This window comes from Bombina bombina, chromosome 4 (genome assembly GCF_027579735.1).
Source record: "Bombina bombina isolate aBomBom1 chromosome 4, aBomBom1.pri, whole genome shotgun sequence".
In the NCBI taxonomy this organism is placed as follows: Eukaryota; Metazoa; Chordata; class Amphibia; order Anura; family Bombinatoridae; genus Bombina; species Bombina bombina.
The window spans coordinates 1,182,309,698-1,182,453,876 of record NC_069502.1 but is presented as its reverse complement, the minus strand read 5'-3'; the positions used below and the strand labels follow the sequence as shown (position 1 = coordinate 1,182,453,876).

The window sequence follows — 144,179 nt, the reverse complement described above, 5'->3', positions numbered from 1 at the left end:
ATTCCGATTCATCCAGACCACTATCGGTTTCTGAGATTCTCTTTTCTAGACAAGCATTACCAATTTGTCACTCTTCCATTTGGCCTAGTGACGGCTCCAAGAATTTTTTCAAAAGTTCTCTGTGCCCTACTCTCTGTAATCGGAGAACATGGTATTGAGGTGTGTCCTTATTTGGACGATATCTTGGTACTAGCTCAGTCTTTACATTCTGCCGAATCTCACATGAATCAACTAGTGTTGTTTCTTCAAAGACATGGTTGGAGGATCAATTTACCAAAAAGCTCCTTGATTCCTCAGACAAGGGTCACCTTTTTAGGTTTCCAGATAGATTGTGTCCATGACTCTGTCTCTAACAGACAAGAGACGATTAAAATTGGTATCAGCACGTCAGAACCTTCAGTCTCAATCGTTCCCTTCAGTGGCTATGTGCATGGAAGTTTTAGGTCTCATGACTGCAGCATCGGACACGATCCCCTTTGCTCGTTTTCATATGAGACCACTCCAGCTTTGTATGCTGAAACAATGGTGCAGGGATTATACAAAGATATCACAATTAATATCCTTAAATTCCAATGTTCAACTTTCTCTGACTTGGTGGTTAGACCACCATCGTATAATTCAAGGGGCCTCTTTTGTTTGTCCAACCTGGACTGTAATCGCAACAGAGACAAGTCTTTCAGGTTGGGGAGCTGTCTGGGGATCTCTGACAGCACAAGGGGTTTGGAAATCTCAAGAGGCGAGGTTACCAATCAATATTTTGTAACCCCGTGCTATTTTCAGGGCTCTTCAGGTTTAGCCTCTGTTGAAGAGAACATTCGTTTGTCATGGAACATTCGTTTGTGTTTCTCGTAGCTCCAGCATGGCCTCACAGGTTCTGGTATGCGGACCTTGTCCGGATGTCCAGTTGTCAACCTTGGCCACTTCCTTTAAGACCAGACCTTCTTTCTCAAGGACCATTTTTACATCAGGATCTAAAATTGCTAAATTTGAAGGTATGGAAATTGAATGCTTAGTCATAGATTTTTCTCTGACTCAGTGATTGATACTATGTTACAGGCTCGTAAATCTGTTTCTAGAAAAATTTATTTTCGAGTTGGAAAGACTAAAATTTCATGGTGTTCTTCACATAAATTCTCCTGGCATTCTGTTAGATTTCCTAGAATTTTACAGTTTCTTCAGGATGGTTTGGATAAATGTTTATCTGCAAGTTCCTTGAAGGGACACATCTCTGCTTTTTCTGTTTTATTTCACAGAAAGATTGCTAAGCTTCCTGATATTCACTGTTTTGTTCAGGCTTTGGTCCGTATCAAGCCTGTTATTAAATCAATCTCTCCTCCTTGGAGTCTTAATTTGGTTTTGAAAGCTTTACAGGCTCCTCCTTTTGAGCCTATGCATTCTTTGGATATTAAACTACTTTCTTGGAAAGTGTTGTTCCTTTTGGCTATCTCTTCTGCTAGAAGAGTTTCTGAATTATCTGCTCTTTCTTGTGAGTCACCTTCTCTGATTTTCCATCAAGATAAGGCAGTTTTGCGGACTTCATTTTATATTTTACTTAAAGTTGTGAATTCTAACAACATTAATAGGGAAATTGTTGTCCCCTCTTTGTGTCCTAATCCTAAGAATACTTCAGAAAGATCCTTACATGCTCTGGATGTTGTAAGAGCTTTGAAATATTATGTTGAAGCTACTAAAGATTTCAGAAATACTTCTAGTCTATTTGTTGTCTTTTCTGGTTCTAGGAAAGGTCAGACAGCTTCTGCCATTATCCTTGGCATCTTGGTGAAAGCTTTTAATTCATAAGGGTCGGGTCAGGCCCTGCCTCAGAGAATCACAGCTCATTCTACTTGATCAGTCTCCACTTTGTGGGCTTTTAAGAATAAAGATTCAGTTGATCAGATTTGCAAAGCAGCAACTCGGTCTTCTTTGCATACATTTACTAAATTCTACCGTTTTGATGTATTTGCCTCTTCGGAAGCAGTTTTTGGTAGAAAAGTTCTTCAGGCAGCTGTTTCAGTTTGATTCCTCTGCTTATGTTTTAAGTTTTTTTTCTTTCATTTATGAGAAACTTATTTTTTTTGGTTGTGGATTTAATTTTTTCAGCGGAAAATGGCTGTTTTTATTTTATCCCTCCCGCTCTAGTGACTCTTGTGTGGAGTTCCACATCTTGGGTATTTCTATCCCATACATCACTAGCTCATGGACTCCTGACAATTACATGAAATAAAACATAATTTATGTAAGAACTTAACTGATAAATTCATTTATTTCATATTGGCAAGAGTCAATGGTACCCACCCTTTTTATGGTGGCTATGTTTTTTTTTTTTTTCCACAATTATTTTTCCAATTCCTTTTTTGATGCTTTTTACTCCTTTTTTTCTATCACCCCACTACTTGGCTATTTGTTAAAACTGAATTGTGGGTGTGGTGAGGGGTGTATTTATAGGCATTTTGAGGTTTGGGAAACTTTGCCCCTCCTGGTAGGGTTGTATATCCCCTACGTCACTAGCTCATGGACTCTTGCCAATATGAAAGAAATGATTTTATCAGGTAAGTTTTTACATAAATTATGTTTTTATATTAATACAGATAACTTTGTTTCTTTCTCTGACAGCCCCCTCAAAATGTTCTGTCTACGCATTATCCCGAAGATGACCCAGATTACTGTGTGTGGACACCACCGGCAGGTACTAATGCATATACTTTATTAGTGGTCTGTACTAGAAGATATTGCAGTATTTGTCAGTAAATCAGAAAGCAGCTTTGAAAGAATTAGTAGTCTAAAATAAGGACTGAATTTTAGGGTACATAGGTTTATATCGCAGACAGATATAAATACTTTTTGTTTTGCTGAGCTAAAGAGATGTGCAGTGTATTTGTGAATGGGCAGAAATACACATGTGCAAAGAAATTTAGAAAAAAAATACACAATTTGGAATTAAAAATGAAATAAGACTGTGGTGTCTCTTGCATGCAGCAAAGAAAAAGAGGATTCATTTCCTTTTTAATGAGTAAATATTTTCTTTAAAAATCTAATAAGTCTGCTTGTTAATGCATTGATATATATTACTTTACCGGTTTCCTTCTTTTATTTTATTTTCCCACAGGTCAAACTGGTGATGGAAAGACACATTTAAATGAAAAATATGGCTACTGATGTCCATCTTGGTGTATGTTCTGTGTTTCTTTGGCCAAAGGATACACAAACTTGCAGAACTCCTTTTAGGTTTAATTTGCTGTCCATTGTCTTTTCAAGGAATGATTCGGCTCTGCAGATAATTGAACCTTCAGATCTGCATCACTCAGACTACATCTCTCAGTAATGACTATGTGATTAATAGGTGTTCAGAAACTAGAGACCGTAGGTTGCGTAATTGTGTACCAGGCTGTATGTAGATGGTTCGTTGGGTGCACAGGAGGAATTAAATGTCTGGGACACGCTGTGTGTGTGTTGCTAAAATAATGCTGCCTTTAATGTGCAACAGGTGTAAGATATTTGGTTCAGTGACACACCTAGCCTGACTCACACTCATATATTATCTATTTGACACTCACTCTACCTGTATCTGTTATTTCTCTGTAGTCATTGGCTTAGCTCGAGCAGCTATTGAGAGCACATCTCTGTTTCCTCTACTCATTGTGCTTGTCCATTTAAGTTGGAAGCACTATGCATTTTTTTTTTAATATATATATGATAAATTAAGTATATTCAAGCTTTAGTTTTTCCTGCTTGTGTTAGGAGGGAGTACAATGAGAAATGTATGTAATAGGAAAAGCTTAAAATAAACATTTTTAGCTGCCGCTTTTATCCGCTCCTGGTTGACCGGATATATTTCGGTCCTTTGTATCATGTCAATTTTTTATGGCCTGCATTAGCGTGTAAGTGCATTGAGTTGAGTGGTTATGAGAGGCTAAACTGTTCTAAGCAGGAGAGGACACCAGTCCACTTCCTACCATCTATGTAACATTTTTCATTTTAAGGAGCCATCGCTAACATTTTTCACAAGTTTTGAATTGAATATTGTTTTATTGGAATGATGAGCTTTATAAGTCAGGGCTTTTATATTAGTCTTGTTTTCTATTTAGATTTTCCCAGGTCATGTAGTTAGGAATTTTCATTTATTACTGTGAATACAGAATTCCCCCATAAAGCTTAGTTGTGTGATCTTTTTGTGCTTTTTTTCCCTTTTTTAAGTTCTTTACCTTGTACAATTCTGAAACTGTATATATCTTTTAGGTTGTAGTCTAGTTTCTAAAACAAAAAAAAAACTTGTGAAATAAATGAATGTTCAACAAGTGTGTTTTGAATTCTGATTTTGTGCATGTGTAACAAACTAGAGACAAAAAAATAATACAAATCCCAATCAAACAATAATATAAAATGTTTTACATATAGTACCCAAACTATTCTGTGGTCTTGTTATATAATCATAGAGATACATTTTAATTAGCTTTTCTCGCATTCTATCATATAACAGTGTTATGATCAGCCCATGACCAGGCACACATCCAGTAGATGAATACAAAGATGTTTTTAAAAAATAAATAAAAAGTCACAATGTTAGTAGCTACATGCGTCCTTAACAGCATCATAGGTGCAATTGTACGTTTTTCTCTAATATTCATATCGAAGAATGCATTATGCATTGCAATACCCCAAGAAGTCTCTTCAAAATACCTTAAAGTGATTAATATTCCAATAGTGCACAGTACGTTTTGCCTTAAAACAAAATATATATATATAATGTTTATTGAGTCTAAATACAAGCTCTGATGATCAAAAATTCTCCACTATGGAGAGAAATAAAACACAATCTTTGGGATTTTTTAGACATTTATATTGTGAAATAGGAGTCTTTCCTTCATATACAGAACTCTGCATAGTGAAATAAACATCTCTCTCAAGCTAACATTTGTGCTTTCAAAATTCTTTGAGGGACCTTACTGTTCTGACAAAACTTTTTAGATAATTTCATCTGAGTGAGAAGCCTTAGGTCATTGGACCCATAAAGAGGGCAATTAAAATGAAGATTTTAGTACCTCACGCCTCAACTGGGGGGATGCTACATCCTTGTTTACATTTTTTTTTTTTTTTTGAATACTGCAGTATTCATATTTTTAGTATAGGTGATGATTGGACAGGCAAAATCAGCTATTCCGAATGACAAAATAAAGGAGCAATTACAAACAATTCAGTATACTTAAGCAGGTAATATTGATCATTGTGGATACATTAAATGAGAGACAAATGTCCCTCTTTAAGGGGTTAATTGTACCCAAAGTAATAAAAGTGTAATAAAATGAATATTCTGGCACAAAAGGTTCACCTGCTGATTTTCTATGCAAAGGCAAATTGTAATTACAGCGTGATGCACAGTGTGATGTGACCTTTAGATGGAAATAAGTATCACACGGTTTAGTTGCTTTAGCAAGCACTGATTCTTGTATACAGACTATTAAAAGGACATTCAATTGGAAAAATGACCTGCTCTGTCATTAGTACATTGTTTTTTTTTTAAATAACTTATCTTAGCTTAGCATGTGTATAACACACACACAAATTTACCCGTGGGAGCTGCAAGCCACTGGTGAACCAGTTAGTAGCCAGTCACATGACCCACCAATCACCAGTAACTTCCTGTATGAGAGCTGCAATGCTTGTGCACAATTTTTTGTATTAGAATTCACCTTTTAAAATGTACATTTATTTCTTAGAGCTAATAGTTCCTAGCATGTATGCAATCTAGGGCTAGATTACAAGTGGCGAGTTAATGATAGCTCAGGACGCGTTAAGCAATGTCACTTGACCGCGCTAACATAAGCAAACAACTTGATATTACAAGTGTTAAATCCCATTTACCGGAGAAGGATTAGCGCGGGCGGCATCGCTCTAGCGTACACCTATGCTTTTAATAGATATCGCAACCGCACTAATATTACAAGTTGAAAGTTTTATAGCATATATAATACGGTACAAATAAAGGATTAGGTACCTAGTGAGTCACAATATGCCCACTTAAAAGACAGGGAAATCAGAATGTCCTCATTAGGAAATCTGTATACAAAATATCAATACATTAAATGAAATATAGAAAGAAACAAGAAAAGAAACGATGTAGTAAAGTGCATTACTATGTAATATAAAACAGTCTAGTCACAAGGGGTTAATCGGACTGCAAGCTCAAGCTGCATAAAAATGCTGTAACATGTCATAAGTATAAAAAGGTGGCCAAAACCTCTCAACTACACCCCTACTAAACACAGAACCCCCCAGTGAAACTGGAAGATATAGCATGGACAGTATATGGAATGGGGATCTAAGTTGTCAGCGGTTATTTGCCATACATATTATAATAAATCATGCATGGTAAGTGAGGATGATATGTGTCCTTAGATGTATAGGACTTACAACAAGACCCTTATATTGTCTTTTGGCGTACAATAGTTCACCTTTCAATCCAAGTGATTCGACATGTAGCCGTACATAATATGCTTTTCCCAATGTAGCAACACTTTGGAGTTAGTGTAACGTGGCAACAGTTCCTTATCTCAGGATTAAAGCTTGTATTTGCGCCAACCATGTACGTTAGTATAGTATACAGTTCCTTGTCTCAGAGTCAAAGCTTATATTTCCACTAAGCATGCGCGTTAATATAACATACAGTTCCTTGTCTCAGAGGTAGGGATTATATTCCTCATTCAGGCATGTTAGTATAGCAAGCTGTTCCGTGTTCGGCTACATGTCAAATCTCTTGGATTGAAAGGTAAACTATTGTACGCCAAAAGACAATATAAGGGTCTTGTTGTAAGTCCTATACATCTAAGGACATAGCTATCATCCTCACTTACCATGCATGATTTATTATAATATGTACATTATGTATATGTATGGCAAATAACCGCTAACAACTTATATCCCCATTCCATATACTGTCCAGGCTATACCTTCCAGTTTCACTGGGGGGTTCTGTGTTTAGTAGGGGTGTAGTTGAGAGGTTTCGGCCACCTGTTTATACCTATGACATAGGTTACAGCATTTTTATGCAGCTTGAGCTTGCAGTCTGATTAACCCCTTGTGACTAGACTGTTTTATATTACATAGTAATGCACTTTACTACATTATTTCTTTTCTTGTTTCTTTTACTTTCTATATTTCATTTAATTTATTGATATTTTGTATATAGATTTGCTAATGAGGGCATTCTGATGTTGGGCTTTTTTACAGTGTGAACTTTACTCTTTTTTTGTAATAAACAATGAATTTTGAATGTAAGTGCCGTATTTTCTAAAAGTGCTGATTTCCCTGTCTTTTAAGTGGGCATATTGTGACTCACTAGGTACCTAATCCTTTAGCTTTACCGTATTATATATGCAAATAAATGTATTGGTCTGCACCTAATATATTTTTGAACTGCACTTTTGTATGTACATAAATGCACATACTCTATACTGATAGTCAACCGTGACCAACTAGTCTTTATGTACTTCTTGAAAGTTTTATAGGTTGTGCTTTAGCGTAAGCCAAAACTGCACCAGAATGTGTAGTGCCACTAGAGACCTGAAGTAAAGTGTATGGGTTAAAAAAAAAATTCACACTACACATCAAGAACATAATAAAGTATAACAAAAAAAAAAATAACGGAGGCGCCTCATATATGGCCTACGGTGCCTTACAAATTGCATGTTTCCTATTTTGTTGCATTACAACCTGGAATTAAAAATGGATTTTTTTTTGGGGGGGGGGGGGGTTGTATCTTCTTTTTTTTTATCATTTTATTTATCAGATGACAGGGTATAAAAAGCAGAAGAAAGCAATACAAAAAATTGTGTTTAAACATGCAAAAATCATTAATACACACATTTCATAATATCTCAATATTTGTATTATCGGAAAACTAACAATTGTGCTCTTTGTCAGGTTTTTCTATTTTAAGACCCCTGCAGGCAAAAAAGAAAAAGGAGGGGAGGGGGATTAAAAAAAATAATACAAATTATATTAGTTCCTTTCCTCTCTATCCTTGTCAACCCATCTAAGGATCCTACCATATTCCAAGTAAGACTAAGTCTATATTTCTAAAAGGGAGTATGATATCTTGTTCTTCCTTAGGAAGTGTTTTAATAAAAATGTACCATTTTGCGAAAAAAAAACACACTTGTTCTAGATTAGTATCTGTGTCTCTCTGTTCAATAATGCACTGCTTTTTTTAATGAAGCTCATTATTTCTGAAAATATAGGTGTTGTCTTATCTTTACATTTGTGGAAAATTAGACTTCTTATAAACAGAATAAAAAAATTAATGAGTTTGTTATTGGGTTTGAATCTTTGTGAAGTTTTAATCTTTGTGAATATCACCATTTAATTGAATCGCTTCAATACATTGAGGAGTAGAAGAGTTTTTAATTATTCTAGCCAAGAGTTTGCCCGTCTTATTTCCATATCTATAGTATTTAGCCTGAGTTTTTAATTCAGCCATTGTTATAGAGTGAAGGAGTAAAGTATCTCATTCTTACTTAGCATTAAGGTATTGAACCCAGTTTTTGTTGGAGGAGTTTAAAAGATATGCGTTGTATGTATTAACTAAATAATTGATGGTTTCTTCTCTCTTCCTAAGTCTTTTCTTTATGTTAATCATAAAGGAAGTAATATCACCAGTCAACACTACCTTAGCAGTCTGCAAAAACAATTCAGGATTATTTATATGTGCTTGGTTGAAAAAACAAAAATCCTCCCACTTTTTGACAAGGGAATTTCTAAATTTAAGATCATTAAACAAGTAAGATGGAAAGTGAAAACGACGAAAAATAGAATTACAAGAAAAAGAGACATTTCCAATATAATTGGTGCATGATCTGAGAGACAAAAGTAGGAGATCGAGTTAACTCCCATATTTGTTAAACTATTACTGGTAAGGAACTGGTAAGGATACTGGAGACAGAGAACCATATTTTTTAGACATACATGTATAATTTTTAATATCAGGATTCTGCTCTCTCCAAATATCTCTGATCTCTATTAGTCTTAGCACAATTTTTACCGTGTCTAACCCTATCTAAAGGGTACTGTGGGATCATATTTAAATCACCACCCAAAATAAGATGACCATCTACTGTCTATAATACCCTAGTTTGGAGAAAATTCCAAAATAATGGGTTAAAATCATTAGGTGCATAAATGTTGCATTAAGGTAAATAGACCATTTGTAGTTTTTATTTTTAATATAATAATTCTCCCATCAGGATCAATGAAAGAATCAATAATATCATATTTAAGAGTTTTTCCAAGCAGAATAGCTACCCCCCTTTTCCTAGTAGATGAGGGGGTTTCCTAAAGGAAGGCTTTATAAGTATGTAATTTCTTTAAGTGAGAAAGAATAGCCTTCCTTTTAATGGGAGAAGTGATACCCCCTATATTCCAAGACAACAATACCAATTTATTAACTTTGTCCATATCTTAGAATATTAAATCCAAAGAAAGAGAGAGGAGGGAAAAAAAGGGAGGAGTGGGGGAGAAGCATGCAAAATCCAGATGAGCCCCAATGGAACAAGTCTAAGAATAGCTAAGAGAGTTCTTTTTTAGACTTAAAAAATGTTCAGCATCTGCTGCATTATCAAAAACATATAGTGTATTACCATCCGAAACCTTCAACTTAGCAGAATAAATGACTGTGGCTCTAATGCCTTCTTTTAACATTTTGCTACAAATAGGAGAGAGCGCTTTTGTTGAGAGTTTCATAAGAAAAATCCTGAAATATTTTAATCTGTGCCTTTTCTATTTGAACAAATATTGAAGGAGTATTTTCTCCTGAAAATTTAAAATTTTTAGAAAATACTTTGCCCACTCTGTGAGCTCTTTCCACAATAATCTGGAGAGAAGATGAAGGAATTTCCAAGAGGGAGGGGAGTGTTACAGAGACAAATTTAATTAAGTCTTCATATTCCTTTAATTCAGGAATCCCAATTAATCTATTATTATTCCTTCTACTACGGTTTTCAATGTCTTCTAACTTTGTTTGAAGCTTTACGGTCATACTCTGATTTTCTGCCAATAGAGTTTTCTATAAAACATTAGTGTCTTCAAGATCCGACATTTCGTTGTTCTAATTCTGATACTCGGGTAGAATATTCTCTGACCTAGTGTCTCAAAGAAGATATCTCTGATTTAAATTCTATTTTTAAAGATTCAAAATAAGGTGATAAAGATTCAATAATATATTTTACTAAAAGTTGTCTAGCTACAGGGTCATTTAATACAGTTAAAGTGTTATCAGAATGTAGTTCAACCAAGGGTTCTAACGGTTGTTTATATTTCGTATCTCTTCAAAAAGCAATATTTGGAGATTTTACTCTAGATTGCAAAGTAGGGGAATTAAATTTCTCCATAAAAATAGTTTAAATGATAAAGAGTGATAAGACCCTTTATATGGTAAATATAGGAGAGAACAGTATCTAGCTTAGTATGTAATAAGGAACAGAGCTGGAATGTGTGTTAAAGCAAAAGAAATGCTTAAAACGGGCAAAAACATGTAATGTAAATAAACCACAACCCTCACATTGCTATAGAGATCTCAAACAGTTTATAGGTTTATACAAGGTAATCAAAATAGTACAGTTACTGTAGATGAAATGAGAACCATAGTGGATGGAGAGTCAAGGGAGATGGAACAACAAAAATCTCTTGTGACGTTACCAAGAGCTTTCTGTTCTCATATGTAATAAACCACAGTAACCAGTATGTCCCTCCCAACCCAACGTAGTCAACCAAACATATACAGAGAGCAATATTTCAAAATCTCAAACCCCACAGTAAACAAGATCCTGAAAAGAGATAAGCCAGCTTATAATTATTATCTTCGCTGAGATTTACAGCACTGAGAAAAACAAGCGTATAGGTGCGTGCAACTCTGCGAAAGAAAGACTTATTTAGTCCTGTAATATACTTTTCTGTTCTTATGTATAAAAAGCAGAAAGATACAGGAATGGCTCTGTATCCCAATGCCAGATATATCTATAAAGTGTGAATTAGTATTCTCAACAGGATTAGGCCAAGCAAGTGTAAAAGTCACTGCAACTGAGATGATATCTTCACTGGAGTATTAAACCAAGAAAAAGCGAACAGTTGTAGACGTTTGAACAGTGGTGGAGAAACTTGCTATGCTTGTATATCATGAGCAGCAATAAGTGGTGTGAGTTTCACACCCATATTAATTTATCAGGCGTAGAGAGAGCTCTTCTTGAAAAAGCGTTATTTAAAAACAAGTGTCTCCTATGAAAAAGACAATTTGCCGTAACTGAAAAGTTTTATATATGATAATGAAGGAAATTCTATGAATATGTTGATATCTTCACTGGGTTTTAGACAAAACAAACAACAAGTGTTGATACTTAGCCTTTGAAGAGATTCCATCTCACTGTATACAAAGCAAGCTGAACAAGAAATAAAGGTATATCCCAAACTCCCAGACTGGTTTAGCAATCTTGCAATAATTCCCAGATAACAAACTTTCAGGGCAACTTCACCTGAGCTGGTTTCTTCACTGAGGTTGAAATTAAAGCAACATGTGAAAGGGTACAACAGCAGTCAGAGCTTCAGATATATATAAAACAGAACGAGTCAGGCTGCACCCTCCACTCTCAGACTAGATTACCACACACAGGGCTTACAATCCTTTCTCTCAAATATACAACATTTAGCATGAAGATGATATTAAAAGTTATTCTATACTTACATAGTGAACTTGGAGGGTAAAAACAACGTTTCATACCCCTTAAAGCAGCCAGGGTCCTTCCTTGTTCAATAAAAACACTGTGCTCAAGGCACAGCACCCACAGCGTGAGTGGAAGACGCTGTATGGAGGTAGAGCGGGTTGATGAAAGAGACCCCAATCTGCTTTCCTTGCTGTAACAGGGTCCAGACGTTCAAACCCCACACCAAAGCTTCAGCCGCACGGAGAGAGAAAGACACACTCAGCAGGAGCGCATCAGACTTGACCACGTGGTAGCGTTCACGTGCGTGCATGTTCACGCAGCTCCACCTCCCTCTGTAGCATCATCTGATCGGGTTTGTATCATTTGATTTACACAACATGCCTACCACTTTGAAGATGCAAAATATTTTTTATTGTGATACAAACAAGAAATAATGCCAATGTTCATCAATCCTTCCATTCCTAGCCTTCTCCTATCCCTTCCTAATAAAAAATCTTTATCTCAGCCTTCCACCATTCAAGAACATTCACAATTTCAAAAGCCCATTTTCTATTCTTTATCCACTTATACTTTTTAAAGAACTGACTCCATACATCATCATCCAACAAATTTACATTCGGCGAGATTACGAGTTTTTGTCGGTAATGGTGTGCGGTGTTAACGAGCATTTTTTTCTCAACGCTCACTTAAGACAACGCTGGTATTACGGGTTTTACAAACCCGGCGCGTTGAGCAAAATTTAGCTCCACATTTCACCTCAATACCAGCGCTGCATATGATAGCGGTAAGCTGGCTAAACATGCTCATGCACGATTTCCCCATAGGAAACAATAGGGCTGAGCTGGCTGAAAAAAAAAACCTAACACCTGCAAAAAAGCAGCGTTCAGCTCCTAACGCAGCACCTTTGTTTCCTATGGGAAAATACTTTTTATGTCTACACCTAACATGAACCCCGAGTCTAAACACCCCTTATATTACACTTATTAACCCCTAATCTGCCGCCCCCGACATCGCTGAGACCTGCATTATATTATTAACCCCTAATCTGCTGCTCCGTACACCGCCGCAACCTACATTATTACCTATGAACTTCTAATCTGCTGCCCCCAACGTCGCAGCAACTATAATAAAGTTATTAACCCCTAAATCTAAGTTTAACCCTAAACCTAACCCCCCTAACAGAAATATAATTTAAATAAATCGAAATAAAATAACTACATTTTACTAAATTAGTCCCATTTAAAACTAAATACTTACATATAAAATAAACCCTAAGGCCTAGATTTGGAGTTTGGCGGTAGCCGTGAAAACCAGCGTTAGAGGCTCCTAACGCTGGTTTTAGGCTACCGCCGGTATTTGGTGTCATTCAAAAAAGGGTCTAACGCTCACTTTTCAGCCGCGACTTTTCCATACCGCAGATCCCCTTACGTCAATTGCGTATCCTATCTTTTCAATGGGATCTTTCTAACTCCGGTATTTATAGTCGTGTCTGAAGTGAGCGTTAGAATTCTAACGACAAAACTCCAGCCGCAGAAAAAAGTCAGTAGTTAAGAGCTTTCTGGGCTAACGCCGGTTTATAAAGCTCTTAACTACTGTGCTCTAAAGTACACTAACACCCATAAACTACCTATGTACCCCTAAACCGAGGCCCCCCCACATCGCCGACACTCGATTAAATTTTTTTAACCCCTAATCTGCCGACCGCCACCTACGTTATACTTATGTACCCCTAATCTGCTGCCCCTAACACCGCCGACCCCTATATTATATTTATTACCCCCTAACCTGCCCCCCACAACGTTGCAGCCAGCTACCTACAATAATTAACCCCTAATCTGCCGACCGCAAAGAGCCGCCACCTACATTATAGCTATGTACCCCTAATCTGCTGCCCCTAACACCGCCGACCCCTATATTATATTTATTAACCCCTAATCTGCCCCCCACAACGTCGCCTCCACCTGCCTACACTTATTAACCCCTAATCTGCCGACCGGACCTGAGCGCTACTATAATAAAGTTATTAACCCCTAATTCGCCTCACTAACCCTATAATAAATAGTATTAACCCCTAATCTGCCCTCCCTAACATCGCCGACACCTAACTTCAATTATTAACCCCTAATCTGCCGACTGGAGCTCACCGCTATTCTAATAAATGTATTAACCCCTAAAGCTAAGTCTAACCCTAACACTAACACCCCCCTAAGTTAAATATAATTTTAATCTAACGAAATTAATTAACTCTTATTAAATAAATTATTCCTATTTAAAGCTAAATACTTACCTGTAAAATAAATCCTAATATAGCTACAATATAAATTATAATGATATTATAGCTATTTTAGGATTAATATTTATTTTACAGGTAACTTTGTATTTATTTTAACCAGGTACAATAGCTATTAAATAGTTAAGAACTATTTAATAGCTAAAATAGTTAAAATAATTACAAATTTACCTGTAAAATAAATCCTAACCTAAGTTACAATTAAACCTAACACTACACTATCAATAAATAAATTAAATAAAATACCTATAATTATCTACAATTAAACCTAACACTACACTATCAATAAATACATTAAATACAATTCCTACAAATAAATACAATGAAATAAACTAACTAAAGTACAAAAAATAAAAAAGAACTAAGTTACAAAAAATAAAAAAATATTTACAAACATTAGAAATATATTACATCAATTTTAAACTAATTACACCTACTCTAAGCCCCCTAATAAAATAACAAAGCCCCCCAAAATAAAAAAAATGCCCTACCCTATTCTAAATTACTAAAGTTCAAAGCTCTTTTACCTTACCAGCCCTGAACAGGGCCCTTTGCGGGGCATGCCCCAAGAAGTTCAGCTCTTTTGCCTGTAAAAAAAACATACAATACCCCCCCCCAACATTACAACCCACCACCCACATACCCCTAATCTAACCCAAACCCCCCTTAAATAAACACTAAGCCCCTGAAGATCTCCCTACCTTGAGTCGTCTTCACCCAGCCGAGCCAAATTCTTCATCCAAGCGGAGCAAGAAGAGGTCCTCCATCCGGTAGAAGTCTTCATCCAAGCGGGGCAGAAGAGGTCTTCCATCCGATTGAAGTCTTCATCCAAGCGGAATCTTCTATCGTCATCCATCCGGAGCGGAGCGGCAGCATCCTGAAGACCTCCGACGCGGAACATCCATCCTGGCCGACGACTGAACGACGATTGACGGTTCCTTTAAATGACGTCATCCAAGATGGCGTCCCTCGAATTCTGATTGGCTGATAGGATTCTATCAGCCAATCGGAATTAAGGTAGGAATATTCTGATTGGCTGATGGAGTCAGCCAATCAGAATCAAGTTCACTAATGTAAGTAGCGGCGGTTTACAGAGCGGCAGATTAGGGGTTAAAAATAATATACAGGGGTCAGCGATAGCGGGGGCGGCAGAATAGGGGTTAATAAGTGTAAGGTTAGGGGTGTTTAGACTCGGGGTACATGTTAGAGTGTTAGGTGCAGACGTAGGAAGTGTTTCCCCATAAACAACAATGGGGCTGCGTTAGGAGCTGAACGCAGCTTTTTTGCAGGTGTTAGGTTTTTTTTCAGCTCAAACAGCCCCATTGTTTCCTATGGGGGAATCGTGCACGAGCACGTTTTTGAGGCTGGCCGCGTCCGTAAGCAACTCTGGTATCGAGAGTTGAAGTTGCGTTAAATATGCTATACTCTCCTTTTTTGGAGCCTAACGCAGCCATTCTGTGGACTCTCAATACCAGAGTTATTTTAAAGGTGCGGCCAGAAAAAAGCCAGCGTTAGCTACGCGGGTCGTTACCGACAAAACTCTAAATCTAGCCGTAAGATAGCTACAATATAACTTATAGCTACATTGTAGCTATTTTAGGATTTATTTTTATTTTTTATTTATTTTTATTTTCCAGGCAACTTTGTATTTATTTTAACTAGGTACAAAATAATTACAAATTTACCTGTAAAAATAAACCCTAACCTAAGTTACAATTACACCTAACACTACGCTATAAATAAATTAATTACCTAAATTAAATTAAACTAATTACAATTAAATAAAATAAAATAAAGTACAAAAAAAACAAACTAAATTACAGAAAATAATAAAATAATTACAAGAATTTTAAACTAATTACACCTAATCTAATCCCCCTAATAAAATAAAAAGGTTAAATAGTTAATAACTATTTGATAACTATTGTACCTAGTTAAAATAAATACAAACTTGCCTGTAAAATAAAAATAAACCCTGGAATAGCTACAATGTAATTATGAGTTATATTGTAGCTATTTTAGGGTTTATTTATTAGGTAACTATTTAGTTTTAAATAGGAATAATTTTATTTAGATTTATTTAAATTATATTTAAGTTAAGGGGGGTTAGGGTTAGACTTAGGTTTAGGGGTTAATACATTTAAAGGGACACTGAACCCAATTTTTTTCTTTCGTGATTCAGATAGAGCATGCAATTTTAAACAACATTCTAATTTACTCCTATTATCAAATTTTCTTCATTCTCTTGGTATCTTTATTTGTAATGCAAAAATGTAAGTTTAGATGCTGTCCCATTTTTGGTGAACAACCTGGGTTGTCCTTGCTGATTGGTGGATCTATTCATCCACCAATAAAAAAGTGCTGTTCAGAGTTCTGAATCCAAAAAAAAGCTTAGATGTCTTCTTTTTCAAATAAAGATAGCAAGAGAACGAAAACAAATTGATAATAGGAGTCAATTAGAAAGTTGCTTAAAATTGCATGCTCTATTTGAATCACGAAAGAAACAATTTGGGTTCAGTGTCCCTTTAATATAGTGGCGGCGACGTTGGGGGCGGCAGAATAGGCGTTAATAAATGTAGGTAGGTGTCGGCGATGTTAGGGACGACAGATTAGGGGTTAATAAAATGTAACTAGTGTTTGTGAGGCGGTAGTGCAGTGGTTTAGGGATTAATATATTTATTACAGTGGCGGCAATGTCCGGTCAGCAGATTAGGGGTTATAAAATTTATTAAAGTGTTTGAGATGTGCGGGGGGGGGGGGGGCCTCGGTTTAGGGGTTAATAGGTAGTTTATGGGTGTTAGTGTACTTTTTAGCACTTTAGTTAAGAGTTTTATGTTACAGCGTTAGCCCATAAAACTGTTAACTACTGACTTTTAAATGCGGTATCAGCCTTGACAGGAGAGTGTGTACCGCTCACTTTTTCCAAGACTTGTAATACCGGCGTTAGGCAAATCCCATTAAAAAGATAGGATACGCAATTGACGTAATTGGATTTGCGGTATGCTCGAGTCGCGGAAAAAAAGTGAGCGGTACACCTGTACCTGCCAGACTCGTAATACCAGCGGGCGTTAAAAAGCAGCGTTGGGACCTCTCAACGCTGCTTTTTAAGGATAACGCAAGACTCGTAATCTAGCCGATTGTTTCCACACACCTTTTCCATACTCTACCTTAATCTAAAGGCTCAAATCACATTTAATACACGCATGATCAGAGAAAGGCACTCTCTTGGTCTTGAAGGATTGCAGCTGAATATTGCTAGAATAAAAAACAAAATCTATTCTAGATTTCGAAGACCCACATGCACTGGGGGGGAAGAAAAAAAACTTTGTTAGTACTCCTATTGACTCTAAAGGCATCATTTAATTTATAAATGGTCAACAGCTACTGTAAATCTTTACTAGATTTATCAAGTGAACCCTCCCTGTCCTTTAAAGTGATGGTAAATCCTAGCGTTTTTGAAACACTAGGATTTTACCAGACCAACAAATAAAGGGGACCAAAGACTGACAAGGACCCTGCTCTCCCCAAAGCACTGGCGCAAGAAAGCACGATCCCAGGCTTTCAAGAAAAAAACATGGTTACTACTTACTAGGCTATTTTCCTCCTTTACCTGCAGTTAATTTTAACCCATTACAGAAACCAATAGATAACGTTCTGCATCTTTATACTGGGTAACACATGTTTTGTTGCATCCTGTGATAGAAGCAGTGTGTTTTTTTTCACAGATCTAACATTTTCACTGCTGCACAGTTCCTGCTCTGTGTTCTACACTGTAAACTGAAGTGCACAATAAGGCTTCCAATAAGACAAAAATATGACTGACCTGTGAGTGCACATTGCATCTGTCACAGGTTGTGAAACCCAAATTTTGTCTTTCATGATTCGGATAGAGCAGCATTTTTAAGCAACTTTCTAATTTACTCCTATTATCAATATTTTTTCCTAAAATATGGATAGTCCATGAGGTCATTCCAATTACTAGTGGGAATATCACTCCTGGCCAGCAGGAGGAGGTAAAGAGCACCACAGCAAAGCTGTTAAGTGTCACTCCCCTACCCATAATCCCCAGTCATTCTCTTTGCCTCTGTCAACGGAGAAGGTGAAGTTTTGGTGTCTGAAGAAATTATTTCCTTTTTGGGTACTTTTCCCTGCAAGCAAGTATTTGGGTATAGCTGAGTCCACGTCAATCTTTTCAGTAGAGTAGAGGTGGCTTTTAAGCAGTTAGGAATTTGTGAGGCAGTCCTTACTTTGTTTCCTAACATATTTGCTGCCCTCTTCACAGAAAGCCAGAGTTGGATACTCTGTTCTTTCTTTTTCCACAGGTCTCTGTAAGGAGTATGTGTCCTTTTACACCTGGTGAGCTGTCTTCCTGCCGGACTAGATTGCAGGTAAGTGCTTTTGTCTTCTAGGTGTTGGAGACTTGCACTTCAGGAGTTAAACTCTGCAGTATATTGGGACAGTAGGATAATCCTTTAGGACATAGGATTTATGAGGCAGTGGGCAGGCACATATGCATGTGGAGGCTAGGGGTTACATTTTCTTTTTGTTTAAGAACATTTTTCCCTAAGTGGCTCTTAATTAATCTTTTGATAAAACTGTGGGGGCAAGCATTTCTTTTCTTTAGTAGGTTGGAAAGTGCTTATATTTAGACTGTTGTATGTTACTGTTGCTTTAAGGCAGTTAGCGCTAGTAACGTTTTTTTTTGCTTTAATCAGCAGGGAATGTGCGCTTTTAGTTGCTGCGCAGTTCCTCTTTGCCGGTCACGTGATCTCCTTCTCTTCCATCATACGGAGCGGAGTGGAGTCACGTAGCAGATTCATTTAGTGTTGGCTGAAGTAGCTGCTGAAGTTTAAAGCCATTGTACAGACCCTGTGCTCACATCAACCTGGAGTATTGCGGTAGGGCACCTTAGACTCAAAGTCTGGGGTGTAGAGTTTCCTGGGGGGTTTCTTCTTTGGGGTATTTTTTGTTTGATAGCGTATTAAAGTGAAGGTCAATTTTGATGAATTAGTGCCTGGTTTTTAATAATCCTATTAAAAACAAGGGCACTTTAATTCATCAAAATTGTAATTTCACTCGTTTTCTTCAAAAACTTACCTTTTAATCCTGACAGTCGCTCCAGTGTTTCCCCCGGCCGTCTGAAGCCTCTTGATACGTCAGAAATAACAAATCCGGTTTCCTCCAATCACGGCTTCCCCCCTGGGGGAATAATGACCTGAGGAAGCCGAATTTGTCATTTTGGACCCGCGAAGAGGGCTTGCGATGGGTGGAGGAAGCGCTGCAGCGGCTGTCAGGATTAAAAGGTACGTTTTTTTAAGAAAACAAGTGAAATGTCAATTTTGATGAATTAAAGTGCCCTTGTTTTTAATAGAATTATTAAAAACCAGGCACTAATTTATCGAAATTGATCTTCACTTTAACGCTTATAGGAATAGAGGGTCTCTCAAAAAGACAGAAGCCCGTAATAAATAAAAAAATAATTTCTCAGTTAATTTTAAGGTATTTTATTTTCACAACTATGGACATGGATACAGAATCTATTTCATTTGATAAATGTCTTTTATGTCTAGAGGCCCACATTGTTTTGCCTATGCAATTTGCACATTTTTAGCTAGAACGCTAGAATGTAAAGACAAATTGTTGCCCTCTGAGCCTATTGTCTCCCAGGATAATGCAGGTTATGCCACAGTTTTCTCCTCAAATGTCCCAAGCCTCATTGGTGTCACATGCAGTGCCCTGCGGTTCCTCTCAGCCTCCTGGAGGAGTTTATAACAAAACAAAGGGAAGTGATCCCAGAATTGCTGGAAAAGGCAAAAATGCTAATGTCTCCCAGCTGACCTTGTTGTCTATATTATAGAAAGAGGTAACTGGCTGGGAGTGTGCTTAGACCATATTACAACATTTAAATCAAAGAAAAAAAAAACTCTATTAAGAGAATAGGGAAAAGTATGCTCTTTCTACACATAAAGTTTATATTTTTCCACTTAAAATGTAACTTTTACTGTTTGTAGTTAAAAAAGGCAGCAGAAATAGAAGTTGTATCTCGCGTGCCAGAAAAATAGTTAAAAACTCTGTAACTGTGACTTGTATAAAGTGCTTCAATGTTGCTGATTTTAGTTTGTTTATCACATATGAGGAGGAGGGGGGAAATCAATGATATTAGGTAAATGTAAGAGCCTCTATTTAGGAACTGTGTTCTGTATTGCCCTATATTAGGGTAGATAAGCCACTTTTTTATACTAAATATCCTATAGATCCCTTCCCCATCCTTCCCACAATATGTGCCAAATGTTACAACAACAAATAAAAATATCAATTAGTAGATAGTCTGAAATTAACAGAGTGCAGTTAAAATAAACACGAAGCCCCTGACGCGGTCACGTTTCACTTATATGCTTCCTCAGAGGGAGTCAAAATCTATAGGTTTTGATGCTTTTCTGTATCTTCTGCAGTATCTGTGGCATTGTCTGCTTCTCCCATGTTGGGGAGGCGCAAGAGGAAAACTAAATATTCTTCAGACAGTAAGGTGTCTCTCCCGTCCGCTGCTACACAGATTGACCTTCCTCATAACTCTAATGAGGAGGTTTCCTCGGTAGCTTCTGAGGGTGAAATCTCAGATTCTGACAGTATAAGTCCTTTGTCTGAGGCTGAACAAGTAAACTTCACACCTTTGTGTACTGTTAAAGGAGGTATTAGCTACTTTGGACGACATGGACTCTCTTGTTGTGGTCAAACCTAAAAATTCTAGTAAGCTTAATAAATACTATGTTTGTTGATTGTTTGATTGTAACAGTGTTGAACAGGTTTGACATTACGGATGTGATTCACTAACAACTACTACCTAATAGGATGGTATATTTTTCTGTTTACCTGGATGATGTCACAGGGGGTGTGTAACAATTCTCATTGTTTGATTGGAGCGTTTAGATTTAAATAGGTAGCGATTAAGGAGCATGATATCAATCTGAGGAAACGGCGTTGACCACCAAGAAATGCGTCGCTGTTTTAAATTGTTTTATGCAATAAATTATTTTTATACGCTACCGCTCCGATTCTGTGGTAATTTGTCACAGTACCCAGACACCAAGTTCCTGTGGCCAAGGATTGATACCGCATACTAGGAGATTGTATCACCAGGAGAGTGACATCGCTACCTGCTGGGAACCTGTGTCTAAGAGAGCCGGATGTTGAGTCAGTCGAGCGGCTCAGAAGTCTTAGCCTGCCCTGCTAGCACCATTGTGTGCTTCACCGCATGTGAGTGGTTTTCTTATATTTACAAGCTGCTTTGGTTATCTGATGATACTGCACTTAGAGGCGCCTCTGTTTGTGTGAGGTTTGGAACTGCAGATTCGTTTGGGAGCGGTATCTTTTTAAATTTCAGGTTGTATCACTATTTGCTTAGATAAATACTATAATAAGTAAATATCATAGTATAGTGATTAGAATATTATTTCTTTCATGTAATTAGCAAGAGTCCATGAGCTAGTGATGTATGGGATATACATTCCTACCAGGAGGGGCAAAGTTTCCCAAACCTCAAAATGCCTATAAATACACCCCTCACCACACCCACAATTCAGTTTTTACAAACTTTGCCTCCGATGGAGGTGGTGAAGTAAGTTTGTGCTAGATTCTACGTTGATATGCGCTCCGCAGCAAGTTGGAGCCCGGTTTTCCTCTCAGCGTGCAGTGAATGTCAGAGGGATGTGAGGAGAGTATTGCCTATTTGAATGCAGTGATCTCCTTCTACGGGGTCTATTTCATAGGTTCTCTGTTATCGGTCGTAGAGATTCATCTCTTACCTCCCTTTTCAGATCGACGATATACTCTTATATATACCATTACCTCTGCTGATTCTCGTTTCAGTACTGGTTTGGCTTTCTACAAACATGTAGATGAGTGTCCTGGGGTAAGTAAATCTTATTTTCTGTGACACTCTAAGCTATGGTTGGGCACTTTGTTTATAAAGTTCTAAATATATGTATTCAAACATTTATTTGCCTTGACTCAGAATGTTCAACTTTCCTTATTTTCAGACAGTCAGTTTCATATTTGGGATAATGCATTTGATTTAATCATTTTTTCTTACCTTCAAAAATTTTACTCTTCCCTGTGGGCTGTTAGGCTTGCGGGGGCTGAAAATGCTTCATTTTATTGTGTCATTCTTGGCGCAGACTTTTTTGGCGCAAAAAAATCTTTTTCGTTTCCGGCGTCATATGTGTCGCCGGAAGTTGCGTCATTTTTTTTTTTTTGACGTTATTTTGCGGCAAAAATGTCGGCGTTCCGGATGTGGCGTCATTTTGGCGCCAAAAAGCATTTAGGCGCCAAATAATGTGGGCGTCTTATTGGTGCGAAAAATATGGGCGTCGCTTTTGTCTCCACATTATTTAAGTCTCATTTTTCATTGCTTCTGGTTGCTAGAAGCTTGTTCTTTGGCATTTTTTCCCATTCCTGAAACTGTCATTTAAGGAATTTGATCAATTTTGCTTTATATATATGTTGTTTTTTCTCTTACATATTGCAAGATGTCTCACTTTGCATCTGAGTCAGAAGATACTACAGGAAAATCGCTGTCTAGTGCTGGATCTACCAAAGCTAAGTGTATCTGCTGTAAACTTTTGGTAGCTATTCCTCCAGCTGTTGTTTGTATTGATTGTCATGACAAACTTGTTAAAGCAGATAATATTTCCTTTAGTAAAGTACCATTGCCTGTTGCAGTTCCTTCAACATCTAAGGTGCAGAATGTTCCTGATAATATAAGAGATTTTGTTTCTGAATCCATAAAGAAGGCTATGTCTGTTATTTCTCCTTCTAGTAAACGTAAAAAATCTTTTAAAACTTCTCTCCCTACAGATGAATTTTTAAATGAACATCATCATTCTGATTCTGATGACTCTTCTGGTTCAGAGGATTCTGTCTCAGAGGTTGATGCTGATAAATCTTCATATTTATTTAAAATGGAATTTATTCGTTCTTTACTTAAAGAAGTACTAATTGCTTTAGAAATAGAGGATTCTGGTCCTCTTGATACTAATTCTAAACGTTTGGATAAGGTATTTAAAGCTCATGTGGTTATTCCAGAAGTTTTTCCTGTTCCTAATGCTATTTCTGCAGTAATTTCCAAAGAATGGGATAAATTGGGTAATTCATTTACTCCTTCTAAACGTTTTAAGCGATTATATCCTGTGCCGTCTGACAGATTAGAATTTTGGGACAAAATCCCTAAAGTTGATGGGGCTATTTCTACCCTTGCTAAACGTACTACTATTCCTACGTCAGATGGTACTTCGTTTAAGGATCCTTTAGATAGGAAAATTGAATCCTTTCTAAGAAAAGCTTATCTGTGTTCAGGTAATCTTCTTAGACCTGCTATATCTTTGGCTGATGTTGCTGCAGCTTCAACTTTCTGGTTGGAAACTTTAGCGCAACAAGTAACACATCATGATTCTCATGATATTATTATTCTTCTACAGCATGCTAATAATTTTATCTGTGATGCCATTTTTGATATTATCAGAGTTGATGTCAGGTTTATGTCTCTAGCTATTTTAGCTAGAAGAGCTTTATGGCTTAAAACTTGGAATGCTGATATGGCTTCTAAATCAACTTTACTTTCCATTTCTTTCCAGGGTAACAAATTATTTGGTTCTCAGTTGGATTCCATTATTTCAACTGTTACTGGTGGGAAAGGAACTTTTTTACCACAGGATAAAAAATCTAAAGGTAAAAGCAGGGCTAATATTCGTTTTCGTTCCTTTCGTTTCAACAAAGAACAAAAGCCTGATCCTTCATCCTCAGGAGCAGTTTCAGTTTGGAAACCATCTCCAGTCTGGAATAAATCCAAGCCAGCTAGAAAGGCAAAGCCTGCTTCTAAGTCCACATGAAGGTGCGGCCCTCATTCCAGCTCAGCTGGTAGGGGGCAGGTTACGTTTTTTCAAGGAAATTTGGATCAATTCTGTTCACAATCTTTGGATTCAGAGCATTGTTTCAGAAGGGTACAGAATTGGTTTCAAGATGAGACCTCCTGCAAAGAGATTTTTTCTTTCCTGTGTCCCAGTAAATCCAGTAAAAGCTCAAGCATTTCTGAAATGTGTTTCAGATCTAGAGTTGACTGGAGTAATTATGCCAGTTCCAGTTCTGGAACAGGGGATGGGGTTTTATTCAAATCTCTTCATTGTACCAAAGAAGGAGAATTCCTTCAGACCAGTTCTGGATCTAAAAATATTGAATCGTTATGTAAGAATTCCAACGTTCAAGATGGTAACTGTAAGGACTATCTTGCCTTTTGTTCAGCAAGGGAATTATATGTCCACAATAGATTTACAGGATGCATATCTGCATATTCCGATTCATCCAGATCATTATCAGTTCCTGAGATTCTCTTTTCTGGACAAGCATTACCAGTTTGTGGCTCTGCCGTTTGGCCTAGCTACAGCTCCAAGAATTTTTACAAAGGTTCTCGGTGCCCTTCTGTCTGTAATCAGAGAACAGGGTATTGTGGTATTTCCTTATTTGGACGATATCTTGGTACTTGCTCAGTCTTTACATTTAGCAGAATCTCATACGAATCGACTTGTGTTGTTTCTTCAAGATCATGGTTGGAGGATCAATTTACCAAAAAGTTCTTTGATTCCTCAGACAAGGGTAACCTTGGATTCAGTGTCCATGACTCTGTCTTTAACAGACAAGAGACGTCTAAAATTGATTGCAGCTTGTCGAAACCTTCAGTCACAATCATTCCCTTCGGTAGCCTTATGCATGGAAATTCTAGGTCTTATGACTGCTGCATCGGACGGGATCCCCTTTGCTCGTTTTCACATGTGACCTCTTCAGCTCTGTATGCTGAAGCAATGGTGCAAGGATTACACGAAGATATCTCAATTAATATCTTTAAAACCGATTGTTCGACACTCTCTAACATGGTGGACAGATCACCATCGTTTAATTCAGGGGGCTTCTTTTGTGCTTCCGACCTGGACTGTAATTTCAACAGATGCAAGTCTCACAGGTTGGGGAGCTGTGTGGGGATCTCTGACAGCACAAGGAGTTTGGGAATCTCAGGAGGTGAGATTACCGATCAATATTTTGGAACTCCGTGCAATTTTCAGAGCTCTTCAGTTTTGGCCTCTTCTGAAGAGAGAATCGTTCATTTGTTTTCAGACAGACAATGTCACAACTGTGGCATACATCAATCATCAAGGAGGGACTCACAGTCCTCTGGCTATGAAAGAAGTATCTCGAATTTTGGTTTGGGCGGAATCCAGCTCCTGTCTAATCTCTGCGGTTCATATCCCAGGTATAGACAATTGGGAAGCGGATTATCTCAGTCGCCAAACGTTGCATCCGGGCAAATGGTCTCTTCACCCAGAGGTATTTCTTCAGATTGTTCAAATGTGGGAACTTCCAGAAATAGATCTGATGGCGTCCCATCTAAACAAGAAACTTCCCAGGTATCTGTCCAGATCCCGGGATCCTCAGGCGGAGGCAGTGGATGCATTATCACTTCCTTGGAAGTATCATCCTGCCTATATCTTTCCGCCTCTAGTTCTTCTTCCAAGAGTAATCTCCAAGATTCTGAAGGAATGCTCGTTTGTTCTGCTGGTAGCTCCGGCATGGCCTCACAGGTTTTGGTATGCGGATCTTGTCCGGATGGCCTCTTGCCAACCGTGGACTCTTCCGTTAAGACCAGACCTTCTGGCACAAGGTCCTTTTTTCCATCAGGATCTGAAATCCTTAAATTTAAAGGTATGGAGATTGAACGCTTGATTCTTGGTCAAAGAGGTTTCTCTGACTCTGTGATTAATACTATGTTACAGGCTCGTAAATCTGTATCTCGAGAGATATATTATAGAGTCTGGAAGACTTATATTTCTTGGTGTCTTTCTCATCATTTTTCTTGGCATTCTTTTAGAATACCGAGAATTTTACAGTTTCTTCAGGATGGTTTAGATAAGGGTTTGTCCGCAAGTTCTTTGAAAGGACAAATCTCTGCTCTTTCTGTTCTTTTTCACAGAAAGATTGCTATTCTTCCTGATATTCATTGTTTTGTACAAGCTTTGGTTCGTATAAAACCTGTTATTAAGTCAATTTCTCCTCCTTGGAGTTTGAATTTGGTTCTGGGAGCTCTTCAAGCTCCTCCGTTTGAACCTATGCATTCATTGGACATTAAATTACTTTCTTGGAAAGTTTTGTTCCTTTTGGCCATCTCTTCTGCCAGAAGAGTTTCTGAATTATCTGCTCTTTCTTGTGAGTCTCCTTTTCTGATTTTTCATCAGGATAAGGCGGTGTTGCAAACTTCTTTTGAATTTTTACCTAAAGTTGTGAATTCCAACAACATTAGTAGAGAAATTGTGGTTCCTTCATTATGTCCTAATCCTAAGAATTCTAAGGAGAAATCGTTGCATTCTTTGGATGTTGTTAGAGCTTTGAAATATTATGTTGAAGCTACGAAATCTTTCCGTAAGACTTCTAGTTTATTTGTTATCTTTTCCGGTTCTAGAAAAGGCCAGAAAGCTTCTGCCATTTCTTTGGCATCTTGGTTGAAATCTTTAATTCATCTTGCCTATGTTGAGTCGGGTAAAACTCCGCCTCAAAGAATTACAGCTCATTCTACTAGGTCAGTTTCTACTTCCTGGGCGTTTAGGAATGAAGCTTCGGTTGACCAGATTTGCAAAGCAGCAACTTGGTCCTCTTTGCATACTTTTACTAAATTCTACCATTTTGATGTATTTTCTTCTTCTGAAGCAGTTTTTGGTAGAAAAGTACTTCAGGCAGCGGTTTCAGTTTGAATCTTCTGCTTATGTTTTTCGTTAAACTTTATTTTTGGGTGTGGATTATTTTCAGCAGGAATTGGCTGTCTTTATTTTATCCCTCCCTCTCTAGTGACTCTTGTGTGAACAGATCCACATCTTGGGTAGTCATTATCCCATATGTCACTAGCTCATGGACTCTTGCTAATTACATGAAAGAAAACATAATTTATGTAAGAACTTACCTGATAAATTCATTTCTTTCATATTAGCAAGAGTCCATGAGGCCCGCCCTTTTTTTGTGGTGGTTATGATTTTTGTATAAAGCACAATTATTCCAATTCCTTATTTTATATGCTTTCGCACTTTTTTATCACCCCACTTCTTGGCTATTCGTTAAACTGAATTGTGGGTGTGGTGAGGGGTGTATTTATAGGCATTTTGAGGTTTGGGAAACTTTGCCCCTCCTGGTAGGAATGTATATCCCATACGTCACTAGCTCATGGACTCTTGCTAATATGAAAGAAATGAATTTATCAGGTAAGTTCTTACATAAATTATGTTTTATATATATTTGAGTTCTCAATCATTGAGAGAGTTATAATAGCAGATGCATTTAAATAAAGCTCTGTTGAGTTCAAGTATGATTCTCTGATTAATCACTGCAGTTGTAATCACTGCAAAGCATATGTGATAGCAAATAGTCTGAATATAATATGTGATAGTAACTGTTTCAGCGAGTAAGAACAACTATGAGCAGACATAAGTTGAAATGAACTTGAAGTAAGGTAAATAAAAACAAACAGGTTTGTCCTGGAGTGGAAGGAGCCAAGATCCGATTTCAGATATAAATAAAGTAGTACATAAACAGAGCAAGGTATCAAAACAGTCAATATGATTCATGTGAATCCTTGAAATACAAACTTAGCAGAAGTAAATTGTACTAGAGTATCTTAGAATGTGTAGATGAGGAGCTGCAGTGTTTCAGAGAGAGAGGATGTAATATTCAGCAGAGCGGAGCTGACAGGAGCTGCTGTATAGCAATCTGTAGTGCTAGAACGGCTGCAAAATGTTGTTTAGGCTTCTGCTTTGAGTAAGTAAATAAATGCATCCGTCTGGAAACGTAGGAGAATCTGCAAAAGAAAACTTGTAGAGACTTTGACAGATTTATTAGGAAATCTGATAGTAAAGGTATTTGTAATCCATTTTAGGGAGAGCTCAGGAACAGACAAGTGTTTCAGCAAACACAAATCAATACTAAGCACCTGGTAGTGGGTGTTAACTCTATTTAAACGGAAAGTAAGAGAGTAATGTCTCAAAGGTAAGAGAGAAGATTTAAAGGTGAAGTACTTAAAGAAATGAAAATGAGTCCTGACAGTTTGCTTCCTTCCCTAGGATTCCCATCAGTGTTTGATCTACTTGCCAGAGAGCAGCCAACCTCATCACTCTACACTTAGAGACTTATTTTGATTTTTGGAGTTGAACCCGTTGGGACCTTTTTTTCAATAACTTTTTTTTTATTACTTTGTTCAATTATTGTGGTGTTGTGGTTTCACTAATTGTATCTGTATTATTTGTATGCAAAGCTAGTAAATAGAAAAGTGGATGTACTGAAATAAGGTATATCCAAAAAGACCAGGATACCTGCACCTTCCTTAAATAAATAACAAAATAACAAATACTTATATTACCAAAAGATTTATAAATTGAATCATAATAAATACATTTATAATAAATTCCTATACAAATATATATACAAATACAAACAAGACACAGAAACACACAGAACGAAGACAACACATGGGCCCCTCATACAGCTCAAACAGAGACTAAGTCGGCTATAAAAATATATCTATTACTGATTACTATACTGTAAAATGCCAAGTTCTAACAAACAGTTCTACCAAAAGAATACAGATGTTCATCCATAAATGGAAGCTTGATAGTAAATTCAATAGATAATTCACAAGTAGCAGTTAGTAGCAGTACACATTAGTAACAGTTGATAACATGCAGAGCAGCATACGTAGCAGATAGCAAGAAAATCATGTAGAAGCTAGCCAGTTATGTAGTGTCAAAGCAATGATGCTGAAACAGACATAAAGCATGCAAAGTCACTGTAGATGTTGGTGTTGAATTCCGCTATAACCCTGTGTGGGGTATCCACATGAATGGTGTAAATGTACGGGAGAGTGTTAAACTTCAATGTAAACATCCATAAGTGGACAAGCAAAAAGATCCATACCATATCCAGGAGTCTTAAATGTTACCTTTCCCTCCTGGTGTAAACGATAGAATAATGCAGTCCTAACTCACTACTCCTCCACACAGGGAAAACAGCATTAGCGGGATGTCTGGATGGAAATAACAAGTGGGGGGATCCCATGGATGCTGTACTGCGCACCGACGCGTCCTGCGTGTTTCGCTCCAAAATAGCGCAGCACGGAGCTTCTTCCGGGTAATCACTCGGTGCTCCAAAAAGTTCCTTTTATTGGTTGTGGAAGTCATGTGATTATTACGTGATGGATTGAACTGAATCCTTAAAGCGGCACTTATTTACTCTATATTAACTACCCAATATTACACGTAAGTTACATATATCCTACACTTTTCTTATCAAGCGGGCACCATACCACAAAAAAACGGGACAAGACAAACAACACAGAACAAGTAAACGAAATACTTAATCTAATTTAAAATTAAATTTTATTAATAGCAATACCTAAATATCTAAGCAAATAATTGTTAAATAACTCAATTAAAAATTCATTCTTAATATATTCTTAATATAAATGGTGGTCTGTGTCAAATAGTACATACAAAAAATAATAAATAGAACATATTATAATAGACGCTTTTATATTAATCAAATAGTTCTTTAAACAGAATTAATGAGGGCAGCAGAGTCCACCAAGGTCCCAGAATGGCCACAACCTCTGAGAACAGTGTGATTCAATAAAGATAACATATGTTTAATTTCACAATCTCAATAAAAGAAGCAAACTCCAATTTCTCATTTAGTCCTGTAGGGGACAAGGTTTTAAGATTAAAGATCCACCTTGTTACTTTTTGAAGTAGGATGGTATCAATGTTACCACCCTGTCTATGCTGTTTAACCTGCTCAATTCCTATGAACTCCAACTCATCAAGTTTGGATTGATGAAACTGTGCAAAATGCCTAGCAATTGGGCTGTCAATATTTAAATGTTTAATATCATCTCGATGCTCATAAATCCATGTTCTAAACTCCCTATAGGTTTTACCTATGTTGAAGCAAGGGCATGAGCAAGATAATAAGTAGATGACTCCAGTAGTGGAGCAATTAATGAAAGATTTTATACGAAAAGTTTTTCCAGTGGTTGTTCCAAAAGTTTTAGTTCTCTTAACATAAGTGCATGCCACACAGTGACTGCATGGAGTACACCCTACTATGTGTTGTGTGTGGTCTGTTAACCATAACCAATCTTTTTGTGTTGTTCTTACAAACTCACTTTTTACCAAAAAGTCTTTGAGATTATCTGCCCTCCGTGCAGTCATTGATGGAAATTCACCTACAGAGTCAGAGAGGTCGTCATCCTGGGACAGCAAATATCAATTTCTGCTTAATATTGTTCTCAATTTTTGCCAATGCGAATTATATTTTGTAATAAAACGTATTTTGCCGTCCTCATTTGAATGATCCCTCTGACCATACAGAAGATTTTGTCTATCTTGAATCATATCCTTATGTTTTGCTCTCTTCACTACTCTTTTCGAATACCCTCTTTCCTGAAATCTATCTGCCATTTCTTAGGCTTGTTTATTAAAAGTGTAAAGATCTGAACATGCTCTACGTAAACGGAGAAATTGACCATACGGAATTTCTCTTTTTAAATTCTCAGGATGATGACTGCTTCCTAGCAAAACACGATTAGAAGCGGTTTTCTTTCTATACACTTCAGTATGAATTTGACTTCTATCTTTACTAATCAAAAGGTCCAAAAAAACTGATACTATGACTATCATTTGTATAAGTAAGAAAGATGTTAAGACTGTTTTTATTCAGAATACCTACAAACTCCTGCAATTCAGTGTTGGTGCCTTCCCATAATATTAGAATATCGTCCACGTACCTAATCCATAGGGATACGTGTGCATCCACCCACGCGGTCAGATCTCCAAATACTACTTGGTTCTCCCAAAGATCCAGGTGTAGGCAAGCATAGGTGGGTGCACACATAGCCCCCATGGCGGTACTGCGGACTTTTTTGTAATATCACCCATCAACCATGAAGATATTATTGTGTAATACAAAATCCAGCAAATTGATCACAAATTTAGTGTGCATATCAAAATCAGTACCTCGAGTTTTTAGGAAACTTTCACATGCATGTACTCCTACCTCATGTGGAATTGAGTATAAAGATTCCACATCCAAGGAGACCAAAATGGTGTTTTCAGACATGGTGACTCCATCTAATTTTTTAATTACATCTATGGAGTCCTGAGTGAAGGTCCGTAATTCGGACACAAAAGGTTGTAAAAATGAGTCCACATATTTACTAATGCCCTCTGTTGGTCCCCCTATCCACGAAATAATGGGGCGTCCAGGGGGTTTAGTGGCCGGCTTGTGTAACTTAGGTATCCAGTAAAACACTGGAACTTTGGGTTTATCCTTATAAAGGAAACTAAATCCCTGCCCTGTTAAGAGGCCTTCCCTCCTTGCATCATTCAGTAGGAAGAGTAACTCATTATGTGATTTAAGAAAAGTATCATGAGTAACTTTCTGGTATTGTTCCACAACTGCCAAGATGACCAGATTTCCCCCTTTGTCAGACAGTTTTAATATCTAACTCCTTTTGTCTTATCAATTCATTAAGTGCTAATCGTTCTTTGGGGGTAAGGTTATCGTTTACAATACCTGTAAGTTGTATCTGTTCAATTTCATCAGAAACATTTTTAACAAAAGTTGCTATACTAGGTCTAGTGGAAAAAGTGGGCATATATGTGGACTTTTTCTTAAAACCTATTTTTGGTTTAATTTCTGTCCTAACACCAGTGCCTTGATCACTAAGTAACTGTTCTAAATTATTGATTGCTTCCCTATCCCCTTGGTCTGTTAAATCAGTAGTTGTTCTAGGTGTCATAATTTTTTTAAGCGCAAGTTTACGGGCAAAGAGAGGAAGGTCTTTCACTACCTCAAAGGTATCTAGATTGGAACTAGGGCAGAAACTGAATCCCTTTTCCAATATTTTAACATGTTGTAAATTTAAATTACATTTTGACAGATTTACTATATTACTACAGGTGGAAGGGGGTTCACCCAAAAGTGAAACAGGGGGATCCTTTACATTCCATTGTAGCGCAACCTGTTCCTTGTCATCATATGGTATCTCCTGTTGCTCATTTGTCCTCCTCCACCCCCACCTCTCCTGTCTCTCTGTGATCTTCTTACAGTGCCTTCTCCTCCCTCTCCGTCTATTCCTACGCCTAAAGGGGCCTGTTCTACATTCTGAGAGGATTGGTTAGATTTTTCATTATCAGAGTCAAAGTCAGAATTATCTGTTCCAGAATCGTAATAATTACGGGTATTAAATCTGTTCCTATAAATATATACCCTATCCTTACGATAATCCTTTTGATCCCTTATAAGTTTACGTCTCTTACGACACTTCATTTCACTCTATAATTTCTCTATCAATGTTTGAACCTTATTAAGTTTTTCAAATGAAGAGTCTGTTTCATATTTAGTCAAACAATTATATACTGTTTCAACCTCTTTTTTACACAATTCCAATTTCTTCTCATCTTCAGCTATTATCAATGCAATTAGTTCTAAAGAACATTTTGTATGGATTTCATTCCATTTAGTTAGAAATTCAGTGTTAGCATCAAGTCCCCTAAGATTGATACCAGGGTCCAATCTAAAACGTAATTCCCTTGGGATTATCTCTTGTTTTAGATAGTTAGACTTTGATGCTCCCACTTAATTTTCACCTGTTTAGAAAGTTTTTTCTTGTAACTTTTGAATGCTGAGATTATGTCATTAAAGGGCCACTAAACCCAAAATCTTTCTTTCATGATTCAGATAGAACATACAAATTTAAACAACATTACAATTTACTTCTATTATTTATTTTGCTTCATTTATTAGATATCCTTAGTTGAAGAAAAAGCAATGCACATGGGTGAGCCAATCACACATGGCTTCTATGTGCAGCAACCAATCAGCAGCTACTGAGCATATCTAGATATGCTTTTCAGCAAAGAATATCAAGAGAATAAAACAAATTAGATAATAGAAGTAAATTAGAAAGATGTTTAAAATTGCATTCTCTTCCTAAATCATGAAAGAAAAAATGTGGATTTCATGTCCCTTTAAGTATATCCTCCTCTCCCTCAATTTGTGCTCCCTCAGGGATAGTGAATGCTTCAGTTATATCAATATTCCACTGTTCATCAGATAAGTTGTACGCCATCCTAGGATTCAAAGTGACCCCACACCTCAAATATCAATATCAAATACAAAATAGTAAAACAATAATAATAGTGATGAGAGCCTACAAAAGAAACTCTGTGAGTATATACTACTTGTAAACTAGAGCTAAATAATTTGTAAAACAGAAACAAAAAAGAAAAATAAGTAAGCTCAACCATGCATAATACTAAATCATTACAATAAATCTAAATATTAGGATGTGCAACCTGGTAGAGAAATATGCAAAGCTAGTAAATAGAAAAGTGGATGTACCGAAATAAGGTATATCCAAAAAGACCAGGATACCTGCACCTTCCTTAAATAAATAACAAAACAACAAATACATATATTACCAAAAGATTTATAAATGAAATCATAATAAATACATTTATAATAAATACCTATACAAATATATATACAAATACAAACAAGACACAGAAACACACATAAAGAAGACAACACATGGGCCCCTCATACAGCTCAAACAGAGACTAAGCCGGCTATAAAAATATATCTATTACTGATTACTATACTGTAAAGTGCCAAGTTCTAACAAACAGTTCTACCAAACGGCTACAGATGTACATCCATAAATGGAAGCTTGATAGTAGATTCAATATACAATTCACAAGTAGCAGTTAGTAGCAGTACACATTAGTAACAGTTGATAACATGCAGAGCAGCATACGTAGCAGATAGCAAGAAAATCATGTAGAAGCTAGCCAGTTATGTAGTGTCAAAGCAATGATGCTGAAACAGACATAAAGCATGCAAAGTCACTGTAGATGTTGGTGTTGAATTCCGCTATAACCCTGTGTGGGGTATCCACATGAATGGTGTAAATGTATGGGAGAGGGTTAAACTTCAATGTAAACATCCATAAGTGGACAAGCAAAATGATCCATACCATATCCAGGACTCTTAAATGTTACCTCTCCCTCCTGGTGTAAACGATAGAATAATGCAGTCCTAACTCACTACTCCTCCAAACAGGGAAAACAGTATTAGCGGGATGTCTGAATGGAAATAACAAGTGGGGGGATCCCACGGATGTTGTACTGCGCAGCGATGCGTCCTGTGCATTTCGCTTCAAAATAGAGCAGCACTGAGCTTCTTCCGGTTAATGACTCGGTGCTCCAAAAAGTTCCTCTTATTGGTTGTGGAAGTCATGTGATTATTACGTGATGGATTGAACTGAATCCTTAAAGCGGCACTTATTTACTCTATATTAACTACCCAATATTACACGTAAGTTACATATATCCTATACTTTTCTTATCAAGCGGGCACCATACCACCAAAAACGAGACAAGACAAACAACACAGAACAAGCAAACTAAATACTTAATCTAATTTAAAATTAAATTTTATTAATAGCAATACCTAAATATCTAAGCAAATAATTGTTAAATAACTCAATTAAAAATTAATTCTTAATATATTCTTAATATAAATGGTGGTCTGTGTCAAATAGTACATACAAAAAATAATAAATAGAACATATTATAATAGACGCTTTTATATTAATCAAATAGTTCTTTAAACAGAATTAATGAGGGCAGCAGAGTCCACCAAGGTCCCAGAATGGCCACAACCTCTGAGAACAGTGTGATTCAATAAAGATAACATATGTTTAATTTCACAATCTCAATATTTAATTTTTTTGGTAAAAAAGAAGCAAACTCCAATTCCTCATTTAGTCCTGTAGGGGACAAGATTTTAAGATTAAAGATCCACCTTGTTTCTTTTTGAAGTAGGATGGTATCAATGTTACCACCCCGTCTATGTTGTTTAACCTGCTCAATTCCTATGAACTCCAACCCATCAAGTTTGGATTGATGAAACTGTGCAAAATCCCTAGCAATTGGGCTGTCAATATTTAAATGTTTAATATCATCTTGATGCTCATTAATCTGTGTTCTAAACTCCCTATAGGTTTTACCTATGTTGAAGCAAGGGCATGAGCAAGATAATAAGTAGATGACTCCAGTAGTGGAGCAATTAATGAAAGATTTTATACGAAAAGTTTTTCCAGTGGTTGTTCCAAAAGTTTTAGTTCTCTTAACATAAGTGCATGCCACACAGTGACTGCATGGAGTACACCCTACTATGTGTTGTGTGTGGTCTGTTAACCAATCTTTTTGTGTTGTTCTTACAAACTCACTTTTTACCAAAAGGTCTTTGAGATTATCTGCCCTCCGTGCAGTCATTGATGGAAATTCACCTACAGAGTCAGAGAGGTCGTCATCCTGGGACAGGAAATACCAATTTCTGCTTAATATTGTTCTCAATTTTTGCCAATGCGAATTATATTTTGTAATAAAACGTATTTTGCCGTCCTCATTTGAACACTCCCTCGGACCATACAGAAGATTTTGTCTATCTTGAATCATATCCTTATGTTTTGCTCTCTTCACTACTCTTTTCGAATACCCTCTTTCCCGAAATCTATCTGCCATTTCTTTGGCTTGTTTATTAAAAGTGTAAAGATCTGAACATGCTCTACATAAACGGATAAATTGACCATACGGAATTCCTCTTTTTAAATTCTCAGGATGATGACTGCTTCCTAGCAAAACACTATTAGAAGCGGTTTTATTTCTATACACTTCAGTATGAATTTGACTTCTATCTTTACTAATCAAAAGGTCCAAAAAAACTGATACTATGACTATCACTTGTATAAGTAAGAAAGATGTTAAGACTGTTTTGATTCAGAATACCTACAAACTCCTGCAATTCAGTGTTGGAGCCTTCCCATAATATTAGAATATCGTCCACGTACCTAATCCATAGGGATAGGGATACGTGTGCATCCACCCATGCGGTCAGATCTCCAAATACTACCTGCTTCTCCCAAAGACCCAGGTGTAGGCAAGCATAGGTGGGTGCACACGTAGCCCCCATGGCGGTACCGCGGACCTTTTTGTAATATCTGCCATCAACCATGAAGATATTATTGTGTAATACAAAATCCAGCAAATTGATCACAAATTTAGTGTGCATATCAAAATCAGTACCTCGAGTTTTTAGGAAACTTTCACATGCATGTACTCCTACCTCATGTGGAATTGAAGAGTATAAAGATTCCACATCCAAGGAGACCAAAATGGTGTTTTTAGACACGGTGACTCCATCTAATTTTTTAATTACATCTAAGGAGTCTTGTGTGAAGGTCCATAATTCGGACACAAAAGGTTGTAAAAATGAGTCCACATATTTACTAATGCCCTCTGTTGGTCCCCCTATCCCCGAAATAATGGGGCGTCCAGGGGGTTTAGTGGCTGACTTGTGTAACTTAGGTATCCAGTAAAACACTGGAACTTTGGGTTTATCCTTATAAAGGAAACTAAATTCCTGCCCTGTTAAGAGGCCTTCCCTCCTTGCATCATTCAGTAGGAAGAGTAACTAATTATGTGATTTAAGAAAAGTATCATGAGTAACTTTCTGGTATTGTTCCACAACTGCCAAGATGACCAGATTTCCCCCTTTGTCAGCCGGTTTTAATGACTAACTCCTTTTGTCTTATCAATTCATTAAGTGCTAATTGTTCTTTGGGGGTAAGGTTATCGTTTACAATACCTGTAAGTTGTATCTGTTCAATTTCATCAGAAACGTTTTTAACAAAAGTTGCTATACTAGGTATAGTGGAAAAAGTGGGCATATATGTGGACTTTTTCTTAAAACCTGTTTTTGGTTTTATTTCAGTCCTAACACCTGTGCCTTGATCAATAAGTAACTGTTCTAAATTATTGATTGCTTCACTATCCCCTTGGTCTGTTAAATCAATAGTTGTTCTAGGTGTCATAATTTTTTTAAGCGCAAGTTTATGGGCAAAGAGATGAAGCTCTTTCTCTACCTCAAAGGTATCTAGATTGGAACTAGGGTAGAAACTCAATCCCTTTTCCAATATTTTAACATGTTGTAAATTTAAATTAAATTTTGACAGATTTACTATATTACTACAGGTGGAAGGGGATTCACCCAAAAGTGAAACAGGGGGATCCTTTACATTCAATTGTAGCGCAACCTGTTCCTTGTCATCATATGGTATCTCCTGTTGCTCATTTGTCCTCCTCCACCCCCACCTCTCCTGTCTCTCTGTGATCTTCTTACCGCGCCTTCTCCTCCCTCTCCGTCTATTCCTACGCCTAAAGGGGCCTGTTCTACATTCTGAGAGGATTGGTTAGATTTTTCATTATCAGAGTCAAAGTCAGAATTATCTGTTCCAGAATCGTGATAATTACGGGTATTAAATCTGTTCCTATAAATATATACCCTATCCTTACGATAATCCTTTTAATCCCTTATAAGTTTACGTCTCTTACTACACTTCATTTCACTCTATAATTTCTCTATCAATGTTTGAACCTTATTAAGTTTTTCAAATGAAGAGTCTGTTTCATATTTAGTCAAACAATTATATACTGTTTCAACCTCTTTTTTACACAATTCCAATTTCTTCTCATCTTCAGCTATTATCAATGCAATTAGTTCTAAAGAACATTTTGTATGGATTTCATTCCATTTAGTTAGAAATTCAGTGTTAGCATCAAATCCCCTAAGATTGATACCAGGGTCCAATCTAAAACGTAATCCCTTTGGGATTATGTCTAGTTTTAGATAGTTAGTTAGACTTTGATGCTCCCACTTAATTTTCACCTGTTTAGTAAGTTTTTTCTTGTAACTTTTGAATGCTGAGATTATGTCATTAATTATATCCTCCTCTCCCTCAATTTGTGCTCCCTCAGGGATAGTGAATGCTTCAGTTATATCAATATTCCACTGTTCATCAGATAAGTTGCACACCATCCTAGGATTCAAAGTGACCCCACACCTCAAATATCAATATCAAATACAAAATAGTAAAACAATAATAGTGATGAGAGCCTACAAAAGAAACTCTGTATATACTACTCGTAAACTATAGCTAAATAATTTGTAAAACAGAAACAAAAAAGAAAAATAAGTAAGCTCAACCATGCATAATACTAAATCATTACAATAAATCTAAATATTAGGATGTGCAACCTGGTAGAGAAATATTGAAAGCTAGTAAATAGAAAAGTGGATGTACCGAAATAAGGTATATCCAAAAGACCAGGATACATGCACCTTCCTTAAAAAAATAACAAAACAACAAATACATATTTTACCAAAAGATTTATAAATGAAATCATAATAAATACATTTATAATAGATACCTATACAAATATATATACAAATACAAACAAGACACAGAAACACACATAAAGAAGACAACACATGGGCCCCTCATACAGCTCAAACAGAGACTAAGCCGGCTATAAAAATATATATATTACTGATTACTATACTGTAAAGTAACAGTTCTACCAAACGGCTACAGATGTTCATCCATAAATGGAAGCTTGATAGTAGATTCAATAGACAATTCACAAGTAGCAGTTAGTAGCAGTACACTATAGTAACAGTTGATAACATGCAGAGCAGCATACGTAGCAGATAGCAAGAAAATCATAGAAGCTAGCCAGTTAATGTAGTGTCAAAGCAATAATGCTGAAACAGACATAAAGCATGCAAAGTCACTGTAGGAGTTGGTGTTGAATTCCGCTATAACCCTGTGTGGGGTATCCACATGAATGGTGTAAATGTACGGGAGAGGGTTAAACTTCATGTAAACATCCATAAGTGGACAAGCAAAAGATCCACACCATATCCAGGAGTCTTAAATGTTACCTCTCCCTCCTGGTGTAAACGATAGAATAATGCAGTCCTCACTCACTACTCCTCCACACAGGGAAAACAGTATTAGCGGGATGTCTGGATGGAAATAACAAGTGGGGGGATCCCACGGATGTTGTACTGCGCACCAACGCGTCCTGCATGTTTCACTCCAAAATAGAGCAGCACGGAGCTTCTTCCGGGTAATCACTCGGTGCTCCAAAAAGTTCCTCTTATTGGTTGTGGAAGTCATGTGATTATTACGTGATGGATAGAACTGAATCCTTAAAGCGGCACTTATTTACTCTATATTAACTACCCAATATTACACATAAGTTACATATATCCTACACTTTTCTTATCAAGCGAGCACCATACCACAAAAAACGGGACAAGACAAACAACACAGAACAAGCAAACTAAATACCTAATCTAATTTAAAATTACATTTTATTAATAGCAATACCTAAATATCTAAGCAAATAATTGGTAAATAACTCAATTAAAAATTCATTCTTAATATATTCTTAATATAAATGGTGGTCTGTGTCAAATAGTACATACAAAAAATAATAAATAGAACATATTATAATAGACGCTTTTATATTAATCAAATAGTTCTTTAAACAGAATTAATGAGGGCAGCAAGGTCCACCAAGGACCCAGAATGGCCACAACCTCTGAGAACAATAAAGATAACATATGTTTAGTTTCACAATCTCAATATTTAATTTTTTGGTAAAAAAGAAGCAAACTCCAATTTCTCATTTAGTCCTGTAGGGGACAAGGTTTTAAGATTAAAGATCCACCTTGTTACTTTTTGAAGTAGGATGGTATCAATGTTACCACCCTGTCTATGCTGTTTAACCTGCTCAATTCCTATGAACTCCAACTCATCAAGTTTGGATTGATGAAACTGTGCAAAATGCCTAGCAATTGGGCTGTCAATATTTAAATGTTTAATATCATCTCGATGCTCATAAATCCATGTTCTAAACTCCCTATAGGTTTTATCTATGTTGAAGCAAGGGCATGAGCAAGATAATAAGTAGATGACTCCAGTAGTTGAGCAATTAATGAAAGATTTTATACGAAAAGTTTTTTCCAGTGGTTGTTCCAAAAGTTTTAGTTCTCTTAACATAAGTGCATGCCACACAGTGACTGCATGGAGTACACCCTACTATGTGTTGTGCGTGGTCTGTTAACCAATCTGTTTGTGTTGTTCTTCTTTCATCAATCCAAACTTGATGGGTTGGAGTTCATATGAATTGAGCAGGTTAAACAGCATAGACAGGGTGGTAACATTGATACCATCCTACTTAAAAAAGAAACAAGGTGGATCTTTAATCTTAAAACCTTGTCCCCTACAGGACTAAATGATAAATTGGAGTTTGCTTCTTTTTTACCAAAACATTAAATATTGAGATTGTGAAATTAAACATGTTATCTTTATTGAATCACACTGTTCTCAGAGGTTGTGGCCATTCTGGGACCTTGGTGGACCCTGCTGCCCTCATTAATTCTGTTTAAAGAACTATTTGATTAATATAAAAGTGTCTATTATAATATGTTCTATTAATTATTTTTTGTATGTACTATTTGACACAGACCACCATTTATATTAAGAATATATTAAGAATTAATTTTTAATTGAGTTATTTAACAATTATTTGCTTAGATATTTAGGTATTGCTATTAATAAAATGTAATTTTAAATTAGATTAAGTATTTAGTTTGCTTGTTCTGTGTTGTTTGTCTTGTCCCATTATTTTGTGGTATGGTGCTCGCTTGATAAGAAAAGTGTAGGATATATGTAACTTACGTGTAATATTGGGTAGTTAATATAGAGTAAATAAGTGCCACTTTAAGGATTCAGTTCTATCCATCACGTAATAATCACATGACTTCCACAACCAATAAGAGGAAGTTTTTGGAGCACCGAGTCATTACCCAGAAGAAGCTCCGTGCTGCTCTATTTCGGAGCGAAACGCGCAGAAGGACGCGTCGATGCACAGCACAGCATCCGTGGGATCCCCCCACTTGTTATTTCCATCCAGATATCCCGCTGTTACGGTTACCCTTAGTCTCGCTGAGAGATGGACCGCTTAGTAGCCTGGATCCCTATTGCTAAAGAGGGGAGAAGCTGCTTTCCATAGTATTCTATATGAGTCTTGCAAATATAGAATAATCTCCCTTAGCTGTAGTACAGCTAGGATACCCTTCTGCCCACAAAAACGAGTCAACGCTGCGATTGAGGGTCAAACAAGAACTCAGGACTGGGATGCCCAGCCTGCTTTTTATTAAGGTTACATGCACACAGGGCACTCCCAGGGGGAGAGGGGGGGGAAGCACAAAATCCCCCATCACACATTTAGATAGAGAGCACTGTCCTTTGACAGGCCACAATAGGATTACAGTACTTAAGATAACAAGTTTACAAGTTCATCTTATCAATTAGCAGTCTGGCTCCAGAGGTGATTAGACAATGGGATTGGTTATCCCTAAACTTAGAGCTGAGGCTAGCAAAAATGTGTATTTAGGCAATAGTTTCTAAAAGCTGAAAAAAAAGAGTTAACTCTTTATGAAATGATACTTGTTACGGTTTTCTTGGAGCCCTTCTTAGGCGCTGGCTTGCTGGTTCAGGCATTGCTGCTGGGAAATAAGCTCTTCACAACAAAATAACTAATGCTTCTGTAACAGTGCTCCCTTTCTGTGGAACACTCTGGCAGACACGGTCTGACCCCTTTTCGGGGCAGACTAAGGCTGTCCAGACCGCTGGTTATGCGGGGCTGAGGTCTGTTTGTCTGGACAACCCGTCGGCGTTGCCATTCTGTTTCCCAGGTCTGTAAGTAATGGTGAAATTGAAGGGTTGCAACGATAAGCTCCAACGTAATAGCCTGCCGTTATCTCCAGAGACCCGGTTCAGCCACACCAACGGGTTATGGTCGGTGACCAGAGTGAACTCCTGACCATATAAATAGGGAGTCAATTTCTTTAATGCCCACACCAAAGCCAAACACTCCTTTTCGACCGCTGCATAGCTGACTTCGCGGGGCAGGAGCTTCCGGCTGATGTAGGCAACTGGATGCTCCCCTCCATCTTCGCCTACTTGGCTGAGGACAGCTCCCAGCCCGAACATGGAAGCGTCTGTATGGACGATAAAACGTTTGTTAAGGGCTGGGGCCGCCAAGACAGGAGCGTTAATTAGAGCATTTTTGAGAGCCTGGAAAGCCGTTTCACAGTGGGGAGACCACAGGACCTGTCGAGGTAAGTTCTTCTTGGTCAAGTCAGTCAGGGGTTTGGCAAGTGTGCTGTAGTCTGGTACGAACCGTCTATAGTACCCTGCCGTGCCCAGGAAGGCTAGGACCTGAGTCTTAGTGATGGGGGTGGGCCAATTGGCGACAGCTTCTATTTTGGCCGGCTCTGGTCGCTGCTTTCCACACCCCACCCGGTGACCCAGGTACTGTACCTCGGCCATCCCAAAGTGGCATTTTTCTGGCTTCAGAGTCAGGCCAGCAGCCCGGATCTGATCCAGAACCATTCCCACATGAGCTAAGTGGTCCTCCCAGGACTCACTGTGGATCGCTATGTCGTCCAGGTAGGCGCAAGCAAAACTCTGGAAGCCATCCAGGAGCCTATCCACCAAGCGCTGGAATGTAGCTGGGGCATTCTTCATCCCAAACGGCATTACCCTAAACTGATATAAGCCGAATGGGGTGACGAATGCCGACTTGGGGATAGCCTCCGGGGCCAGGGGAATCTGCCAGTAACCTTTGCAGAGGTCAATAGTGGTCAGGTAATTTCCCCTGGCTATACGATCGAGTAGCTCGTCTACCCTGGGCATAGGGTAAGCTTCCGTCACGGTATTTTCATTGAGCCTCCGATAGTCTACACAGAACCGGGTGGTCCCATCTTTCTTGGGCACCAAGACAACTGGGGAGGCCCATGGACTATCGGAGGGCTCAATTACCCTGAGCTGGAGCATCTCATCGATCTCCTTCTTCATTCCTGTCCTAACTGCTTCGGGGATTCGGTACGGAGCCTGGCGCAAGGGAGCTTGTCCCGGAGTATCTACCTGGTGGGTGGTTAAAGTAGTGTACCCTGGCTTCGGGGAGAAGGTGAGGTGTTTGGACTGGAGGAGTTGGTTGAGCTGCTCCCTTTCAGTGGGGCTAAGTCGGTCCCCTATCTGAACCTGCGCCACTATACCTGTGGGGAGACTCTTTTCTAATAGGTCTGGAATGGGTAAACTGTCTGGGTCTTCCTGAGGGGAACAACATACGGCCGTCACGTTCTCTGGTCGCTCAAAATATTCCTTGAGCATGTTTACATGGAATGTCTTTCTAAGATTGTTGTCATGGCAGCTAGCTATCACATAAGTGGTGTCTCCCCTTTTCTCTACGATCTGGTAGGGACCCTGCCAGGACGCCTGCAATTTGTCTGTCTTCACCGGCTTAAGTACTAACACCTTTTGTCCTATGGTGAAGATTCTCTTTCGGGCCCCCCGATCGTACCATACTTTCTGTCTTCTCTGGGCCAACTGGAGATTAGCCCGCACGGATTTGGCTAATTGCTCCATTCGGTCCCTGAGTTCCAGCACGTATGGCACAATGGGGACACCGTCAGCCTCCATCTCTCCCTCCCAGTGCTCCCGGATCAGGTTTAGGGGTCCCCGTACCTTTCTTCCGTAGAGCAACTCGAAGGGAGAGAACCCTGTCGTTTCCTGGGGCACCTCCCGATAAGCAAATAGGAGGTGCGGCAGGAAGCGTTCCCAGTCTCGGTATTCCTGAGTGAACGTCTTGAGCATTTGCTTGAGGGTCCCATTGAACCTCTCACACAGCCCGTTCGTCTGGGGGTGGTATGGGGAGCTCAGGAGGGACTTAATTTTGCAAACCTGCCAGAGTTGTTGGGTTAATTCAGCCGTAAATTGGGTGCCTCGGTCGGATAGGATTTCTTTTGGAAATCCTACCCGGGAGAACACCTGTACTAGTGCATTCGCTACCGTATCCGCTTGTATGTTGGATAGGGCGACAGCCTCTGGGTACCTGGTAGCGTAGTCCACTACGGTAAGAATGTAGCGCTTACCGGAGGGACTAGGGGTAGCCAGTGGTCCCACTAGGTCAATAGCAACCCGGCTGAAGGGTTCCTCTACAATGGGCATATTTACTAGCTGGGCTTTAGGGTGATCGCCTCGCCTTCCTACTCGTTGACACACATCGCAGGTGTTACAGTAAGTTCTAACGTCAGCGTGCACCCCTGGCCAAAAGAACGTGTGAGTAATGCGGTGTAGGGTACGGGTTACGGCTAGGTGGCCTGCTAAGGGGATGTCGTGGCCTATTTTGAGGATTTCTTGACGGTATTTGTGGGGCACTACCAGCTGTCGCCTACGCTGTCCCCTTTTCTCTGTCCAGCGGTATAGTTTCCCTTTTTCCCATAAGAATGTTTCGTTATCTGCCCCGCCCCCTCCGGTCTCTGCTCGTTCCCGGTACTTTTGTAAGGTCGGGTCAGTCTTAGACTCTGCCTCGAAAGCATCTGGGGTGTCCCAGGGTATGGGGCCTAACCTGTCAGGCAAGGTCGGGGTAGGTCTTACCTGTGTCTCCCGCACTGGTGAGAGCTCTCGCTCTGTCCGGGCTTGGGCCCGTGTAGTCACTGGGTCCGCCTCGTTGTTGCATACTGGAGCATAGGCAGAAGTCATGGGGCCCAAATCGTTGCCCAGTAGTACTTCGGCAGGTAAATTATCCATTAGGCCCACGTTCACAGCCCCCTTTCCCGCTCCCCAATCAAGATGCACTTTAGCTGTTGGAATTTTGTACACATCCCCCCCCGCCACTCTAACGGCCACAGTCTGTCCGGATCGCTTGTGCTCTGGCACCAAATGACTCTGTACCAGCGTGATAGTAGCCCCTGTGTCTCGCAATCCCTCGGTAGATCGCCCCTCGAGCCATACCCTCTGCCGATGGTGCTGGCGGTTATCTGAGGCAGCATATACAGGGTCTGCCTCGTGAAGCGGCCCCACATATCCCTCCATAGGGGCCTCTTGGTTAACACAGAGGGCCCGGGCCGGACGATAGGACCCAGAGGGGTAATTGTAATTCCTGGGTGTCTGGTGCGTATTAAGGGGGCAGCTAGCCATGAAATGCCCTGGTTGCTTGCATCGGTGGCAAGTCGGTCTGTGACGCTCAGAGCTGTTATTGGGTGGTCCTGAGTGTCGGACGGGCCCTGTGGGCACCGGGGCTCGGAATTCAGCACGAGGGGGTGCACGGTAAACCTCTCTGAGTTCGACCCGTGCTGGAGCTCGGTAGTTCATGGGTTTGTGAAGACGGGAGTCATAATGTTCATCGGCCAATTTGGCTGCTTCTTCTAAGGTAGAAGGCCGCCTGTCTCACAGCCATTCCTTCCCTTGCTGTTCCATGCCATTATAAAAATGTTCTAAGAGAAACAATTGTAAAATTTCCTCCCCAGTCACCGCTTTACTTCCGCTCAGCCAGTGATTTGCCGCTCTCCGCATTCGGTGCGCCCATTCCATATGGGTATCGTTAGGCTTCTTTTCCGTGCCCCGAAACTGTCGGCGATACGTGTCCGGAGTTACAGCGTACCGTCGCAACAGTGTCTCCTTAACTAGCTCATACTGTGTCACTTCCTTAGCACCCAGAGTACGAAAGGCTTCCAGGGCTCGCCCGGATAGTTTCCCAGACAATATCGTGGGCCACTCTCTGTTGGGAATCTGGTGCAGGGCACATTGCCTTTCGAAGTCCGCCAAATATTCATCAATCCCTGTCTCGCTCTCTAGAAAGGGTCGAAATGCCGTATAGGGTATCTTGGGCCTCCCAGCATTTTCGACAGGGATGATTACCTGCGGGGCTACAGCATTGCGGTGTGCGTTCGCTAGGTTGAGTTCGTGGGCTCGAGTCTCTCGTATATCCTCGTCCGCCTCCGCCATCAACTGCTGTACCAATTCCATGGAGGGGTTCGGCCCGTATAATGAGAGCCTTTCCCGAACAATCCTGGTTTTTTCATCACTAATCGTGGTCGGTGTTTCCGCCATTGTGAAGCTCTGATCCAGTTCGTTCAATTCTGCGATCAGCTCTCTCCTCGGCCGGTTGCTGGCGTACCCCCCTCTGCTTTCAAGTAAATCCTTTAGGGTTGTACGCTTCAATTTTTCGTAAGCGCTCTCCATCCGTTCTGTACCTCTCCTAGGAAATCCAGGAAAATCCCGCCGCTGCCGCCAAATGTTACGGTTACCCTTAGTCTCGCTGAGAGATGGACCGCTTAGTAGCCTGGATCCCTATTGCTAAAGAGGGGAGAAGCTGCTTTCCATAGTATTCTATATGAGTCTTGCAAATATAGAATAATCTCCCTTAGCTGTAGTACAGCTAGGATACCCTTCTGCCCACAAAAACGAGTCAACGCTGCGATTGAGGGTCAAACAAGAACTCAGGACTGGGATGCCCAGCCTGCTTTTTATTAAGGTTACATGCACACAGGGCACTCCCAGGGGGAGAGGGGGGGGAAGCACAAAATCCCCCATCACACATTTAGATAGAGAGCACTGTCCTTTGACAGGCCACAATAGGATTACAGTACTTAAGATAACAAGTTTACAAGTTCATCTTATCAATTAGCAGTCTGGCTCCAGAGGTGATTAGACAATGGGATTGGTTATCCCTAAACTTAGAGCTGAGGCTAGCAAAAATGTGTATTTAGGCAATAGTTTCTAAAAGCTGAAAAAAAAGAGTTAACTCTTTATGAAATGATACTTGTTACGGTTTTCTTGGAGCCCTTCTTAGGCGCTGGCTTGCTGGTTCAGGCATTGCTGCTGGGAAATAAGCTCTTCACAACAAAATAACTAATGCTTCTGTAACACCCGCTAATACTGTTTTCCCTGTGTGGAGGAGTAGTGAGTGAGGACTGCATTATTCTATTGTTTTCACCAGGATTGAGAGGTAACATTTAAGACTCATGGATATGGTATGGATCTTTTTGCTTGTCCATTTATGGATGTTTACAGTGAAATTTGGCAATTTCAAAAGAAGTCAGTATGCTCCGGTTCTTGTGAATATAGACAGGAGAGTAGCAATCAGGTTAAAACATTTATTTATTGTGTACAAAAAGTAAAACCATAAGGGCACACAATACAGAAGCTTGTATGCTTTGTCCTTATGGTTTTAGTTTTTGTAACCAATAAACGGATGTTTTAACCTGATTGCTACTCTCCTGTCTATAGTCACAAGAACCGGAGCATACCGACTTCTTTCGAAAATGTCTATAAGTATTTAAATACATGTATACACATAAATACATATATACATATAAACACATACATACATATGTATACATATATAGACATATATATAAGTTCATTGGAGCCCTTTGCAGTCAAGTAGCTGAAAACATATTTTTTATGCAATATTCATATTTAATAAAGTGTTATACTTTGTATTAAATGTAAATATTTCACATTACAAGATGCTGATGGTATATATTGATGATATATACTGTATATATATTTAAAGGGACGTAAAACTAATTTTTTTTCTTTCATCATTCAAATAGAGCATAAACCTAGGTAGACTCAGGAGCTGCTGATTGTTGGCTGTACATATGTATTTAATGTTATTGGCTCATCGGAGGTGTTCAGCATACCAAGAGAATGAAGTAAATTGGAAAATTGTTTAAAATAGTATTCTCTATCTGAATCACGAAATAAACACTTTGGGTTTTATGCTCCTTTAAGAATAAATAGACATATTCTGCTATGTGAAGAACATTTGAATGTGAAAATGGGATTGGGTTAGCGTGAGTAAGGGTGTTCGTTTTTTCCCCACTTTTCCTGCTCCATTAAAGTCTATGGGGGAATACGTTAACACATTTGTGATATTCTAAGTTTGGCCTTTTGCACGCATCGGGTTAGTGCTCGTGCGTAATCTTTTTACTTTTTACTTCTAATACACGCGCTACCCGACGCATGCAAAAAGCCTACTTTTTGTTTTTTGCACTGGGATTTACTACACTAGACTGGATTTATCGGATCATTAACTGCACCAGACCAAGTTAAGTGCATCAGATTTGACATTATTTCCACTGGTCCCATTGGCACACACACAGACACATATTCGGACATTCAACTTTTGCATGGTTACATATCCTAGGTGCACCTAGCGTTTAGCAATTTTGACCATTTGGGTGAGTTAGGTTTGTTCTGCCTGGAAGTTTAAAACAAGAAGTTTAGAACAGCCAGAATTCTATCTTTGTTTTTGGTTTTAAGATTTTGTATTTTTAACTGTTAGGTATTTATGTTCATTGTATTTTATGCATTTTAGCGTATACTGAGTTATATTATATCCTGTTCTTTCATACTCATTGTTTTAATAAATAAGGTTATGTTCTGAACCACCTCTTAGGCGTTCTAATATTCTGTTTAATAGGATGTGAAGGGAGTATTGCCTGATGATACCATGTTTCTTTTTAATGACACAATGAGTCCACTAATCATCTTAATTACTATTGGGAATATCACTCCTCCCCTGCAGGAGGCAGCAAAGAGCACCACAGCAAAGCTGTTAAATATCACCTCCTTTCCCTCCCACCAACCCAGTCATTCTCTTTGCTTACGTTAAGAGCAAGGAGGTGGTAAATTAGGTGTTAGAAAGATTCTTCAATCAAGAGTTTATTATTTTTAAAAGTAGTGCAAGATTGTGCTGCTTTGTTCTAGGGTGTAGCCGTAGTCCATATCAGTCTCTTCAGTAGAGCAGTGGTGGCTTTAGAGCAATGGAAACTTGTGGGACATAATTCTCACTGCGCCTCCCATATACTGATGCTGCCCTAACCCTGAAAACCTGAGGGACTTTGACTCAGGTATTTTCTTTATTTCACAGGTCCATGTGAGGGAGAGGACCTCTCAAACCTTGGAACTGCCTTGCTGTCAGGCAGAAGATGAGGTAAATGCTGGCTAACCGACCGGGAGTTTTCTTCTTGACACGCCCACGATGGGAGGTACGCAAGGAAGCGGCAAGTGATTGCGCGCCCTTTTCCGGTCACTCCACATCATTGTAGGACATACTACGCATCTCTCTATTACAACTACGTGTTAACACCGGAGATTAATATAACTGCATGTTAACACCTGAGACCGACTGTGCGACTGAGATCTAAGTTGCAGGGATATTCAGCTGCTGCTCAGAGGAGGTAGGCACCTCAGCAAAGTATTGCTGAGGTGTAGAGGTGTTTGCAAGCTTATTTTAGCATTTTAAGCTTCTTTATACTACCATTACTTATTCAAAATAAAAAAGTTACAGTTTATTATTTAAAGAGACAGTAATGTTTTTCATGTTTTTGGATTTTATTAAAAAAATATTTTATTTTTTTTGTCTATTTGTTAATTGTGTGTTAAAAGATGGACCAAGAGGCCTTACAAAGTGTCACTTGTTCTTTATGTTTTGATGCCAATGTGGAACCACCAATCACTTTCTGTTCCTCATGTATTGAGAGAACCTTAAGCTTTCTGAGCCAACATTTTCCAAAGAGGATGCTGTTCAGGAATCTAATGACAATGTTCAATATATGCCGCAGCTTTCTCCTCAAGCGGCCCAAATCTTACCGCCCTCACATGCAGTGCCCTGCGCTTTCTCTCTAGCTCCCGCTGGAGTTACTTTAAAATACATCGCTTCTCTCATGTCTTCTGCAGTTTCAGATGCATTGTCTGCTTTCCCAATGTTTCAGGGAAAGCGCAAGAGGAAAATCAGACATTCAGTAAGTGTAATTCCTCTTGCTGATACTGAAGTTGTATCCTTCAGGTTTACGCTAGAACACCTCCATCTATTACTTGAGGAGGTTTTAGCTACTCTGGATGACAGCGACTCCACGGTCGTTGTTAATCCCAAGAAACCCAGTAAGCTGAACAAATATTTTGAGGTACCTTCCTCCATAGAGGTTTTTCGGGTAACAGACCGAGCTTCTGTGATCATTGCTAAGGAGCGGGAGAGACCGAGTATACCTTTTTCTCCATCGCCTATATTTAAAAAGATGTTTCCCATAGCTGACTCGGTTAAGGAGGCATGGCAAACAGTCCCCAAGGTGGAAGGAGCTGTTTCCACCTTAGCTAAGAAAACTAATATACCCATAGAGGATAGTTGTGTTTTCAAAGACCCTATGGACAAAAAATTAGAGGGGTTACTCAGGAAGATGTATGTACACCAGGGCTTACAATGGCAGCCAGCTGTGTGCATTGCTACCATCACTAGTGCGGCGGCATATTGGTTTGATGCGTTTACTGATGCTATTAGGACAGAAACTCCCCTTGGTAAAAGGACAGGATAAAAGCTCTTAAATTGGCTAATTCATTTATTATGGATGCTCCACTTCAAGTTATCAAACTGGGAGCAAAGATTTCAGGTTTCTCTGTTCTAGCTTGCAGAGCCCTATGGTTAAAACCTTGATCTGCGGATGTATCTTCTAATACTAAGCTTCTAGTGATTCCTTACAAGGGGAAGACCTTGTTTGGACCTGGATTGACGGAAATAATCTCTGATATTACGGGAGGTAAGGGTCACCTTCTTCCTCAGGACAAGAGAAACAAACAAAAGGGACGACAGAGTTTTGAAATTTCAAGGGAAATTCTTCCTCTTCCGCCTCCAATCAGGAACAGTCTAAACCTTCATGGAGACCCAATCAGTCTTGGAATAAGGGAAAACAATCCAATAAACCTGCCATTGAATTAAAGTCAGCATGAAGGGTCTGCCCCCTATCCGGGACCGGATCTTGTAGGGGCAGACTTTCCTTCTTCGCTCAGGCTTGGGTGCGAGATGTTCAGGATCCCTGGGCAGTAGAAATAGTGTCCCAGGGATACAAACTAGAGTTCAAAAGTTTTCCTCCCAAAGGCAGGTTTCTGCTTTCAAGATTATCTGTAGACCAGACAAAAAGAGATGCATTCTTATACTGTGTAAGAGACCTCTCCGACCTGGGAGTGATAGTTCCTGTTCTGAATCAGGAACTGGGTCTTGGGAACCATAATAGATTCCCTATCAATGAAGATTTTTCTGACAGAAGTCAGGAAATCAAAGATCTTTGATACTTGTCTAGCCCTTCAGTCCACTCCTCGTCCATCAGTGGCTCAGTGCATGGAGGTAATCGGGCTGATGGTAGCAGCAATGGACATCATCCCGTTTGCTCGGTTTCATCTCAGACCTGTGCAGTTAGATATCCTCAGGCAATGGAACGGAGATTATGAGGATTTGTCTCCTCAAATACTTTTGGAGCAGGAGACAAGAGATTCTCTTCAATGGTGGTTATCTTGGGATCATCTCTCCCAGGGAACCTGCTTTCGCAGACCATCTTGGGTGATTGTGACAACAGACGCCAGCCTTCTAGGATGGGGAGCAGTCTGTGACTCTCTAAAGGCTCAGAGAGTTTGGACTCAGTCAGAGTCTGTTCTACCTATAAACATTCGGGAACTGAGAGCGATCTTCAATGCTCTGCTGGCCTGGCCCCAGTTAGCCTCGGTCCAGTTTATCAGGTTCCATTCGGACAACATAACTTCAGTGGCTTACATCAATCATCAGGGAGGAACGAGAAGTTCCTTAGCGATGACAGAAGTAACCAAAATTATCCAGTGGGCGGAAACCCACTCAATCTGTCTATCAGTGATCCACATCCCAGGGGTAGACAACTGGGAGGCGGACTTCCTGAGCAGGCAGACCTTTCATCCGGGGGAGTGGGAACTCCATCCGGAAGTATTTTCCAGACTGATTCTCAAATGGGGTCAGCCGGAATTGGATCTCATGGCATCTCGGCAGAATGCCAAGCTTCCGAGGTATGGGTCGAGGTCCAGGGATCCTCAGGCACTACTTATAGATGCCCTGGCGGGACCTTGGACCTTCAGTCTAGCATACCTATTTCCTCTGTTTGCTCTGCTTCCTCGGGTTATTGCTCGAATCAAGCAGGAGAGTGCCTTGTGATCCTCATTGCACCAGCTTGGCCTCACAGAATTTGGTATGCAGATCTGGTGGACATGTCATCTCTGCCACCTTGGAGACTTCCGTTGAGGAAGGACCTTCTAATTCAGGGGCCCTTCCTTCACCCAAACCTAGTTTCTCTGAAGCTGACTGCTTGGAGACTTTGACTCAGGTATTTTCTTTATTTCACAGGTCCATGTGAGGGAGAGGACCTCTCAAACCTTGGAACTGCCTTGCTGTCAGGCAGAAGATGAGGTAAGTGCTGGCTTACTTTCTGGGGGATATAAATAAAACACTCAGAAAAAAGGTTGGGCACTTTATTGACAAAAGGGACGTTTATTGAACAGACCTCATCATTAACAATATCATAGACTCCCCTAGGAGAATAGTGGACACCTTGGGCAGCATATATGCAGGCACTGGGGCTGGTTAATTAATTAGCGGTGGTTCCACACTCCCGGCAGTTTTATAACTTAAATAACCGACCGGGAGTTTTCTTCTTGACATGCCCACGATGGGAGGTACGCAAGGAAGCGGCAAGTGATTGTGTGCCCTTTTCCGGTCACTCCGCATCATTGTACGACATACTACGCATCTCTCTATTACAACTACGTGTTAACACCGGAGATAAATATAACTGCGTGTTAACACCTGAGACCGACTGTGCGACCGAGATCTAAGTTGCAGGGATATTCAGCTGCTGCTCAGAGGAGGTAGGCACCTCAGCAAAGTATTGCTGAGGTGTAGAGGTGTTTGCAAGCTTATTTTAGCATTTTAAGCTTCTTTATACTACCATTACTTATTCAAAATAAAAAAGTTACAGTTTATTATTTAAAGAGACAGTAATGTTTTTCATGTTTTTTGATTTTATTAAAAAAAATATATATTTTTTTTGTCTATTTGTTAATTGTGGGTTAAAAGATGGACCAAGAGGCCTTACAAAGTGTCACTTGTTCTTTATGTTTTGATGCCAATGTGGAACCACCAATCCCTTTCTGTTCCTCATGTATTGAGAGAACCTTAAGCTTTCTGAGCCAACATTTTCCAAAGAGGATGCTGTTCAGGAATCTAATGACAATGTTCAATATATGCCGCAGCTTTCTCCTCAAGCGGCCCAAATCTTACCGCCCTCACATGCAGTGCCCTGCGCTTTCTCTCTAGCTCCCGCTGGAGTTACTTTAAAAGACATCGCTTCTCTCATGTCTTCTGCAGTTTCAGATGCATTGTCTGCTTTCCCAATGTTTCAGGGAAAGCGCAAGAGGAAAATCAGACATTCAGTAAGTGTAATTCCTCTTGCTGATACTGAAGTTGTATCTAGACATGTGCGGTTCGTTTCGGATTAATTCGGAAATTCGGTAAATTTGGTAAATTCGGAGATTCGGATCGATTCGGATTTCCGAATTAAAATACTTCCGAATCTACCGAATGAATCCGAAATAGCTGCCGTATCTCCGAATAAATCCGAATTAGCTCGTTAAAATTCGGCATTTCCCCATAGGAAACAATGGGAGTTTCGGCTGAAAAAAAACTAACACCGCAGCCCCATTGTTTCCTATGGGGAAACACTAAGTCTGCACCTAACACCCTAACATGTACCCCGAGTCTCTAAACACCCCTAATATAACACTTATTAACCCCTAATCTGCTGCCTCCGCTATCGCTGACACCTGCAGTATTTTATTAACCCCTAATCTGCCGACCGAATATCGCCGCCACCTACATTATAACTATTAACCCCTAATCTGCTGTCCCTAACACCGCCGACCCCTACATTATAGTTATTAACCCCTAATCTGCCCCCCCCAACGTCGCCGCAATCTAACTACAAGTATTAACCCCTAATCTGCCGACCCGATATCGCCGCCGCCTACATTATAGCTATTAACCCCTAATCTGCTGTCCCTAACACCGCCGACCCCTACATTATAGTTATTAACCCCTAATCTGCCCCCCCCAACGTCGCCGCAATCTAACTACAAGTATTAACCCCTAATCTGCCGACCCGATATCGCCGCCGCCTACATTATAGCTATTAACCCCTAATCTGCTGTCCCTAACACCGCCGACACCTACATTATAGTTATTAACCCCTAATCTGCCTCCCCCCAACGTCGCCGCAATCTAACTACAAGTATTAACCCCTAATCTGCCGACCCGATATCGCCGCCGCCTACATTATAACTATTAACCCCTAATCTGGTGTCCCTAACACCGCCGACCCCTACATTATAGTTATTAACCCCTAATCTGCATCCCCCCAACGTCGCCACAATCTAACTACAAGTATTAACCCCTAATCTGCCGACCGCAAATCGCCGCCACTATAATAAATGTATTAACCCCTAAACCGCCGCACTCCCGCCTCGCAAACACTATAATACATTTTATTAACCCCTAATCTGCCCTCCCTAACATCGCCGCCACCTACCTACAATTATTAACCCCTAATCTCCCGCCCCCAACGTCGCCGCTACTATAATAAAGTTATTAACCCCTAAACCTAAATCTAACCCTAACACTAACACCCCCTAACTTAAATATAATTTAAATAAAACGAAATAAGTTTACTATAGTTAAATAGATGAATCCTATTTAAAACTAAAGACTTACCTGTAAAATAAACCCTAAGATAGCTGCAATATAACTAATAGTTACATTGTAGCTATTTTAGGATTTATTTTTATTTTACAGGCAACTTTGTATTTATTTTAACTAGGTACAATAGTTATTAAATAGTTATTAACTATTTAATAACTACCTAGCTAAAATAAATACAAATTTACCTGTAAAATAAATCCTAACCTAAGTTACAATTACACCTAACACTACACTATCATTTAATTAATTAAATAAATGACTCATATTTAAAACTAAATACTTACCTGTAAAATAAACCCTAAAATAGCTGCAATATAACTAATAGTTACATTGTAGCTATTTTAGCATTTATATTTATTTTACAGGCAACTTTGTATTTATTTTAACTAGGTACAATAGCTATTAAATAGTTATTGACTAATTAATAGCTACCTAGTTAAAATAATTACAAAATTACCTGTAAAATAAATCCTAACCTAAGTTACAATTAAACCTAACACTACACTGTCATTAAATAAATTAACTACAAGTACCTACAATTATCTACAATTAAATAAACTAAAGTACAAAACCCCCCCACTAAATTACAAAAAATAAAAAACCACTAAATTACAAAAAATAAAAAAATATTACAAGAATTTTAAACTAATTACACCTAATCTAAGCCCCCTAATAAAATAACAAAGCCCCCCAAAATAAAAAAATGCCCTACCCTATACTAAATTACAAAAGTTAACAGCTCTATTACCTTACCAGCCCTGAACAGGGCCCTTTGCGGGGCATGCCCCAAAGAAAACAGCTCTTTTGCCTGTAAAAAAAAAACACAATCCCCCACATTACAACCCACCACCCACATACCCCTACTCTAACCCAAACCCCCCTTAAATAAACCTAACACTACCCCCCTGAAGATCTCCCTACCTTGAGTCGTGTTCACCCAGCCGGGCCGAAGTCTTCATCCGATGGGGCAGAAGAGGACATCCAGACCGGCAGAAGTCTTCATCCAAGCGGGGCAAGAAGAGGTCTTCCATCCATCATACAAGTACCAAAATACAAACAAACACTAAATTACCAAAAATAATAAAATATTACAATAATTTTAAACTAATTACACCTAATCTAAGCCCCCTACTAGCTATTAATATAGCTTCAATATAACTAATAGTTACATTGTAGCTATTTTAGGATTTATATGTATTTTACAGGCAACTTTGTATTTATTTTAACTAGGTACAATAGTTATTAAATAGTTAATAACTATTTAATAACTACCTAGCTAAAATAAATACAAATTTACCTGTAAAATAAATCATAACCTAAGTTACAATTACACCTAATACTACACTATCATTAAATTAACTAAATAAATGAATCCTATATAAAACTAAAGACTTACCTGTAAAATAAACCCTAATATAGCTGCAATATAACTAATAGTTAGATTGTAGCTATTTTAGCATTTATATTTATTGTACAGGCAACTTTGTATTCATTTTAACTAGGTTCAATAGCTATTAAATAGATATTGACTATTTAATAGCTACCTAGTTAAAATAATTACAAAATTACCTGTAAAATAAATCCTAACCTAAGTTACAATTAAACCTAACACTACACTATCATTAAATAAATTAACTACAAGTACCTACAATTAAATACAATTAAAAAAACTAAACTAAAGTACAAACCCCCCCCCACTAAATTACAAAAAATAAAAAAATATTACAAGAATTTTAAACTAATTACACCTAATCTAAGCCCCCTAATAAAATAACAAAGCCCCCCAAAATAAAAAAAATGCCCTAACCTATACTAAATTACAAAAGTTAACAGCTCTATTACCTTACCAGCCCTGAACAGGGCCCTTTGCGGGGCATGCCCCCAAAAAAACAGCTCTTTTGCCTGTAAAAAAAAAACACAATCCCCCCCCCACATTACAACCCACCACCCACATACCCCTACTCTAACCCAAACCCCCCTTAAATAAACCTAACACTACCCCCCTGAAGATCTCCCTACCTTGAGTCGTGTTCACCCAGCCGGGCCGAAGTCTTCATCCGATGGGGCAGAAGAGGACATCCAGACCGGCAGAAGTCTTCATCCAAGCGGGGCAAGAAGAGGTCTTCCATCCATCAGAAAAGTACAAAAAAACAAACAAACACTAAATTAGCAAAAATAATAAAATCTTACAACCATTTTAAACTAATTACACCTAATCTAAGCCCCCTACTAGCTATTAATATAGCTACAATATAACTAATAGTTACATTGTAGCTATTTTAGGATTTATATTTATTTTACAGGCAACTTTGTATTTATTTTAACTAGGTACAATAGCTATTAAATAGTTAATAACTACCTAGCTAAAATAAATACAAATTTACCTGTAAAATAAACCCTAACCTAAGTTACAATTACACCTAACACTACACTGTCATTAAATTAACTAAATAAATTAATCCTATATAAAACTAAATACTTACCTGTAAAATAAACCCTAATATAGCTACAATATAACTAATAGTTACATTGTAGCTATTTTAGCATTTATATTTATTTTACAGGCAACTTTGTATTTATTTTAACTAGGTACAATAGCTATTAAATAGTTATTGACTAATTAATAGCTACCTAGTTAAAATAATTACAAAATTACCTGTAAAATAAATCCTAACCTAAGTTACTATTAAACCTAACACTACACTATCATTAAATAAATTAACTACAAGTACCTACAATTAAATACAATGAAATAAACTAAACTAAAGTACAAAAAAAACAAACACTAAATTACAAAAAATAAAAAAATATTACAACAATTTTAAACTAATTACACCTAATCTAAGCCCCCTAATAAAATAACAAAGCCCCCCAAAATAAAAAAATGCCCTACCCTATACTAAATTACAAAAGTAATCAGCTCTATTACCTTACCAGCCCTGAACAGGGCCTTTTGCGGGGGCATGCCCCAAAGAAAACAGCTCTTTTGCCTGTAAAAAAAAACACAATACCCCCCCCACATTACAACCCACCACCCACATACCCCTACTCTAACCCAAACCCCCCTTAAATAAACCTAACACTACCCCCCTGAAGATCTCTCTACCGTGTCTTCACCCAGCGGGCCGAAGTCTTCATCCGATCGGGCAGAAGAGGACATCCAGACCGGCAGAAGTCTTCATCCAAGCGGGGCAAGAAGAGGTCTTCCATCCATCAGAAGTCTTGATCCAGGCGGCATCTTCTCTGTTCATCCATCCGGAGCGGAGCGGCAGCATCCTGAAGACATCCCACGCAGAGCATCCTCTTCTTTCTTGATCCGACGACTAGGTGACTGTACCTTTAAGTGACGTCATCCAAGATGGCGTCCCTTGAATTCCGATTGGCTGATAGGATTCTATCAGCCAATCGGAATTAAGGTAGGAAAAATCTGATTGGCTGATTTAATCAGCCAATCAGATTCAAGTTCAATCCAATTGGCTGATGGAATCAGCCAATCAGATTGACCTCGCATTCTATTGGCTGTTCCGATCAGCCAATAGAATGCGAGCTCAATCTGATTGGCTGATTGGATCAGCCAATCGGATTGAACTTGAATCTGATTGGCTGATTGAATCAGCCAATCAGATTTTTCCTACCTTAATTCCGATTGGCTGATAGAATCCTATCAGCCAATCGGAATTCAAGGGACGCCATCTTGGATGACGTCACTTAAAGGTACAGTCACCTAGTCGTCGGATCAAGAAAGAAGAGGATGCTCTGCGTGGGATGTCTTCAGGATGCTGCCGCTCCGCTCCGGATGGATGAACAGAGAAGATGCCGCCTGGATCAAGACTTCTGATGGATGGAAGACCTCTTCTTGCCCCGCTTGGATGAAGACTTCTGCCGGTCTGGATGTCCTCTTCTGCCCCATCGGATGAAGACTTCGGCCCGCTGGGTGAAGACACGGTAGAGAGAGATCTTCAGGGGGGTAGTGTTAGGTTTATTTAAGGGGGGTTTGGGTTAGAGTAGGGGTATGTGGGTGGTGGGTTGTAATGTGGGGGGGGGGGTATTGTGTTTTTTTTTACAGGCAAAAGAGCTGTTTTCTTTAGGGCATGCCCCGCAAAAGGCCCTGTTCAGGGCTGGTAAGGTAATAGAGCTGATTACTTTTGTAATTTAGTATAGGGTAGGGCATTTTTTTATTTTGGGGGGCTTTGTTATTTTATTAGGGGGCTTAGATTAGGTGTAATTAGTTTAAAATTCTTGTAATTTTTTTTATTTTTTGTAATTTAGTGTTTGTTTTTTTTGTACTTTAGTTTAGTTTATTTCATTGTATTTAATTGTAGGTACTTGTAGTTAATTTATTTAATGATAGTGTAGTGTTAGGTTTAATAGTAACTTAGGTTAGGATTTATTTTACAGGTAATTTTGTAATTATTTTAACTAGGTAGCTATTAAACAGTAAATATCTATTTAATAGCTATTGTACCTAGTTAAAATAAATACAAAGTTGCCTGTAAAATAAATATAAATGCTAAAATAGCTACAATGTAACTATTAGTTATATTGTAGCTATATTAGGGTTTATTTTACAGGTAAGTATTTAGTTTTATATAGGATTAATTTATTTAGTTAATTTAATGACAGTGTAGTGTTAGGTGTAATTGTAACTTAGGTTAGGGTTTATTTTACAGGTAAATTTGTATTTATTTTAGCTAGGTAGTTATTAACTATTTAATAGCTATTGTACCTAGTTAAAATAAATACAAAGTTGCCTGTAAAATAAATATAAATCCTAAAATAGCTACAATGTAACTATTAGTTATATTGTAGCTATATTAATAGCTAGTAGGGGGCTTAGATTAGGTGTAATTAGTTTAAAATGGTTGTAATATTTTATTATTTTTGCTAATTTAGTGTTTGTTTGTTTGTTTTTTTGTACTTTTCTGATGGATGGAAGACCTCTTCTTGCCCCGCTTGGATGAAGACTTCTGCCGGTCTGGATGTCCTCTTCTGCCCCATCGGATGAAGACTTCGGCCCGGCTGGGTGAACACGACTCAAGGTAGGGAGATCTTCAGGGGGGTAGTGTTAGGTTTATTTAAGGGGGTTTGGGTTAGAGTAGGGGTATGTGGGTGGCGGGTTGTAATGTGGGGGGGGGGTATTGTGTTTTTTTTTACAGGCAAAAGAGCTGTTTTCTTTGGGGCATGCCCCGCAAAAGGCCCTGTTCAGGGCTGGTAAGGTAATAGAGCTGTTAACTTTTGTAATTTAGTATAGGGTAGGGCATTTTTTTTTATTTTGGGGGGCTTTGTTATTTTATTAGGGGGCTTAGATTAGGTGTAATTAGTTTAAAATTCTTGTAATATTTTTTTATTTTTTGTAATTTAGTGGGGGGTTTTTGTACTTTAGTTTAGTTTTTTTAATTGTATTTAATTGTAGGTACTTGTAGTTAATTTATTTAATGATAGTGTAGTGTTAGGTTTAATTGTAACTTAGGTTAGGATTTATTTTACAGGTAATTTTGTAATTATTTTAACTAGGTAGCTATTAAATAGTCAATATCTATTTAATAGCTATTGAACCTAGTTAAAATAAATACAAAGTTGCCTGTACAATAAATATAAATGCTAAAATAGCTACAATGTAACTATTAGTTATATTGCAGCTATATTAGGGTTTATTTTACAGGTAAGTCTTTAGTTTTATATAGGATTCATTTATTTAGTTAATTTAATGATAGTGTAGTGTTAGGTGTAATTATAACTTAGGTTATGATTTATTTTACAGGTAAATTTGTATTTATTTTAGCTAGGTAGTTATTAAATAGTTATTAACTATTTAATAGCTATTGTACCTAGTTAAAATAAATACAAAGTTGCCTGTAAAATAAATATAAATCCTAAAATAGCTACAATGTAACTATTAGTTATATTGAAGCTATATTAATAGCTAGTAGGGGGCTTAGATTAGGTGTAATTAGTTTAAAATTATTGTAATATTTTATTATTTTTTGTAATTTAGTGTTTGTTTGTATTTTGGTACTTGTATGATGGATGGAAGACCTCTTCTTGCCCCGCTTGGATGAAGACTTCTGCCGGTCTGGATGTCCTCTTCTGCCCCATCGGATGAAGACTTCGGCCCTGCTGGGTGAACACGACTCAAGGTAGGGAGATCTTCAGGGGGGTAGTGTTAGGTTTATTTAAGGGGGGTTTGGGTTAGAGTAGGGGTATGTGGGTGGTGGGTTGTAATGTGGGGGGGGGATTGTGTGTTTTTTTTACAGGCAAAAGAGCTGTTTTCTTTGGGGCATGCCCCGCAAAGGGCCCTGTTCAGGGCTGGTAAGGTAATAGAGCTGTTAACTTTTGTAATTTAGTATAGGGTAGGGCATTTTTTTTATTTTGGGGGGCTTTGTTATTTTATTAGGGGGCTTAGATTAGGTGTAATTAGTTTAAAATTCTTGTAATATTTTTTTATTTTTTGTAATTTAGTGTTTGTTTTTTTTGTAATTTAGTGGGGGGGTTTTGTACTTTAGTTTATTTAATTGTAGATAATTGTAGGTACTTGTAGTTAATTTATTTAATGACAGTGTAGTGTTAGGTTTAATTGTAACTTAGGTTAGGATTTATTTTACAGGTAATTTTGTAATTATTTTAACTAGGTAGCTATTAATTAGTCAATAACTATTTAATAGCTTTTGTACCTAGTTAAAATAAATACAAAGTTGCCTGTAAAATAAATATAAATGCTAAAATAGCTACAATGTAACTATTAGTTATATTGCAGCTATATTAGGGTTTATTTTACAGGTAAGTATTTTGTTTTAAATATGATTCATTTATTTAGTTAATTTAATGATAGTGTAGTGTTAGGTGTAATTGTAACTTAGGTTAGGATTTATTTTACAGGTAAATTTGTATTTATTTTAGCTAGGTAGTTATTAAATAGTTATTAACTATTTAATAACTATTGTACCTAGTTAAAATAAATACAAAGTTGCCTGTAAAATAAAAATAAATCCTAAAATAGCTACAATGTAACTATTAGTTATATTGTAGCTATATTAGGGTTTATTTTACAGGTAAGTCTTTAGTTTTAAATAGGATTAATTTATTTAACTATAGTAAACTTATTTCGTTTTATTTAAATTATATTTAAGTTAGGGGGTGTTAGTGTTAGGGTTAGACTTAGGTTTAGGGGTTAATAACCTTATTATAGTAGCGGCGACGTTGGGGGCGGGAGATTAGGGGTTAATAATTGTAGGTAGGTGGCGGCGATGTTAGGGAGGGCAGATTAGGGGTTAATAAAATGTATTATAGTGTTTGCGAGGCGGGAGTGCGGCGGTTTAGGGGTTAATACATTTATTATAGTGGCGGCGATTTGCGGTCGGCAGATTAGGGGTTAATACTTGTAGTTAGATTGTGGCGACGTTGGGGGGGGCAGATTAGGGGTTAATAACTTTAATGTAGGGGTCGGCGGTGTTAGGGACAGCAGATTAGGGGTTAATAGCTATAATGTAGGCGGCGGCGATATCGGGTCGGCAGATTAGGGGTTAATACTTGTAGTTAGATTGTGGCGACGTTGGGGGGAGGCAGATTAGGGGTTAATAACTATAATGTAGGGGTCGGCGGTGTTAGGGACAGCAGATTAGGGGTTAATAGCTATAATGTAGGCGGCGGCGATATCGGGTCGGCAGATTAGGGGTTAATACTTGTAGTTAGATTGCGGCGACGTTGGGGGAGGCAGATTAGGGGTTAATAACTATAATGTAGGGGTCGGCGGTGTTAGGGACAGCAGATTAGGGGTTAATAGCTATTATGTAGGCGGCGGCGATATCCGATCGGCAGATTAGGGGTTAAATAATGTTATTATAGGGTTTGCGATGTGGGGGGGCCTCGGTTTAGGGGTTCATAGGTAGTTTATGGGTGTTAGTGACTTAGTGTACTAAATGGGTGTTAGTGTACTAAAAACATACCGAATTTCGGAACGGAATAGAACCGAATTCAGCCGAATCCGAATAAATCCGAAACGAATTTATTCGGATCCGAATAAATCCGAAACGAATTTATTCAAATTTTGCCGAATCCGATTCGATCCGAAACGAAATTCGAAAAGTCCGAATCGATCCGAACCGAAAACGAACCGAATTTGTTAGCGGTGCACATGTCTAGTTGTATCCTTCAGGTTTACGCTAGAACTCCTCCATCTATTACTTGAGGAGGTTTTAGCTACTCTGGATGACAGCGACTCCACGGTCGTTGTTAATCCCAAGAAACCCAGTAAGCTGAACAAATATTTTGAGGTACCTTCCTCCATAGAGGTTTTTCGGGTACCAGACCGAGCTTCTGTGATCATTGCTAAGGAGTGGAAGAGACCGAGTATACCCTTTTCTCCATCGCCTATATTTAAAAAGGAGGTTTTAGCTACTTAAATTTAGCCAAGCGGGGCTTTTCAGAATCGGTCATAGAGACCATGATTCAGGCTCGTAAACCTGTAACTAGAAAGATTTACCATAAGATATGGCGTAAATATCTTTATTGGTGTGAATCCAAGGGCTACTCCTGGAAAAAGGACTATCGACAAGTTCCCTAAAGGTTCAAATTTGTGCCTTATCTATTTTGTTACACAAATGTCTGGCAGATATTCCAGATGTACAATCTTTTTGTCAGGCCTTGGTCAGGATCAGGCCTGTGTTTAAGCCAGTTACTCCTCCATGGAGTCTTTATTTGGTTCTCAAAGTTCTTCAAGGGGCTCTGATTGAGCCTATGCATTCCTTAGATATCAAGTTGTTATCTTGGAAAGTTTTATTTCTTGTTGCTATTTCTTCTGCTCGCAGATAAGGTAGTTTTACGTACTAAATTAGGATTTCTTCCTAAGGTTGTTTCTGATCGGAACATTAATTAGGAGATTGTTGTTCCTTCCTTGTGTCCTAATCCTACCTCTCATAAGGAATGGCTTCTGCACAATTTGGACGTGGTTCGTGCCTTAAAGTTTTATCTGCAGACGACTAAAGATTTTCGTCAGTCTTCTGCTTTGTTTGTGATTTTCTCAGGGAAATGTAAGGGACAGAAAGCTACGGCTACTTCTCTTTCTTTTTGGCTGAAGAGTATCATACGTTTTGCATATGAGACTGCTGGCCAGCAGCCTCCAGAGAGAGTCACGGCTCATTCCACTAGGGCTGTTGCTTCCTCATGGGCATTCAAAAATGAAGCTTCTGTGGAACAGATTTACAAGGCTGCAACTTGGTCCTCTCTTCACACTTTTTCAAAGTTCTACAAATTTGACACTTTTGCCTCGGCTGAGGCCGCTTTTGGGAGAAAGGTTCTTCAAGCAGTGGTGCCTTCCGTTTAGGTTCCCTGTCTTGTCCCTCCCATATCATCTGTGTACTCTAACTTGGGTATTGATTCCCAATAGTAATTAAGATGATCCATAGACTCATTGTGGCATTAAAAATAAAATAAAATTTATACTTACCTGATAAATATATTTCTTTTTTAACACTATGAGTCCACGGCCTACCCTGTTTTTGAAAGACAGGTTGCTGGTTATTATAAACTTCAGACACCTCTGCACCTTGTTACTTCCTTTCTCTCCTTTACTTTGGTCGAATGACTGGGTTGGGAGGGAAGGGAGGTGATATTTAGCAGCTTTGCTGTGGTGCTCTTTGCCGCCTCCTGCAGGGCAGGAGTGGTATTCCCAATAGTAATTAACATGATCCGTGGACTCATCGTGTCAAAAAGAAATACATTTATCAGGTAAGCATAAATTTTCTTTTTCGCCTATGGGAAAGGTTTTCATAAGGCTCTCTGTAAATCGGTCGCAGGGATTTATCTGCTGCCTCCTTTTATAGATCGACAATATACTCTTGTACCATTACCTCTGCTGAAATGTTTCAGTACTGGTTTGGCTGTCTGCTATATGTGGATGGGTGTCTTAAAGGTAATTATGAACATTTATCTTTTTTAACAAAGACACTCTCAGCTATGGATTAGGCACTTTTTATGTAAAGTTTTTATATATTGTTTATATATACATATATGCCTTGAGTCAGTTGTTTAGTGCTCCTTATATTTTATAGCTGCACAACAGGGTTGTTTGAGTTTGAAACATGTCTTGGCATGTTTGTGGTTTTTTTTGTTTGTTTTTTAAAAAGGCATGCCTTTACATGTCTTGACATGTTTGGGGATAAAACTCCTCCCCCAAATCACCCTGTGTTTTATTTTTTTGTTAGAAAGCTATATGCAGCACTTGTTATAACTCAGCTTATTTCAAAGCTTCCTTTTTTTTATATATTATCACTGTTTCCCACTCTATCAAGCCTGCTATATATAGGAGCATAAATATAAAATTGCAAACTTTTTATATATATATATATATATATATATATATATATATATATATATATATATATTTTTTTTTTGCAACTATGTCTCAAATTTAATAGTTTTGTAAGAGTCCTAACTTTCAAGATTGTGACTATAAGGACTATTCTGCCTTGATTCTCTTTTCTAAACAAGCATTACCAATTTGTCGCTCTCCTGTTTGGCCTTGCAACAGCACCAAGAATATTTTCAAGAGTTCAAGAGGTGCCCTTCTTTCTGTAATCAGAGAGCAGGCTATTGCGCTGTTTCCTTATTTGGACGATATCTTGGTACTAGCCCAATCTTTTCATTTAGCAGAATTTCACACAAAACAACTTCTGTTGTTTCTTCAAAGACATGGTTGGAGGATCAATTTACCAAAAAGTTTCTTGATTCCTCAGGCAATGGTCACCTTTTTAGGTTTCCAGATAGATTCAGTGTCCATGACTCTATCCCTAATAGAAAAGAGACATTTGAGATTGGTTTCAGCTTGTCTAAACCTTCAGTCTCAATCATTCCCTTCAGTGGCTATGTGCATGGAAGTTTTAGGTCTCATGACTGCAGCATCGGACACAATCCTCTTTGCTCGTTTTCATATGAGACCTCTACAGCTTTGCATGTTGCACAAATGGTGCAGGGATTATACTGAGATATCACAACTGATATACTTAAATCCCAACAATCAACTCTCTCTGACTTGTTGGTTAAACCATCACCTTATTGTTCAAGGGGCCTCCTTTGTTCATCCTACCTGGATTGTGATCACAACAGATGCAAGTCTCACAGATTGGGGAGCTGTTTGGGGGTCTCTGACAGCACAAGGAGTTTAGAATCCTCAAGAAGCGAGGTTACCAATCAAAATCTTAGAACTCTGTGCTATTTTCAGAGCTCTTCAGGCTTGGCCTCTATTAAAGATTGAATTGTATATACAATGTCACAACAGTGGCATATGTCAATCATCAAGGAGGGACTTGCAGTCCCCTAGCAATGAAATAAGTATCTCTAATACTTTCTTGGGTGGAATCCAACTCTTGTCTAATCACTGCGATTCATATACAAGGTGTACACAATTGGGAAGTGGATTATCTCAGCCGTCAGACTCTACATCTGGGTGAGTGGTCTCTCCATCCAGATGTGTTCTATCAGATTGTGCAGATGTGGGGTCTTCCAGACATATATCTGATGTCCTCTCATCTAAACAAGAAACTTCACAGATACCTCTCCAGGTCCATGGATCATCAGACAGAATTGATGGATGCTCTAGCAGTTCCATGGTTTTACCAACCTGCTTAAATTTTTCCACCTCTGGTTCTTCTTCCAAGAGTGATCTCAAAGATCATAATGAAATAATCTTATGTGTTTCTGATAGCACCAGCATGGACTCACAGGTTCTGGTATGTGGATCTTGTCCAAATGTCCAGTTGCCAACCTTGGTCACTTCCTCTAAGACCAGACTTTCTGTCTCAAGGCCTGTTTTTCCATCCGGATCTCATATCTCTAAATTTGAAGGCATTGAAATTGAATGCTTGGTCTTTGGTCATAGAGGTTTTTCTGACTCTGTGATTAACACTATGATACAGGCTTGTAAGCCTATTTCAAGAAAAACATATCACAAGGTTTAGAAAACCTATATTTCATGGTGTTCCACTCATGATTATACTTGGCATTCCTTTAGAATTCCTAGGATTCTACAGTTTCTTCAGAATGGTTTGGATAAAGGTTTGTCTGCCAATACTTTGAAAGGACAAATCTCTGCTCTTTCTGTTTTATTTCACAGAAAGATTGCTAATCTTCCTGATGTTCACTGTTTCGTACATGCTTTGACTCATATCAAAATTGTTATTAAATCTATCTCTCCTCCTTGGAGTCTAAATTTGGTATTAAAGACTTTGCAGGCTCTTCCTTTTGAGCCTATGCATTCTCAGGAGATTAAACTACTTTCTTGGAAAGTGTTATTTCTCTTGGCTATCTCTTCTGCTAGAAAAGTTTCTGAATTGTCTGCTCTCTCTTGCGAGTCTCCTTATCTGATTTCCCATCAAGAAAAAGCTTTTTTGCAGACTTCGTTTAAATGTTTGCCTAGAGTTGTGAATTTAACAACATCAATAGGGAAATTATTGTTCCTTCCTTGTGTCATAATCCTAAGAATACTCTTGAAAGGACAGCTCATTCTACAAGATGCCACATCTTGGGCTTTCAAGAATGAAGCTTCAGTTGATCAAATCTGCAAAGCAGCTACTTGGTCTTCTTTGCATACATTTTCTATGGTGTATTTGCTTCTGTAGAAGAAGCTTATGGTAGAAAGGTTCTTCAGGCAGCTGTCTCAGTTTGATTCTAGTGCCTATGATTTAAGTTTTTGAATTTTTAAGAAAACGTACTTATTTTTTTTAATTTAATTTCGCAGCATAAATAGCTTTTTTTTTAATCCCTCCCTCTATTTTTACATGTGGACTTCCACATCTTTATATCCCATCAGTAACTAGTTTGTGGACTCTCGCCACCTATATGAAAGAAAACATAATTTATGGAAGAACTTTCCTGGTAAATTAATTTATTTTATGGTTGCGAGAGTCCACGAGACCAAACCAATTTTTTGGGGGTTATGATTTTTCTGTAAAAATCACATTATTTATCTTGTTCCTCTTTTTTATGCTTTTAATCCTTATACACCTCCCTAACTTGGCTATACTTTAGAGGTATGAGTGAGGTGGGAGGTTTATTTATAGGCATTTGCGGTTTGGGAAACCTTTCCCCCTCCTGGTAGGAATGTATATCTCATCAGTAGCTAGCTCATGGACTCTCGCCACCATGAAATACATTTATTTATCAGGTAAGTTCTTACATAAATTGTTATTCCTCAGTTTGCCTTTTTTTTTTTTTTTAAACTTCACTTGTGAAGTGTCTATTTCTAGGAGGTTGAGGCCTCTGCAGAAAGCCGTTTGTAGCTTGATGTCATAAAACTTTTAGAGTAACATGAGCTGGTTTAGTGTTAAATGAATATTAGATACATTGGGAATTAGCTTTTCCCATGCTCAGAACAGGCAAATTGAAACCAAAGTTGCCAACATGTCTGCTCTCTTATCTAGCTGCAGGCAGCGGCTACACTGGGAACATCATGATCTAAGTAATCATTTTGCAAGAAAACAAGAAAGTTGCATTGTTTAATATCCCTTTAATGTCACTTTGAAACAACCATTTTTTTTGTGTGCTTTAAACACTGATACTTTACTCTCTGTCGCAGCGCCTAGTGTGTGAAATGTGTACTGATGAACAAAGCAATGCTGCCTTATGCATAATAAACAACTTGATACAACTGAGTTGTACCCTCTACTTTATTATTTTATAATACACTTAGTTAAGGTGGAGAGAGGAATCCTGTATGAAGAGGGAACCCTTGTGTTGGCGTGCAGTTTCCAGAAGAGCTTTATTGTAATACTGAGTAGCACCACATGTCAAAAAGTGACCAAGTAGCGTTGGAGCATTCGCTCTTGTGCTTGGATCATAACTAACCGAGGGTGTGACAGGGATGCCAAGGGCACTGCATGCATAGCAGAGAATAAGGAGGAGCACTGCCACGCATTGAACAATCATTGTAACTAAAAGTACGGATAAGGGGCACATTTTGTTTTATTGCTCTTAAAGGAACTTTAAAAAATAAATAAATGCTAGACAGAATGAAGCATTCAAAGAAAAGATTAGCCTTAGAATAACATGTAGATGTATTTTCATTAACTGTTTAAATACTGACAAAATATAAAACAATGAGGGCTGCCATGTTGTAACTTAGGTTACCTTCTCTACTGTGGGCAATTAGGAACAGTTATAAATAGCTCACTAGAGTGTGCAGCCAATGGCTGTGTGGAATATAACAGTGTTCTGCACTTCCATTTGGAACAGGAACTGAAAAGCTCACAATTTCAGAAAGCAATTACAGGAAAAGGGGTCAAAATAAATAATGAAAGTATACTACATAGATTTTTTTTATATATACGATTTATCATTTTGTATTACCATCTCAAAGGCCTAGATTTGGAGTTTGGCGGTAGCTGTGAAAACCAGCGTTAGAGGCTCCTAATGCTGGTTTTAGGCTACCGCCGGTATTTGGAGTCAGTCAAAAAAGGGTCTAATGCTCACTTTTCAGCCGCGACTTTTCCATACCGCATATCCCCTTACGTCAATTGCGTATCCTATCTTTTCAATGGGATCTTTCTAACTCCGGTATTTAGAGTCGTGTCTGAAGTGAGCGTTAGAAATCTAACGACAAAACTCCAGCCGCAGAAAAAAGTCAGTAGTTAAGAGCTTTCTGGGCTAACGCCGGTTCATAAAGCTCTTAACTACTGTACTCTAAAGTACACTAACACCCATAAACTACCTATGTACCCCTAAACCGAGGTCCCCCCACATCGCCGCCACTCGATTAAATTTTTTTAACCCCTAATCTGCCGACCGCTACCTACGTTATACTTATGTACCCCTAATCTGCTGCCCCTAACACCGCCGACCCCTATATTATATTTATTAACCCCTAACCTGCCCCCCACAACGTTGCAGCCAGCTACCTACAATAATTAACCCCTAATCTGCCGACCGCAAAGCGCCGCCACCTACATTATAGCTATGTACCCCTAATCTGCTGCCCCTAGCACCGCCAACCCCTATATTATATTTATTAACCCCTAATCTGCCCCCCTCAACGTCGCCTCCACCTGCCTACACTTATTAACCCCTAATCTGCCGAGCGGATCTCACCGCTACTATAATAAAGTTATTAACCCCTAATCCGCCTCACTCCCGCCTCAATAACCCTATAATAAATAGTATTAACCCCTAATCTGCCCTCCCTAACATCGCCGACACCTAACTTCAATTATTAACCCCTAATCTGCCGACTGGAGCTCACCGCTATTCTAATAAATGTATTAACCCCTAAAGCTAAGTCTAACCCTAACACTAACACCCCCCTAAATTAAATATAATTTTAATCTAACGAAATTAATTAACTCTTATTAAATAAATTATTCCTATTTAAAGCTAAATACTTACCTGTAAAATAAATCCTAATATAGCTACAATATAAATTATAATTATATTATAGCTATTTTAGGATTTATATTTATTTTACAGGTAACTTTGTATTTATTTTAACCAGGTACAATAGCTATTAAATAGTTAAGAACTATTTAATAGCTAAAATAGTTAAAATAATTACAAATTTACCTGTAAAATAAATCCTAACCTAAGTTACAATTAAACCTAACACTACACTATCAATAAATTAATTAAATAAAATACCTATAATTATCTACAATTAAACTTAACACTACACTATCAATAAATAAATTAAATACAATTCCTAAAAAATAAATACAATGAAATAAACTAACTAAAGTACAAAAAATAAAAAAGAGCTAAGTTACAAAAAATAAAAAAATATTTACAAACATTAGAGATATATTACAACAATTTTAAACTAATTACACCTACTCTAAGCCCCCTAATAAAATAACAAAGCCCCCCAAAATAAAAAATGCCCTACCCTATTCTAAATTACTAAAGTTCAAAGCTCTTTTACCTTACCAGCCCTGAACAGGGCCCTTTGCGGGGCATGCCACAAGAAGTTCAGCTCTTTTGCCTGTAAAAAAAAACATATAATACCCCCCCCAACATTACAACCCACCACCCACATACCCCTAATCTAACCCAAACCCCCCTTAAATAAACCTAACACTAAGCCCCTGAAGATCTCCCTACCTTGAGTCGTCTTCACCCAGCCGAGCCAAATTCTTCATCCAAGCGGAGCAAGAAGAGGTCTTCCATCCGATTGAAGTCTTCATCCAAGAGGCATCTTCTATCGTCATCCATCCGGAGCGGAGCGGCAGCATCCTGAAGACCTCCGACGCGGAACATCCATCCTGGCCGACGACTGAACGACGAATGACGGTTCCTTTAAATGACGTCATCCAAGATGGCGTCCCTCGAATTCCGATTGGCTGATAGGATTCTATCAGCCAATCGGAATTAAGGTAGGAATATTCTGATTGGCTGATGGAATCAGCCAATCAGAATCAAGTTCAATCCGATTGACTGATCCAATCAGCCAATCGGATTGAACTTGATTCTGATTGGCTGATTCCATCAGCCAATCAGAATATTCCTACCTTAATTCCGATTGGCTGATAGAATCCTATCAGCCAATCGGAATTCGAGGGACGCCATCTTGGATGACGTCATTTAAAGGAACCGTCATTCGTCGTTCAGTTGTCGGCCAGGATGGATGTTCCGCGTCGGAGGTCTTCAGGATGCTGCCGCTCCGCTCCGGATGGATGACGATAGAAGATGCCTCTTGGATGAAGACTTCAATCGGATGGAAGACCTCTTCTTGCTCCGCTTGGATGAAGAATTTGGCTCGGCTGGGTGAAGACGACTCAAGGTAGGGAGATCTACAGGGGCTTAGTGTTAGGTTTATTTAAGGGGGGTTTGGGTTAGATTAGGGGTATGTGGGTGGTGGGTTGTAATGTTGGGGGGGGTATTGTATGTTTTTTTTTACAGGCAAAAGAGCTGAACTTCTTGGGGCATGCCCCGCAAAGGGCCCTGTTCAGGGCTGGTAAGGTAAAAGAGCTTTGAACTTTAGTAATTTAGAATAGGGTAGGGCATTTTTTTTTATTTTGGGGGGCTTTGTTATTTTATTAGGGGGCTTAGAGTAGGTGTAATTAGTTTAAAATTGATGTAATATATTTCTAATGTTTGTAAATATTTTTTTATTTTTTGTAACTTAGTTCTTTTTTATTTTTTGTACTTTAGTTAGTTTATTTCATTGTATTTATTTGTAGGAATTGTATTTAATTTATTTATTGATAGTGTAGTGTTAGGTTTAATTGTAGATTAATATAGTTATTTTATTTAATTAATTTATTGATAATTTAGTGTTAGGTTTAATTGTAACTTAGGTTAGGATTTATTTTACAGGTAAATTTGTAATTATTTTAACTATTTTAGCTATTAAATAGTTCTTAACTATTTAATAGCTATTGTACCTGGTTAAAATAAATACAAAGTTACCTGTAAAATAAATATAAATCCTAAAATAGCAATAATATAATTATAATTTATATTGTAGCTATATTAGGATTTATTTTACAGGTAAGTATTTAGCTTTAAATAGGAATAATTTATTTAATAAGAGTTAATTAATTTCGTTAGATTAAAATTATATTTAACTTAGGGGGGTGTTAGTGTTAGACTTAGCTTTAGGGGTTAATACATTTATTAGAATAGCGGTGAGCTCCAGTCGGCAGATTAGGGGTTAATAATTGAAGTTAGGTGTCGGCGATGTTAGGGAGGGCAGAATAGGGGTTAATACTATTTATTATAGGGTTAGTGAGGCACATTAGGGGTTAATAACTTTATAATAATAGCGGTGCGGTCCGCTCGGCAGATTAGGGGTTAATAAGTGTAGGCAGGTGGAGGCGACGTTGTGGGGGGCAGATTAGGGGTTAATAAATATAATATAGGGGTCGGCGGTGTTAGGGGCAGCAGATTAGGGGTACATAGGGATTATGTAAGTAGCAGCGGTTTAAGGAGCGGCAGATTAGGGGTTAAAAATAATATACAGGGGTCAGCGATAGCGGGGGCGGCAGAATTAGGGATTAATAAGTGTAAGGTTAGGGGTGTTTAGACTCGGGGTACATGTTAGAGTGTTAGGTGCAGACGTAGGAAGTGTTTCCCCATAGGAAACAATGGTGCTGCGTTAGGAGCTGAACGAGGCTTTTTTGCAGGTGTCAGCCAATCAGAATCAAGTTCAATCCGATTGGCTGATCCAATCAGCCAATCGGATTGAACTTGATTCTGATTGGCTGATTCCATCAGCCAATCAGAATATTCCTACCTTAATTCCGATTGGCTGATAGAATCCTATCAGCCAATCGGAATTCGAGGGACGCCATCTTGGATGACGTCATTTAAAGGAACCGTCATTCGTCGTTCAGTCGTCGGCCAGGATGGATGTTCCGCGTCGGAGGTCTTCAGGATGCTGCCGCTCCGCTCCGGATGGATGACGATAGAAGATGCCTCTTGGATGAAGACTTCAATCGGATGGAAGACCTCTTCTTGCTCCGCTTGGATGAAGAATTTGGCTCGGCTGGGTGAAGATGACTCAAGGTAGGGAGATCTTCAGGGGCTTAGTGTTAGGTTTATTTAAGGGGGGTTTGGGTTAGATTAGGGGTATGTGGGTGGTGGGTTGTAATGTTGGGGGGGGTATTGTATGTTTTTTTTTACAGGCAAAAGAGGTGAACTTCTTGGGGCATGCCCCGCAAAGGGCCCTGTTCAGGGCTGGTAAGGTAAAAGAGCTTTGAACTTTAGTAATTTAGAATAGGGTAGGGCATTTTTTATTTTGGGGGGCTTTGTTATTTTATTAGGGGGCTTAGAGTAGGTGTAATTAGTTTAAAATTGTTGTAATATATTTCTAATGTTTGTAAATATTTTTTTATTTTTTGTAACTTAGTTCTTTTTTATTTTTTGTACTTTAGTTAGTTTATTTCATTGTATTTATTTGTAGGAATTGTATTTAATTTATTTATTGATAGTGTAGTGTTAGGTTTAATTGTAGATAATTATAGTTATTTTATTTAATTAATTTATTGATAATTTAGTGTTAGGTTTAATTGTAACTTAGGTTAGGATTTATTTTACAGGTAAATTTGTAATTATTTTAACTATTTTAGCTATTAAATAGTTCTTAACTATTTAATAGCTATTGTACCTGGTTAAAATAAATACAAAGTTACCTGTAAAATAAATATAAATCCTAAAATAGCAATAATATAATTATAATTTATATTGTAGCTATATTAGGATTTATTTTACAGGTAAGTATTTAGCTTTAAATAGGAATAATTTATTTAATAAGAGTTAATTAATTTCGTTAGATTAAAATTATATTTAACTTAGGGGGGTGTTAGTGTTAGGGTTAGACTTAGCTTTAGGGGTTAATACATTTATTAGAATAGCGGTGAGCTCCAGTCGGCAGATTAGGGGTTAATAATTGAAGTTAGGTGTCGGCGATGTTAGGGAGGGCAGAATAGGGGTTAATACTATTTATTATAGGGTTAGTGAGGCACATTAGGGGTTAATAACTTTATAATAATAGCGGTGCGGTCCGCTCGGCAGATTAGGGGTTAATAAGTGTAGGCAGGTGGAGGCGACGTTGTGGGGGGCAGATTAGGGGTTAATAAATATAATATAGGGGTCGGCGGTGTTAGGGGCAGCAGATTAGGGGTACATAGGGATAATGTAAGTAGCGGTGGTTTACGGAGCGGCAGATTAGGGGTTAAAAATAATATACAGGGGTCAGCGATAGCGGGGGCGGCAGAATTAGGGATTAATAAGTGTAAGGTTAGGGGTGTTTAGACTCGGGGTACATGTTAGAGTGTTAGGTGCAGACGTAGGAAGTGTTTCCCCATAGGAAACAATGGTGCTGCGTTAGGAGCTGAACGCGGCTTTTTTGCAGGTGTCAGCCAATCAGAATCAAGTTCAATCCGATTGGCTGATCCAATCAGCCAATCGGATTGAACTTGATTCTGATTGGCTGATTCCATCAGCCAATCAGAATATTCCTACCTTAATTCCGATTGGCTGATAGAATCCTATCAGCCAATCGGAATTCGAGGGACGCCATCTTGGATGACGTCATTTAAAGGAACCGTCATTCGTCGTTCAGTCGTCGGCCAGGATGGATGTTCCGCGTCGGAGGTCTTCAGGATGCTGCCGCTCCGCTCCGGATGGATGACGATAGAAGATGCCTCTTGGATGAAGACTTCAATCGGATGGAAGACCTCTTCTTGCTCCGCTTGGATGAAGAATTTGGCTCGGCTGGGTGAAGACGACTCAAGGTAGGGAGATCTTCAGGGGCTTAGTGTTAGGTTTATTTAAGGGGGATTTGGGTTAGATTAGGGGTATGTGGGTGGTGGGTTGTAATGTTGGGGGGGGTATTGTATGTTTTTTTTTACAGGCAAAAGAGCTGAACTTCTTGGGGCATGCCCCGCAAAGGGCCCTGTTCAGGGCTGGTAAGGTAAAAGAGCTTTGAACTTTAGTATTTTAGAATAGGGTAGGGCATTTTTTATTTTGGGGGGCTTTGTTATTTTATTAGGGGGCTTAGAGTAGGTGTAATTAGTTTAAAATTGTTGTAATATATTTCTAATGTTTGTAAATATTTTTTTATTTTTTGTAACTTAGTTCTTTTTTATTTTTTGTACTTTAGTTAGTTTATTTCATTGTATTTATTTGTAGGAATTGTATTTAATTTATTTATTGATAGTGTAGTGTTAGGTTTAATTGTAGATAATTATAGTTATTTTATTTAATTAATTTATTGATAATTTAGTGTTAGGTTTAATTGTAACTTAGGTTAGGATTTATTTTACAGGTAAATTTGTAATTATTTTAACTATTTTAGCTATTAAATAGTTCTTAACTATTTAATAGCTATTGTACCTGGTTAAAATAAATACAAAGTTACCTGTAAAATAAATATAAATCCTAAAATAGCAATAATATAATTATAATTTATATTGTAGCTATATTAGGATTTATTTTACAGGTAAGTATTTAGCTTTAAATAGGAATAATTTATTTAATAAGAGTTAATTAATTTCGTTAGATTAAAATTATATTTAACTTAGGGGGGTGTTAGTGTTAGGGTTAGACTTAGCTTTAGGGGTTAATACATTTATTAGAATAGCGGTGAGCTCCAGTCGGCAGATTAGGGGTTAATAATTGAAGTTAGGTGTCGGCGATGTTAGGGAGGGCAGAATAGGGGTTAATACTATTTATTATAGGGTTAGTGAGGCACATTAGGGGTTAATAACTTTATAATAATAGCGGTGCGGTCCGCTCGGCAGATTAGGGGTTAATAAGTGTAGGCAGGTGGAGGCGACGTTGTGGGGGGCAGATTAGGGGTTAATAAATATAATATAGGGGTCGGCGGTGTTAGGGGCAGCAGATTAGGGGTACATAGGGATAATGTAAGTAGCGGCGGTTTACGGAGCGGCAGATTAGGGGTTAAAAATAATATACAGGGGTCAGCGATAGCGGGGGCGGCAGAATTAGGGATTAATAAGTTTAAGGTTAGGGGTGTTTAGACTCGGGGTACATGTTAGAGTGTTAGGTGCAGACGTAGGAAGTGTTTCCCCATAGGAAACAATGGTGCTGCGTTAGGAGCTGAACGCGGCTTTTTTGCAGGTGTTAGGTTTTTTTTTCAGCTCAAACAGCCTCATTGTTTTCTATGGGGGAATCGTGCATGAGCACGTTTTTGAGGCTGGCCGCGTTCGTAAGCAACTCTGGTATCGAGAGTTGCAGTTGCGTTAAATATGCTCTACGCTCCTTTTTTGGAGCCTAACGCAACCATTCTGTGGACTCTCAATACCAGAGTTATTTTAAAGGTGCGGCCAGAAAAAAGCCAGCGTTAGCTACGCGGGTCGTTACCGACAAAACTCTAAATCTAGCCGAAAGTGTTTAATGTTCCTTTAACACTGCTATAACCCACTAAAGAAACAGACAAACTGAGACATAACGTAATAGAAAGAAGATAAACTGTTCACTCTGTTTTGCTTATGTTGTGATAATAATAAATTATCTCCTGCACTGATCTATCACATTGCAGTATTTTGCCAGGTTAGATATCTCAATTCCTCAGGATCCACTCTACCATCCAGGGGCTGTTATAAGAACACAAATCTTAGAGGTAAGTTATAGAAATAGTTAGCAACATAAATAAATGTTAAAAAAAGCAGGGCCGTAAGCTCAGGAGCGTGCACGTGTCTGGAGCACTATATGGTAACAGTTTTGCAAGAATGTTGTCTATTTGCAAGAGCAGACGTAAATTGGAAACATTTTTTAAATGGTATGATCTGTCTGATTCACAAAATATTTTTGGGGGGTTTCATATCCCTTTAAACTGAGATATTGACCAACAGGTAATCCCCTTATTGAAGATAGATGATGATGACTTGATGCATTTAGGATGCTATTGGTTGAGGTTGTTATTCTATAAATCTCAATAATCAATTTGTTTTCTGCTTTACCAATCATTAAGTCCTTGCTAACATCCATACTGTAGGTCAAGAAAAGACCAAAGGGGTTATTGATGAATTCACTTAAAAATCCCCCACTTATATCACAGTGCCGGTGGCTGTGCTTCTGTATTATATTGAAAACAAGGTGCAGTCTGACGTGTTTAGGAAGATGTGCAACATTTTTGCTGCATTTTCTTTCTGAAATCAAGTTGGATACCACTAGATGGCGATGTAAGTACATTCGCTCTTCATAGAACTAGGCTCTTAAAAGAGACAAACGCAAATTGAAAGCTGTATAACAATGTACTTTCATATCTGAGAAGAAATTTGCAGTGAATAATGCAGCTTTATTTTGTCAAATGAGCATATTGTTTTATATGTTCCCTGTCCCCTTGAACAAAAGGATCCTAGGTAACCAATCACAAATGAATATGCAGATATAGCACATACTCACGGCTAGATTACGAGTTTTGCGTTAGAGGCTATGCGGTGCTAACGAGCAGTTTTCTCTCACCGCTCACTAACCTACAGCGCTGGTATTACGGGTTTTTACAAACCCGTCGTTAAAGACAAGAAGCGAGCGTTGAGCAAAATCTTGCTCATTACCGCACTTCAATACCAGCGCTGCTTAAGTCAGCGGTGAGCTGGTTGTACGTGCTCGTGCACGATTTCCCCATAGGATTTAACGGGGAGAGCCGGCTGAGAAAACGTCTAACACCTGCAAAAAAGCAGTGTAAAACTCACTAACGCAGCCCCATTGATTCCTATGGGGAAATAAAATTTATGTCTACACCTAACACCCTCACATGAACCCCGAGTCTAAACACCCCTAATCTTACACTTATTAACCCTAATCTGCCGCCCCCGACATCGCCGACACCTTCATTATATTTATTAACCCCTAATCTGCCGCTCCGGACACCGCCCCCACCTACATTATACTTATGAACCCCTAATCTGCTGCCCCCCTACATCGCCGCCACCTACATTATATTTATTAACCCCTAATCTGCCACCCCCAATGTCGCCGCCACCTACCTACACTTATTAACCCCTAATCTGCCGCCCCCGCCGCCACTATACTAAATGTATTAACCCCTAAACCTAAGTCTAACCCTAACTCTAACACCCCCTAACTTAAATATAATTTAAATAAATCTAAATAAAAATACTATAATTAACTACATTATTCCTTTTTAAAACTAAATACTTACCTATAATATAAACCCTAAGCTAGATACAATATAACTAATAGTTACATTGTAGCTAGCTTAGGGTTTATTTTTATTTTACAGGCAAGTTTGTATTTATTTTAACTAGGTAGAATAGTTATTAAATAGTTATTAACTATTTAATAACTACCTAGCTAAAATAAATACAAATTTAGCTGTAAAATAAAACCTAACCTGTTACAATAACACCTAACACTACACTATAATTAAATAAATTTACTAAATTAAATACAATTACCTAACTTAAATTAAATTAGCTAAAGTACAAAAACACCCCGACTAAATTACAGAAAATAATGAACAAATTACAGATATTTAAACTAATTACACCTAATCTAATATCCCTATTAAAATAAAAAAGCCCTAGCCTAAACTAAACTACCAATAGCCCTTAAAAGGGCCTTTTGCGGGGCATTGACCCAAAGTAATCAGCTCTTTTACCTGTAAAAAAAAATACAAACAACCCCCCAACAGTAAAACCCACCACCCACACAAACAACCCCCCAAATAAAATATTATCTAAAAAAACCTAAGCTCCCCATTGCCCTGAAAAGGGCATTTGGATGGGCATTGCCCTTAAAAGGGCAGTTAGCTCTTTTGCAGGCCCAAACCCTAACCTAAAAATAAAACCCACCCAATACACCCTTAAAAAAACCTAACACTAACCCCCTGAAGATCGACTTACAGTTCTGAAGACCGGACATCCATCTTCAAGGAAGCGGCAGAAGTCTTCATCCAAGCTGGGCAAAGTGGTCCTCCAGACGGGCAGAAGTCTTCATCCAGACGGCATCTTCTATCTTCATCCATCCGACGCGGAGCGGGTCCATCTTCAAGACATCCGACGCAGAGCATCCGCTTCATCCGACGACTACCCGACAAATGAAGGTTCTTTTAAGTGACATCATCCAAGATGGCGCTCCTTAGATTCCGATTGACTGATAGAATTCAATAAGCCAATCGGAATTAAGGTAGAAAAAATCCTATTGGCTGATGCAATCAGCCAATAGGATTGAAGTTCAATCCTATTGGCTGATACAATCAGCCAATAGGATTGAGCTCGCATTATATTGGCTGATTGGAACAGCCAATAGAATGTAAGCTCAATCCTATTGGCTGAGTGCATCAGGCAATAGGATTTTTGCTACCTTAATTCCGATTGGCTGATAGAATTCTATCAGCCAGTCGGAATCAAAGGAACGCCATCTTGGATGACGTCACTTAAAGGAACCTTCATTCGTCGGGTAGTCGTCGGAAGAAGAGGATGCTCCGCATCGGATATCATGAAGATGGAACCGCTCCGCGTCGGATGGATGAAGATAGAAGATGCCGTCTGGATGAAGACTTCTGCCAGTCTGGAGGACCACTTGCCCGGCTTGGATGAAAACTTCTTCCGGCTTTGTTGAGTTTTTCGGCCCGGCTTAGATGAAGACTTCTGCTGCTTCCTTGAGGATGGATGTCCGGTCTTCAGAACTGTAAGTCGATCTTCAGGGAGTTAGTTTAGTTTTTTTTAAGGGTGTATTGGGTGGGTTTTATTTTTAGGTTAGGGTTTGGGCTTGTAAAAGAGCTAACTGCCCTTTTAAGGGCAATGCCCATCCAAATGCCCTTTTCAGGGCAATGGGGAGCTTAGGTTTTTTTAGATAGGATTTTATTTGGGGGGTTGTTTGTGTGGGTGGTGGGTTTTACTGTTGGGGGGGTTGTTTGTATTTTTTTTTTTACAGGTAAAAGAGCTGAATACTTTGGGGCAATGCCCTGCAAAAGGCCCTTTTAAGGGCTATTGGTAGTTTAGTTTAGGCTAGGGTTTTTTTTTATTTTGGGGGGCTTTTTTATTTTGATAGGGCTATTACATTAGGTGTAATTAGTTTAAATATCTGTAATTTGTTTATTATTTTCTGTAATTTAGTGGGGTTTTTTTTGTACTTTAGCTAATTTAATTTAATTTAGGTAATTGTATTTAATTTAGTACATTTATTTAATTATAGTATAGTGTTAGGTGTTATTGTAACTTAGGTTAGGTTTTATTTTACAGGTAAATTTGTATTTATTTTAGCTAGATAGTTATTAAATAGTTAATAACTATTTAATAACTATTCTACCTAGTTGAAATAAATACAAACTTGCCTGTAAAATAAAAATAAACCCTAAGCTAGCTACAATGGAACTATTAGTTATATTGTAGCTAGCTTAGGGTTTATTTATAGGTAAGTATTTAGTTTTAAATAGGAATAATTTAGGTAATGATAGGAATTTTTATTTAGATTTATTGTAATTATATTTAGGTTAGGGGGTGCTAGGGTTAGGGTTAGACTTAGGTTTAGGGGTTAATAAATTTAGTATAGTGGCAGCGACGTTGGGGGCAGCAGATTAGGGGTTAATAAGTGTGGGTAGGTTGCGGCGACATTGGGGGCGGCAGATTAGGGGTTAATAAATATAATGTAGGTGGCGGCGATGTTGGGGGCAGCAGATTAGGGGTTCATAAATATAATGTAGGTGGCGGCGGTGTCCAGAGCGGCAGATTAGGGGTTAAAAATTTAATTTAGTGTTTTCGATGCGGGAGGGCCTCAGTTTAGGGGTTAATAGGTAGTTTATGGGTGTTAGTGTACTTTTTAGCACGTTTTATGTTACAGCGTTGTACCAAAAAACTCTTAACTACGGACTTTTAAATGCGTTAGGACTCTTGACAGGGTAGGGTGTACCGCTCACTTTTTGGCCTCCCAGGACAGACTCGTAATACCGTCGCTATGGAAGTCCCATAGAAAAAGGACTTTACGAAGTTTACGTAAGTCGTTTTGCGGTAAGGCCAAAGAAGTGTGCGGTGCCCCTAAACATGCAAGACTCATAATAGCAGCAGGCGTAAAAAAGCAACGTTAGGGCCTCTTAATCTTAAAGCAGTTTTTTTACCTTAACGCACAACTCGTAATCTAGCCCAAACTTTCTTACCACACTTATACCAGAGTAGGAATATTCCATTTATACTTATTACATTGATACCAAAATGTATATATTTTATAATTACATGAGTACACAGATTAAATATTTGCACACGGCTTTCTACAAGATTTTGGAGTGTGTATGTGGGAATTTTTGCCCATGCAGCCAAAAGAGCATTTGTGAGCTCAGACACTGATGTTGGATGAGATGGTCTGGCTTGTAATTGGTATGACAATTCATCCAAAAGAAGTTTAATGGTCTGAGGTCAGGGTTCTGAACAATCCACTTGAGTTCCTCCGCACCAGTCTTTTAAAACCATGTTTTCATGGACCTTGCTTTGTGCACAGTGGCACATGCTGTAACAGGAAAGGGCCTCCCCAAAACTATTGCCACAAACTTGGAAGCCTTTGTATCCTGTTGCATTAAGATGACCCTTCACTGGAACTAAGGGACCTAGCTCAAACCCTGCAAATCCTCTCCAGACCATTATCCCTAGTCCACCAAACTTTACAGTAGGCACTATACATACTGTAAGTAGTGTTCTCCTGGTATCCACTACACCTAGATTCTTCTGTCAGATGTGACAGTTATTTATTACTCCAGAGAATGTGTTTCCACAGCTCCAGAGATGGGGTACTTTCAGGGCAGGATAGGAAATAAAAAGCAGCCCTGGAAAAAATATGAAGACCAGCCCCTTTTTCTTTTAAGTCGGTAGAATGCACATGTCCCATTTTTATAAAAGGGGATTACTAGGACACTCCTTCCCCAATATTATTTTCCAGAATTAAATTATATTACTTTGTACTAAATACAAATTTCAGATTGATGTTATATATAAACCCTACAACTTAATTGCATCAATTAATCACCACTTTAAATTGTAGATTTCCAGCCCCAGCTGCTGCAGCCCACCAGGAAATCTCCTGGTATCCTGGTAGGTCAATCCGGTCCTGAGTGCGTTAGACCACTCCAGCCAACACTTGACATTGTGGATGTGAGACTTGTGTACAGCTGCTTGGCCATGGAAACCCATTTCCTGAAGCTCTCCATGCAGTTAACTCTTTCATGAGCAAAACAACAGATGATAGGCAATTTCTGCGCTCTACATGCTTCAGCACTTGGCAACCCCACTCTGAGTTTGCATGGTCTACCACTCCGTGAATGGCTGTTTTTGCTTTTAGATGTTTTCAGTTCTTGCAGGGTGGAATCTACACAGACTGACTTGTGGTAAAGGTAGCATCCTACCACAGTGCCATGCTTAAAGGGACAGTTAGCCAAAATTAAACTTTCATGATTCTGATAGGGCATGACATTTTAAACTGCTTTCTAATTTACTTTTATCCTCAAATTTGCTTTGTTCTCTTGGTATTCTTTGTCAAAAGCTAAACCTAGGTAGCGTCATATGCTAATTTCTAATCCCTTGAAGGCCACCTCTTATGTGTGTCACATAGATAATATTGTGCTCACTCCCATGGAGTTATTTATGAGTCAGCACTGAGAAATGAGATAAGGGGGCAGTCTGCAAAGGCTTAAATACAAGGAAATCACAGAGGTAAAAAGTCTATTAATATATCAATGTTGCTGGGAAATGGATAATAAAGCGATTATCTATCTTTTTACACAATACATTTTTTTCAAGTAAACTGTCCCTTTAAAATCACCATGTTTGTCTATGGGGATTTCATGGCTTTTATACACCTCTTATTAATGGTTGTGACTGAAACACCTGAACTCAATAATTAGTAGGGTTGTCATGGTCCACATACTTTTGGCCATCTAAAGTATATGGTTCTTGTCATTGGGTCACCAGATGTGTTTAGCTAGGTCTAGGGTGGCCATATTATTGCTTTAAAACAGTACACATATGAAAAATACATATGTCAGGGCTGTTTAAAGAAATGTTTTCAATAATGGTTCCCTGACATATGTTATTTTCATATGTGTCCTGTTTTAAAGCTACAATATGGCTACCCTATCTAGGTTCTAGTAGTGTATTGCTGCTCCTAGGTTTACTCTTCAGCAAAGTATACCAAGAGCAACAAAGCAAATTTGATAACATAATTAAATTGGAGCATTGTTAGAATTAAGTTGTTTAAAATAACATGTTCTATCAGAATAATGACCCTTTAATTTTAATTTTAACCCCTTAAGGATCAAGGACGTACAGGGTACGTCCTACAAAAGCTATCACTTAATGACCAAGGACGTACCCTGTACATCCTCAGGGTTTTAAAGCGCTGAAAGCGATCATGATCGTTTCCAGCCACTTTTAGGGTATTGCAGTGATGCCTCGATATTGAGGCATCATACAATACCCTTTTTAAAGCATCTAATGCAGAGAGAGCTACTCTGTGGCCTTCTCTGCATCGGCCAGTGATGGTGCCGATTGTTGGAGGGTGGGAGCCATTGCAAGGAGGTGGGTGGGCGGCCCATTGCTGGAGAACTTCCGGCCGGTGTCGGAATTCACTTACGGGTGCGCGCAGGAGCGCGGGGGTCGTGCGTGTGCGATCACTAAGCAAGAAGTCATGGGAAAGGAGGGTGGGAGAGGGATCTGGGAGGGGGGTAGGGTATTGGGGGGGGGGCAGCTACACTACAGAAAAATTTAGGATTGATAAAAAAAAGGCAAAGTTTATTGCAAAGTGGGTACTGGCCGACAGCTGCCAGTACCCAAAATGGTGGCAGATAATTAGAGGGGGGGGGGGTTAGAGAGCTGTTTGGGGTGCACAGAGAGGTTGGGTGGTATAGGGGGATCCTACACTGCAGAAAATATATAATTAAAAAAACAACTTTATTTTTATACTGGCAGACTTTCTGCCAGTACTAAAGATGGCGGTGACAATAGTAATGTGGGGGAGGGAAGAGATCTGTTTGAGAGGGGTCAGGGAGGGATCAGGGGGTGGGATGTGTCAGATGGGAGGCTGATCTCGATAAAATTAACCCTTCAAGCTACCTAATTAACCCCTTCACTGCTGGGCATAATACAAGTGTGGTGCGATGCGGCATTTAGCGGCCTTCTAATTACCAAAATGAATGCCAAAGCCATAAATGTCTGCTATTTCTGAACAAAGGGGATCACAGAGAAGCATTTCCAACCATTTGTGCCATAATTGCACAAGCTGTTTGTAAATAATTTCAGTGAGAAACCTAACATTTGTGAAAAATGAAGTAAAAAAGTTAAAAAAAAATTTTTATTTGATCTCATTTGGTGGTGAAATAGTGGCATGAAATATACCAAAATGGGCCTAGATCAATACTTTGGGTTGTCTACTAAAAACAAAATATATACATGTGAAGAGTTATTCAGGGATTCCTGACAGATATCAGTGTTAAAATGTAACATGCAAATTTTAAAAACAAAATGGTTTGGAAATAGCAAAGTGAAACTTGTATTTATGGCCCTATAACTTGCAAAAAAAGCAAAGAACATGTAAACATTGGGTATTTCTAAACTCAGGACAAAATTTAGAAACTATTTAGCATTGGTGTTTTTTGGTGGTTGTAGATGTGTAACAGATTTTGGGGGTCAAAGTTAAAAAAAAGTGTGTTTGTACAATTTTTTCATAATATTTTATATTTTTTTTTATAGTAAATTATAAGATATGATGAGATTAATGGTATCTTTAGAAAGTCAATTTAATGTCGAGAAAATATGTGTGGGTACAGTAAACACCGCAGAAATGTAAAAATTAGCCCTGGTCCCTAACGGTAAGAAAATTGAAAAATGGTCTGGTCACTAAGGGGTTAAAGGAACATGAAAACCAGGTATAGGTATATACATAAATAGAAACACAAAAGAATATCCAGGCTCTCCTTTAGGTAAAAAGTCACAAGTCTTTATTTCATATAAAGTTAAAAACATATAAAGTTGAATCCAATCTTCCACAACTGAAAATCCAGACACTAGGCAAAGTAAATGAGGACTGCAAGAATCTGTGCAACAGACATGTTTCGTGCTCAAGCAGCACTTGTTCACTGCCCACAGTATTCTTGCCTCCTCTATTCCTTAAATACTTAATTCTTAAAGGCATATGCTCACCATATAAAAAGTCCTCATTTAACTTCAGCAATTAAAGAATATATACATACAGTGCACACAGAGTTGATCCACAATAGAAATATTAAATAATAACTATAATACTAAATTCGCTAAATTAGGTTAAATACTGTATATAAATTATATTATTTGGAAGAACTACATCTCAAATTTGTCTCAGAGTCTATACACATAAATCTATACCCCTTCTAAAATTTAAACCAAATGGTATTGAAGTATTCAGGGTAAAAATCCAGAATACTTCTCTGAGACCCAATTCTTCCTCTCTATCACCTCCCCTTCTCCATAAGGGGACATGGTCAATAGCCCGAACATTTAATAGCTTTACATCTGAATTGTGATATTCCCTAAAATGCCTTGCTATGGGAGTATCAGAATGGGGGTCCTCAATGGATCTCACATGGGCAAGAAATCTATCTTTGAGGGAGCACTTTATTTTCCCTGTGTACTGCTTAGAGCACACCCTACAGATTATCAAATATATCACATGTGTGGTGTCACAGTTGTAATAAAAATTAATTTTGTGTACATTATCAGTGCTAGTTGAAACAAATGTCTCACCCTCAGTCACATATTCACAAGTTTTACAGATATTCTTTCTGCACTTAAAGAATCCTTTTCTAACAGGCGCTACTTGTCTTTTTTGTGCAATCAGAGGGTGAGACATGGTTTCCTATAGTCTTTCCTCTTCTAGATATGAAATCACAGCCCCCTTTTACAATTTTCTTTAGCACGGGATCTGTGTGTAGTATGGGAATACTCTGTTTCACAATATTACAAATACTGTTATACTCTAGACTGTATGTTGTTATGAACTTAGGTTTCTGTGTGATTTCATTACTTCGTGTGCTGTGTTTCACTTTGTACCTCAAGAAATCATCTCTAGATAATTTACCAACTTCATAACGTGCCTTACCTAAGATTTTAGAATTGTACCCTCTATCTGATAGCCTTTCAGTGATGATGTCTGCTTGTTTGTTGTAATCCTCCTCATTGCTACAATTTCTCTTAGCCCTAATGTATTGACCCTTAGGGATACCTTGTATGGTATGTCTTTAATGATTAGAACTAAATTCCAATATTGTATTACCAGAAGTGGGTTTTCTGTAAAGATCAGTTTCTATACACTCCTCCTTACTGTTTCCTGTTATTGTTAAATCCAAAAAACAGATCTTGTCTGTATTTTGTTCTCCTACAAATCTAATGCCAACATTGTTAGCATTTAGATAATCACAAAATCTATCCACATTCCGTTTGTCACTATCAATGATGAATATCAAGTCATCGATGTATCGTACATACAATATGATGTCACTTTTGAGGGGATTCCTATCTCCATAGACGTGGAACTGCTCCCATCATCCCATAAAGAGATTGGCATAGCAGGGAGCAAACAGCCCTCATAGCGGTTCCATGTCCCTGGAGATAGAAACCCCCCTCAAACATAAAAAATTATGTGTCAGTAAGTACTCTATGGATGTAAGAATAAAGTGTTTGGTCATTTCATCATAATTGCTCTCCTAAAAGTACTCTATTGCCTTAAGTCCAACTTGATGTGTTATAGAGGTTTAGAGAGAAGTAACATCTACAACCAAAAGTCTGTAACTGGATTTCCATTTTACTTTCTGCAATTTCACAATTAAATCTGTAGTATCTTGTATAAAACTGGGCAGTTTACAGACAAGAGGTTGTAGAAATGCGTCAATAAGATCTGAAAACGGTTCATTTAAGGAGTTAATGCCCGCAATAATCGGGTGGCCAGGGGGGTTACGTATGTCTTTATGGACTTTCGGGAGATAGTGATATACCGGTGTAACTGGATTATGTGGTACTAACATTTCTTCTGTAGTCTGTGAAATTATATTGTTAAGTCTTGCTATTTTAACAATACTATTAAGTACTTCCCTATATTGTTTTGTGGGATTATTTTTAAGTTTGGTATACACCTCTACATCATGTAGTTGCCTATGAGCTTCCAAAATATATGATGTTCTGTTTAGTATGACTACATTTCCCCCCTTGTCTGAAGGCCTCACTATAATTCTATTATCCATAGCAATTTTATTGAGTGCCTCCTTATCTTCCAGTGACATATTGTGTTTTGATTTCTTGGGTTTTTGATCTAGCTCTCTCAATTTATCTTCTATCACCTTTTGAAAAATGTCAACTGGGTGTGTTCTAGAGCTCACAGGGTAGAAGTTACTCTTTTTCCTAAATTAAGTTAAATTGATATCGCTCTTCGTGACTAGATGTTCTGTATCATCAATATTTTCCTCTAATAAACCCTGTAAATCAAATACAGCACATGCCTCAGAAAAGGCCAAATTCATCTCTATAGGTCTATGGCTATCAATACAAGCCTCGTCTTGTTCCACCGCTGCATTAACAAAATGTTTACAAAGTATCAACTTCCTTACAAACCTATTAACATCCAAGATTGTATTGAATAGGTTAAAATGCTGTGATGGAACAAAACTGAGTCCTTTAGACAAAACTTTAATTTCTACATCAGTCAGCACAATATCTGACAAATTTAATACATTAGGATTCATGCATATTTCTTTTGATGTGCCCCTCATCTCGTCGCATATGATTTCTGTTGTATCTTCTTCTTGTCTTGATGTGTATTCTCTCCTCCTTCTCTGATGTCTTTTACCCCTTTTACCTCTGTGTACTTTTTTCGTCTTCCCAATGGTAGAGTCTTTTGTTGTTTGTTTTTTTAAATACTGTCTTTGGGTACTTCAGAAGTAGATTGTAATACTGTAGGCTCTAGTTCCTCAATGTTAGTTTCCCCCTCTGAGGATTCCACCTCGTATTCAGTATCGGAGAAGGTGACCTGCTTACCTTTTCTATTTCTGTTCTTAAACCATCACCTTCCTTTTTTGAAGTCTCCAACAAAGCTATCATTGTTATCCCACCTATAAACAGTTTGATGTTCATAATCATACTTGTCCCGCAGCATTTTTCTTGATTAAAACTGCCAAAGTTCCTGACGAAATGCTGTCATATTTCTCTCAAACTGTTTATCATAGGGTCTAAATTCAGGATCTTTTTGTACTGCCTTTAATCTTTCTTGTATTATTTTCATTTCCTGTAATAAATCACCCCTCTGCTTTTGTTTATATTCAATTAAGAGGTCAATTAAGGCAAAAGAACAGGTGTCCAGAGATATATTCCATTTGGCAATAAATTCAGCTTCCAATACTCTAAATGATGGGAACTTGCAAATACGTAATCCTCTTGGGATCCTTTTTTTGTGCTTATAAATTAGAAAGGTTTTAATATCTAGTTCTAACTTTATATTCTTCTTTTTAAAGGAACAGTCTAGGCCAAAATAAACTTTCATGATTCAGATAGAGCATGTAATTTTTAACAATTTTCCAATTTACTTTTATCACCAATTTTGCTTTGTTCTCTTGGTATTCTTAGTTGAAAGCTTAACCTAGGAGGTTCATATGCTAATTTCTTAGACCTTGAAGCCCACCTCTTTTCAGAATGCATTTTAACAGATTTTCACCACTAGAGGGTGTTAGTTCACGTATTTCCTATAGATAACACTGTGCTCAGGCACGTGAAGTTATCTGGGAGCAGGCACTGATTGGCTAGACTGCAAGTCTGTCAAAAGAACTGAAAAAAAGGGCAGTTTGCAGAGGCTTAGATACAAGATAATCACAGAGGTTAAAAGTATATTATTATAACTGTGTTGGTTATGCAAAACTGGGGAATGGGTAATAAAGGGATTATCTATCTTTTAAAACAATACAAATTCTGGTGTAGACTGTCCCTTTAAGAGAATCTATGTTAAAGAATAAACTGTCAATAGTATGTAAAATTTCCTCATTGGTATCATACAGTGTAAGTTCCTCCCCAAAGTCAGTGAGAACATATGACTCCTCTCCACTCTCTCCCATATTGTATATTATTAGATGTTCTCAAAATTTGGTGACAAGGAAAGAAAAATTTGTAATGTGCACTGTATATATAAAAAATTGCTGCTCATATATATTTAGCCTAGTGTCGTTAGCATTAACATAGCTAAATTCACTCTACAGCCCATGAATAGTTGTGAAGATATGTCAATCAAAGGTGACGTTATATTAGTGTATATTCACATATATATTCCATACAAATTTGACTTACATATATATATATAGGAATATATAATATTATCTGTTTAACCCTGTCATGAGATGCAGGACATATGCAGGACACAGCAATGATGGTACAACTTTTATTACAGAGCATAGAAACATACATCTAGTCAGGTTGATTTCACTAACTAACTGCGACACAGACAACCGGACCTAAGCTCCGCCCACAAACAGTGACGTCACTTCCTGCTCTCATCACATCTTCCCCCTTTTCAAAGGGAGAAGCATACATTTGAATATAACAAATAACATGTTATACAAACAGAGTATACAACAATATTTTTGAACAGTATATAACAAATAGGTTACATTAAAAATAAATAACATAAATTACATCCTGACTTGAACATCGTGGTAGACTAACCTAGTCCACAGTGACCATGGGATTATTCTGCCCATACTTCCGGTCACTGTTCTAACTAAAGTTAGACCCGATATTGGGCCGGAAGTTTCACCACTCTTCCGCTTGATGTAACTTTGCATGAACTGTCCCCTGATACAGAAGAAGGTGAATGAGAGTCCGCTGGAGGCAAAGACGTATCCCCACTGTGATCTTGCAGAGGGGAAGGCACCCCTTTTAGAACAGGTGATCCCACCGGCAGTGGTACTGAGGCATCCAGTTCCAAACTCTCAGGTACAGGCTGAAGATATTTTCGGTTACGGCGTGTAACCATCCCTCCATCAGTAAGGACTACATAAGACCTTGGTTCTGGAGAGCAGGCGTCTTCCATTTCTTCTCATCGTCCAGTTTAATTCTGACACTTTGCCCCGCATTTAGTTCCTGTAAGGGCCTGACAGAATGTCTCCGGGCGTAGAAGAAACGATAGCCCTTTTTGGACTCTTCATCCCTCCCTCGTCCCGAGGAATAAAGCCAGTCGGCTTGAAGACACCCACTGAGGGTAAGGTGGTGCTAATCTGGCATCCTAGCATCAGCTGTGCCGGGCTAAACCAAGTAGCTTGGATGGGCGTCTTTGTTGTTTGAACTGCCCTTTCAGCCATTCCGCTGGCCTGAGGGTAATGTGGAGTTGACGTGGAATGTACAAAGTCATATTCCCTGCTGAAAACACTGAACTCTGTAAAAGCGAACTGCATGCCATTATCACTCACCAGCTCCATCGGAATGCCCCACCGGGCGAACAAGCTCTTCAGACGAATGATAATGGCTTGACTTGTGATATCATTCAAAGGTGCCATTTCCAAATACCTGGAATAGTAATCGATCACAACAAGGAACTTTTTCCTGTGCAGTTCACACAAATCAGCAGCTATTTTCTGCCACGGCCATGCAGGCAGCGGAGTAGAAATCAAGGGCTCCCTTCTCTGAGTAGGCCGGCGTTCCTGGCAAAAGGCACATTTAGACACGTGATTTGCAATGTCGGAGCTGATCCCAGGCCACCACACAGCTGTAGCTGCCCTTTCTCTGCACTTTGTAATACCTAAGTGGCCATCATGAATCTTGTTTAACATTTCCTTCCTCATGCTGACAGGAATAACGATGCAGTCTTGGAACAGCACCAACCCCTCCAGTTCCGTGAGCTCCGACCTCTCTGACTGGTAAGAACTTAAAGACAACCAGGCTGCCCGGCTCTCGGGCCAGCCTTCTTTTATGTACTTTATAACCTCTTGCAGATCTGTGTCCAAATATGTCTCTTTCTTTATTTCTTCCAGTTTCCTTGAAGAAATGGACTTTGAGGCCAGAACCGAATCAACATTCACTTTCACGTCCGATTTGGTTGAAGACTCTTCAGCAGCAGCCAGCGGGAGCCTGGATAGTTGCTTCCCCGGCACATGCACTACCTGAACATTGAACCTGAGTAGTCTCATTAAAATTCTTTGGCATCTTAAGGGTGTTTTGTCAATATCGTAGGAGTTGATTAGAGGGACAAGCGGTTTATGATCAGTCTCTAGACTAAATTTCTCCAAACCTACAAGGTAACGCTGGAAGCGCTCACAGGCCAAAACCGCAGCCAGGCACTCTTGCTCAATTTGAGCATATTTTGACTCAGCAGCCGTCAGTGTGCGGGAACAGTAAGCGATGGGCTGTAGTTTATTTTCATTTAACTGCAGGAGAGCAGCCCCCAACCCATAACTGCTTGCATCAGCACTAACCACAGTCTTTTTGGAAGGGTCGTAGAACCCCAGCACTGGGGCAGACCCCAGCAGGGATTTGGCCTGCATAAAGGATTTTTCTTGTGAAGGCCCCCAGACCCAGGCAACGTCTTTCTTTAGCAACTCTGTGATAGGGTGTAGAACTGTGGATAAATCTGGCAGAAACTTGCCCACATAATTTACAAGGCCCAATATTTGTCTTAGCTCATGTACATCAGAAGGACTTTTCATCTGTTCAATAGCACAAATTTTCTCGGGGTCTGGTTTGATGCCATCCCCATTGATAATATGCCCAAAGTAACATAATTCAGTTTTCCTAAAATGACATTTTACTTTATTTAACTTCAGCCCAGACTCTTTGATAGCCTGCAGCACACAACTTAAACGCTGATCATGCTCCTCCACTGTAGACCCATACACTAGAATGTCATTCATGACGACTGCCGTGCCCATGTGGTCACTTAGGAGAGAACTCATTTCCCTTTGAAAGATTTCAGGAGCAGAGGATATCCCAAAGGGGAGTCTGCAGAAGCAAAACCGACCTACCGTTGTGATAAAGGTAGTCAGTTTGCGGCACTTTGGATCTAGGGGGATCTGCCAAAAGCCGCTAGAAGCGTCCAATGTAGAAAAGAACTTCGCCCCAGCCAACTTTGGAGCTATATCTTCTAATGTCGACAGCACAAATCTCTCTCTCTTCACTGCCTCATTCAACCTTTTCAGGTCCACACAGGTGCACACCTTTCAGTTTTTCTTTGCAATAGGAACAATGGGGGCACACCAATCAGTTGCTTCAACAACCTCTTCAATAACCCCCATAGACTTCATGCGCATAAGTTCCTTCTCCACTTGAGGCATGAGTGGGAATGGAATTCTACGGGGAGTAGAAATACTGTATGGGACTGCGTCACTTTTAAGTGCTATACGTACTGGCTTGCAATTCAGTAGGCCCAATTCGCCAAACATATCTTCGGAGATCTCATTCACTCTGGCCACTAAGCCCAAGTCACTGGCTGCTTTTCTGCTCAATAAATTGCTAACACACTGACCTTGAATCACATGCACCCACATAGTGAATTTCCTTTGCTTGTACTCACAGCTGGCAAGAAACTTCCCTGCACAATCAATGCGGCCACTGGGACTATGGAGATTTGTAGTAACCTTTGCCATCTGGGGCTGTCGAGTCAGTTTCATAAATGCAGCAAAAGACATTACAATGATATCTGCTCCTGTGTCAATCTTAAAATCAACTTTGGCTCCCATTACAGTAAAAGTAACCTTCCAATCTTCCTCTGAGCTTGGCCGCTCCACAACAGACCCCACAAAAGACACTTCCTGACCCTCTTGGTCACCATCCACCTGCATCTCCTTAATGTATTCAGTTTTACACACCACTTCAAAGTGGCCCATTCTGTTACATTTTTTGCATCTTTTATCTCTGGCCGGGTATATAGCACTCTGATCATGGGCACGGTTGCACCGTGTGCATCGGGCATACTGCGCCCATCCACTTCTAGGTCTATCCGTTATTTTAGATCTACCGCTCACACTGTGCCTTTCACTAGCAGTTTTCCTGAACTGTTGCACTTCATCCACAATACTCTCAGATCTCAAATCAGCACTTTGCTTTTTCACCAGTTCACTCTGACGGGCCATCCTAATAGCCCCATCTAATGTTAAATCAGGCTCTAACCTCAGCTTCAGTGAGACTTCAGCATCTGCATTTCCAATAACTATTATGTCTCTGATTTGCTCTTCTTTAGCAACACCAACTCAAAGAATTCAGCTAGTTCATACAGGCTGCACGCAAATGACTCCACAGATTCTCCCACATGCTGATTACGTTTGTGAAAAGAAGCTCTCTCATGAATCACATTTCTTTTGGGCACAAAGTGGGCACTGAGTTTATCCATAACTATATCAAAGTTAAATTCTTTCTCTTCTTGGAAAGTAAAAGCATTGAACACTGGCTCCACATCCTTCCCCATAGAGTATAAAAGAGAATTAACTTGTACTTCACCACTCTCCTTGTTCAGTTTGGAAGCAATCCTGAAGCGCTGAAACCGTTGACGCCATGTGGGCCAAGCTGCAGGCTGAGAGAAGTCAAAAGGCTCAGGTGGGGTAAACTTTGACATTGTCATCGATCAGGAATAGAAGCACAGGAAAGAACTTCTGACGCCATGTCATGAGATGCAGGACATATGCAGGACACAGCAATGATGGTACAACTCTATTTTATTACAGAGCATAGAAACATACATCTAGTCAGGTTGATTTCACTAACTAACTGTGACACAGACAACCGGACCTAAACCCTTTCATGACAGGGTCATAATGTCTACATCGGAACAAAGTTCTGATGAAAACAAATTAAAATCCCACGATCGTGCACTTAATTGTGAGATTTCAATTATGGGATCAGGTCAGGGGGTCATCCCTATGATGCTAGGCACGCCCTTCAGACTGTGATCACATCTAGGAAGCACCGTTGGCTTTAGGACAGCCAAACGGCTATGACGTTGTATTTCGTCCTAACGGCGCTAAAGCCCAGTGCCGTTTGGATGGAATACAACGCCATAACGGTGGTAAAAGGTTAAAATACATAGAGCATATGTTACTGTTATTCCTCTAGGGCTATAGGGACCCAAATAGGGCTTAGACTGTTACTTCTGAGAGGTTAAACAGGGGTAGAGAGAGATTGGAGAGGAAAAGTGAAAGTGGAGAAAAAGATAGTGTTAAGAAAGAGTGGAGAAGAAATAAACAAGAGTGAAGAGAGAGTGTAAATTAGACATGTGCAACGCTAAAAATTTGTTTCGTTTTCATTAGTTAAATAAATAATTTTGTTTCAGCAAATTAGTTTAGTTAAGTTTAAAAAAGAAATTTGTTTCGACAAATTAGTTATGTTAAGTTAAATTGTTTTTTCAGATCCATTCGTTATTTCGGATCCAATCTTTATTCATATTCATTATTCTATTCTAAAGTTTAGAATAGAATAATGCATATGAATAAAGAATGGGTCCCCACATAGCCGACACTAACTAAACCTATTAACCTCTAAACCGCCGTTCCCTGACATCACCAACACTTACTAAACCTATTAACCACTAAACCGCAGTTCGACATCGCTGACACTAACTAAACCTATTAGCCCCTAAGCCGCAGTTCCTCGACATCACCGACACTAACTAAACCTATTAACCCCTAAACCGCAGTTCTTGACATCGCCAACACTAACTAAACCTATTAACCCCTAAACCGCCATACACCCACATCGCCAACACTAACTAAACCTATTAACCCGTAAACCACCACCTCCCACATAGGGACAACCTAAATTAAACTATATTAACCCCTAAACCTAACACCCCCTATCTTTATCATAATTAAAATAGACCTAAATTAAAGTTACAATTATTAACTAGCTACCTATTTAAAAATAAATACAAACTTACCTATGAAATAAAAATAAAACCTAAGCTAGATACAATATAACTATTTACTAACTACCTAGTTAAAATAAATACAAACTTACCTGTGAAATAAAAATTAAAGCTAAGCTTACACTAATAAAACCTAACATGACTAAAAATAATAAAACCTAACATAACTAAAAATAAAAAAAACTAAGATTACTAAAAAATGAAAACTACAATTACAAAAAATAATAAACACTAAAATTTAAAAAAAATAAAAAAAAACTACCATTACAAAAAAAGCAAACGAAATGATCCAAAACAATAAATATTATTCCTATTCCATTACCCCGTTTAAAAAAAAACACCCCAAAATAAAAAAAAACCTAATCTACAAAAAACTACCAAGGGCCCTTAAAAAAGCCTTTTGTAGGGTATTGCCCTAAAGTTAATTTTTTTTGCAAAAAAATAAAAATAAAGACCCCCTAACATTACAAACCCTCACCCCCCAAACCCACAAAATAAAAATAAACCTAATCTACCCATTGCCTCGAAAATGGCATTTGTATGGGCATTGCCCTTAATAGGACATTCAGCTCTTTTTCGGCCCATTAATTTTTTTTTTGCCTAATCAAAAAAAAAAAAAAAACCCACAAAAAATAAAAAAAATCCCATTACAAAAAGATAACAAATAAAATTATCCAAAATAATAAAAATTATTCCTATTCTAATAACCGTTTAAAAAAAAACAAACCCCAAAATAAAAGAAAAGCCCTAATCTATAATAAACTACCAATAGGGCTTTTGTAGGGCATTGCTCTAAAGTTAACAGCTCTTTTGCTAAAAAATTACAACAAACACCCCCTAACATTACAAACCCCCACCCCACAAACCCACAAAATAAAAAATAAAAACCTAACAAAAAAAAACCTTATCTACCCATTGTCCTGAAAAGGGCATTTGTATGGGCATTGCCCTTAAAAGGGAATTTAGCTCTTTTACTGCCCATAAAGGGTCATTCAGCTTTTTTTCGGCCTATTAAAATAAAATAAACCCTAATCTAAAAAACACTAACCTCAAAATCGGTACTCACAGTTGCTGAAGTCCGGTGAAAGATCTTCATCCCAGGGGTGAAGCATCTTCATCCAGGCAGCTCCATCTGTATCCATCGCTTTTTTTTTTAGGCCAAAAAGTGAGCGGTACAGCCTATCCCGCAAGATTCGTAACGCATTCTAAAGTCAGTAGTTATGAGTTTTACACTACAAAGCTGTAGCATAAAACTCATAACTAAAGTGCTAAAAAGTACACTAACACCCATAAACTACCTATTAACCCCTAAACTGAGGCCCTCTCGCATTGCAAACACTAAAATAAAATTATTAACCCCTAATCTGCCGCTCTGGACATCGCCACCACTAGAATAAACATATTAACCCCTAAACCGCTGCACTCCTGCCTCGCAAACACTTGTTAAATATTATTAACCCCTAATCTGCTGCCCCTAACATCGCCGCCACCTATCTACATTTATTAACCCCTAATCTTCCGCCCCCAATGTCGCCTCCACTATACTAAAGTTATTAACCCCTAAACCTAAGTCTAACCCTAACCCTAATACCCACAAACTTAAATATAGTGATGTCGCGAATAGTACGCCGGCGAATAGCTCCCGGCGAACATAGCATGTACGAGTTCGCCGCGGCGGGCGAACATATGCGATGTTCGGTCCGCCCCCTATTCGTTATCATTGAGTAAACTTTGACCCTGTACCTCACACTCAGAAGACACATTCCAGTCAATCAGCAGCAGACCCTCCCTCCCAGACTCTCCCACCTCCTGGACAGCATCCATTTTAGATTCAGTCGGAAGCTGCATTCTTAGTGAGAGGAGGGACAGTGTAGCTGCTGCTGATTTAATAGGGAAATCGATAGCTAGGCTAGTGCATTCAGTGTCCACTACAGTCCTGAAGGACTCATCTGATCTCTGCGGTAAGGACAGCACCCCAAAAAGCCCTTTTTAGGGCTAGAACATCAGTCTGCTTTTTTTTTTTTTTTTTCCTGTGTAATCTAATTGCAGTTGCCTGCCTGCCAGCATGTGTGTCAGGCTCACAGCGTATACTGTGCCCACTTGCCCAGTGCCACCACTCATATCTGGTGTAACAGTAGTGTACATTTAAAAAAAAAAAACACTTTTTTGACTGTGAAATAATAGCAGACAGCTGCCAGTACCCAAGATGGCTGCCAATAAGGCAGATGGGGGGGATCAGGGAGGTTGGGGGCTAAGGGGGTATGCTACACCACAGCATATGTAAATATGCTAAAAAAAATTAAAACATTTTAAAAACCTTTTATTTTAGTACTGGCAGACTTTCTGTCCTACAAACTACCCTACAAACTACCTAATTAACCCCTTCACTGCTAGCCGTAATACACGTGTGATGCGCAGTAGCATTTAGCGGCCTTCTAATTACCAGAAAGCAACGCCAAAGTCATATATGTCTGCTATTTCTGAACAAAGGGGATCCCAGAGAAGCATTTACAACCATTTGTGCCATAATTGCACAAGCTGTTTGTAAATAATTTCAGTGAGAAACCTAAAATTGTGGAATTTTTTTTTTTTTTTTAAATTTGATGGCATTTGGCGGTGAAATGGTGGCATTAAATATACCAAAATGGGCCTAGATCAATACTTTGGGTTGTCTACTACACTACACTTAAGCTAAAATTAACTCTACAAGCTCCCTACATGCTCCCTAATTAACCCCTTCACTGCTGGGCATAAAACACGTGTGGTGCGCAGTGGCATTTAGTAGCCTTCTAATTACCAAAAAGCAACGCCAAAGCCATATAAGTCTGCTATTTCTGAACAAAGGGGATCCCCAAAGAAGCATTGACAACCATTTATGCCATAATTGCATAAGTTGTTTGTAAATAATTTCTGTGAGAAACCTAAAGTTTGTGAAAAAGTGAACAATTTTTTTTTATTCGATCGCATTTGGCGGTGAAATGGTGGCATGAAATATACCAAAATGGGCCTAGGTCAATACTTTGGGATGTCTTCTAAAAAAAAATATATACATGTCAATGGATATTCAGGTATCAGGGTTCCAATGTAACTAGCGCTCATTTTGAAAAAAAGTGGTTTTGAAATAGCAAAGTGCTTCTTGTATTTATTTCCCTATAACTTGCAAAAAAAGCAAAGAACATGTTAACATTGGGTATTTCTAAACTCAGGACAAAATTTAGAAACTATTTAGCATGGTTGTTTTTTGGTGGTTGTAGATGTGTAACAGATTTTGGGGGTCAAATTTAGAAAAAGTGTGGGTTTTTTTCATTTTTTCCTCATATTTTATAATGTTAGGTGATTTATGCCCTTTATAGATTAAAACCAGGCTCTGAATCAACTATGTAATTTTCCATGGGAGTTTTGCCATGGATCCCCCTCCGGCATGCCACAGTCCAGGTGTTAGTCCCCTTGAAACAACTTTTCCATCTCTATTGTGGCCAGAAAGAGTCCCTGTGGGTTTTAAAATTCTCCTGCCTATTGAAGTCTATGGCGGTTCGCAGGAAGTTCGCGTTCGCGTTCGCTGTTCGCGAACCCAAATTTTTATGTTTGCGACATCACTGCTTAAATATAATTAAAATAAATCTAAATAAAACCTACTATTAATAACTAAATAATTCCTATTTAAAACTAAATACTTACCTGCAAAATAAACCCTAAGCTAGCTACAATATAACTAATAGTTACATTGTAGCTAGCTTAGGGTTTATTTTTATTTCACTGGCAGGTTTGTATTTATTTTAACTAGGTAGAATAGTTACTAAATAGTTATTAACTATTAAATAACTACCTAGCTAAAATAAATACAAATTTACCTGTAAAATAAAACCTAACCTGTCTTACAATAAAACCTAACCTTACACTGCAATTAAATACATTACCTAAATTAAATACAATTACCTAAATTAAAAATCAGTCAATAGGATTTTTTTCAACCTTAATTCTGATTGACTGATGCTATCAGCCAATCAGAATCTAAGGGATGCCATCTTGGATGACGTCACTAAAAGGAACCTTCATTCGTCGGGTAGTCGTCGGAAGAATAGGATGCTCCGCGTCGGATGTCTTGAAGATGGACCCGTTCTGCACCGGATGGATGAAGATAGAAGATGACGTCTGGATGAAGACTTCTGCCTGTCTGAAGGACCACTTCTCCCGGCTTGAATGAAGACTTCTACAGGCTTCATTGAGGACTTCTTGCCGCTTCACTGAGGACTTCTCCCAGCTTCATTGAGGATGGATGTCGGCTCTTCAAAACTGTAAGTGGATCTTCAGGGGTTAGTGTTAGGTTTTTTTAAGGGTTTATTGGGTGGGTTTTATTTTTAGGTTAGGGCTTTGGGCTGCAATAGAGCTAAATGCCCTTTTAAGGGCAATGCCCATCCAAATGCCCTTTTCAGGGCAATGGGGAGCTTAGGTTTTTTAGTTAGGGTTTTATTTTGGGGGTTGGTTGTGTGGGTGGTGGGTTTTACTGTTGGGGGTTGTTTGTATTTTTTTGCAGGTAAAAGAGCTGATTTCTTTGGGGCAAGGCCCCACATAAGGCCCTTTTAAGGGCTATTGGTAGTTTAGTTTAGGCTAGGGTTTTTTATTTTGGGGGGGCTTTTTTATTTTGATAGGGCTATTAGATTAGGTGTAATTAGTTATTAGTAAATTTGTATTTATTTTTGCTAGGTAGTTAGTAAATAGTTAATAACTATTTACTAACTATTCTACCTAGTTAAAATAAATACAAATTTGCCTGTAAAATAAAAATAAACCCTAAGCTAGATACAATGTAACTATTAGTTATATGGTAGCTAGCTTAGGGTTTATTTTACAGGTTAGTATTTAGTTTTAAATAGGAATTATTTAGTCATTAATAGTAGGTTTTATTTAGATTTATTTTAATTATATCAATTCAATAGAATCGAACGCCTTTTCGGCATCAAGGGTCAACAAAGCTGTATCATGTTTAAGTTGTTTACCATTACTCTTATTTATGTTCCACATGTAATCTAAGAAAGTTGTAATTTTTCGCATGTTTTTAGATAAATTCCTAGTGGCCATAAATCCCGTCTGATCAGGATGAATGATCTTTTCGAGGCAGATCATAAATCTGGACGCTAAAATAGAAGTTCATAGCTTATAGTCTACATTAAGCACAGATATTTGCCTATATGCGGTGGGATCTTCCAAATTTTTAAAAAGCTTTATTAAACATTAACTAAGTATAAATAAACAATATATTATTCAATTTTGCACAAGCCTACTAACAAGTACAAATAGATCGCGAAAATGTTTACTAGGGGTAACCAGTATCAAGCCAGGTCTCTGATACACATGCCTGGACCTCCGACTCAGTGCATCCACAGACCGCTCTGCTGGGATGAAGATAGAAGATGCCGGTCCCACAATAGATACAGATGGAGCCGCCTAGATAAAGATGCTTCGCTGGGAAGATCTTTTGCCGGACTTCAGCAACTGTGAGTACTGATTTTGGGATTAGTGTTAGGTATTTTTTTTTGCTTTTTTTGGAGTGTTGTTTTTTTTTGGAATAGAGCTTTTTTTATTTTAATGGGCAGTAAAAGAGCTGAATGCCTTTTTAAGGGCAGTAAAAGAGCTGAATGCCCTTTTAAGGGCAATGCCTATACAAATGCCCTTTTCAGGGCAAAGGGTAGATTAGGATTTATTTTATTTTGTGGGTTGGGGGGTGGGGGTTTATAATGTTAGGGGGTGTTTGTTGTAAATTTTTAGCAAAAGAGCTGTTAACTTTAGGGCAATGTTAGGTTTTTTTAGTTTAAGCTTAGGTTTTATTTTTATTTCACAGGTAAGTTTGTATTTATTTTAACTAGGTAGTTAGTAAATAGTAATATTGTAACTAGATTAGGTTTTATTTTTATTTAGTTAGTTAATAATTGCAACTTTAATTTAGATCTATTTTAATTATGTTAAAGTTAGGGGGTGTTAGGTTTAGGGGTTAATATAGTTTAATTTAGGGTGTCGCGATGTGGGGCACCACGGTTTAGGGTTTAATGGGTTTAGTTAGTGTTGGCAATGTGGGTTTTCGGCGGTTTAGGGGTTAATAGGTTTAGTTAATGTCGGGGAACTGTGGTTTAGGGGTTAATAGGTTTAGTTAGTGTTGGTGATGTCGTGGAACTACGGGGTAGGGGTTAATAGGCTTAGTTAGTGTTGGCGATGGTTGGGAATGGCGGTTTAGGGGTTAATAGGTTTGTTTAGTGTTTTAGTTAGTGCCGGTGATGTTGGGGGTTAATAGGTTTAGTTAGTGTTGGCGATGTTTGGTAATGGCGGTTTAGGGATTAATAGGTTTAGTTAGTGTTGGCGATGTTTGGGAACGGCGGTTTAGGGGTTAATAGGTTTAATTAGTGTCGGTGACGTTGGGGAACTGCGGTTTATGGGTTAATTGCTTTATTTAGTGGTGGGGAACTGCGGTTTAGATTAGAACAATGAAAAATTCTGAATATGAATAAAGAATGGATCCGAAAATTCGAAAATTGATTGAATTATTTTCTGAATTTTTTGGGAACTTAATTATGGTGCTGATTTGGAAATTCAGACTCATTCGAATCTCCAAATCAGCCAAAATTCGTCCGAAAACTAAATTCAGCCGAAACTAATTGCACATGTCTAGTGTAAGTTATGGCCTGAGAGAGAAGGGAGGGGGTAAAAAGAGAGATTGAAGAGAGGATGCAGTGGAGAAAGATAGATGAGAGATGATAGCTAAAAAGAATGTTTTCCAGGTCTGCTATGACATCTCATTAATGTGAGCTAACTGCTATTCACTTTTTTTTGTTAATTTATCACTGTATGAAGCATTTTTTAATGTATGGTTTTAAAAAAAAACTATTTAATGACTGCACAATAAGGTGTTTCACATTCTCTAAACATATGCAAAGAATGGGAAGGTTAGTGGGTCTTGTGTGGGTGGGATCAAAAGTGGCGAGTAACATTATTGGCTGTCTAATAGCTTAGGGCTTGAAATTTTGAGCCCTGTATATATGTGTGTGTGTGTGTATATATATATATATATATATATATATATACAGTATATATATATATATATATATATATATATATATATATATATATATGTGTGTATATATATAAAGTAAGAGAAAAGGCTTGCACTTGCTGGATTTGTGAAAAAGTGCTTTAATTAGCACAAAAAGTATGTGACGTTTTGGGGATCAATCACCCCTTTATCAGACCAGATAAATATAAAGCACAGGAATGGACCGCACTCACAGACTGGACTGGGTACACAGCCTAAGGCACTGCAAACTCCACAGCCCTGAATACTGACAGACAGCTGAGCAGCCTGGGTGACAGGCCCGCAGGGAAGCATTACAAACATTATCAACACACAGAAAACCTGGCACTCGCCAGCAGATTCACAGTAATGTTTAAAAGCAAAACTGGGGGAAGTCAGTTACATTTGCCCCAAAGGATCAAGCCCAGGACCACGACAAGGTCTCCCAGCACCAGCACCCACACAATGCATACTTCTAAACAAACCAACTGGGAACCTCCCAGGGTGACAAAGATATGTAAATACAAAACACAGGAATGGACAGCACACACAGACTGAACTGGGTACACATCCTAAGCCATTTACATAGGGGAGAGTATTTACATAGGAGAGATTACAAAAGACTGTGTCACCCTGGGAGGTTCCCAGTTGGTTTGTGGGAAAGTATGCATTGTGTGTTGTGTTGATAATGTTTGTAATGCTTCCCTGCGGGCCTGTCACCCAGGCTGCTCAGCTGTCTGTCAGTGTTCAGGGCTGTGGAGTTTGCAGTGCCTTAGGGTGTGTACCCAGTCCAGTCTGTGAGTGCGGTCCATTCCTGTGCTTTATATTTATCTGGTCTGATAAAGGGGTGATTGATCCCCGAAACGTCACATACTTTTTGTGCTAATTAAAGCACTTTTTCACAAATCCAGCAAACCTTTTCTCTTACTTTATATATATACATACACACACACACACATATATACAGGGCTCAACATTTCAAGCCCTAAGCTATTAGACAGCCAATAATGTTACTCGCCACTTTTGATCCCGCAGGGAAGCATTACAAACATTATCAACACAACACACAATGCATACTTTCAAACAAACCAACTGGGAACCTCCCAGGGTGACACAGTCTTTTGTAATCTCTCCTATGTAAATACTCTCCCCTATGTAAATGGCTTAAGATGTGTACCCAGTTCAGTCTGTGTGTGCTGTCCATTCCTGTGTTTTGTATTTACATATATTTGTCACCCTGGGAGGTTCCCAGTTGGTTTGTTTAGAAGTATGCATTGTGTGGCTGCTGGTTTAGCGTCCCAGGAAGGGGGAGACCTTGTCATGGTCCTGGGCTTGATCCTTTGCGGCAAATGTAACTGACTTCCCCCAGTTTTGCTTTTAAACATTACTGTGAATCTGCTGGCGAGTGCCAGGTTTTTTGTGTGTTAATAATGTTTGTAATGCTTCCCTGCGGGCCTGTCACCCAGGCTGCTCAGGGGTTAACTGCCTGGGTTGCTGGGAGCTTTGCAGCTGTCTGTCAGTGTTCAGGGCTGTGGAGATTGCAGTGGCTTAGGATGTATACCCAGTTCAGTCTGTGAGTGCGGTCCATTCCTGTGTTTTTTTTTAAAGTATGCATTGTGTGGGTGCAGGTTTAGGGTTCCAGGAAAGGGGAGACCTTGTCGTGGTCCTGGGCTTGATCCTTTGGCACCAAATGTAACTGACGTCCCCCAGTTTTGCTTTTAAACATTGCTGTGAATCTGCATGTGAATGCCAGGTTTTCTGTGTGTTATATATGTATGTATATATATATATATACCAAAGTGAAAAACGGCACTCACTGGAATTTGCATAAAAAATATTTTTATTCAAAACAAGTTAAAAGATGGCATAACGTTATTTTGAAGAAAGATATTTTTTATGCAAAGTCCAGTGAGTGCCGTTTTTCACTTTGGCATGCAACTACATTTGAATGTGCACCCTGGCAGCTGTGGATATTGGAGGTCTGTGCTTATCCTCTATGGATGCTGATTTTTTTTATATATATATATATATATAGATATCCAAAATTCCAGATCTTACCCACAAGTGGAAAACTGCCTGGGTGCAACTTTAAACAACAAATAGCAGCCAAAAGGAAGTGTACTCTCAGGTCTTTCACAGCAAAAGTTACTTTATTGATGTAACGTTTTCGGAGGACTTGCCTCCTTCATCAGCATAGTGATGAAGGAGGCAAGTCCTCCGAAAACGTTACATCAATAAAGTAACTTTTGCTGTGAAAGACCTGAGAGTGCACTTCCTTTTGGCTGCTATATATATATATATATATATATATATATATATATATATATATATATATATATATATATCCCAGACATAGTGTACTCCAGAATTTTAGCACAACAGCCTTGGGTGCAGCCAAACAGATGATTAAAGAAACAGAGGGAAGCGCACTCCAAAGGTCTTCAATAATCAAAGGTCACTTTAATTGTGAACGTTTTCGAGTCCAAACAGACTCGTCCTCAGAAAAACAATGTACAATTGCACTTACTACAACCCGAAATATAACAGTGTCATGGCAGGACGTCACTTTCTCTTTAGTTGACACGCCCCCAACTTGGGTGTCATCATCTAAAGCAGCGTGAGTCTGCATCTATAAAACGTATAAGGGAAAAAGACATTAAAGTACTTAAAGTATCATAACAAATTGTGAAAATACTACAAAGAGAGGCCAAATGGGCTTTTCATCTGGAAACAATCGTGCCAAAGGGTCTTAATACCCATTTAGACTGGCAGGTCTTTTTGTAATAGTTCATATTGATCTATTTGAGATCTATGATCCATTTGACATTGCCTCAAATAGTCTCCCTATTATTATAATATCTGGGTTCTTTGATTAAATCCATTGGATTTCCATCACTTAATAGATATCTCTTATTCTTAGGTGTAGCCTCTACTCTGATTATATATCTCCTTTTCCCGGGTCTCCTATTATTAATTCCCTGTACTCAGAGGTAATGTCTCTTTCTTCCATGCACATCCCTGTGGTTATCTATCCCTTTGACTAGGGACACTGTCCCGATTGTATGTGATTTGAAACGTATACCATATGATTGGGCTGTGTCAACATGACTGGCCGTCTACTCTCATATCTCCGGGACTTACAGTTCCTGCCGTGTGATTGTGAGCGTTAGCTACTATAGTTACCGCTCTGAATTTACTATTGAGAATATGCGACACAGACATGGGGCACATTATATCCTCCTTGCAGTCTTATCTTGTGCTAATTGAATAGTCTTAGCAACGATGTCCGATCGTATGATCACACAATCCCTATATTTGCCGATATGACATTGGGGTCCTACAGCATCTGTTACTATGGTAACCACCTTAAGTCTGGATATGGACAGTGAGAACAAACGCACAGGCATTGTTTGCTTAAGTATTTTCACAATTGTTCTGTTCTAATGTCGACTACTTGCTGTTATTTTTGTTATGATACTTTAAAGGGACATGAGACCCACATTTTTTCTTTCATGATTTAGAAAGATAATGCAATTTTAAACATCTTTCTAATTTAATTCTATTATCTAATTTGTTTTATTCTCTTGATATTCTTTGCTGAAAAGCATATCTAGATATGCTCAGTAGTTGCTGATTGGTTGCTGCACATAGAAGCCTCGTGTGATTGGCTCACCATGTGCATTGCTTTTTCTTCAACTAAGGATATCTAAAAAATGAAGCAAATTAAATAATAGAAGTAAATTATAATGTTGTTTAAATTTCTATTCTCTATCTGAATCATGAAAGAAAGATTTTGGGTTTAGTGGCCCTTTAAGTACTTTAATGTCTTTTTCACTTATAGGTGTTATATATGCAGTCTCATGCTGCTTTAGATGACGCACATGTTTGGGGGGGTGTCAACTAAGGAGAACACAACGTCCTGCCATGACACTGTTATATTTCAGGTGGTGGTAAGTGCAATTGTACACTGTTTGTCTGAGGACGAGTCTGTTTTGTCTCGAAAACGTTCATAATTAAAATGACCTTTGATTATTGAAGACCTTTGGAGTGCGCTTCCCTCTGTTTCTCTCTCTCTCTCTCTCTCTATATATATATATAGATATATATATATAAATATACACACACACACACAAATTATAGCCCATTCCATTTAAATACCTTGTCATTTAACATATACCTTTTATCCATTATAAAACATGTAATATTTATATAAATAATGTTTATTAGATAGTGTAAATATGAGTGTATCATTTATTTAAATGTATTTATGTTGTGTTTGGTTCAACTTTTTGCTCTAACCTTTTAAGCAAGGTATTCAAGCTAACCCGACAAACGCAAATTTAGTTTGCGCTCATGCTGTTGCGTTTACTTTCATCTTGTATTATGTGCACAAGTTAATGCACACGCTATATTTCAATACAGCACACATGCTAACTTTAGCGCACCACTTGTAATCTAGCCATATGTGTTTCATAGTTTAAAAGTCTAATTTGCACTATATGCAAAACTGAGCTTGTGCAAAACACTAACCCAAACAAAAAGGGTGTAAACGCTCAAAAATAATAAAAAAAAAATCCTACTCCAAAAAGTCCAAATTGGGCTTTCTAGTATTTAAGGCTATAGAATTTAAAAAGCCCAAATATCATGCAAAAATGATGCTGGTAAATTGTTAGTTAATGGATTGGAATATACAGAAGATAGCTCATGCAAGCCAGTTAAAGTTGGAACTGCTTTATCTTGGCCGGATTGTTGTATAAAAAAAAAACCTAAATGCTTTAAATACTTTGCTTAGTATTTTTCATATAAATAGAAAAAGAAAGACTCAAGAAATTTTATTTCCAAGAATAGATTTGTCTATTGCTTAATTATCATGAATATGCAACAAAGTTTTGCAAGCTGGTTACAGATATGTTTTTATCAGCAGAAACCATGAAGACTGGATATATCTTTCTTTTGGCTTTCTGGCATCGTACAATGCAAAATAAGCATAGACAAGGGTTATTAATGATTTTCACATGGGATGTTTTTTGAATCTCATGACTGCATTCAGATTTTTTTTTTATTTCTACCCTTTTCATCATAAGGGCTTGAACCTAGGAGTAGCAAATGCCCTGGAGGAGCATGGCCAGCATGGCCAGCAGGCCCGCAGGGTGAAGCACCCCTAGGCAGGCAGATAGGGACATCACTCCACCCATTAGCTTGACCATCCCCCCTAAGAGTTACGCCTTCAGATTAGCCCTTGACCTCCCGCTACCAGGAGATAACTACATAACCTAGCTCTTTAAGGGTAACGACAATGAAAGCCATACAGCAGACTGATTACAATTAGGGAATGGGAATTAAGTCTGAGGTCTTACAAGTGAAAAATTAACTAAGCAGATTCCCGCCTCAGAAACTACTTTAAACTAAAGCACATCCTTAGTGCCACCACTCTTCAGCATCTGCAAAGAAATCAACAGCACAGCAAAAAGAGGAGGGAGGGATGGGAAAAACCCACAGCGCAACACACTGGAAACAAAAGAGGAGGCCTGAAAACTCTTAAATAGAGTACCAAGCACCCACCCACTGGACTGCAACAAAGTTGCAATATACACACTCACAAAACTAGATTCCATGTCAGGCAGGGGGTAAGGCCCTTAATTCGTTTCATACAGATAAGCAGCCCTGCACTATCATAAGGGCTTGAACCCCCATTGGACATTCCTATCTAATTAATAACCACCCCAACAAAAAACTCTGACCACAAATTAGAGTAAAGACCGGCGATGGTCACTTTATTAATAACTTTTAAATACCTTTAACTTTAGACTTCCAAAAAGTCTTTATCCCCCGCCACAAGAGACTAAATCTTATTAAATAAGGAAAGCTCTTTCTGCCACTAAATTTGGGTATACAGGGGGGCGGAGCCAAGCCACGCAGGCAGATGGCTGTGTTTCACTAAAGCTCCCAAACCCTCAAGTTGTGCGTTATATTTAAAAGCCAAAATAACACTCCTTATTCTTTTTAAACAACTTCATCTACTAAATGGAGCATTGAAGCACCCCATTTCATTGAGCTGAGCTGGGACATTATCCGTAAGAGTACTAACTGGGACATAAAAGCAGATGCGGCAGTTCCGCCATAATGGCTAACGGCACAGAAGCAGAGATCCTGTACCCATAAAGCGGCAGCCTCCTCTAAACCATCCTAATCCGCCGCCTTACAGAAGCAGAAGACCGCTACACACCCGCCATCAGATCCAGCTGCGAGCCCGAGGAGACATCAGTGACGGGCAGGGTAAGCACATCGCCAGCACAGAATCACGCGACACTACACCGGCGGCCAGGCCTAAGTGCGCCACGCACCATTTCGCTCAGGCTCAATCCCTTAATACACGCCGGGTCGCAATAACTTAGTGCGACTTCATCTGCAGAGGTGTCAGGCGTGTGAGCTCAACTAGTCCCACTCGGTCACCAGGGGCAAAAAATAAATAAATAACACGATAAAAACAAGCAGCACCGCAACCGACATTAAACAGGGAGGGGGCTACACTCAGGATTGTGTCCTGCAGGAAGAGAGGAGAAATACAACGACCCCACAATCCTTAATAACCAGCTTGGCCCCTGGGTTTAAACTGAAAGATCCCTTCACATCTTCAACTGCGAACTATTTCCAATCTTTATTGCAACCTCTGCCAAACATATACAGAGGCATACAGGGAAGCACGGCCTCACATTTAAGCACCCACATAGATAAATAAACATATAAAGACCATACCCAACTTGGGACTGAACTGGCAACTCTGCTGGGGGACACAATATATAATATACTGCAGCCTTGTACCTCATACCTCCCTCATTACCTGGAATAAAAAATCACTCTGGTGCAGCCACCCCTGTACACCCTATTGACACACACATAAAGCCCCAGCTGAGAAGTGATGTACTTTCAACAAAGCCACATTCTTTGACACTTCTACCAACCTACTGGGGAGAGAGCTAAGGGATGCCTTGTAAAAGGCAACAAAAAGCAGAAAAAAACACTCCTGCAGGCACGATTAACAAATACCTGAAGCAGACAGACTCTAACCCTCCTGCGACACCAGACAACATGGAAATCAACCCAAATGCTGATAATACGCATCAAAAAGGCGCAGACACACAAGCCCAACAGTTAATTACAAAAGAGGACCTAAGACTTCTGTCCTCTAAAGAAGACATCAGGGACGCAGTCCAAGAAATGCGCAACCTATTCAACGAACTTAGGAGGGATATATCAGCCCTAGACACGAGAGTCACGCAGGTGGAAGCTAAACAACAGGAGCACTCGGTTGCAGAAAAAGCATTAGCCACAGAGGTCCAAAACCACACAGAAATAATACAACAACTAACTGACAAAATCGAAGACCTAGACAATAGGGGCAGAAGAAATAATCTCCGCTTCAGAGGGGTACCAGAATCCGTCCACCCTCCTGCTATAGACGGATACCTACAAAGCCTGTTTCGTACTCTGAAAGACTCTCCCTTTTCCCCAGATATAATCCTGGAACGTGCACACAGAGCGCTTAGAGCTAAACCCCCATCTAAAGCCCCCCCCAGAGACATCATCGTTCGTTTTTTGAACTACAAAGATAAGGAAGAGATCCTCAGACAAGCACGCCTCAAACATCCAGTACATCATGCAGGAGAAGAGATACAAATATTCTCTTTATATTTATCACCTACTACCCTACAAAAAAGAAGGGAGCTGGGCCACATCACGGCCAAACTAAGAGCTCATAAGATACAGTACCGATGGGGCTTCCCTGTATCAATAGTGGCCACTCATCAGAACAAATCCGCAGTTTATCACCCAGGCTCAGATGAACGTGCCTTCTACTCAGGACTTTCCATTGATGAAGATCGCCCTCGTCGGAACACTGCTCCTGACAATCCCCCTTCAACCTCACGGGCAGACACTTGACATTAGAATCTAACTCACCATGGAAGACATTAAGAACTCCAACCGGTAAAGGCCACCATTGTATCCTTTTTTCTTTTGCTACCGAATTGTGCCTGAGAACCTTCCTAGGGACTTTCAGCTGCGTGCCAGGGCATATATACTGGCCCTCAGTAAACTGCATCTGTTTTAATTTAATTGACTGTTCAAATGTGTTAATTCCCAGTCATAGCATATGCCTCGGCCTGGCCGGGGCAATGCAGTTTCACCTTAAGACACTTATAACAGTTAGCACGAACTATTAAGTAACCTCAGTTTTATTGTTATAAAATGTTTTTCATGTTTTGTCAGTTATACTTTCCACATGGCTGCTCTGATAATGTTTTCTCCGCAGGTTTTTACACAAGGGTCTGAGGTCCCATATTTTCCTTAGACAAATCCCTGTCTATACCCACCCCCCATTTCACTAATCATTCCCCCCTCCACTGTCACACATTTTCCTTTTTTTTCCCTCTTTACCCTCTTCTCCCCTCTCCCCCCCCACTCCTCCTCCCCCACTCCCCCCCCACCCACTCTCCAACCCCCCTTTCCCCCCCTCTTTACCCCCTACCTTATATCCAATTTCTCTTCCCCCTCTTTCCACTTATCTTCCCCTCTTCACTCCTCCCCCTTCCTTTTTTCTCCCTCTCCCCCCCATTCCCTTCACACCCTCCACTCCTTCCCCCCCTCCCCTCTCTGTCTATTCCCTTCCTTCCTCCTCTGTCTATCTCCCCTTCTATAACCTATCTTCTCCACCCCTTTCTATTCCTACTCCCACTTTTTTCTTATCCTCTCCTCCCCTCTCCCACTTCACCCCCTTCTCTCCCCCCCCCCTCATACCCTCTCCTCCAACCTCCTCTGGCCTTTCACCCTGGTCAGGCAATATAGTTTGGCTAACGTAAAATGCCCCCCACTCCATTTATATTCTTACCACTAGGAGTTTAAAAATGTATTACTCATATATGCACTAGCTTGAGGGTTACTACCCCGTTTAAGACCTACTTCTATACTACATTGTATTTCACTAATTGTTATCTATCCGTATACTGAAGACTGATCTTTTCATATTTAGTATACTATCCTGAATACGTGTACACACCGGGTTCTACTCTATTCTTATTCCCCTCTTTCCCCCCCCCACTCTTCTCTAAACTAACCTCACCTCTCAAAACTTCAAAACCCGCCTCTTAAAGTCCCCTTTTCCCCCTCCACCCCTCTTTCCCTTTCCCCTTTTTTTTTTTTTGGATGAATCGTCGAACGAGCAAATTTGGCTCTCACGCCTTGAAATTGACCACTATTAATGCCAATGGTCTGAATAACCCAGGTAAGAGGTCAATAGCCTTTAGGGCACTAAAAGGTTTGCACAGCCACGTATTGTTCTTTCAAGAAACACATTTCCGAAAGGGAAGAGAACCGAAATGGTTCAACTCACAATACCCCACGGCCATATTCGCCTCTGGGAAAGTTAAAAAAGGAGGCGTAGGCATTTTAATCCATCACTCAGTACCCCTAAAGATCTCTCACATTGAGAGGGATCCGGAAGGCAGATACTTGATTGTAACAGGTCTTCTTTATGAACACCCAATCACGCTAGCAACCTTATATAGTCCAAACACTGACCAACATACATTTATGTCTAAAATCTCAAAGCTTCTTTTGGATCTTGCGAAGGGCCCAGTTTTCCTCTCTGGCGACTTTAATCTAGCTATGGACGCCCAATTAGATACGTCAAACGGCACTGCTAGCACTTCAACCAAAGTAATTAAATCAGTTAAAAATACAATTCTTAACCTCCAACTACATGACATTTGGCGCACATTGCACCCGACACAGAGGGATTACACATATTTCTCCCCACCACACAACAAATATTCCCGCATAGACTACTTCTATACAGATTCAAACGGACTGGACATGATCACTGACTGCTCTATCGGATCTATTACCTGGTCGGATCACGCACCGGTCACTTGCTCTGTCCAATGGCCTGACCTTCCCCTCACGACATATACCTGGAGACTTGACGACTTTCTGCTGAATGACCCTATCATAAAACTAGAAATCCAAAAATCATTGGACGATTATTTAACGCATAATAGCCCATTACATACTTCATGCATAAAGTCTGGGAAGCACACAAATGTGTCATACGGGGTGAGTTCCTCAAACATAAAGCACGTCTCACCAAACAAAACAGATTAAAGCATACCAATCTACTGAACAGTATCACACAATTAGAAGAGAAGCACAAAGGAAACCCATTAGACATAGATACTAAGAAACTATTGGACACAGCTAGAAGGGACCTTAACATACACCTCACAGAAGCCTACCATCGTAAAACTTTAAATATAAAACAGCAATATTATGAAGGAGGCAACAAACCTGGAAAATTGCTGTCCAGGGCTGTATGCAGAAAACAGTTAAAAACGCATATACACATAATACAAAACCCAGATGGCTCTGAGTGCAAAAGTAGCAAACAAATAGCTAATTCATTCCATTCCTACTATCAGACACTATATAATATAGGCCAAACATCTGACTTACTGACCCACCATGTAGGTACACCTGTTAGGAAGCCACAGATAGACCAATATCTAGCAGCACTAGCATTACCACAATTAGACTCAACACAGAGAGACAGTCTGGATGCACACATAACTGCAGTGGAACTGAAGCAGGCCATTAAGGATTTTCCTAGTGGGAAGAGCCCGGGCCCTGACGGGTTCTCCCTAAAGTACTATAAGTCATTTCAGGACTCACTGGGGCCTCTGATGCTCCAACTCTTCAACTCCTTGATAGAACATCCAGCGCTCTCTGGCACAATGCTAGAGGCGCATATCACAGTTCTGCCCAAGCCGGGAAAGCCCCCCAACTCCCCCGCAAACTTCAGACCCATCTCCCTACTAAATCTGGACATTAAAATTCTAGCCAAAATATTAGCAAACCGCCTTAACAAATATCTCCCAAGTCTAGTCTCCTCTGATCAAGTAGGCTTTGTGCCGGGCAGGGAGGCACGCGACAACACCACCAAAGTGATCCAGATATTAAATTTCGCGCAAGCAGAGGGAGTGCCAATGGCACTTTTCTCGACCGACGCGGAGAAGGCCTTCGACCGGGTCGATTGGCTTTTTCTGCGTCAGGTCATGAAAGCCATGAATTTTGGAGATCCCTTTCTTAATATGGTTTTCGCTCTTTACTCGGCCCCAAACGCGCGGATTAGAATAAATGGAACCCTATCAAACTCCTTCTCTATATCAAACGGGACCCGACAGGGATGCCCGTTGTCCCCATTACTTTTTGCCCTCTCAATCGAAGCGCTTGCACAAAAGATACGCCTTAATCCTAACATCAAGGGAGTCAAAATTGGGGATGTAGAGCATAAACAGGCGTTATACGCTGATGACGTTCTATACACCCTATCCAGTATTGAGTCATCGGTCCCAGAGCTTCTCACAGAACTTAGGGAATATGGACAACTTTCTAATTATCATTTAAATTTATCCAAATCTGAACTCCTTAACATCAATTCCTCCCCTGAACATATTCATTTCTTAACATCTCACTACAAAGTCCCTATAGCACCCACCAGATTGAAATACCTGGGTATTTACCTATCCGCAAACTCATCTGAACTTTATAAAAATAACTATCTCTCTCTACGGAAGGAGATAGTTAATGATCTCTCCTCGTGGGGGAATAAGTCCTTATCTTGGTTGGGAAAAATAGGACTAATTAAAATGAATATTCTGCCACGCATACTATATGTAATGCAAACTGTCCCCATTCACCTTCCTGCAGACTTCCTTCCCGCCCTCCAGGGAACCTTGGAAAGGTTTGTCTGGACGGGCATGAAACCTAGAATACCCAAAAAAACGCTTTATCTACCCAGAGGCATGGGGGGCCTGGGCTTCCCTGAACTAGCACTATACAGGAGGGCCATAATCCTACAGAGACTATCTGAATGGTCACATAACACTACACAAAAGCAATGGGTCAGGATCGACGGTCAGATACTTCATCTTAATAACGTGGCTTCCCTGGCCTGGATCCCTTCTACTAAACGCCCCAAAATACTGCACAAATACCATTTAATAACTGAAACTCTTTCGGAGTGGGACAGAACAATCTCCACCAGTACGCATATCTCTAAAATCACCTCACCATTGATCCCAATCCTAGAGAACCCCGCACTACCTTATTATGAAATGTACAAACGAACAGGTAGCTCTTACAGTTTGAGGCTGGGCACTTTGCACTCTGCACTTATCGGGGGTAGATTGCGTCCACAACAAGAGATGGTAGAACAATTTGGGGACATTTTCTCTTCTTGGCTGAGATACCACCAACTATCCCATTTCCTAACGCATCACACAAACAAATGTGACTTTATTAGAGAACTTACCCCATTTGAAACCCTATGCGTGGGTCTCACCCCTCAAAGGAGACTAATTTCCAAAATATACAAACTGCTACTCATACCACCTGACATAGACTTACCAACATACACCAGGGCATGGAACAGGGACCTCAATAATGCGATAGCGGAGGAGGAATGGCTCAAAGCCTTCCGATTGATTAAGCGCTCCTCTGTATCAGCAACGGTTCAAGAAATACAACTCAAATTACTTACCAGATGGTATTACACACCCTCTAGATTACACTGATTCTTCCCAACGGCTTCTGCCACATGTTGGAGGGGATGCGGAGAAATAGGCACTCTCATTCACATTTGGTGGGATTGCCCTAGACTCTTGAACTATTGGACGACTGTCCTTGGAGAAATGTCAGACAAACTAAACATACAGATCCCTGTTACACCTGAAACTATCCTATTCCTGCATCTTCCTGAGGTCAAGGATAGACAGAAACGGGCCCTTCTCTTGATCATGCTTACAGGAGCAAAGAGGCTTATTCCCAGACTTTGGAAGTCGAGGGAGGCGCCTACCCTTTCAGAGTGGCGATCTGCTGTAGATGAACTACTATCTCTAGAAAAGTTGCACTATATTAAGAGCAACCAGATGGTCACATACGATACAATCATGTCCATCTGGAACCCCCCCCTTCAGCAGACCATATAACCACCGACCTCTAGGCATAAATATAACTTCTACATAATTAGGTAAACCTTTTTTTTTTTTTTTTTTCCCCTATACCCCTGGTCTCCCCCCTTAAATACCCTCTCCCTCCTAGAAAACACGTTTTTCCTATTCCTTTCACCCGGTGTGTACGGGTCACTTTTAATTTGAATCTTCTGTTTATAAAGGTTCATATAACTGTTTGTCAAAAATACTTTATGTTAAAAAGCAAAGCTTTGCTTCTAAGAGTTCGTTTTATCAGCATTATAAGAAAACATGAAACCTCATCTATATCCTTTATGTACACAAATACAATCACTCTGTATAAATGGAACTCTGTTTTTGAAATGTTTCGGAATAACTCTAATAAAGCTTGATTTAATAAAAAAAAATAAAAAATAAAAAAATTTGGGTATACAAGGCCTGTTTTATGTTGGCAATAAAAAAATCCCAAGACCTTGTTGGACAAATGCATGCCATCCGGGCTATACAAATGTCTCATGTATGCCAACAGATTCTTGCCAGACAACAAAACCCCCAGTGGCCATTACTGCCTTCCCCAACTCCCTATTCACCTTCTTTCTTGCCCTATACGCTGCCCTAGGTGAGAAATTCCTCAACTGCAACCTAGCTATGATATTGGACCAGCCAATCCTAACCCCTTGAAAAACCGTTGATATCCAACGGATATACGACTTCATCGCTGAAATAAGATCTAAAGCGGGGGCTGAGCCCAAGTCATTGTCCCCAAGGTGCAGGATGATTATGTGGGGTCTCCCACACCTACGCTAAGCTTCCTGAAGCATATGGGGGAATTTTGTTCCACCGCAGTCCCCTGCAACCCAACCTTCTGAAAGAAGCCTGAGCAGGAGTAAATCCAAGCTGCTGTCCATCCGGTAGGACTAGGGCTCTGATGGAGGCCCAGTAAATAAAAGAGTGGCCAACTATCCATACCCTAAGGGACCGGCTGGAAACACATAAAACAAATATAAACAACTTAGAGCCTTATTCTCTGAAATTAAACAAACCATGTAAGAAAGGGGGAGGAAATCCTGGATAAGAACAGAAAAAGAAGCATGCAAACCATTAACTCTGAACAGATGGCCTAATATATACACTTTATATTGCTGGGACTTCCAGCGCCCTAATCTCTTAATTGATTCAACTGGCCAGCCTTGGGCAGCAGCATTAGTAGCAGCTCCAATGCAAAATGAGTGCGGAGCAATTTTCTTAGAGTCCAAACCAACACTCTAGCTAAAACACAATGGAACTGATACTTGGACAAGCACGTACCATCTTTGTGAATCAGGAACTGACTTTGACCCGTCGGCCGGATCTCTAAATAGAATTTGGCAAAAGCCACTGGGCAAATCCCTTCAGATAATTAACCAGGCAGGGTCAGCCCTGGCCTCTTGGTCAATCTTGGACTGAGGCACAAAGACCAGTAGGGCCTTGTCTTAGACCCCTTTCCATCAAGCCAACTTAGAAGGGGACACCAGCTCTCCAACCTGCATGGCTCCAAAGAAAGCTAAGGCAAACGCTAGACTAAATAAATGGCTCTCAAATTCGACCAAACAGATTTGAGGAAGGCATTGGATCAGATTGTGTAAATACTGCACTGTAATAGGCTCTCTTAAATCCTGCTGACATAAATCAAGATGACCCCAACATTTCACCACTTGGCACACTAGGAATGTACTAGAGAAATCAGACAGACCTATTAAAAAATGCCACAGCTGACAGCCTACCATGCACGCCACCCTTAGTAACCCCCTCATTACGCAGATGCAACAACCAGTCTAACAGCAATACCTGAGACTCATTCTCCACAGAAACATATTCACTCCTCCCAATGATGTAAATAAGCCTTCCAGGTTGATGGGGCCAAGGAAGGTCGCACTAAAGGGAAGACCTTGTTCCACCTCCTGCGATCTGCCAGAGAAATGGAGGACATGGGAGGTCATTAACCGCAGCCGCTGGCACCAGCCTCCTGAACTGTGCCCACTGAAACCTCGATAATGCATCTGCAACTACATTTTCAACTCCTGGCACTAATATTAATATTTAGCTGCAAGCATTTTAGGAATAGGTGATGCAGATACCTCACCACTATCTGAGAGGAGGCAGACAACTTGTTAATAGCATAGACAACGCTAAGATTGTTGGATCAGAAGATTATGAACGATTCCTGCAGCTCTCACTCCAAAATTCAACTGCCACAACAATAGGAAACAATTCTAACATGGTAATATTTTTGGTGAGACTTTGCTCTGACCAGCAGACAAGCCACAGTTCCACACTCCATTCACCCTCTAAATAAGCCCCATAGAAGTAAGGGCCAGCAGCGTCAGTGTACAGGTGCAGTACCCGGCTAGACACTGAGCCCTCCCTCCACAAAAGAACCTCGGTAAATTCTACCAGAAACAGTTGCCAGATATTCAAGTCCTCCCTCAATTCCAACGTGATCCTAATCTGCCTACCCTTCCTACCTCCACCTTTCAGCGGGTCTTCCAGGTGGTGGTTAAAAGACACGGCCCATGGGGATCACCTTGCAGGCAAAATTCAGAAGCCCTAACATAGTTTGCAACTCTCTCAAAGGCAACCAACATGCTGCAGCAGCCATAGAAACTGCTTTGAGCATTAACCAGACTTTAACCTCCAGCAAACGTCAAAGCATCGGCATTGTGTCTATTTCTATGCCCAAAAAGGAAAGCTTTGTGCAAGGGCCCTGTGTTTTGTCCTCGGCAAGAGGAACCCTGAACTTTTGCATTAGCTACCTCATTACCTCCATTAACTGTCCACAAGTATCCGACCAAGGAGCCCCAACCAACAAGAAGTCGCCTAGGTATTGTGCGATAGCACCCCTTTAAGCTGCTACCTCAACTGCCCAATGCAAGAACAAACTAAATGTCTCAAAGTAGTACAAGAGACTGGACAGTTTATTGACAAACATCTGTCAACATAGAATAAATCCTCAAATTCGATACCCATCAACCGAAATGAAGATGGATGAATGGGAAGTAAGCAAAAGGCGGATTCAATGTCGAGTTTTGACATCAAACACCCCATTCCTTCCTGCTTCACCAGGTTGAGCACCTAATCGAATGACTAATAGTGTACAGAACTAATCGCCGGATCTATGGTGCATTCACTGACTGACCATTTGGATAGGACAGGTGTTGAATGAGACGAAATTTACCCTGTTCCTTTTTTAGGAACAAACCCAGTGGGGATACCACCAAATCAGGTATCGGTAACACTGTAAATGGACCCGCAATGCACCCCAGCGCAACTTCTTTACCTGAATTTTCCCTGACAACCCTGGGAAACTCACTGGCAGACCGTAGGTTTAGGTGCCATTTTGCCCGTTGAAGAGTACGGTATGATGAACCCGCCCCAGATGCCCCAAAGTAGCATCTAGGCCTCCTCTCTATCAGGATAGGCATCCAACCATGGCTCAATTACGGCCAGGTTCAGGGGGATTAGGTCCCTGACAGGCCCCCTAGTCCCTGAACTATCCTTTCTCTGGCTACAATCCAACCCTGGTGTGGAGCGATGCTGTAGAGGTAGATGTGCCAAAAGGAACAGTTGTTCCCTTGCTTGCACTACTTGTCGTTAAACTTCCAGAATTCTCTCCCTCTATACCGGACGCCCTGCGGGTTACATGCTACTGCTAAACGCTGGGGCTTGGATTGAGATACCAGTTGTTCTGGTCCCAACCATGACCAAAGCTGCATATCCATCTACACAAAAGTTAATAATGGGTTCCCAGTAAACTTGCAACGGAATTCCATGTCATAACTTCACCAGAGGCCCTCCCCGTGCCTAGCATACACATAATCAATCGTGAGTGTCCATCTATTTGATAATATCTATCACTCTGTCTGGATGGTGCTTCATGTAACATGATGCCAAGATGTGGAAGCAGCACAGCCACTAGAGATAAGTATCATGAAGCTTCATCTTCTTGGGCACTGTACCATCCTCACTGTGTTCCCTGTCCCCATGCGCTTTAATTGAGAGCTCGAATACATTTACGTACCGATCATCCCTGATCTTATTAACCACTCTGAATTTAAATTGGGCGTGAAGTGAGTGCACAAAACAGCAGTAGGTATCCCCTTGCATGGCGACTCCCCTTTGGGAAACAACAGTACCCCCGCCAAAAGCCAACCAAGACAGGGACCAGGTGCACCGGTCTATTACGCATGCTGAGGAACATCTGAGGGACCCGCTTCTAGGCTAGTCACAACAGAGGATGCTCCCTGCATGGACACTAAGGTTCTAAGCATGTGTTATATCTGCTAACATCTGCTAACATCTTGTTAGTCAGCCAAAGTGAACAACCACAGTCTGAGTCTGAATCACTACTGGATCCCCTTCTACCCAATTCCCCTGGGAAACCATCCTACCTTGCAGTTCCAAGATGATGAGTCCGCTGCCAGCAGTGTGTGTAGCATCCATGGGCCTGGATCCCTGCGAGTTTACTGTGAGCAAGGTGTCCACCACATAAGATGGTCCTGCAACAGTTAACATAGAACCAAATCCGGAAACCACCACCTGAGAAGGAGAGAAAAAGGAGATGGGAGTACCCAGGCTTGTGGTGTGCGCCCCTAGTGCTCTCAGCTGCCATGACATTCTCACCATGCATACCCCCATGCACACTTCCAGACAAAGTACTATGCAAAGGCATTAATGTAGCTCTCACCCCTGCAGCTGAATGAGCTATCTGATTGTGAACAGGTCTAACATTCACACCCTCACTTGAAGCCACCTGAAACTGAGGCCTAAGGGCCTTCGCTGGCATCCTAGCTTTGCCTTGCAATATAGCCACTGCACCCTTAACCACCTGAGCAGAATTCTGTGCTCCATGCTTGGACCCGCCCCCACCTAGAGCGGTCACCGTGGATACTCCCATCTTACTGATGGGTGTTGAAGAGGAACTCCACTTGCTCCTCGTGGCCTGCCTGCCACGCTGAAGGGCCTTTCTCGGTGTGGTGATGCCACCGGAAGAGACATCATTCACTCGAGCCTGGAGGACTGCTAAACCAGATGTGAAGGGCCCGGCCGCCATGCTGCTCAAGCCTTCACTTCCGTATGGGACAGGATGACCCGTGGGGACTTGGAAGGAGGGTATGGAGGATCCGGAAGGGGGAATTGTTGGCGGAGGTGCCCCGGAGGTTACCGCTACCGTGAAAACCCTCACCAGGGAACGGACCGCCGACATGGCCTCTGCTGACAGGCCTGCCGGTGCGGTAAGGGGAAAATTAGTGGCATCCGCCGCATTGGGAGAAAACATGGAACCGGATGAGGGAGGGGGATCCATGGGAGCTATGGACCCTGACAGGGAAGGAGAGGCAGATAGGGAAGGGGTGCTAAGGAGGGGGCAGCCTGAAACAGGGACTAGCCCATGCAAAGCAGGGACTGCACCAGACTCCAGTGAAGGTGACACAGGGTCAGTAGCAGGAGAGGAGAAGAAAAGGACAAGGGAAGAGGAAGGTGATGTGGCAGGTGGGTGAGGAACCGGCTCCACCACATCCTAAGTACTCATCTGTTTTTCTGCAGGTGTCCCATGATGGAAGGGAGAGGATGAGGACTCCCTGAATCGTTTATGCACCACTGCTGATGTCCTGGCATGTTTTATCTCAATTACACAGCTGCAGAAAACACCACAGTGCAACAAACTGGAACCAAAAGAGGATGAATACAGGCCTGCAAACTCTTAAATAGTGAGTACCAAGCACCCACCCACTGCACTGCAACAAAATTGCAATATACACACTCACACAACTAGATTCCATGTTAGGCAGGCGGTAAGGCCCTTAATTCTTTCATGCAGACCAAAAGCCCTGCACTATCAGAACACATAATTTATATCTGGTGGGATATTTTAACCTAGGCCTGCCTGTGCTCAGATTTCCCAGTGCCTTAGACAGGACAGCAACTAAATGCACCACTGCCAGGATCTAAAATCACTAATAAAAATAATTACTTAGTATTTTCATAGGTGAAATCTTATTTATTTTCTGTTGCAATTTTAACTATAATAATATTGTTAAATAAACAGCATTTTAACAGAAACCTCCATCTCTTTAAGATCTTGTGAATAAATAGAATCAAATTTCTGGTTAGGACTATTGACACATGAAATCAGATCTACAATATATACTTTAATTGAGTAATAACTATAATACTCTGTTTAAGTAACATAAATCCCTGCTACTGCATAGACAACTATACTAGTTCCAGCTAAAAAGATGTTAAATGACACAGTCCAAAAATGGACTACAGACTATGCAAACGATAAGCTGAAGAAATCTTAATGGTGAAACATGGATTGGCACCTGCTCCAATTAAGCACTGTGCAGTATCTAATGAGGAAAATTGGCATTTTTAGAGCCCATATGCCCATTCAAAATATACAGGGAGTGCAGAATTATTAGGCAAATTAGTATTTTGACCACATCATCCTCTTTATGCATGTTGTCTTACTCCAAGCTGTATAGGCTCGAAAGCCTACTATCAATTAAGCATATCGGGTGATGTGCATCTCTGTAATGAGAAAGGGTGTGGTCTAATGACATCAACACCCTATATCAGGTGTGCATAATTATTAGGCAACTTCCTTTCCTTTGGCAAAATGGGTCAAAAGAAGGACTTGACAGGCTCAGAAAAGTAAAAAATAGTGAGATATCTTGCAGAGGGATGCATCACTCTTAAAATTGCAAAGCTTTTGAAGCGTGATCATCGAACAATCAAGCGTTTCATTCAAAATAGTCAACAGGGTCGCAAGAAGCGTGTGGAAAAACCAAGGCGCAAAATAACTGCCCATGAACTGAGAAAAGTCAAGCGTGCAGCTGCCAAGATGCCACTTGCCACCAGTTTGGCCATATTTCAGAGCTGCAACATTACTGGAGTGCCCAAAAGCACAAGGTGTGCAATACTCAGAGACATGGCCAAGGTAAGAAAGGCTGAAAGACGACCACCACTGAACAAGACACACAAGCTGAAACGTCAAGACTGGGCCAAGAAATATCTCAAGACTGATTTTTCTAAGGTTTTATGGACTGATGAAATGAGAGTGAGTCTTGATGGGCCAGATGGATGGGCCCGTGGCTGGATTGGTAAAGGGCAGAGAGCTCCAGTCCGACTCAGACGCCAGCAAGGTGGAGGTGGAGTACTGGTTTGGGCTGGTATCATCAAAGATGAGCTTGTGGGGCCTTTTCGGGTTGAGGATGGAGTCAAGCTCAACTCCCAGTCCTACTGCCAGTTTCTGGAAGACACCTTCTTCAAGCAGTGGTACAGGAAGAAGTCTGCATCCTTCAAGAAAAACATGATTTTCATGCAGGACAATGCTCCATCACACGCGTCCAAGTACTCCACAGCGTGGCTGGCAAGAAAGGGTATAAAAGAAGAAAATCTAATGACATGGCCTCCTTGTTCACCTGATCTGAACCCCATTGAGAACCTGTGATCCATCATCAAATGTGAGATTTACAAGGAGGGAAAACAGTACACCTCTCTGAATAGTGTCTGGGAGGCTGTGGTTGCTGCTGCACTCAATGTTGATGGTGAACAGATCAAAACACTGACAGAATCCATGGATGGCAGGCTTTTGAGAGTCCTTGCAAAGAAAGGTGGCTATATTGGTCACTGATTTGTTTTTGTTTTGTTTTTGAATGTCAGAAATGTATATTTGTGAATGTTGAGATGTTATATTGGTTTCACTGGTAAAAATAAATAATTGAAATGGGTATATATTTGTTTTTTGTTAAGTTGCCTAATAATTATGTACAGTAATAGTCACCTGCACACACAGATATCCCCCTAAAATAGCTATAACTAAAAACAAACTAAAAACTACTTCCAAAACTATTCAGCTTTGATATTAATGAGTTTTTTGGGTTCATTGAGAACATGGTTGTTGTTCAATAATAAAATTAATCCTCAAAAATACAACTTGCCTAATAATTCTGCACTCCCTGTAGAGGTGTATGAGACCCCAGTGGGAAAGAAGCAAGCCCCTCTTTCTAATGTTGGGTCTCTTACCTTTGTAATTAATGGGTAATTGCCATAAGGGATTAAAGGCCTATCGGATCATTTCCAGCAAAAGAGGAACTTAACACTATAAATAACTTATCATAATAAATAACTTATAAATAACAGGAAATAAAACACAGACAACTTCTTGTTGGGAAAAATTTGACCGTCACAGGTCAAGTTTTTATTAATTATAAACTTTAATAAATATGAACCAACAGATATAACGATGATGGCGGCAACAGATATCAACTAACCCAGTACTACAGGAAATCAACGGCCCAAAAAGGAATCAGCAGCAGATTGGACTCTGCACACAGGAGATGTAACTGAGGGGTTGCTGAGGTCACGTGACCACCCCACACGGGGGAGGGAGAGGGGGGTTACCTCATGTGCACCTGAGGCCTACCGCCCCTCCCCGACAGTTTGGCCATCACTCCCCCTAGTCACCTTCTCCAGCGCAGCAGGGCTGTGACCTCCTACAGTCAGAGTGCAAGGGATTCTCCACCTGTAATGTAAGGTTCCTCTGCCCCAAACCACTCAAACCCAATGGACAGAGGAAGGAGAGTCATAAATTACCGCTATGGTCTAACTCAGGCTTAGATTGATTAATCATATGTCTGCCATTGGCTGTTGGTGATACTGCTGCCATCTGAAAAAATGGATGGAAGGGAAACGTCTCAGCCTTTTGCATCCAGATGGAGAAGAGGAAGCAGCATGCCTGGTTTCAGCTTATAAGGTAAGGAGGGGCCTTCCCTTACTCTGCAACATTGTTGTTGCTACAACTATGTCAACCCTCTTCTCTTATCTCACTTTCCTACAGCCTTAGCCCTTAGCATGCTCCAGACCCATGCTGGGCCCTACACTATCTTAAGGGATTAAAGGCCTATCGGGCCATTTCCAGCAAAAGAGGAACTTAACAATATAAATAACTTAACATTATAAATAACAGGAAATAAAACAGTGACAACTTTTTGAGGGAGAGGGGTTACCTCATGTGCACCTTAGGCCTACCACCCCTCCCCAACAGTTTGTCCTTCATTCCCACTAGTCACCTTATCCAGTGAAACAGGGCCATGACCTCCCACCACAAGGTAGCATTTTAATGATACTCTTGCCGCCACCAACCATACCTGACTTACAGGAAGAAGGAAATAGTTTTTTGCAGGTTTCTAATAAAAATATATAGACCTACATCTCTTAAGTGAACCCTATCCCTCCTATAAAATTCAGATCTGTCGTCCGTGATGGTTTCATGTTGTACCATAAAACCACCGGTCCTAGCTAGGGTGGAGTTACTTTTTTTCCTTACTCTATGTGCTGCACCTTGCAGCATTGTGCTTCCAATGCAAGCGGGGGATAATATTGGACCAACATATGGTGATCCCAGGTATGCGGGCCTTGAGCCAACTAACATCTGCCTGCATAATCTTTATTAGTTCCAGAACAGGGAACGCACTTAGATCGTTACCCCCTAGGTAGAGAATGAGAATGTGAGATTTATACCCATCTTAACAGGGCCTCGGAGATGACTTCTTCTAACTGTGGCCAACACATGCCCCTATTCCCTAACCACATGATGGATGCTTTATAGGAGGGGAAACCCAAATTCTGACCACTCAAAAGTGAGATGCATTGGATAGATGCACAGTGGACGTAGGAATGATCCATTATCCAAATTAGTTTAGCTTCAGATGTAACTCCTGTGAAAAAAGAGAAGAGTAGAACACAGGAAAAAACTTGGGACACATTTAAACAATTGGATGGACATACCCCTTAAAACGATTAGAGCACCAACATGCGTATAATAGCCTCGGATGAGGAACCCATTAGTGCGGCACTGGTGGCTGCACTAATGCTTAAAGTGTGCGGTACAATTTTTCTATGTCAAAACCTGCCTCAGCTGAAGCTCTATTCAAGGCACATCTGAATTTAAATTTAGAAAGGGACCTCACATCTGCGTGTATTAGAAACTGACTTTTAGGCCTCAGAGCTACATAGGCATTAACTAAGTGCACTGCACAGCAGGGGCTTCCTGCAACAGGAGTAATGGTGAGCCATGCACCTTTCCCTGTTTGGTCAGTTTTTGAACATGGGATAAACAAGAGAAGGGAGTCTTGAGAAGCCTTAACATGATCTAATTGGACTCCTACACCTACTGTCTGCTTGGTAGGGGCTACAAACTCACTCTAAGGGCTGCTTATAAGACTAAAACAAAGGCTGTCTTGAACAATAATACTTCAAATTGGGAGGAGTAGATGTGCTCCAACACGGCGACCAACCGCTCAAGCCGGTCCCATGTAATAGGCTCCCGTACATCTTTGTGACAGGGCTGAGATCTCCCCAACCATTCACAGCTTGGTGAATAAAGAAGGAATTTGCTGGGTTAGGTAAGGCCAATGACCGGTAGGATAATGCAGCAAAACGGGCCTGAATAGCACCCTGATGAGCGCCAGCATCATGCAAACTCACCAGCCCGTCACATAAAGTAACCTGAGATCTCTCAGTAGTTTCAATACCCTTGGCACTGCAAAATTGGTCCCATTAGTTCTAGAGCCTCACATAGGAGTGCCAAGTGGATGGGGCTAAGGAGGAACGCACTAAGGGAAGTATAGCTATCCAGGACCAATAAGCTACAAAAGGAAATCAGGACATTGTAACCCTACTGTAGCTGCATTGGGAACTAAATGTCTGACAGTCTCCCACTCAAATCTGGACAACGTGTCAGCCACTTCATTGTTGACCCCCGGATGTGTCTAGCTTTAAATTGAATATTGAGCTCCAGACAGCGCAACACCAGGTAACACAGCAAGTCAACCACCACCACTGAAGTTGCGGACAGTTTGTTAATTGCGTAACCACACTGATATTATCCGTCACAAACAATGGTACAATCACACTGTAAAAACTAACCTTTTTATCCGTATATAGCATTACAGTGGTTTGATTTTCAAAAACATTGCACAAACAGCTAATTTTACTGAGCATTATATTGTAATGTAAGTGTCTCTCCTTATTATAAAACATATTAGTGAACTCCCCTTAATGAGATACACAGTTCCTAAGGTAAAAATTCTCTTTAAAACAACTCCAGTAGGGGCCTCATGATATGGGTGTGGCATGTTATTGAAGCTTGCCAGACCAGAGAGGCCCCTAGACTTTTCCAACTAAATCCCAAATGCTAGGGGCGGCTGAATGCCCAGAACTTGCAACGTGGTCACTTTTTAATCTACCCAGTACCCTACCCAGGACAAGGATTAATAAGATGAAGAAAATGCTCATCACCACCAGCACCCTCCTGCATTTTTTATATTTAGGGGCCCATTTATCAAGCTCCAACAGACTCACCATAAACAGCAGTTATGAAGCAACTGTCTAAACACAGCTGCTCCATAACCCTGTCCGCCTGCTCTGAGCAGGCGGACAGGAATCGCTGGAATTCAACCCAATCGAATACGATCGGGTTGATTGACATCTCCCTGCTGGCGAGTCAGCAGGGGGCGGCATTGCACCAGCAGCTCTTGTGAGCTGCTGGTGTAATGCTGAATACGGAGAGCGTATTGCTCTCCGCATTCAGCGAGGTCTTGCGGACCTGATCCGCACTGTCGGATCAGGTCCGCAAGATCTTTGATAAATTGGCCCCTTAGTGTTGTGGTCTCATTTGTTAACACCTCAAAAATGTTATAGTCTAGAACCACTGATGGCTGAGGCTGAAGACTAAATATGGGATGAAACCAGCAGAAGAGATAATATGGTGCAATGGATTTAAAAATAGAATTGCAAGTAGTGATGTTGCGAACAGTTCGCCGGAGAACAGTTCCCGGTGAACATAGCTTGTTCGCAGCGATCCGCCCCCTATTCGTCATCATTGAGTAAACTTTGACCCTGTATCTCACAGTCTGCAGACACATTACAGCCAATCAGCAGCAGACCCTCCCTCCCAGACCCTCCCAGCTCCTGGGCAGCAGCCATTTTAGATTCATTCTGATCCTGCATTCTTAGTGAGAGGAGGGATAGTGTAGCTGCTGCTAATTTAATAGGGAATAGCTAGGCTAGTGTATTCAGTGTCCACTACAGTCCTGAAGGACTCATCTGATCTCTGCTGTAAGGACAGCACCCCAAAAAGCCCTTTTTAGGGCTACATCAGTCGTTTTTTTTTCTTCTTCTTTGTAATCTAATAGCAGTTGCCTGCCTGCCACTGCCAGCCTGTGTGTCAGGCTCACAGCATATACTGTGCCTATTTGCTCAGTGCCACCACTTATATCTGGTGTAACATTAGTGTAAATTTAAAAAAAAAAAAAACTTTTACATCAGTCTGCTAGTGTAATCTAATAGCAGTTGCCAGGCCAGCCTGTCACTGCCAGCCTGTGTGTCAGGCTCACAGCATATACTGTGCCTACTTGCTCAGTGCTACCACTAATATCTGGTTTATACATTAGTGTAAATTAAAAAAAACAACTTTTACATCAGTCTGCTAGTGTAATCTAATTTCAGTAGCCAGGCCAGCCTGCCACTGCCAGCCTGTGTGTCAGTCTCACAGCATATACTGTGCCTACTTGCTCATTGCCACCACTCATATCTGGCTGGTGTAACAGTAGTGTACATTTAAAAAAAAAAAACTTTTACATCAGTCTGCTAGTGTAATCTAATAGCAGTTGCCTGCCTGCCACTGCCAGCCTGTGTGTCAGGCTCACAGCATATACTGTGCCTACTTGCTCAGTGCCACCACCTGTCATATCTGGTGTAACATTTGTGTAAATTTAAAAAAAAAACTTTTTTGACTGTGAAACATCCGTCTGCTAGTGTAATCTAATTGCAGTTGCCTGCCTGCCAGCGTGTGTACCAGACCCACTTGCCCAGTGCCACACTACTCATATCTGGTGTAACAGTAATGTAAATTTAAAAAAAAACTTTTACATCAGTCTGCTAGTGTAATCTAATAGCAGTTGGCTGCCTGCCACTGCCAGCATATACTGTGCCTACTTGCGCAGTGTCACCACCAGTCATATCTGGTGTAACATTAGTGTAAATTTAAAAAAAAAACTTTTACATCAATCTGCTAGTGTAATCTAATTTCATTTGCCAGGCCAGCCTGCCACTGCCAGTGCCAGCCTGTGTGTCAGGCTCACAGCATATACTGTGCCTACTTGCCCAGTGCCACCACTCATATCTGGTGTAACAGTAGTGTAAATTTAAAAAAAAAAAACTTTTACATCAGTCTGCTAGTGTAATCTAATTTCAGTTGCCAGGCCAGCCTGCCACTGTCAGCCTGTGTGTCAGTCTCACAGCATATACTGTGCCTACTTGCCCAGTGCCACCACTCATATTATCTTGTTTAATAGTAGTGTAAGTGTACATTTAAAAATAAAAAACTATTTTGACTGTGAAACATCAGTCTGCTTTTTTGTGTCAGGCTCACAGCGTATACTGTGCCCACTGGTCCAGTGCCACCACTCATATTATCTTGTTTTATAGTATTGTAAGTGTACATTTTAAAAATAAAAAAACTATTTTGACTGTGAAACATCAGTCTGCTTTTTTTGTGTCAGACTCACAGCGTATACTGTGCCCACTGCTCCAGTGCCACCACTCATATTATCTTGTTTTATAGTAGTGTAAGTGTACATTTAAAAAATAAAAAAACTATTTTGACTGTGAAACATCAGTCTACTTTTTTGTGTCAGGCTCACAGCGTATACTGTGCCCACTTGCCCAGTGCCACCACTCATATTATCTTGTTTAATAGTAGTGTAAGTGAACATTTTAAAAATAAAAAAACTATTTTGACTGTGAATCATCAGTCTGCTTTTTTGTGTCAGGCTCACAGCGTATACTGTGCCCACTTGTCCAGTGCCACCACTCACATTATCTTGTTTAATAGTAGTGTAAGTGTACATTTTAAAAATAAAACAACTATTTTGTCTGTGAAACATAAGTCTGCTTTTTTGTGTCAGGCTCACAGCGTATACTGTGCCCACTTGCCCAGTGCCACCACTCACATTATCTTGTTTAATAGTAGTGTAAGTGTACATTTTAAAAATAAAAAAACTATTTTGACTGTGAAACATAAGTCTGCTTTTTTGTGTCAGGCTCACAGCGTATACTGTGCCCACTTGCCCAGTGCCACCACTCACATTATCTTGTTTAATAGTAGTGTAAGTGTACATTTTAAAAATAAAAAAACTATTTTGACTGTGAAACATGTCTGCTTTTTTGTGTCAGGCTCACAGCGTATACTGTGCCCACTTGCCCAGTGCCACCACTCATATTATCTTGTTTAATAGTAGTGTCAGTGTACATTTAAAAAAAAAATCCTGCTCATCTGCCCACAGTCAGGTGTCTGTCAAGGACATGTTTGAGCATAAGAAGCCAATGTCACCAAGTCACCCCCTTGCCCGGCGTCTGACTGCTGGCTTGTCAGAACTGTTAGCCTGTCAGCTTTTACCATACAAGCTGGTGGAGTCTGAGGCATTCAAAAAATTTGTAGCTATTGGGACACTGCAGTGGAAGGTACCCGGGCGAAATTTTTTTGCACAAAAGGCAATCCCCAACCTGTACTCGATTGTGCGAAAGGAAGTAATGGCATGTCTGGCACACAGTGTTGGGGCAAGGGGCCATCTGACCACTGATAGCTGGTCTGCAAAGCATGGTCAGGGCAGGTATATCACCTACACTGCGCATTGGGTAAATCTGCTGACGGCTGCCAAGCATGGAATGCCTGGCTCTGCAGAGGAGTTGGTGACACCGCCACGGCTTGCAGGCAGGCCTGCTGCCACCTCCTCTACTCCTCCTACTCCATCCTCTTCCATAACCTCTTCCTCAGCTGAGTCCTCTTCTGCTGCTGCGTCTTGCTCCACATCAACGGCACCCCCCCCCCCAGCTCCCCAGGTACTATTCAACATCCCGGATACGGCAGTGTCACGCCGTCTTGGGGTTTACTTGCCTGAAAGCAGAGAGTCACACCGCAGCAGCACTCCTGTCCGCCCTGAACGCACAGGTGGATCAGTGGCTGACTCTGCACCAACTGGAGATTGGCAAAGTGGTTTCTGACAATGGAAGTAATTTGGTGGCGGCATTGAAATTGGGCAAGCTGACACACGTGCTGTGCATGGCACATGTGTGTAATCTGATTGTACAACGCTTTATGCATAAGTACCCAGGCTTACAAGACGTCCTGAAGCAGGCCAGGAAGGTGTGTGGCCATTTCAGGCGTTCCTACATGGCCATGGCACACTTGTCAGATATCCAGCGGCGAAACAACATGCCAGTGAGGCGCTTGATTTGCGTCAGCCCGACACGTTGGAATTCAACACTCCTAATGTTCGACCGCTTGCTCCAACAAGAAAAAGCTGTTAACGAGTATTTGTATGACCGGGGTGCTAGGACAGCCTCTGGGGAGCTGGGGATTTTTTTGCCACGTTACTGGACGCTCATGCGCAATGCCTGTAGGCTCATGCGTCCTTTTGAGGAGGTGACAAACCTAGTCAGTCGCACTGAAGGCACCATCAGTGACATCATACCATTTGTTTTCTTCCTGGAGCGTGCCCTGCGAAGAGTGCTGGATCAGGCCATAGATGAGCGTGAAGAGGAAGAGTTGTGGTCTCCATCACCACCAGAAACAGCCTTATCCGCATCGCTTGCTGGACCAGCGACAACGCAGGAAGAGGATTGTGAGAAAGAGGAGTCAGAGGAGGAATGTGGCTTTGAGGAGGAGGAGGAAGACCAAGCACAACAGGCATCCCAGGGTGCTCGTTGTTGTCACCTATCTGGTACCCGTGGTGTTGTACGTGGCTGGGGGGAAGAAGATACCTTTAGTGAGATCAGTGAGGACGAGGAACGGGACATGGCAAAAGGGGTCTTTCATGCTGTCGTGCCTGTTGAGGGAAACTCGTATAAAAAAGCTGAAGGAGAACGAACTGTACTGGGTGTCCACGCTACTAGACCCCCGGTATAAGCATAAAGTGACTGAAATGTTACCGAATTCCTGCAAGTCGGAAAGGATGGAGCAGTTACACAGCTTATAAGGGTGATGTCACAGCACAACGGGAATCTAAATGGGGAAGAGATGAAAGTAATACTCCTCCTCCCACGACCACGCCGGCAAGGACAGGACGCTTTCCAGACGTGTTGTTGATGGAGGACATGCAGACCTTTTTAACTCCTATGCATCGCCACAGCCCTTCGGGATACAGCCTCAGAGAACGACTCAACCGACAGGTAGCAGACTACCTCGCATTAACTGCAGATCTCGACACTCTGAGGAGCGATGAACCCCTTGACTACTGGGTGTGCAGGCTTGACCTGTGGCCTGAGCTATCCCAATTTGCAATCAAACTTCTGGCCTGCCCCGCTTCAAGTGTCCTGTCAGAAAGGACCTTCAGTGCAGCAGGAGGTATTGTCACTGAGAAGAGAAGTCGCCTAGGTCAAAAAAGTCTTGATTATCTCACCTTTATTAAAATGAATGAGGGATGGATCCCGAAGGGACTGACATTGGGCGATACATTCGAGTAAAAAAGTCCTGATGAGATGAGCTGCTTCTGTTTCCTGAATTCCTGTTTTGTTGTTGGATCCCTGGCATCTAACTTGGCTTGCTGATTGTCCATTCTTCTGGATTCCCCTTTTTGCTTTATGAAAGATTGGACTGCTTTCCTGGCTACTGACCCTTGGCTTGTATTCTGACAATTCTTTTGTATCCTGTATGCTTACTTGGCTTTGGCTACTGTGTCTATCACCATGCTGTGAGAACTGTAAGCTTAACTGGCTGCTTAGTCTAAGCAACTATACTGTGACATATGTTTATCCTGAAGCCAAGTACCTCTGCTGTGAGTACCGTTATACTTCCTTGGCTGTTGGTACTAAACTCCACTGCTGTAAGAACTGTATGTTAATCTGCCTGCTGAGTCTAAGCAACTATACTGTGACATCTGTTTATCTTGAAGCCAAATACCTCTGCTGTGAGTACCTGTATACTTCCTTGGCTGTTGGTACTAAACTCCACTGCTGTAAGAACTGTATGTTAATCTGCTTGCTGAGTCTAAGCAACTTTACTGTGACATCGGTTTATCCTGAAGCCAAGTACCTCTGCTGTGAGTACCTGTATACTTCCTTGGCTGTTGGTACTAAACTCCACTGCTGTAAGAACTGTATGTTAATCTGCTTGCTGAGTCTAAGCAACTATACTGTGACATCTGTTTATCCTGAAGCCAAGTACCTCTGCTGTGAGTACCTGTATACTTCCTTGGCTGTTGGTACTAAACTCCACTGCTGTAAGAACTGTATGTTATAATCTGCTTGCTGAGTCTAAGCAACTATACTGTGACATCTGTTTATCCTGAAGCCAAGTACCTCTGCTGTGAGTACCTGTATACTTCCTTGGCTGTTGGTACTAAACTCCACTGCTGTAAGAACTGTATGTTAATCTGCTTGCTGAGTCTAAGCAACTATACTGTGACATCTGTTTATCCTGAAGCCAAGTACCTCTGCTGTGAGTACCTGTATACTTCCTTGGCTGTTGGTACTAAACTCCACTGCTGTAAGAACTGTTTGTTTATCTGCTTGCTGAGTCTACTCTACTGTGACATTTGTCTTCCTGATACTAAGTTGCCTTACCGAGATACTGGTGTATGCTCGGCCTGTTCCTGAACCCAAGTTGCCTTACCGAGATACTGGCGTATGCCTGGCCTGTTCCTGAACCCAAGTTGCCTTACCGAGATACTGGCGTATGCTTGGCCTGTTCCTAAACCCAAGTTGCCTTACCGAGATACTGGCGTATGCTCGACTCCTTCCTGAAACCAAGTTGCCTTACCGAGAAACTAGATAATGGTGTATGCTTGGCCCCTTCCTGAACCCAAATTGCCTTACCGAGATACTAGATAATGGTGTATGCTCGGCCCCTTCCTGAACCCAAGTTGCCTTACCGAGATACTGGCGTATGCTCGGCCCCTTCCTGAACCCAAGTTGCTATACCGAGATACTGGCGTATGCTCGGCCCCTTCCTGAAACCAAGTTGCCTTACTGAGATACTGGCGTATGCTCGGCCCGTTCCTGAAATCAAGTTGCCTTACCGAGATACAGGCGTATGCTCGCCGCTCGGCCCGTTCCTGAACCCAAGTTGCCTTACCGAGATACTGGCATATGCTCGGCCCCTTCCTGAACCCAAGTTGCTATACCGAGATACTCGTGTATGCTCGGCCACTTCCTGAAACCAAGTTGCCTTACCGAGATACTGGCGTATGCTCGGCCCGTTCCTGAAACCAAGTTGTCTTACCGAGATACAGGCGTATGCTCGCCGCTCGGCCAGTTCCTGAAACCAAGTTGCCTTACCGAGATACTGGTATATGATACCAAGTACCCTGGCTCTAATACCCGTGTATGCCCACTTTGATCCTAATATCAAGTACTCGTAAGGGTCATCTGTGTCTGTTGAAGGACTTCTGCTTGAACTGTTCTTTTACAAGACTTTCATTTGTTTATTATCAGTTTGGAATGTAACCTCGATGTGCTTTACCTCTTGTTTTCCTTGCATTACCTTAGTAAAGTTTCTTTAAGAAAAGATCTTCTTTGTTCTGTGTTTCCATTCTGGTATACTGAGTCCTACTCACCTCTTCACATCCTCTCAACTTAACTCAGCCATCACCTTGCACATGCTCCAAACTCCTGAACCTACTCAGCCGAGCATGACAGATTAAACTGCTAAGAATAGTACTACTTAACACACCACTCATATCTGGTGGCACAGTAGATTGCACGCGCAGTGCCCCAAATTTGAAGTAGGAGGACTGACCAAGCACCTTTTTCCATCTCCCGGTTCCTAAAAATTATCTCCGGGTTCCTAAAAACGATGCCATACCTGTACTCGATTGTGCAAAAGGAAGTCATGGCATATGGGGTCTTTCATGCTGTCGTGCCTGTTGAGGGTCGGGGACCCTCGTATAAAAAGGCTGAAGGAGAACGACCTGTACTGGGTGTCCAAGCATCTTTTTCCATCTCCCGGTTCCTAAAATCCATGCCATATACACGTCCCCTGATAGGGGACGTAACAGGGATTAAACTGATAAGAATAGTACTAGTTAACACACCACTCCTATCTGGTGGCACAGTAGATTGCACTCAGTGCTCTGACAAAATGCAGAAGGACATTTGGCAGATGGACATTTGGCAGACAGACATTTGGCAGACGGACATTTGGCAGACGGACATTTGGCCGACAGGCAGAAAGCTAAAGAATGTTCCGATTTTGGCCGAGGGCAGATACACAGAGTGCTCTGTTCTAATCAGAGCCTCGGACTCCACAACTGCCTCTGGGAACCTTACCATGGGTCCCAGACCGCCCGTCTTGTAATTCTCTGTCTGGGAAATTATCTATCTATCAAATCTATCTATTTATCTATCAAATCTATCTATCTATCTATCGTATCTATCATCAAATGTATCTATTGCATCTATTGATCTATTGGGAGTTTGCGGTTGTGCAAATGGACTATTTGCGGTTGTCTGCTGTGCGTTAAACAGGGAGTTTGGTCTGTCACTGTGAAGCGTGCATAACCCTTACACTAGATGAACGATACAACATCATACCTGATGTTTTAAAGCACGTTATTCCAAACAATTTAGGAATTTTAGGTGATTTATGCCCGTTATGGATTAAAACCAGACTCTGCATCAACTATGTAATTTTCCATGGGAGTTTTGCCATGGATCCCCCTCCGGCATGCCACAGTCCAGGTGTTAGTCCCCTTAAAACAACTTTTCCATCACTTTTGTGGCCAGAAAGAGTCACTGTGGGTTTTAAAATTCGCCTGCCTATTGTTCGTCAACTTTTGCGGAAGTTCGCGTTCGAAATTTTAGGTTCGCGACATCACTAATTGCAAGCTAGGAGAGAGCACCATGACGGCAAATGTAACCCGAAAAATAAGTTCATTAGGAAGAAAACATTCTAAGAAATTGAAGGGGGAACCAGAAGAATTGTCAAAAGAAGTATAAAAGAAAGGAATAAAAAAAGGGATATGCACATTCATTTACATTTGGCTAGATTACGAGTTTTGCGGTATGGGTGAAAAAGCAGTGTTATGGCTCTTTTTCACAACCGCTGGTATTACGAGTCTGGCAGGTTTAGCTGTACCGCGCACTTTTTTGTCCGTAACGCAACGTAACTACCGCATCTTTCAAAAAGTCCTTTTTCAATGGGACTTCCATATTGCCGGTATTACGAGTTTGCCTGTCCGTCCAAAAAGTGAGCGGTACAGCCTATACCGTCAAGATTCATACCATAAAATGTCAGTAGTTATGGGTCTTACGCTACAAAGCTGTAACATAAAACACATAACTAAAGTGCTAAAAAGTACACTAACACCCATAAACTACCTATTAACCCCTAAACCGAGGACCTCCCGCATCGCAAACACTAAAATAATTAACCCCTAATTTGCTGGTCCAGACAACGCCGCCACTATAATAAACATATTAACCCCTAAACTGCCGCACTCCCGCATTGCAAACACTAGTTAAATATTATTAACCCCTAATCTGCTGTCCCTAACATTGCTGCAAACTACATTACTGTTATTAACCCCTAATCTGCTGCCCCAAAATCACAGCCACTATACTAAAGTTATTAACCCCTAAACCTAACCCAAAGTCTAACCCTAACCCTAACACCCACTAACTTTAACATTATTAAAATAAATCTAAATAAAAATTACAATTAATAACTAAATAATTCCTATTTAAAACTAAATACTTACCTTTAAAATAAACCCTAAGCCAGCTACAATATAACTAATAGTTATATTGTATCTATCTTAGGTTTTATTTTTATTTCACAGGTAAGTTTGTATTTATTTTAACTCGGTAGACTAGTTAGTAAATAGTTATTAACTATTTACTAACTACCTAGTTAAAATAAATACAAAGTTACCTGTAAAATAAAACCTAACCTGAGTTACACTAACACCTAACATTACACTAAAATTAAATAAATTACATTAAAGGATTACTTTCTTTTCCATTTTTCCATACAAAATACGAACATATTATATTTCATTATCATATTAAAACTTACTTACCTATATTTTCATAAAAACGAAGCATCCAAACGTTTTATATTTCATATTTCGGCATTATGTGTAGAAAATCACTAACCTATGAAATTGCGATAAGCATGCGCATAAATTCGGCTAAATCGCGCATGTGCATTTATAATAACTGAAGCCGAAGTTACCCATATCTAGTTACTTTTGACGCTTGCGCATTAGAGAAAAAAATCTATGCAATAGGTTATCCAGACTTTCTGCATACTATAGAAACTATTCTGTTTCAACGTCTTATCTCTTGCCAACTATTTAGTGGCCTATAGTATTGCATATGTATTTTTAGTATATCGTAATAACTATAAGAATAATAGTATATATTATGTGTTTTAAATATGTATTCAATAAGTATTGTGATTTTTATAAATATTTATTAATTGTATACAATAGTATCTTATTTTATTAACATTATTGTTTTGGGATCATAATGTATTGCAATCCTTTTAAGAGTTTGTAAATTTAGCTCGTTTGTTTCAAGGGAGATTCTATTTTGTGTAAAATACTGCAAATTATAAGATAGCAAAATAAAAGTATTGCATAATGTTTCAAAGTAATTATCGTTTGCTCGTTTATTCTAGGGCGATTCTGGAAGTGTTTACAAGATAAGTACTTACGTTATGTGCGCAGCTGTATAGATTCTCCTTGTCTTATTCAACTGCAGATGGTGACGTTTCATGTGACGCTGCACTAACTCGCGCATGCGCAATACTTCAAAAACACGCCATCTTACAACTGCAGTTGTCAGCACGGATTGGGAATCCGTAACGGCTGACATAGAAGTAGGTTTGAAAAAAATAATTATTTCAAACATAAATATTTTCAAAAGGCTACAAATTTAATACAGAACATACACTAGAAAAAAAAAAAGATGTATACGTATACTCCTATGTAATTGGAATTTCATTTATGACTACAGTGTCCCTTTAATTAAATACAATTAACTAAATTACACAAAAAAGTAAACACTAAATTACACAAAATAAAAAAGAAATTATCAAATATTTAAACTAATTCCACCTAATCTAATATCCCTATCAAAATAAAAAGTCCCCTTAAAATAAAAAACCCCTAGCCTAAACTAAACTACCAATAGCCCTTAAAAGGGCCTTTTGCGGGGCATTGCAGCTCTTTTACCTGTAAAAAAATGCAAACAACCCCCAACAGTAAAACCCACCACCCACACAACCAAACCCCCCAAATAAAATCCTATAAAAAAAAGTATATATATATTTTGTATATACAAGTATGTGCAAGGATATATGTACAAACTCTAGCATTATTAATAATTTAAAAAGTAAATAAAAAATACAATTAAACATTAATTCCTGTGAAAGTAACAGATGAAAATAAAAGATTAGCTTTAGACAAATGTGCAACTTCATGGACAGTAATGAAATGGTATAAATAAAGTTAGGAAAAACCTGAATAACCGTGACATCATTGACTGTTAGTTAACACCAGTCCGATGCTCTTCTCACCGTACTTGACGCGCATGTTTTTGACTGCTTTTTTGATAAATAAGGAGATCATATTTAGGTCCGCGTCAGCGATGTCTGGCGAGCGTATTGACGCCGGCAAATGCAACATAGTTGATGCTTTGATAAATAGGCCCCTATATTTCCATTTTGTTCTTTAAGCTGTAAATGAGTCAACTCTGTCAACACCTTCTGTTCTAGCCTTTCCATAAATTTATGTATTAGGTTGTACTTTCCTCCTACAGAAGACAGGAGTCGTGTATTGGATGATTTTGATATACAATATGCGTCATCAGTTTTTTGGATGCTGATTACAATTTCCAATTCCTGAAGCCAACACTCCCACAGAGCTCTAATTCTGCTACCACCTTAGCAATGTGTCATCGAACTCCGGTATTTATGCCAACTGAACATTTTTCTTTATAGCTAGACTACCTTTCCTTATGGTCAGTTCCATTTTTAGGATGAATTTGCTATCTTTATTACACATAAAGCTTGTGATTACAGATTGCCTGCAAATCTATTCCCTGTAGCAACATATTTAGATTTCTCTATCACTAGAACATTGCTGTTTAACCTTTCTATATTGCTGAAATATGAAAGGTCACATGTTCAGTACATATGATATTTATAATGCTCTCTTGTTCGTTGTAGTTTTCTGTAACAGGGTCGACCAGGGGAACTGTCTGTGCTCCTCAAAGAGTCTTCTGTGTGTCCAGGGAGGATCTTTATTCTCTTGCTGAATAAGCAATTAACCTTGTTATGTGGTAATTTATATGGCAGCAAACTCTGTAAACTAGAAACAGGAGTGAATGACAGAGAACAATTAGAGAACGACAGTCTCCCTCATAGGAATTGCATTTCTAAATCACATATTTTCAAAAACTAACTTTTGTTTTGTTATACTTTTAAAAGATTTGAATCAGTCTTTTAGTTAAAGATAGGGCATATCAAAACAATGCAAACAACCTATATTAAGCGAGAGGATACTGTAACATAGTAACATAGTAACATAGTAGATGAGGTTGAAAAAAGACCGAAGTCCATTGAGTTCAACCTATACAAATCTAAAATATATACAAAAAGCTCCAGTTAAGCTTAAATAATCCCACTAAAAGGTGACCCATTTAATACTAGCAATCATATCCATGAATTTTGTTTATAGACATAAATGTATCCAAATAATTTTTAAATGTATATAGGGTATTGGCATTCACTACCTCCTTTGGTAATGAGTTCCACAATTTTATTGCTCTTACCGTGAAAAAACATTTCCGTTGCAGGAGATTAACTCTCCTTTCCTCCAACCTTAAATTGTGACCTCTGGTCACAAACAATTAACAGAGCTTCTGCCATTTCTATATATGGGCCTTGAATATATTCATATAAAGTAATCATGTCACCTCTTAAGCGCCTTTTTTCTAAAGAAAACAGACCCAATTTGGCTAGCCTCTCCTCATAGGTTAAATTCTCCAATCCCCTTATTATCTTTTTTTGTGATTGGTCCCCAGAACTGCACTCCATACTCAAGGTGAGGTCTTACCAGGGCTTTATATAGTGACAGAATTATGCTTTCCTCCCTTGAGTCAATGCCTCTTTTAATACATGCTAGTATCTTATTAGCATTTGAAGCCACTGCCCTGCATTGTGCACCCATCTTTAGCTTGTTATCTATTATTACCCCCAAATCCCTTTCCTCCTGTGTTTGGTTAACTCTTGTCCCATTTAAATACGTTGCCTGCTTATTTTTACTTCCAAAATGTAGAACCTTACATTTTCTCGTATTAAATCTCATTTTCCTTTACCTGCCCATACTTCTAATTTTTGCAGGTCCCTTTGTAATGAAAGTTCATCCTGCGCTGACCTAATGACCTTACTTAACTTAGTATCATCTGCAAAAATAGAGATGTCGCTATTTAATCCTAGCTCCAAGTCATTTATAAAAATATTAAAAAGAATAGGGCCCAGAACTGATCTCTGGGGGACTCCACTGATTACCTTTGTCCAATCTGAGTATGATCCATTTACTACTACTTGTTGCTCCCTATCTTTTATCCAGTTATTTATCCATAAACTAACATTTTCAGCTATTCCCAGTCCCTTAATTTAGTGCATTAATCTCTCATGTGGCACTGTATCAAACACCTTAGCAAAATCTATGTATATCACATCAACTGATTCCCCTTTATCTATATTTTTACTTACTTCCTCATAGAATCTAATTAGATTAGTTTGACGTGATCTATTTCTCATAAAACCATGCTGATTAGAACTCATAATCTTGTTTTCACGAATATGCTCAATATAATCCTTTAAAATCCCTTCAAATATCTTCCCCACTATTGATGTCAGACTAACTGGTTTATAGCTTCCTGGATCATCCCTACTTCCCTTTTTGAAGCGAGGCACCACATCAGCTTTACGCCAGTCCTTAGGTACCATGCCTGAGGATAATGAGTCTTGTAAAATTAAGAGTAGAGGTTTGTCTATAACAGTGCTAAGTTCCCTTAACACCCTTGGGTGTATTCCATCTGCTCCTGGAGTTTTATTTACCTTAATATTATCCAATTTGTTCCTGATATCCTCTATACATAACCCAGTTAATGGTATGGGCTGGCATGTTCTATTTTGTTCCAAAGTATCATCAAATGGTTCCTCTCTTGTGTATACTGAAGAAAAAAACTAGTAATTTGACATTGTCAATTTTATGATTGTTTTATTATTTTCATTTACTTGTAGAGCACTAACAGATTCCGCAAGGGCCCCCAAGGCTTGCACTGTAGTGAAGGTGATCTACAGGACAGCTGGGCTTGTGGGCTTACATGCAAAAGGGGGTTCAAGGGGATGATAAAGAAGGTGAGGAATTAAGGTAAGAAAATGTTAATTTACACTGTATGCATTTCTGAACAGTAGAGTCTTGAAACTTTGAAAGTTAGGGAAGAGTATTGTGGAGCGAAGCAGAGAATTCCACAAGATAAGGGGCCATTCAATATATAAAGACATCCAGTCTTTACAAAATAAATTAACAATTGTTCTTTCATACAGTTGCTGAGAGTCCACAATCCATTACTCCTGGGAATTACTCTTCCTTACAGCTAGGAGTAGACAAAGATTCCAAAACCCCAAGAGCTCTATAAAACCCCTCCCACATTACATGTACCTCAGTCATTACTTTGTCTCTCTGTTGGAGGTGTTCGAAGAATTGTATTTGATTCTTCAGAGGGAAGGGTTCTCCGTCTATACATAAGGTAGATATTAAGCTGCTACCTTGGAAGGTTTTATTCATTTTTGCTATCTTTTCTGCTAGAAGAGATTTAAAGATATCTACTCTTTCTTTTGATCCTCATTTTTTTCCATCAGGATATAGCAGTTTTACAGGCTATTTTTTACTTTTTGCCTAAAGTTGTTTCTTCAGTCAACAGTGGTAGAGAAATTGTTGTCCCTTCTTTGTGTCCTGATGCTAAGACTGGTTCAGAAAGATCTTTGGATAATTTTAATGTTGTTAGAGCATTGAAATATTATTCACAAGAAAAACAGGGTGAGTAGCACTCTTAATTAGTCAATAAAAAATACAGGTGCATCCTAGAAAAGTGAATATCTAACAACGTAAAAAAGGAGAGTAGAAACCTAAAATACAGGTAACTAAAAGTCTAGGCAAAAGAGAGCACAACTGTATGAAATAAATAAGAGACTAGGGCGAATTCTTGAAATACAAATAGATTTAATAAGGTTACACTAAATAAGTGCATACATCCAAACATACAATCACATACATACAGGGATATAGAAGATGCATCTTTAAGGACACGCACTATACTTTGGATTACAATTATATATTACCTATACATGCAAAGTGATGAACATTTGCCTATTTTTGTATACTGGTGCACCAGTCCCCTGCACGGCCAATTCGACATTTTTATGCATCTTCTATATCCCTGTATGTATGTGATTGTATGTTTGGATGTATGCACTTATTTAGTGTAACCTTATTAAATCTATTTGTATTTCAAGAATTCGCCCTAGTCTCTTATTTATTTCATACAGTTGTGCTCTCTTTTGCCTAGACTTTTAGTTACCTGTATTTTAGGTTTCTACTCTCCTTTTTTACGTTGTTAGATATTGAAATATTATTGATGCTACTGAGGACTTTAAAAAGACTTCTAGTTTGTACATTCACTTTTCTGGTGCTAGAAAAAAACTTTTGATTCACAAGGCTTACTTGAAGGCAGGTCAGCCTCCACCGCAATGGATTTCTGCTCATTCTACTAGGTCAGTCACCAGTTCTTGGACTTTCAAGAATAAGGCTTCAGTTGTTCAAATTTGCAAGCAGCTACTTGGTCTTCTTTGCATACTTTTACTAAATTCTACCATTTTTATTTTTTTTCTTCTTTTGAGGCAGCCTTTGGTAGGAAGGTTTTTCAGGCAGTTGTCTCAGCTTGATTTTCTCTTGCCTGATTGATTTTTTTTTTAAGTGCATTAGAAAAAAATAAAAAAAAAATTGCCCTTTTTTTTAAAATCCCTCCCTTTATGTTATTACTCGTGGACTCGACAGCTTGGGTATTAGTTCCCAGGAGTAATGGATTGTGGACTATCACCACCTGTATGAAAGAAATCATATTTAATTCTTACCTGATAAATTAATTTCTTTCATGGTGGTGAGAGTCCACGAGACCCCACCCTTTAGTTTTTGGGGTTTAGTATTTTTCCATGCTCCTTTTATGGCTCGTATTCCTTTTTCTTACCTTATTTTGCTTGGCTATACATTAGACTGAGATACATGTGAGGTAGGTTGGGTTTTATAGAGCTCTTTGGGTTTGCCACTTCCTAGTGGTAAGGAAGAATAATTCACAGGAGTAATGGATCATGGACTTTCACCATCATGAAAGAAATGAATTTATAAGGTAAGCATAAATTATGTTTTATTACACACATATAATGATTATCAACTGGAATTAAAATTTATGGGGATTTTGGTAGATAAATTACTTGATACATTTTTGGATTTTGACCCCAAAGTAATCAACAGACAATGAAAACTAACTTAGAAAAGGCAGTGTGGTCATTAGGAGGAAAAATATGATCCAATAAATGTCTATGCTCAAGAGATCAGATCAATTAGAGAAGACTCTAACAGATTTTGCCCATTACCAGGCCAATGTCTGTGGGTCTCCAAAAATAAAACAAAATATGTAAATCTATGTATAGCATTATTTTTGCTGATGGTTTATTGAGTTGTTTAATAAGAATAGCTATACTGTGAAACTGTGAATAGTTTAATGTCTAATTCTAGTTGTATGATTCCCAGTCTTAATATAAGCGATACACAAGGCTGGATTGGGCTACCAGGACACAAGGAGATAGCCCCATGGACTGCAGTATCTGGGGCTGGCCAGCTTCAATTTAAGGGAGTAGTGCTGCTGGTGAGGTAATGCAACTGTATCACCTCTCTTATTCCTCTGAGATTTACATATTATAGGGGCATGCAACCCAATATTTTACTTTCATGATTTATATAGAGAATGCAATTTTAAGCAACGTTCCAATTTACTTCTATTATCTAATTTGCTTAATCCTCTTGAAACCCTTTGTTGAAAAGAATATCTAAATGTGCTCAGTAGCTGCTGATTGGAGGGTGCACAGAGATGCTTTGTGATTGGCTCACCCATGTGCTTTGCCATTTATTCAACAAAGGATATATAAAGAATGAAGCTAGATAATAGAAGTAAATTGGAATGTTGTTTAAAATTGTATTCTCTACCTGAATCATGAAAGAGAAATGTTGGGTTTCCTGTCCCTTTAAGTAAGTTTTATTTACTAGACCAGTGTTTCTCAACTGTGGTCCTCACGCAACCATGGTTACTAATCAGCTGATTATTTCACCTGTGCTCTAGTTCAGCTATACTGAAAAACATGGCCTGTTGGGGGTAATTGAGGGCCGTGGTGGAAAAACACTGTACTAGACCATGTACCATTTAGTATCCCTCCTTTGAGTGGTTTCTAGTGTCAAGTTAAATCACACTGTATGGCAGAGTGACACACTTTTTTAAGTGTCTTCTCCAGATCACACCCTGGATAATCATTGATTTTTAATGCAAATCTTTTTTTTTTAAATCCCCTCACCCAAAATATGGGGGAATGAGTATGCCAGTAATCTCCTTTAGAAAATTGTGGCATGTCAAATATATGGGTTGGTCTTCAAAATTTTCCACGACTGCTTTTTATTCCCAGTCCAGCCCTGAACATACCCAAACTTGCCTGGCAGTCTCTGAGCTTTTTATAGAAATGGTTACATGCATAGATTGTACCTAACAGGGTAAACATAATTTAGCTCTTATGGTACACTAGAATAAACTGTTAGCATTAATCCCTTACGCCTAGATTACGAGTCTTGCATTAGCCTTAAAAAGCAGCGTTGAGGGGTCCCAACGCTGATTTTTAACGCCCGCTGGTATTACGAATCAGGCAGGTACAGGTGTACCGCTCACTTTTTTCCGCGATTTTAGCATACCGCAAATCCCCTTACGTCAATTGCGTATCCTATCTTTTTAATGGGATTTGCCTAATGCCGGTATTACGATCGCTTGAAAAAGTGAGCGGTACACCCTCTACCTCCAAGACTCCTACCGCATTTTAAAGTCAGTAGTTAAGAGTTTTATGGGCTAACGCTGTAACATAAAACTCTTAACTAAAGTGCTACAAAGTACACTAACACCCATAAACTA

At 39.6% G+C, this 144,179-nt stretch overlaps 1 protein-coding gene across 1 annotated transcript in view; it reads left to right on the top strand.

Annotated features, from left to right (window-relative positions):
- SLC4A1AP (solute carrier family 4 member 1 adaptor protein) overlaps positions 1–4,295 on the top strand; it is a 66,671-nt gene extending 62,376 nt beyond the window's left edge. The window contains exons 13-14 of the mRNA XM_053712658.1: positions 2,614–2,686; positions 3,107–4,295. Coding sequence (XP_053568633.1) covers positions 2,614–2,686; positions 3,107–3,156 — 123 coding nt within the window. The 3' untranslated portion in view covers positions 3,157–4,295. The remainder of the gene's footprint in view (positions 1–2,613; positions 2,687–3,106) is intronic.
- Positions 4,296–144,179: the final 139,884 nt, after the last annotated feature.